Source organism: Natrix helvetica (assembly GCF_964273705.1).
Source record: "Natrix helvetica genome assembly, chromosome: 5".
Classification (NCBI taxonomy): domain Eukaryota; kingdom Metazoa; phylum Chordata; class Lepidosauria; order Squamata; family Natricidae; genus Natrix; species Natrix helvetica.
This window is the reverse complement of record NC_138551.1, coordinates 61,801,338-61,923,233: the sequence shown is the minus strand read 5'-3', so window position 1 is coordinate 61,923,233 and position 121,896 is coordinate 61,801,338. Positions and strand designations below refer to the sequence as shown.

The window sequence follows — 121,896 nt, the reverse complement described above, 5'->3', positions numbered from 1 at the left end:
GAATAAAATCACACAATACAAATACTCACAAATAGAGGTGTAAGAACTTGGCAAAAGAAAGCAAAGATAGTACCAATAGTAATAGGTGCCTTGGGTATAATCCCCAAAATACCTGCAATACCACTTGAACACAATAGGCACTGACAAAATCACCACTGTCAATTGCAAAATATAGCTTTACTTGGTATAGCTTACATCCTGTGAAAATATCTTTAATATTATTAAAGAAACATCTGTCTATCCCAGGTCCTTTGGGAAGGACTCAATAGGTTGAAAAAAAAAGTGCCAAATCCAGTCTAACCATCTGGCCAAATGTGCAACAAACCATAATAAATTTTGCTATCAAAAAGCAAAAAGTGCTGATAAAATCTTATATTTGCTTTATACAGATAATCTGAAGCATTATGGAGAATCAGAAAAAAAAATCCAGTCATTAATAAATGGTTTAATAATTTTTAGCACATATATAGCAATTAAATTTGGCCTAGAGTAGCTACTACTACAGTAGCAATGTATTTATTGCTATAGCCACAGTAGCAATAAATCAAAGTAAAATTGTGAATAGTAATGGAATTGAAATGCTGAATGGTTAAACGATCAGGACTCATCAGGATTAAAACCTACAAGGATCAGGGCATTTTAGTTAAGTATCATCAAGCATGGGCAAGTTGAAAGTGGAATTAGTAAAGAATAAACAGAAACACTGAGAAAATTGCTAAAAAGAAAATTGAAAGGTAGAAACAATATCAAAGCCTTCAATACCCGGCCATACCTGTGTTATGATATTGTGCTGGAATTATTAACTGGACGCTAGGTGAACTGGACTGTTTGGATTGAAAAACAAGAAAACTGATGACTATTTGCTTTGCATTACATTCTCAGAATGATATTATAGATTATAATAGATTATATTTCTCCTGCAAAAATAGAGGCAGATGGAATGGCGCAACCAGGGCATGTCTGATTCCCTGAGCTGCTAGGAAGGTCTCAAATTGCATGGCCGTGAATTGGGGCCCGTTGTCAGAGACCAAAATGTTGGGCAGGCTGTGCGTGGAGAAAAGTCTCTGTAGCACCTTGATGACCGCTTCTGCCGTAGTGGAGGTCATCAGGACTACCTCTAGCCATTTCGAGTAGGCGTCCATAACTATGAGAAATGTCTGTCCTTGAACTGGGCCAACAAAGTCAATGTGTACCCTAGACCATGGTGCTTGAGGTTGCTCCCACTCCTTAGCGGGTGCCTCTGGGGGAGCTGGTCTGGACTCCTGGCATGGTGTGCAGGTAGCCACCCATTCTTCGATCTCCCTGTCCATGTTAGGCCACCACGTGTAACTCCTGGCCAAAGATTTCATCCTGACAATTCCAGGATGCCCTATGTTAAAGCCTCTAATACTGCAATGCGCAGTTTGGGTGGAACAACAACTCACCCCCCCACAGTAAACAGTCATTTACAACCAATAACTTATCACGTTTGGTAAAATACATTTTGAAATCAGCCCCAACAGGGCCCTTTGGCCACCCCCTCCATACCCAGTTCAAAATTTGTTTGATGGTGGAATCCTTTGCAGAGTGACGGGCAACGTCACTGGACGAGACAGGCCCAGTCTCAAGGCAGTCAATGAGGAGGACTGGCGTCTCGGGGGTACAGTTGGCAAGAAGTTCAGGCAGCGGGCAGTGGCTCAAAGCGTCAGCGTGCCTCAAAGTGGAGCCTGGTCGGTGGATGAGACGGTAGGAGTAGGCAGCTAGGAAGATGGTCCATCTGGTCATCCACGGTGATAATGACACTGGGGGTAGGTCGGTCCCCAGCCCAGCAGCAGCTTGTGGTCTGTAATTATTTCTACATCACAGCCATATAGGTACTCATAGAACCTCTTTACTCCGGCCACTGCAGCCAAAGCCTCACGGTCCAGCTGGCTGTAGTTCCATTCTGCAGCAGACTAGGTCCTGGAGTAAAAAGCAATGGTAGCCTCGGTTCTGTTGGGCATGCGGTGGCTGAGGATGGTGCTGATGCCGAACGGAGAAGCGTCGCAGGTCAGCACCAATGGCAGGGTCTGGCTGTACTGTACCAGAAAGGAGTCCGCCAACAGGAGTCATTTTACCGCAGCAAATGCGGCAGCCTCGGCTTTGCCCCAGAACCACTTCACATTCTTAGCCAGGAAACCGTGTAAGGGCACAACAACGGTGGCTTTCTGTTTAAGAAAGACGCTGTAGAAATTAAGGAGCCCGAGGAACACCTGCAGCTCAGTTTGATTGCGAGGTGTGGGGGCATCCTGGATTGCTTGAATTTTGGGGGTGGTCGGGTGAATCCCAGAGCCATCGATTAGGTACCCTAAGAATTCAACCCTTGGCACATTAATTTGGCATTTTGCTTTCTTGAGACAGAGGCCTTTGTCTCTAATTTGAGCCAAAACAGTTCGTACACGTTTCAAAAGTTGCGTCTCATTTGCAGCCGATACCAAGATGTTGTCAAAATAGGGGACGACTCCTGGAATCCCCTGCAAAAGCCATTCCATGACGCTTTGGAACAGTCCAGGGGCGATACTAATGCCAAATTGCAGGCAGTGACATTTGAATGCACCCTGTGCGTCACAATGGTTTGGGCCTCCACCGGAGCGCCATCTACAGGCAACTGTTGGTATGCCTGCACCATGTCAAATTTTGCGAATATTTTTCCCGTGCCTAAAGAATTTAGTAGATGCTGTACAATGGGTACAGGGTAAGCACGTTGTTGTAGTGCTTTATTGATTGTGCACTTGTAGTCCGTGCAGATGCAGACAGACCCGTCAGATTTGACAGGAGTCACAATAGGGGTCTCCCAGTGTGCGTGATCAAACTCTAGGATTCCCTGGCCTACGAGCTTGTCAATTTCCCTATCAATTTTGGGGCGGAGAGCAAAAGGTACCCTCTTGGGTTTTAGTCTTATGGAAGCTATGTTGGGGCCCAAATTAAAGGAGATTGGAGTCCCCACATACTTACCCAGACTGGTGTCGAAGACGTCCTTGAACTCCTTAAAAATGGCTTCGGTGCCGTCGTCTTTCAAGGTGTTGATACCAGTCACTTCTAGGCCCAGAGCTTCGAACCAGTCAAGCCCCAGGAGGCCCTGCAGGTTGCCGCTGACCACCCTCACTGGGAGTTGGCCGCTGAAATGCTTGAATTTCACCTGGAAGGTGCCTTGGCCCACGATGGGGACCCGGTTGCCCTGGTAATCGCTTAGGGGGATGTCAGGGGTGCGTAGATGTTGTTTCTTCAGGCTAGGGATAGCCTGCTTGAGGGTAGACCACAGCATGATGGTCAGTGATGACCTGGTGTCAATCGCCATCTCGCATGGAGAGTCCTCCATGAGGACTGTGACCTTCAGCTTTTTTGGCTGCCTGGTGTGGACTTGGCCGATTTGACGTATGGTAGGTGACTCTAGTGTCGCCCTCTAAGCGTCGTGGTAGCTTCTGCCAGGCCCCTTCGTTGGGCCTCTGCTGGTGGTTTGGTGCGCTTGGCTGCCAGGTAGTAGCAGGGAATTCACTCTGGCACACCTTGGCGATGTGCCCCTTTCGCTCGCAGCGCTGGCAGGTAGCATTGCGGAAACGGCAAGCTGATCTGGCATGGTCTCCTCCGCAGCTAGCGCAAGGTGGGAGACGCAGTTTGAATTTGTGCGCCGGCTGGGCATGGCTACTGAGCATGCGGCAGCTGTCTTCTTCCTCGCCTTCTGAGCTCTCAGCCTCTGCAGCCTCGTGATGTATGCGTGTACTCTTTCCCACGTCTTGTGGAACGCTTTGGCGCTGTAGAGTTTCAGTGATTTTTACATAATCCGCAAATTATGCAGTCCAGAATCAGCTCATCCAGATCTCGGAATTCGCAGTACACTGCGGCGTTTCGTAGCGCCGCAACGTACTCGTTGATCGATTCGCCCTCCTTCTGGTTCCTGATGTTAAACTCATGCCAGCGAACGTGCTTGAGTTTAGTGAATGTGCTTGGGGGCATAGTGAATCCTCAGTGTTTGCTGGAGCACGGACTAAGCAACTGATTGTAGCAGCGTCGGCTCAGAGAGTTCTTTCGCCGTTTCAAACACTTCCCAGCCACAGTATCCTAGGAACATGTTCTTCTTGCGGCCTTCAGAAAGGCCGATGAGGTCGTTGGCCTTGAGGAAGCAGTCAAATCGTAGCATATACGAGTCCCAGTTCTCGGTGACTGGGTCATACGGAGTCGGTGGGGCGTGCATGGCATTTTGTGTTCTGAGGGCATTTTGAGTTTGCCGCTCAAAAATGGCTGCTTGAAGCCAGGCTGGATATACTTGCTGGATTGCTATGCTCTTTTTGGTTCACCTAGTTGCCTTCCAATCCCACCCTCGTCGCCAGTGTTAGATCAGGTAATGGATAGGCACACATAGGCTAACGGTAACAACAGTTCTTTATTAAGTACACAAGTGAGAACAATCGAGTGAAGGTTGAGTCTGGCAGCAGCCCTTTTATAGGGAGCTGTCAGACCCTTCGAACAATAGGATTAAACCTCTGTTCCCGTCGGAACAAAGGACCTTGGTGGAAACCACTGTAGTTAAAGCAAGTATCTAACAAAGACTTTCAACTGTTAAAAGATAGAAGGAACTGAATCAATACATCTACGGTATAAAGAGGTGAAAATGATAACAGATATTGAGAAATAAGACAGGTTTTCCAAAATATTTTAAAATTCAGAATGAATTTTCAGTTATGAAATGGTATTCTAAACTAAAGAATGCCAATGGACATATAGTAATTGATTCAAAGATCAAACAGAGATACACGGAAGATAGTGAAATTCCATACAATGTGTATATCAACATCCAAGATAGCTTATTTCTGCAATAGAAGAAAATACATGTATCTCAGGGATGAATTGTGCATGCTGCTGTCTGGGTGTTTGTAGTGTTTGCTTGCAGACTTTTCTGAGCTTGTCTGTTTGTTTTCAGACTCTTCGTTACCCAATTACCATATTTTTGGAGTATAAGACGCACCTTTTTTCCTCAAAAAAGAGGATGAAAATCTGGGTGCGTCTTATACATCGAATACAGCATTTTTTGCCTCACGAAGCCCCGCCCCTTCACCAAAATGGCCGTGCATACCCTTAAGGAGGCTTTCGGAGAGCTCCTGGGGGCTGGGGAGGGCAGAAATTAGCAAAAAACGGTCCGTTGTTTGCCCCCCCCAGCCCCCAGCAGAACTCTATAAGCCTCCATACGGCTATACATGCAATTTTGACAACCCCCTTCCGTTTTTGTGAAAAATGGGCTGTTTTTTTGCTCGTTTTGGGGGCCCCAGCCCCCCAAGACCACTCTGCAAACACTCCCAAGGCTATTCATGCCTTTTTTTAAAGAAAAAAATGGGCCCGTTTTCGCGAAAAATGGAATGTTTTGGGGAGGTTTGCAGAGTGGAAAAACTTTTTTTTTCCCTTTTGGAAAGCTCTTTAACTGATTGATGAGAATTACATTGATCAAGTGCTGTGCCAGCAGAAAGAAAGTCTTAGGTGCTGCAGATTGTCAGCAATTTCCTTTTCCAGCACATGGATAAATACACCTGGAAACATCTACCTACCTACCTACCTACCTACCTACCTACTCTCTCTCTCTCCCTACCTATCTACTATATTTCTCTATCTACCTACCTACCTACCTACCTACCTACTCTCTCTCTCCCTACCTATCTACTGTATTTCTCTCTCTCTATTTCTCTCTCTCTATCCCTCTACCTACCAACCTACCTACTCTCTCTCTCACCTTACCTATCTACCGTATTTCTCTCTCTCTATTTCTCTCTCTATCCCTTTACTACCTACCTACCTACACCCTCTCTCTCTCCCTCCCTACCTACTGTATTTCTCTATCTCTATCCCTTTATCTACCTACCTATCTACCTAACTACTCTCTCTCCCTACGTACCTACTGTATTTCTCTCTCTTTCTCTCCCTCTCTATCCTTCTATCTACCTACCTACTTTTTTTAAAAAAAATTGCCTCTTCAAAACCTTGGTGTATCTTATACTCTGGTGCATCTTATACTCCAAAAAATACGGTAAGTAACATCATCTGAATGTGGGGTTTGCCCTGCCACTGTTGTTAGGGTGTGTGGTTTTCTCTGTGGTATTCCCTTGATTAGGTATGGACATGGACAAATAAATTAAATCCTGATGTTTAGACCAGTAAATTTCAAACACCAGCATGCTGGCTGGGGAATTCTAGGAGTTGAAATCCATATTCATCAAGTTTGAAAAACAATGCTGTAGGCCCTTGAGTCTGGCCAATTATGGATTCAAACTGACCAGTAGGAAAAGATGGTCTGTTATTCTGCAGCCACATATTGCAAGCTGTATGGGCCACAAAGATCAGTGGGAATTGCTTTTGAATAGGCTACCTAGGAATGCACAATATAGTCCTTTTTGTTTTATTCATCAAGAGATGCACAACAATGACAGGCTTACTGAGATCCCAGGCATGCCTTTGTAGAACAAAGGTAACTTATTCTGTCAAACAATTATTTAATATAATTATTTAATGGGGATTTGTACCAAAAAAAAAGAACTATTAGCTAAGATTTACACATGTTAAATTAAATTATGGTTAGATAAGATTTAAGTAAATGTAACTTGTCTTCAGACATTGTGGGTGCTGCATCACTGGAGGTTTTTAAGAAAAGACTGGACAGCCACTTGTCTGAAATGGTATAGGATCTCCTGCTTGAGCAGGGGGCTCGACTAGAAGACCTCTAAGGTCCCTTCCAGACCTTACACGGGAAAAGACCCGAATACAACAAAACCAGCATATATATATATGTATGTGTGTGTGTGTGTGTGTGTATGTATCTACATACATGTAAATACATATACATATGTATGCATATACATACACATATATTAATTACAGACGATTTACAATATATAGCTATACTTCATAGTTCTGGGGGCATCCTGTGATCCTAAGCTCAGCTGATTCTACGTGCAGTGCATTGTATCAACAGATGCCTTTCGTTTTCCGATAGACCCAGATGAAAATTCAGTGCCAACTCGAGGATCGGACCGAACAACAAACTTTAACGGCACCCCTTCCTTACCCTGAGAAACACCCACGTTCTGCAAGGCTGGGCCGATCCCATCCGCAGCTCTGCCGGCCTATCAAAAGCCCGCCCCTGGGGTTATGGGGATTTCGCGGCTCCTCCCCGGTATCTCCAGCAGCCAAAGCCGGAGCGCGATCCGCCCCCTTCGTTTGCTCTTCAAGCTGAAAATGGCAGCCGCGACGGGGGCGCTCCGAAGGTTATTGAAACCCTCCGTAAGTGCGACCCCCTCGCTTACCGCACCGTACCCGAAAAATGACCTGTGTGTTATGACCCCTCGGGCATTGCTTTACTTCGGCACGGCGGCTGCAGTCTTGGGGCCCGCCGGAGCTTCTCTCCCTGTTTTCTCGTCGTGTTTTCTAAGTCCGGCGTGCTCTTTGCACGAGAGTAAGCCGAAAAACCTCACAGGGTCTAATAATGGCTTGCTTAGGGGACGAGGAGCAGATTTCTTTATCGATCCCCTCGCTTCCCCAGTCTTGAACCTTTGGCTGTTTTTTTGCAAAATGAACCTATCACTGCTGCTTTCCCTAGATTTTCCCTTTGCTCTCTCTCTCTATTAAAAAAGTCTCGAGTGTCTCTTTCCCCACCCCCCTCCCGCCCCTTTACTCATCCAGATCTTGGGAAATCCTCCATGCCGCCGCAGCACATGGATCTTGGGAGGAGAAACTGGTGCACGACCTTCGCGTGCTTTGCAGGGGTCTTTCCCGAGCATCTCAGGCTGCTTCTGCTCCGCTGCGGTGCATCTTTCGCTTGCATGTTACATGTTGGTCCCCGCTGCCCGTCTTCCTCTGATACCGAGCCATGCCCTCTTTTCTTAGGGTGGTTGGGCCGGCTCCACCTTATGGAGAGCAAGCGCGGTGGCCGGAAGGTGTTTATCAGCAGCGGCGAGTGGGCGGAAGTGCACGGCCGACGCGAAGCCCTCGGTGCCTCGGTTCCATTTCAGTACTAGTAAGTTGCCGGGGCTGAGAGTGGATGAAATCGCTTATAATCAGCACCTTGCGATAGTCTCCGAATTGTTCACGGATGAACTCTAAATCCTCGCTTAAAAACCCTTCTCCCTTTGCTTACTGGCCAAAGATCTCCCCCGTGCATATTGCCTGATTTAGTCTGCAATCATTTCCATTTGCAGTGACCTAAAAAGCAGACGAAATGTTGGATTATCTTTGCAGATGAGACACATGTGCTGGAAAGGCAGACCCAGGGAATTCAAACTATTAAGGAAAAAGGTTTAGGCTAAATACCAAAGAAGACTTTCTTGGCCAATGGAATAGGCTGCCACCTGATGTGAAATCTTTTCAAATAGACTGGATAAGTCATCTGTCAAATGGTCTAGCCTAGCACAGTCTTTTTCAAACTTGGCAACTTGGCAGCTGGCTAGCTTGGGATTCTGGAATGTGCAGTCCACACACATCTTAAGACTGCCTAGTTTAAAAAAAACCTGTTCTAAATAGATCCTGCACACCAGAGATTGGACTAAATAACCCAGAAGATCGCTTCACCTCAATGATGCTATTACTTTGCTGTTTTCTTGGAATATATTCCAAAATTGGCACAATGCTGTAAATTATATTACTTTTTCTTCTATTTTTTCAGATCTGCTTTTCTGTTACATCAATTAAGCATAGGCTTCATAGGTGAGGGGTCCAACATGTTTTCACTACTGCAGAATTACTACCGTAGTTAACGACATGTTATTTTTAAATTATTTCAGATGGGTATAGCCATTCAATGGAAATATTATCAGGGAGTAAGGACTGTGTATGGAGATACACAAAATATTTATATCAGTGCTGCTAAATGTTTCTAATAGTTTGCAAACAGAACTCTGGTGTGTGGGTATATCTGTATATTGAATTTCATTTGGCAATAAGTTAGTATGGTCTCTTTTGTAAAAGAAGAATCTGCATAATTTGATTTTAAAATGAAGTTAAAATTTCAGGTACTGGTAATAGTTTTGGTCATCTTTGTTGAACTAGCCTTGGTGAAGGCAAGAACACTTTTCTTCCTATTTACATTAAGGTTCAGGGCTACAAATTGCATATTTGAATGAATACTGGCCTTGGGTTAGAGCAGTGTTGGTTTCAAGAAAAATAAACACTGAACATCAACCTTCACTAATTGGCTATCTGACAAATATGCTGGGTTTCTTCCCCCTTTAGAATGGCTGATCCATCTAAAGGACTTTTACCAATAGCCGTTCCTTTAGTGATTGAAGTTGAATCCAAACAGATGACATGTTACTGGCACTACAGTATATTCAGTCATAACATGAACTAGATACTGAGAATAGATTATAGACTATACTGGCTAATTCACATCATACTGAAGTCTCAACCTTTGGGGAATTGTTAGAATATGTAATAGTACTGTTACAAAATCGTTAACTTGGGTAGGTATAGCCAGTCATAACATACCATTTTAAAAAACAAAATACACTTTTTTAAAAAGGGTGTGATTACTCACTTAACTTTTTTATTTTCTAAAAATGCTGCGGTACATTTACTGAGATGTTTGCTCTTTTCTTTTTATGAATTTGCATGTTAATACTTGCTTGTTTCTAATCCAAACATGGTATCTGCATTGTAACACATGACTGTACCTAATGATTACTAGGTACTGCGAGGTTTGTTCCTGCTGTCACTCAGCGTGCTCCATTTTTTAAGGGGACAGCTGTGGTGGATGGAGATTTCAGGGAGCTCAGTTTAGATGACTTTAAAGGAAAATACCTGGTTCTTTTCTTCTACCCCTTGGATTTGTAAGTATTTTCCTTTGTTATATTTCTTAGATAGACTTGGCCTTCATGTTTTGGGCAAATAGTCTTGTTTGTTACTTCAACGTGACTTGCATTCTGGTTATCATGTAACTCTGGCCTTCTTTGTGTACAAGTTCAGTGATAAGAAGTAAGCCAAAGACATTCTTATGAATGTCTTTCCAGATTAAGGAGGGTATGTGCTGTTGGTAATATTATTATCATCTAAAATCAATCCACGATAGCTTGAAGTTGTTTTTTGACTGTAATGGATTATAATCTACTACATTGTATGTCCTTCCATGTTGTCAAGATGTTTCTGGGGAGAAAGTGACTGGCCCAGTCACCTAGTGGACTAAAAACTGAATCTGTCCATTTCTACTGCAGCCTCCTAGCTCCTCCTATCTCAGCTCTCATATTCAGAGATAGAAAAAAAATGACTTGGAATATTAATTGCTTATTTGTCTAGATAAAGTGGGACATCCATTGTGGATGAAACAAACTAGTAAATTATATAGGTTAGGCCAAACGTTATTGGATTAAACAAATACACACACTTACTTAATTCCTCAGTAATTTTGTTTCGCAGATGTGAGAAATTTATTATCTCAATTTTAATGACCCAGATGCTATACTGAGGACAGTGCAGATTAGAAATTAGTGTAGAATAAAACCTGCTTTGAACATGAATTGTAGGGTTGTGCAATGAAACAAATTGAAAGGGCAAATATGATTCTAAGTACTGTACAAATAGTATCTGAATATTCCTTAAATTAAAGGCATCCTTTCTCAGAATCTTACAGTAGCTACACAATTCCAGGAAAAAATGCAATTGTTGACAGGTGCTACTTACAGAGATGTACTCCAGATCATATTTTGCCTTTGTACAGTAACAGTATCTGGTTATCTGCATATAGTGCTCCTAATGAATATTATTACAATACTGAAGACTCCAATAAAATATTTGTAAAACACCTGTCTGGTGCCTTTGATATGGTATGATTGTTAAACTGTACAAATTATAATTTGGAAATTGTACGATCCTTACGTTATGTTCTATATCTTATGTTTGTTATGATGCTGTAGCCTATCACTAAAAAAGATTTATAATGAAACAGGATGGAACATTTGTGGATTTCAGCAGCTTTATATGGAATATAGACTGCAGCATATTTTTGGCTCTTTTGGCAATTATGATAAGGGAATGATAAAAAGCGATCAGATAAATGCTATAAACATTTGATAGAAATTGGGGATTAACATTTTTGGCACCTTTTCTTGATTACATGCCATTATCCTTCTGAACTTTGTCCTTTCTATTTATGTCCCAAGGAATTATTTGGATAAGAAGGGTACCTCAAATGGATAAATATTTATTTTGCTCATACTTTGTACAACATAGTGGTATAAAGATTTTTAGAGGCCTGTTCCATTCTTTTTCATTTTCTCTCTGTATTTTTTCCCCACTAGCACTTTTGTATGTCCAACAGAAATTATAGCTTTTAGTGATAAAGCAAATGAATTCCATGATGTGAATTGTGAAGTTGTTGCTGTATCAGTGGACTCTCACTTCTGTCATCTGGCCTGGATAAATACACCAAGAAAGGTAGAAATTAATCTTCTCTTCACTTATTCTTGCATTGTCATTATATTTAATTATATCTATTTATACAGCACCACAGACACTATGTAGCCAATTTGACTGACAATTACTGTGATATTGAATGTGCAAGAAAATTGCTTTTACTTATTTGGATATTTACTAAAACCTTAAATACTTAAAATGTGTTTAAAATCTAGATTCATCTTTTTTACATTAATATTAGTTTGGTATATAAATAGCTTAGTTTCTTAAAGGGCACTGTTTTAATAAGATTTTCTTAAAATGTAAACAGAAATGTGATCATTTTTCAACTGTGAATATTTATACTTTTCCTACCAGATAGGCATTTTACTTTTACCTAATAAAAACGAACTATTCATGGTTTCTGCTGTTTCTGAAATTAATTGAATTGTTGTGGTATCTAATTTTATTTGTGCTTTCTTCTCATGGGTATTGTGACTCAGTTATTTATATCAATTGTATCAAAATTTGCATCAAATCATGATGTCAATGTGCATATATCGTGATTGTTGTATCATTATGACCAGCTTCAGACACCACTGTTCATTTTGTCTAATCTACTCTAAACCATAAGAAAAGTAGCGCCCAGTAAGAAAAGGAAAGCTAAAACATTCTAAATTATTATGCTTGGTCATTGTAGGAGAGCCCAACCCCAAAGCCATAAGTAAATTATAACTACAAAAGTTGCTACTATTTTAAGTCTGATTATAAAATTCTGAAACAGATAATTATAATTTTTATTAGTAAAATAAAAAAGCAATTATGTGAAATATATAGTATGTAAACAAGAAAACTGGTGTCTATTATTCTGTTATATATTAATGTGACTTAGTGGTCAGATTTTAATCATCACTTAGAACATCTTGAGATCTTAACACTTAGGACTGTTGATTGAAATAGTGGTTCTTTCTTGCTGACTTAAAAGAATAAAGTCTCTGGGAAGAATTTGGAAGGCCTGGACAAATTGGATCTTACTCTTACATATTTCATGAGCTTTTCTGTCTTGAGGTTCTGTTGCTTTGTGCCCTTTTATCAATCGAACCTGTAAATAGTCAGAGTTCTGGATTAAAATCTGTGCTTCAGAACACTGGCCTGTACTTTAAAATCTTCGATAAATTATTTTCATATCCACAAGTAACTCTCAAAAGAATGGAAAATGGACAGGTTTTTAAAACATAGCTTTACTAACCTGCGTATGCTACAGCCTTGAAGTCTGTCCAGTCATCTAGCTAGAATTATGACCATGTGACAGGGTTTCCACAACTAAAATGCAAGTGGTGACCACACACTTTTGTCTAGAAGATGGCCCCTAAACACTAGTGAGACTTGCTGGCCTTGTTTCAAGGACAGATCATTTATCTCCTTGGCTCTGTGATGTAGTTAAATTGAGCAGATGCCGCATGCCTTATTATTAAGACTCCTGGGTAAAGGCAGATGCGGAGGTGTGATGTATCATACTAATATCAAAATTAAAATTAAAATCAGAGGACTAAACTTTTATTTATTTTATTTCATTATTTTATTTTATTTATCCCACCTTTATTACTTTTTATAAATAACCAAAGGTGGCAAACGTATCTAATATCCCTCTCTTCTTCTGCTTTCTCCATAGCAACTCAGTGAGGTGAGTTGGGCCTGAGAGAGAGTGACTGGCCCAAAGTCACCCAGCCAGCTTTCATGTCTAAGGTCTCACAGTTCTAGCCTGGTGCCATAATCACTTGACCCGGGATGGGGAACCTATGGCATGCGTACAACAGGTGGCGCCCTCTCTGCAGGCTTGTGAGCCATCACCCAGCTTATCTCCACTGTGCATGCACGCGTGCCTCCCACCGGCCAGCTGATTTTCGAGTTTCTGCCATACATGCGGGAGACGTGCGCGCGTGCGCAGGAGTCACGTGGGCATGTGCGGGGGCGAGGGAGCATGGGGGTGCACTGCGCCTCACTGTGCTCCGTTTTGGGTGCCAAGAGGTTTCAGGGAGGGACTCTGGAGCTCAAGGGAGGCTGTTTTTGCCATCCCAGAGGCTCAAGGAAGGCCTCCGGAGCCTGGGGAGGGCAAAAAATGAGCCTCACGGAAGTCCGGAAAAGAGACCTGTTTCTGGCTTCTGGGGGGCTTCTGGAGCCTGGGGGGGGGCATTTTCACCCTCCTAGTGGCTTGAGGAAAGCCTCCGGAGCCTGGGGAAGGCGAAAAACAAATGCATGGCCGCCCGCGCACACACAGACACACACACCGGTTCCATCATGTGTGTGTGTGTGTGTGTGTGTGTGTGTGTGTATATTCAGTAAACCCCCAAGTGTTGCTTCAGCACATTATCTATACAATATTGGTCCCCCAAACAACCGAAGAATTTTTACTCTTGCTTGCTATAATATTTTCCTTTCTGCCATCTTGAAGGGAAGGTTCTATGATATAAAAAATATATGCAGATCTTTCCTTGAGGTTTGGGAGAAATGGAAACTGGGTTCTGTATTGCTGTGTTTCCTTTTCTATAAAAAACTGTAAGATAGGTATATTTCCTCATGTATCACAATACCCCGGCAGGACAGAGATTACATTAATCTCTCGCTAGCTAATCAGGAGGAAGGGATTTCAGAGACACTTCTGTGTCAGAGCTATGATTAAACATAAAGTGGTGCTCCAAGTGAGGAACTAAGCCTTACTGAGGTTTCCATAATTCTGTGTGTTTGTGTGTGTGTGTATACTTTATTTTTTCTCCCCCTCTATTTTTCTTCTTTTCTTTTCCTTTTAAACATACGCATGCCATTCTATATATTATTCTGCTATCTCTTTGTTATGATTGGTTGGAACAACATTGTCTTAATCCCAACAAATCCTAGCAGACCTTTGCAAGTATTAAGACTTAATATAAATTAGCGTAGCTTTATATCTTAATACAGGGAATTCTTGACTTAGCAACAGTTTTTTTAGTGGCTGTTTGAAATTAAAATGGCACTGAAAAAAGGGACTGATAACCGTTTTTCACACTTATGACCAATGTAGCATCCTTGTAGTCATGTGACCAAAATTCAGATGCTTGCCAACTGACTCGTATTTATGACGATTGCAGTATCCTTGAGTCATGTGATCATCTTTTGTGATCTGTTAAACAAAGTCAATGGGGAAGCCAGATTCACTTAACAACTTTACTAACTTAATAACCGTAGTGATTCACTTGACAATTGTGGCAAGAAGGGTTATAAAATGGGGCAAAACTCACTTAACAGCTGCCTCATTTAGCAACAGAAATTTTGGGTTTAATTGTAATTGTTTAAGCTTCTCATATGTTTTAATTCCCATACCTGATAATCTTATTTTATTATAGCAACATGATTTTTATTTTTACAAGTGATTGTTGTAGTATTGGTCTCTGCTGACGTATAACAGAAATAAATAATAATTGCAGCTCCCAGAATCCCAGCTGACGTAAAAAAATCTGGCTTATGAAAGCTAGTATAGATATTTCTCATGTATGTTATTTATCATACAATATAAAACTGTTCTGGATTAGAACAAAATTTGAAGTTTTCTTTCTAAACATACTTAAATAGATCTTTCTTAGAAGGTTTAAAATGCAATTGTGGCATCTACCTTACTTTGGTAGTGTTATTTATACTTTGATAGTACCTTATTTTTGGAATTATTTAATCAATTTCATTACATTTATTAAAGCTGCCTAACAAATATTATAACTTTGGGCAGTGCCCATGACATTGCTGAATGATGGCTAAAGTCCTTCAACATGTTTTTTAAAATAGAAAATTGCCAAAATGTTGCGTAATCTTATTATTTATGGTCTATTTTAATTTGTATATTTGCAATATTTAATATGTTAATAAACATTAATACAGTATAAATATAGGAAATATCGATATACTATTAATATAATTAATATTATATTATTAATATATTTAATATACAAATCTGAAGAAATAGGTTAGATACTGCAACTGAAATAGGATTCATTTATTTGGGAGTAAGGAATGGTGGGAAAAATAAAATTATGTTATTTCTGGAGTCTACAACATTTCTCTCTAATATTTATATCAAGGTACATTGCTTATAGATAATAATAGTAATAATAATAGTAATGATGATGATGTTGTATGAAAATCTGTTTTATGTTGATGTTGGATTTTCTTTCTCCAGCTCTTAATGGTTGTTTGTGAAGGATATATGCTCATTTTTCATTCGTCATCTTTTGGTTAATAGTAAAAATCTGGAAGGCTACAGAAAAGCTACAATGTTTGTCTTTTTCCTTAGACTGGTGGCTTAGGCCACATGAATATCCCACTTCTATCAGATTTAACAAAACAGATTTCCCGAGACTATGGCGTTCTCCTAGAAAGCTCTGGGCTAGCATTAAGGTAAGGAATCTTGTTTTGTTACTTATCTTGAAAGTCTCCAGTAAGATAGGATAGGGATTTATATATGATGCCATAAAATACTCGAATTGATTTTAATTTAGTACCTTGTGTGAAGTCTAGTGCTGCAGTTTGTAAACCTAAGTTCCTGATTTAGTACATTGTGTGAACTAAATCTGTCTTTTCCTGAAGCTTACAGATAGTTCACGGCTTTAGGCTGGGGGGGGCAGGGGGGGAGTGTGTTCGTGTGTGGAAAGCTGCTTCACCTCTTTTTCCCTTTTCTGCAGCACCAAGCTAGCCCATATAGACTAGGAGTGCAACACAAAGGGGCATTTTTGCATGTTCTGCCATCTTTGAGCTGCTTTGTGCGGAGTGGGAGCAAGAAGGCAGTGGCAAAGGTTATCTGGGACTATGAAGTGCTGGATGGCAAGGGTGACTAGGACTTGGTTGGGGTGGCTGTGCTTTCCCTGGGCATGACAAGCAGAGTTTGCTTGCCGTCTTGAAGAAGAGACAGGAATATTTGTATCTGATAATATTTTCAGCAGATTCTTAAAATGCCATTTAACCTGCCTTAGCCAACTAGAAAGAGATTAATTTTATAGGAGCAGTAATTTTACACACATTCACACCCACCACAATCAATAAGAGTTTTCTTAATTGTTTACAAGATTTTTAAAAAGTTTGAAAAATACTTTATTTATAGAATGTAGTACAGAATAAAATATTCATGTTTTTGATTTTGCTGGAATCTCATGGATAGAAGACTGGGAATATGTTAAATCTCTCCTATCATGCAAGAGCTGAAATTCCCTCCTTCGCTCTTATCTACATAACTATCTATGAATCTTGTCTGCCTGCCTTGATTACAATTGGTCAGTTAAGTCTCTTTTAAACATTTTCATGTTGGTAAACTTCATATATACGGTAAATCTTCGTGAATAAAAGATAAATGTGACATCTATTACTGATGTGCAGTATTATTATTTTTTGCTCTATTTAAACTGACAGTCTGTTATGACTTCAGAGTATTCAGAGTAAGTATAAACAATACTTTTAAAAGACTAGTGGAAAATACAGTGGATGCTACATTAACCTCCCAATAGAATTAAAACTGGCTCTTTTACAAGCAAACAAATTACATAAATTCAGCTGCCTTTTTCACTGCTATCTGGTAGAGAAAGAAGAATGGGATACTGGTAAACATGAGATCTCTGTGTGTTTTACATTGTAAAAGTCATTTTAATTTTAAAAGATGCATTTACTTTTTAAGGGGCCTTTTTATCATGGATCCTAATGGTGTCATCAAGCACTTAAGTGTTAATGATCTCCCAGTGGGTCGTAGTGTAGAAGAAACACTTCGGTTGGTGAAAGCATTCCAGTATGTAGAAACACATGGAGAAGTCTGCCCTGCAAACTGGATTCCAGACTCCCCCACGGTATGTTATTAAAGCTAATGTGTAAAACATAATGCTCATTGTTTTTAATTATAGAAAATCTTTTTTTCCTCTCAGTATCTAGAGTTTTCCCATGCACTACTATTGTATGCCAAGTTGTTTAGACCTGCTCTCTTCCTTATGATTGGATGCCAGTATGAAGGAAGAAATTACCTGTACAATATACAATAGCAATTCTGATGGCAATTTCCATTGCTAAATGGGATGGCCCTAAAGTGTGATGTAATATGTGACCACGCTGCGTAACAATGGAAATTGTGTGGCTGCTGTAATTAAGAGAGGATATCGTAGGGTTGCCATTTGCAACATTCTGCCGGAATCCTCGTTGACTTTGCTTGTAGAAAGCTGACAAGGAAAATTGCAAATGGCAATCACATGGCCATGGCATGCGTTATACCATAATTGAGGACAGGCCAGTGTCCACTGAGACCACAATTCAATAACCACAGAGGACAGTGTGATGACTGTAGGTCCCAAGAACTGGTTGTAAGTACTGTACTTGTTCACTATCATTGAAAATTTGAACAGTTTCTGAATGAATTGGAAATAGGTATGCTTTTAAGTTCCTTACTATCTTGTAAGAGATAATAAAGGGATGTTTGATATTTATGTGTATGGGGACTCTGTTCAGAATTTAATTAACTGCCTTGATCGAATGCATATTTCAATACTTACGTTGTAACTTTTTGTTTTGCAGATTAAGCCAAATCCAGAAGATTCAAAAGAATATTTTTTAAAAGTAAATAAATAGAATGATGACCAGTACGAGATTAATGATTGAATCTATTTCTTGAAGCCAGAAACAAGCACCCTGTGAGACTAGCCATGATTACAATAAAAACTGCAGAATATTTTCTACTTGCTATGATGAATGTCTAAATGTTCACAGGACTTTGGCCTTCTTCCATAATCCCAAATTAGTTTAAATAGCACATATATCCTACACAAAATACTAGAAAATAATTCTCATTTGAATAAAAAGATCAGCATTTTATATTTAGTGTGGAAAACTAGTGATATTTTTGGTTTATTTTAGTTTGTAGTACCGTGTTTCCCTGAAAATATGACATGTCCTGATAATAAGGTCATGCTACATTTTTCTGGTGGGCAAAAATATAAGCTCATCCCCACAAATAAGCCCCCTGGACAACCCCCCACCTCCAACCAGGCAGCGCGCCGCTCACTAACCTAGTGGTATCCTGAAGGTGCCAAGCTGCGGGAACCGGGGTGTGTGTGTGCAAATGTGATTGCGTTGCTTGGTGGCTTCCAGATACCGCTAGGTTGGTGAGCGGCGCTGTGCCCAGCTGAAGAGGGGGGTTGCCGGGCGACTGCTCTCTTGAGAGTGGGCTCCCAAAAAGCTGGGCACAGCAGCCACCCGGAAAAGAAGAAAAGAAGAAAACTGGGTTTTGCTATAATTACATGTAGTCTCACTTATCCCACCAGTATATTTTTGATTTACTTTCCCCTACTTTGATTCTCTCTGTACTAGCAGGATATTCCTAGTAATCATTTGTGGGAATTCATGGAAGTGCTGTTTGTATGAACAGGTGTTACACCATTGGTCTTTTATGAATAGTTGCTGTGCTTTATGCAAACAGCAATTCAAGAAGAGGATCTTGCAGCCACAGAAATGAAGCTAACTATATCAGTATTGGTGCCACATAAATGACCCTAGCTAAATCAATCAGTGCCATCTCAAAATACTTGTTTCTGATCATTGGAACATCTTTGCAGTCTTTTACAACTCACAAGTCTATAATTCTCCCAGTTACATTTATTTAACTGAAATTCCATTTTTTCCTCTGGGAGGTCTGGATAGTTTAAGCAAGTATCTCCTATTTTATTCTCACCCCAACAACCTGAAAACTAAGGAGCAATTTCTTGGCAGAACAATTAATCAGTGAAACGACTTACCTCCAAAAGTTGTGAGTTCTCTTTTTAAGAAGAGATTGGACAACTATTTGTTTGAAATGGTATAGGATTTCCTGCTTGAGTAGGCGGTTGAACTAAAAGACCCCCAAAGTCCCTTTCAATTTTGTTATTCTGTTCTCTTATTTGTTAAACAGGTTGGTACCTTGCCCATTGTTATCCAATGAGCTCTGTGATCCATTTGAGATTTAAATTGGGATTTCTCTGGTATTTTGAATTGAAAGCTTATTGTATCTTTTTTTTTTCTATAACGGAGCAATGGCATGATGGTGTGACTAACCACACAGTCCTGTTATATAAGTAAACAGACTGGTAAAATTCTTCTAACAGCAGTGCCAAATTCAAGGCCCATTTTCGCTGACAGAGTTGCAGGAGGCTGTCGCAGCTGAAAACAGCCCTCCAGACTCCGTTCCGCAGAGTGCTTGGGCCAACACAGGTGCTGCCCACCCACCCCCCACCCCGCAGTACGAGTGACTATTGTTTCCTCAGAAAATGAATATTTGAATAGTTCTGGAATTTAAAAGAATTCTTGAAAATTATATTTAAATCTAGTCTTGATCAACATTCTCGTTTCCAATTTTGTTATACCCACCCACCCCATTTTTTCAAGATTCATTTTTTTTTAAACAAGGGCATGAAATTTGGTAGACACTAATAGAAGGGTCTATAGCTATCATAGAGCTGAGGGACAGGGTCATTCTGTTGAAAAATCAGGTATATATTTTTCTGGATCATTAATAGCCTGATAAGGGCCGAGTTATAAGCCTTTTGAGCTCATGGAAAAGAGGAATAGATAAAATTGCATGATCGGTCACATCTGATTCTGCACTCATAAACTGGGATAGTGCTCGTGTGCACAATAAATTCCTTTTCACACTTCTGTTTAATCCTTGACTAAATTATTTGGCTATACCCTTAACAAATGCTGCTGTGCCATTAACTGCACAAGAAAATTGCTTGGAAAGATTATATAGTACCCCTATTCAGTATACAGGTTTATTATTTATTATTCATTTGACCTGATGTAATCTATTTTTGAAGGGCTGTGAAGCTGTATAAGCCATTTCCTGTCATTGAATATCCTGGAGGAAGAACTCTTGACATTTCTCATTCTGAAAGATGACACTCTCTGGACCATAGGGTTTTGTTTTGGGGTTTTTTGTGCATATTTTTGGTAGCAAGATCATATTTCTATCAGTACACTCTAGGTATGCAAAATACGGTAGAACATAAGTGAGTCTTATGTTCTATTTGATTTTGATCTGATTTTCTGGCCAAATCACCCAGAACATAAAGAGTCTGTTATGATTTGCCAGCATACAAATTTTAACAAAAGATTATAGAGATTGAACTATTGAGAATGCCATTTGCATCAGGCTCATATTGAGAAAGCGCTTGATTTGACTGAATCAATTAGCTCAATACAAAATGTCCAGATATAGTGTGTTTCATATACGGTTTATAAAAATTAGATTCTTTCATTTTCAAAGCTTTTTTTAAAAAAATCTTTTGCCTCTCCGCTGCACCCCAGCTAGACTGGAAATCCAGCGCTTACGATTCCCTTCCAATTCAACGTATCGCGGGCATTGACGCAAGTGGGTGACCCACGTCGTACTTAGCGCGATGCAAACGTACTGCACGATCCACGCTATGAGTCAGTAATCGCGCAGCTTGACCCGAGCCAGAAACGTTCGCTTCGCATCGCACACGATCACCATCGCGTGCCAGATTCACACGACCCACGCGTTACATCGGTTGGCCAGTCCCTAGGTGATGACAGCCTAAGCTAAAACTTCCTATCCGTTCATTGACAGGCCAAGTGCAGTCTTGATAATGACTAAAATTGCTTGATTTCAAAAAAACCTATTTATTTATTTTCTTTTATTTGGTTAGTTAAATGCAAAAGCGTGTTGGATGGAGGTGTTCTTATATTTATTGCTAGCCTTGAAGCTAGGGAGGACTCTCAGCCCTCTCCTCTCGTCTTGCGATTCTGCACCTGCCATTCCCCTCTTTTCCCGGGAAACGGGGGAAAATCCTTTCACGGGGATTCGAGTTTTTCGGGCGAAAAGGGGTGTTGTTTGAAAATCGAATCGGCGCCCGAGGAACAAACGAGCAGCAGTGAGCATGAATGACGTCAAAGGCTGAGGGAGGGGATGATCCCGCAATCGCGAAAAGACCTCCACGGGTGGGTGACTTTGCCGACGTTTTCCGGAACCAGCCGCTTTCCGGCGCAGCCGTCCCGAGCATCATGGATTTGAATTTGCAGTTTTGGAGAAACGAGGGTCGAGTACGGTTCTCTGTAAAGCGTTGCGCCGCGGTCGCAAAGGGGAGGGGAATCAACTTTCTAGTGCAGCCTGGAAGTGAAAAGAAGAGCCGGCCGGGAATTGTGGGTGTGGGGGAAGCGTGGCTTTGCTCTCGGCTGGCGTGGGAGAAAGGGCGATCGGAGGACTAAATGGCTTCGCCCTCGCCCTTGCAGCCCTTCTGCCCGGGAAATGTGGAAATTGAGATGCAGGGGGGACGGGGACCTGGCGGGTGGGGTGGAAGGCGTGATTTCTTCGATCCGGCAAAATACACAAGCAAACGTTTTAAAACTAGGAAGGAAAAGCAGCACAGCAAAAAGTATGACATTCCCATTCCAGAACACTCAGCAATTATTAAATCCAGCGTGATAAAAATATAGCGTAATAAATGAGGGCATGCTAGATATATTAAACTAAAGTCTACTTAGAAGTAAGTCAGTGGGGCTTACATGCTTTTTAATGGATATAGCATTGCACCCTGTATATCTGGATTAAATGGCTTTTGCATGACCACAACCAAAAAACCTTTCTACTCTCCTAACTTTTTGAGTGGGCATAATCTCTCTGCCCTAAAGAAAAGGGATACTCTTCGATTGTATCTGAAAAGTTGGTCCTGAAAGCCATACAGTTAATTTTAACTGCTTTGCAGAATTCTTTGCAAATATTTGGAAGCAGAAGGAAAGGGAATGGTTTCTGGATTTGTTTGCTCTTAAGTGAAATCTATAAGCATTAAGGGTGAGAAAAACAAAACAAACAACCCAAATACTTGGGTTGTACTATACTAGGAATCCTGAAATGTACTCAAGAGTTTCTGTGTTGCCTGCTATAGCTCGATAGGACGATAGGAGAAAGAAATGGAGACTGAATGCCTTCAACTCTGAGATAATTGTATTCTAAGCTCTGGGTTACCCTCTGGATAACAGTCCAACATTTGGGGGTCTCCTCCTTGCCCAGTTGATTTTCAGTAAAACTAGCAGAATTGTAAAACAGGTGTGGGTTAATAGAAATAACTTTTATATGAGCTTGTTTTTGCAAGTAACACTATAGTAAAAGTTGATAAGCTTAATGTTTTCCCATTAAAAACAACCCATTTTCCCATGCTCACAAAACAGATGAGGATGAAAGAATATTTTAGCACCAACTTTCAGCACATATTGCCCCCTTATTCCAAAATAAGGATTCCAAAATCCCCGTCCTGCAGTTGATTTTTCTTGTCAGAAGGATGTGATCCTTTATTTGAGTTATTAAGTTTCCATGAATCACATACCAGAAAGATCAAGCATGCAGTTTCAAAGGGTTGTGGAGTATGCTTTTCATGGGTGACTTGACTATGCAGGGTGTCTTGTTTAATCAAAAAAAGCACAGGTTCAGGGTAATGGAGAGCAACTTCTGCTTTGATGTGTGGATAAAACTTGGGTTTATGTTATTGGGCAATTTTGACTAATTTCAGTATTACTGCAAAAGTATATATTCGAGCTCAGGTATCTTTTAAATCTCTTTCTCTAGACTTTTTACGAAAGGTTGAAGCACTGGGTAGATATTTTGGACCCCCTTGTCATATTTACACCTGAGGTAAGAAATCTAAACTTTGGATATTGAAATTTGAAAGTAAGCTATAAAGCATTTCCGTGGGCGCGTTCATATGACATTAAAAATTTACAGGTAGTCTCTTGTTTACTGATTGCCTTATTAGCAACCATTTGAAACAATGCTTTAAAAAAGAGTCGCTTGGATTGAGATGGCTGGCTATAAAAGTTGAATAAATGACAGCTTTGTGATCAGTCTTCGCATTTATGACCATCACAGCATTTCACGGTCACATTTGTGTTTCACAACTGACTTATGATAAGCAAGTTAATAGTGAATGAGGAAGTAAAATGTAAGTTGGAGTCACAGAGCTTAATGATGGAGTGCAAGTCCCAATTGTGATCTCGGATTGAGGATTATCTCTAGATCAGGGGTGTCAAACTTGCAGCCCAGGGCCGGATGCATTACACGCAGGCCACGCCTACCCTGGCTCTGCAAAGGCAAAAAACGCTGCGATACATTGCGAAATGTCATGTGACGCAATCGAGTTTGACACCCATGCTCTAGATGCTGCATCAGCTGAAGCCTCCTGGTCTTTTCTTCTTGGCTATTTTAAAGTAGCTAACTGAGCAACATTACTTTATCAGTTTGCTTTTTTTCCTCCGAACTCAAATCGAGGCAATTAATATTTTGTTCGGCATCAAAGCTACTACATAAAGGATGTGGGAAAATGAATGTTTTTCTAACCCTTAAAAAACACACCACCTCCTTGCATGCGTGGGTAAATGGAAGAGTGAATTTTGAAAGTGGAGTAGTGAAATGTAGCTGCTGAAACAATTCCTAGCCATTCCTGTAACCTGTTTCATTTTTCTGGAGCAACAGGAGCCATAAATTAGCTATTAGTTTGAGACCAGATATCATGCTAAACCATAGCTAGATCAAATAAGTCAAATGCAAGCCACAGTTTCAAACGGCATCATTAAGACAACATTAATAGTGCATAACATTTCCTCTATTCAGACAACATACAAAATACAACCACAAGGGTCATGTAGTTTGAAGAATAAAATCAGGCAGCTTGCATAAAAATGATCGTTAATGTAACATGCTTGTTATGTTTCCACAAGTTTTCAGTCACAGTAATATTATTTTAAAGAAATAATAATAATTTTAAAGTGTTATGATGTGTAATAACAAATATTTGAAAGAAAGAATTAACCCATGTATGTTGGCCTGGGATACACATAGAGCGAACCACTGCATTGCACCAAAGTCAGGCTGTCACCAAAAAGAGCAATTCTGGTTGCTTTTAGCTTTGTATATCTCCAACCACCAGTGGAAAAGAAATAATGCTGTTTGATTCATTGTCAATATATTGAAGGAAGATTGAAACAGGTTCTCTTCATGAATACTCAATGGTTTGGGACTGGAATAAATATGCTATGGTTAGATGACTCCTGACATCCTTCCTCCCCTTGAAAAGTCTTGCAGATCGGATTGGAGCAGCAGCTTTGGGAGAAAGACAGACAAGCTTTCCCCTGATGCTTTCTTCTGGATCTATTTGTGTCCTAGAAGCTGCTCTGAGTTTGTCCTTTCACCGTCCACTTAACCTGTGAGAGTTGAGTAGAGAAAAACTATGCCCAATACTGGTTGATTATATTTTGTGTCACAAAACTCTCATGGAAAAAAATGAGAACATCACAAAAAAAGAAATGCTTATTTATAGAAAAAAAACCCCACCCCAGTTTATTTCCATTTTTCCTGTAAATACAGGCGGACATTAATGCATCGAGAGATCTTTTACTGAATAGTGGAGAAAATGTAACATCTTCACAAGATAAAAAGGTACAGTGATGTTTTGAACATATTTGTATATTACGGTGCGTTCTAATGTGCAAAAATGATTAAGTTTCTCATTGCTGTGTCCTGATACCTAGGCTGAAACTTGAGGTACGGATAGAGGAACTGACTTCCTAATTGCCTTCATTTTGATCCCAGCTCTCCCCAAGAGAGACTAAACACTGGCTTTGTTCATGTGATACTGTCTGTAAAGTAGTCATGCATTGATGCTGCTGAACACATTTCTAGTGTGACATCAGTGACATCCATACTTGGAACATAGTGGTCTGAAAAGAAGCCTGTTAATGTGAGCAGTTTTTGTACAAAGTAGTTCTGTATAACCAACCATGTATCTCAATGGTGTGCAGTCTCTTGAAGTGTGGACAACAGGATCTAATTCACTACTTCAACAGAAATAACATTAGAATTTCTACGGTATCTCCAATCTTTTTGACACCAGGAACTGATTTTGTGGAAGACAATTTTTCCACCGACTGGGGGAGAGGGAGTTTATGTGCTATCTAGATCCTGCGCATGCACAGATGAAGTTTCGCTTGCTTGCATGGCCCTGTTCCTAACAGCCATGGATTGATAGCGGTATGTGCCCCAGCTGTTGGGAACCCCTGTTCTATTGAGCCTGTGCTGTTTCCACTCATAGAAGTCCATAGGTATGAATAAGTCAGTGGTGGGTTCTGGATTCCGTTGCAACTGGTACCGTGCAGCGGGGCCCGGTGTCCCCCACATGCACACGTGCAGCATACGTGCACATGCGTGCAGCATGCGCATGTGTCCTTACCTCCACGACGCCTCCACGATGCTCCAGCTGCTCGGTGGAGCATCACGCAGGCACCGTATGCTCCGTGTGCGGAAGCGCTGAAGAGCTCAGATAGAGGTAAGGAGCTCGGGCAGGTGTGCCTTCCGAAGCACAGTACCAGAACAGTACCTGGTGCTCCCGGCAGGCATCGGTATGCCTGTACCGGGGCGTACCGCCTGCAACCCAACACTGGAACAAGTGTATCATAATGTATAAAGATCAAATAGATGCTGAAAAGGAAATAGAAGCATATAAAGTTTGGGGGAGCCATAAATACTGACAGAACCACAGTCAGTTTGTAGGAGAGATGGATGGCATAAAAATGTAATTAAAAAAATGATGTGTGTTAGTTTTAAAAGGATGCCATAAAAGAGTGACTGTAATCACACATCATAGCAAGCCAATAATGCTGGCTAATGTAGATTTATTTATTCCTAATAATATAAGTAGATCAGCAAATCTTCAAATGGTTTTCTTTAGATTGTGTTGCATCTGGAATCCTAATTTGGTCAGACAATATATTCTAGCTTGCTCTTAGTTTATAGGGATCAACAAATAAGAATCTTAGGTTTAAAATACAAGAAATTTATCTAAACACACTGACAAGTGAACAAACTGAGCACCAACCCAGAATTCATTCATGACAAGCCAATTTTAATTAGTTCTGAATATATAGAACCTTATTACTTCTATGTATCATATATATCTATATTTTATAATCCTATGATTTAAATGTCACAATTTCTTTAGATGAGTTGAAATACAACTTGAATGAAGCTCAGATTAATAAAAGTGATCTAGGATATGGGTTATGGTATGGCAAATTATGTGGAAAAGCATTATCGAAGGACAACAAAAACCCCAAAACATTTTAAATAACCCCATCAATGGTTCTTGAAAAGCTAAGCCATTCCACAATATATATTCAGCTATAAAATAGTCTCTGACCTATTTCTAAAATACTCCTTTCCAATGTTTTAGGTCCGAGAGGCCTGGAAAATAAGTCTGGTGAGTTTTCCTATTACATTTAAGAATTATTTTAACTTGTTCTTTTCATCTTTTAGTAGAGATGTCCCATAATCCTTTGGGATAATGCATGTATTTTTCTTTCCTCAGAGCTGTGTGAATTCCAGCACTGGTGATACAATTCCATTCTACTTTAGAGGAGGAGGTCAGTTTCAAATATCATTTTATTGTAATTTGAACTCAGTTTTTTACAGTAATTGTTTACTTCTTTGATGACCCACTTTCCATTCAGAAACTCAAGGAACTATATATAAGCCCCTTCTTCCTATTTTATCCCTTAACCACCAGCCTGTCTAGCAGCAGATTTGGAGCTCTATGATTGATGATGGATTTTAATCTAAGTCTTCCCATTTATAGTCCATTACCTTAATCACTTCCTCACACTGTTATTACCTGTGTTTCCCCTAAAATAAGGCCAGGTCTTATTTTCATTTAGGCTTGAAAATAAGCACTTTGGCCTATTTTGGGGCTTAGGTCTTTTTTTTTTTCCAAGCGCAGGAGGCGGTGAGCGCGGTCGCTTCATGGCTGCTTGGCCCCTTAACTGCAGCCCGCAGATCAGCTGAAGCAGCGAGGGTCGGGAGTTCTGTCCTCTTTGTGTGCTTGGAGATGAAACCCTTTCAAACAGCGTTGCCTGCAATTCTTGTTACTCCTCTCCGTCATTTCTCTCCCTCCCTCCTTCTCTCTTTCTGTTTCTGTCTCTGTCTCTCTCTCTCAGACAAACACACACACAGAGACATTTGATTGCTTGAAAGGCACAGGCTGCACTTTGCTTTAACTGTAAGCACACGCTTCTCACAATCTTCCAGAGTTGCCTGCCAATCATCCTTTTCTCAAGCATCAGCAGCCAGGTAGAGGCGGGGGGAGGAGGGGGAGAGACCTGATTCCGACGGTCGCATGGCTTTCTGGCTCATTATAGCAGCAGCGTGAACAACACCCAAGCTCCAGGCTTGGCGGAGTGCAAACCATGGTCGCAGCCGTGGTCCAGAGCCAGAGACTAGCTGCAGAAGAGGCCCTGCAAAGTTGCCTGGCACCATGGGCAGGGCTGGGGCTAGCAAGAGTGTGCCGGAAACATCTCCAGGCACCCAGGGAGATAGACTTCCTGGTCCTTGCTGGATCAGTTGATCCACTGGTTGTGGTTAAGGGGCAGTGGTGGGTTCCGGATCCCGTTTCAACTGGTATGGTTGGAACAAGCCCGGCGGTGTCCACATGGATGCGCGGAGCGCGCACATGCATCTTAGCGCCTCCGCGAGCCTCTGTGACACTCCAGCTGCTCCACGGCGCGTTGCGCACACACCGTACGCACCATGCGCAAATGTGCGGAAGCCTTAAAACAGGTATCCGGTGCTCTGGGCAGGCTCCGGTACGCTCGTACCGGGGTGTACCGCCTGCAACCCACCACTGTTAAGGGGCCAAGCAGCCACGAGGGAATAATTTTTAAGGCTTCATTGTCCATCTTTAAATCTTTGAGCTTAGCAATATTTGTCTTGTTAGGACTTGTTTCCAGCATGTAGGAATGTGGATAAAATTAATTGAAATTCTGTTGCATTATTGAAGCAATTAATTCCTAGAGTACAATTTTACCTTGTTTTAAATAACTGACAACTGCTAAAACTTCCAGTAATTTTCTAAAGTAATGAAGTATAAAACGCAAAAAAATCCATAATTCTTTTTTTTTCTACATACAGGTAGGCCCTGACTTACAACAGTTAATTTAGTGACCGTTCAAAGTTACAACGGCACTGAAAAAAGTGACTTATGACCATTTTTCTCACTAATGATTGTTGCAGCATTCCCATGGACATGTGATTTACATTCAGATGCTTGGTAATGGGTTTGTCAGGTTCTGGTTTGGCAAACAAGGAATAAACAAACCAACACGTAGTTCAAAGTGTAGATTGTACACCAGAGTGAATTGAATTTAGAGCTACTGCTGAGTGCTCCCCTCCACCATTTAAGTGGCTTCTCCCCAGTGATGGGTTGTAGGCGGTACGCCCCTCTACGGGCATACCGGTGCCTGCTGGGAGCACCAGGTACCGTTCCGATACAGTGTTCTGGAAGGCCCATCCACCTTCGATCCTTAACTGTATTTGAGCTCTTCGGTGCTTCCATGCACGCTCATGGAGCGTACGGCGCCTGTGCGATGCTATACCGAGCACCTGGAGCATCGCAGGAGGTAAGAACGCACGTGCGCGTTCATGTGGTGGCCGCCGGGCCCCGTTGCACCGTACTGGTTGCACCGGGATCTGGAACCCACCACTGCTCCTCCCCACCCCCTTGGCATGCCCCCAACAGCTACTGCAGGCTTAATTGGAATGTAGGCTTGTCCCACGCACAGATGCTGAGAGCAGCTCAGTTCGCACGCTCCTAATCCAAACAATAGTTCAAGCTATCAGCTGGGAGTCGGGTGTCTGGCATAACAGTAGAACAATCCCCTCCTGCGTGCAGGTACTCGATCCCCCGCTGGGCTCCCCGAGTGATGGCACATGGTTCATACTTACGACGGTTGCAGGTGTCTTGGAGTCATGTGATCCCCTTTTGTGACCTTCTGACAAGCAAAGTCAAGGGGGAAACCAGATTCACTTAACAACCGTGTTACTAATGTAACAACTGCAGTGATTCACTTAATGACTCTAGCAAGAAAAGTCATAAAATGGGACAAAACTCACTTAACAGATATCTCACTTAGCAACGTAAATTCTGGGCTCAATTATGGTTGTATGTTGAGGACTACCTGAAGTGCCTAATTTATCATTACTGTATATGTTGACATTTTTATATTTCTATCACTCCCTTTGATGGACTTGTTCAACAAATTTGCTAACTGGACAGTTTTCTTTCTCTCTTTCAAAGGTTTTGTGTGCATTTCTGCTTCATTGGTGAGTAACAATGAAAGTTTTCAGAATATACAGTATGTATTGGAGTTTTAAAATGAATAAAAATATAAATCTTGATACTATTGTACTAATTGTTCCATTTTTTAATTGGACTCAACTTAGTCAATATAATCTACATGCAGTGTTTCAGTGCAGAGATAACACATACTGCCGTCAATTTCTGGAGAGCAAACTGGTCTTTGCACCAGTATAGTCCAAATTGGCCACACAAAAGAAGGCAATACTGGCAATTTCTGAGTCCCCTTCGATTCACAGGACGCAACATTTCTTAAGAAAAGATCCAATTTCCTCCTAAGCAACCCAGTGATACTCACATAGCACAAAATGTTGATGGGTGGAAAGGAGAAGAAAACAGATGTCTGGGAAACACTCAATGAAATCAACAAATATAAACGAGAAATAAAATTGGATGGGAGGGGAAAATAAAACAAACTTAGATGAAAGAAGAGGTGAGATAAAAAAGGACCTGAGGGCTGATAAAACTATTTCATTTGATAGATTACTCATTTGTACATGTTGGGAGAGTACTTTAAAGCATTTTCAGGTATAAATGTTGAATTGCTTTTTTTCACCTCTCTAAATATTGAAGATTGTTTTTTTTTTAATGGTAGCCAGGATTGGACACAAGCACATTCAGTCTCCAAGGACTCTAAAGTAGACACAAAACATTACAGGTCCATTGTGCATACATATGTTGATTTGCATGAGTATAGATGAAGCAGCTTTGTAAATGTTGGAGTTGTGTTTTGTTTTTATTGTGCATGGACAGAGTTTTATGAAGATTATTGTGATGTGTGAGTTGCCATAACCCTGGCTTAATTTATGTTATCGGAAAAAAATATGGAAGCCAAAATACTGTTTGAATGCTTTTAAGGGCAGTGATAAAATAATATGTCTGGCAGAGTAAAGTGGTGCTACCAATAGAAGACATGGTATGTTCAAGCTGCTCATTGATTCCAGATGCTTCTTTAGATTCTATTGACTGCAAGTGGAGTGACCTGTGAGCAGTTACCTCACATGGGATCCATGGTGCCAGTAGCAAATTTAGATTTGGGCTGGATGTTTGCTTCTGGAACTATATGATGTTACTATAAAAACTGGGTGTTTGGTTATGGAACTATATGATGGTATTGTAGCAAATTATAAAATGATCTGCTAGTAATGTATCTTTGCAATATTGTCCAGATGTGTTTCCCATGTAATCTTCTATTCACAGGCTGCAATTGCTTCCTTACCATACAGAACATTTTTGTCATCTTTTACCCGGCAGGTACTGGCCAAACCATTCACTTTTATTAATTTGTTTAGATTAATTTATTAATTCATATTGATATTATGGATTTGTAATCTCAAATTTTACAGTTTATTTTCCATGCGTATATTGGTGGATTCAGTTTGGCAAACAGGAATTCCATAAAAAGGCCAATGGAGAATGGTGAGAAAATTGTAAGTATATGTGGCAGATTGCAACAGATTTTTTTTTCCAGTGTAGAGAATGGGTGTTTTTTCATGGTTTCAAATTTTTTGTTTACAGGCATTTCCATGGAAACAAGCATTTCTCTCTGTTGGGGGCACTCCAGGTTTGGCCTTAATAGGAGTATGTATTGCCAATTTCTATCTGAGTTTTCTTTTCTAATTATGCTTTTCTTTCAAGGAAAAGTTGCATGGATTCATGTTTGGAGTTATTTGTTAATTTATAGAAGGTGCTGGTAATGTGATCTATAGGTTTTCCAACATTTTTTTTTAAATGAGAAGGAAATTTGTGTTCAGCATCCTTGTTTAAAATTGCCTTCAACCATATGTTCAAATTCAATGGGTAATGCCTAAATGTAATTTATCATGCTTATTCACTGGTATCTGAGCTAAAATTAGTGCTGTTTATTTGTATGTGTTCATGGTTTTCCATAGATTTTGTAGTGTCTCTGCTCTTCAAAGCTTGATATTCCCAATCTCTTGTTGCCAGACTCAAGTCTTTTTTTGCTTAACTATTTATTTTTACCATATCTGCATTGATAAACAGCAAAATGCCATGAAGAGCATATACTAATGAAGGAGAAAGACAATCTGTAGGGTTTATTATTTTTGTTCAGTTTCAGGATCTATAATTAAAATATCAGTATTATACACATGCATAGGCCAAGACTAAGACTAATACCTGATCAGAATACCTCTAGATTGCTGTTCGATTTTCTTAAATTATCAACAGCTAATCTATTTGTGACCTGAGACTGACTTGGCCCTCCCCTTCCCCCAGCCTTTATGGTAAGAGTCAGCAATCTACCACCCAGAAGCTGGATCTGGACCACCAACCAAAATCATCCAGCCCATTGTCCTCCAAAAATATATCCACCTGCCACAGTTCTAAAAAAAGTTTTGAATAGAATAAAATAGAATAGAATAACAGAGTTGGAAGGGACCTTGGAGATCTTCTAGTCCAACCCCCTGCCTGGTAGGAAAGCTTCAGACAAATGGTTATCCAACATCTTCTTAAAAACTTCCAGTGTTGTAGCATTCACAACTTCTGGAGGCAAGTTGTTTCACTGATTAATTGTTCTAACTGTCAGGAATTTTCTCCTCAGTTCTAAGTTGCTTCTCTCCTTGATTAGTTTCCACCCGTTGCTTCTTGTTCTAGCCTTAAGTGCTTTGGAGAATAGTTTGACTCCCTCTTCTTTGTGGCAACCCCTGAGATATTGGAACATTGCTATCATGTCTCCTCTAGTCCTTCTTTCTATTAAATTAGACATACCCAGTTCCTGCAACCATTCCTCATATGCTTTAGCCTCCAGTCATCTTTGTTGTTCTGCACTCTTTTTAGCATCTCCACATCTTTTTTACATTGTGGCGACCGAAACTGAATGCAGCATTCCAAGTGTGACCTTACCAAGGCATTATAAAGTGGTATTAACACTTCACTTGATCTTGATTCTAGCCCTCTGTTTATGCAGCCTTGAACTGTGTTGGCTTTTTTGGCCACTTTCTTGCCACCTGTTTGATTAGTGCACATGGTATGGTACTCACTATTAAATGCTTGGTTTGGCTTGACAGCAGGACTGATAATCATACCCGCACTAACATCTATGTTACATGCACTGATAACCCTATTAATTTTAGATTGCTGGGGACAGAAATGTTCTGTATCAATTAATTTTCTGCCACCGCTGTTCAATGTTTATCCAGAAAATATGTGAATATAATGTCAAGTAACTCAGTCCCGTTCTTTGATGGGTGCAAGCCATCTCTTTTGTGCAGTTTTTCATTGGACCAGCTGCAAGCATCATGACTAATAAAACCAAAGCCTTCCCTTTTACATCACTACTTTAGACACACATTAAACTCAGCTACACACTGGCCTTTCCCTTTTTGTTCCTTATATACTGGTAAAACAGTGGTGGGTTCCGGGCGATACGGACCAGTACGACCATACCGGTAGTAATCGGGAACAGTGGCCACCGTACCGGTACAGTGGCTTGTTTGGCCCGCCCGCCCGCGTTCCATAGCTGTTTATAACAAGACCGGCCAATTGCACACACGCGCACAGCATGCGGCGGCTGCGCAACCTCCGCCGAGCAGCTGGGTCTCGCAGGGCAGTGGCATGCACATGCGTGCGCAGCGCACATGTCCGACTAGGACGCCTGGCCCCGTGCACAGCGTACCAGCTGCAATGGAGTCTGGAACCCATCACTGTGGTAAAACCTCTGAAAAGATAAGCTTACAACCTATACTACTAAGTTCATACCCCTTAGACTTCTATCTCAGAGTTGATGTAGAACTGCACCTCTGTATATTAACAAAAATTAATGTTTTGGATGGGTATTATGAGCCTATGTATATGTGTTTATGGGTTACTCAGTTCTCTCCATAAGCATTTCTTTCCCAAGTCATAATATGCTCCTTGAGACTCTGCTGAGCATACTCTTATATTTTCCTTTGACCATAGCTCACTTTCTTCTAAAAAGCCTGTCTTTAAGTTTCACCCCGAAGAGTCTTCCTAGTGCCAGAATATTCATGCAAGAGAGAGGGAGAGGCCATTTGCTTACAGACTTGATCTCTGGCTTTTGAGTGGAAAAAGGTTGCCAACCCTGCTCTTGTGGGTAAAAGACTGATGGTGGTGTGATGGCACTAAAAGGGACAATGCTACTTTGACAGTTGTGTTTTCTGGTTTGGAAGATTAGAAGTTAAAGGGAAGAAGAAGCAACTAAACTTAATAAAAGACTAATATCCTATTTTAGATCTTATTTTTAAGGGGGGGGGGCAGAAAAAGTGAATATGGGCTTGTTGAGATAGACTTACTAAGGTCACAATGTCTAGATTGAGAAACAGCAAGTGCTGGGAGAGCATGTACTAATGAAGAAAAAAGGGGAAAAAATCACCCTTTCCCCATGAAATAAAGCAAAATAGCAATGCCATTGACCTCTCTCTCTCCATGTCTCCTCCCTGTCTCCCTCCCCATCCCTCTCTGTGACAACCTGTTGTTTTTAGTCTCTCCCACACTATGTTATAGAGCGTAAAAGCTCACTAAATACTCCAGGACATTTCTTCAGCAAGTTCATGGCAAGTGCTTTTTTTGGTGAGTAAAAGTGTGACAGTTCTTTAAAACATTAGTTATTGGTGTTGCTTTATGTAATTTTTGCTGTGTTTATCAGGTATAAACATTCTTTCAAATATAATATTTATGTTGTAAACATATTTGAAAATGTGACCATGTTGTTTAAAAATTGTCCTTGTTTGAAAAAAACCTATCGTATTTTTCGGAGTATAAGATGCACCAGAGTATAAGGTTTTGAAGAGGCAAATTAAAAAAAAGTAGGAAGGTAGATAAAGGGATGGAGAGAGAGAGAGAGTGAGAGAGAAATACAGTAGGTAGGTAGGGAGACAGAGAGAGAGTAGGTAGGTTGGTAGGTAGAGGGAGGGAGGGAGGGAGAGAGAGAGAGTAGGTAGGTAGGTAGATGTTTCCAGGTGTATTTATCCATGTGCTGGAGAAGGAAATCGCTGACAATCTGCAGCACCTGACTTTGTTTCTGCTGGCACAGCACTTGATTAATGAAATTCTCATCAATCAGTTAAAGAACTTTTCAAAAGGGGGGGGGGGAGTTTTTGAAGTCTGCAAACCTCCCAAAAAATGCCCCGTTTTTCGTGAAAACGGGTCCGTTTTTTTTAAAGGCATAAATAGCCTTGGGAGGGCTTGCAGAGTGCTCCTGGGGGGTGAGGGGTGGGCAAAAACGAGCAAAAAACAGCCCATTTTTCACGAAAATGGGTCTGTTTTTTATTTTAAAAAATTGCATGCATAGCCTTATGGAGGCTTATAGACTGCTGCTGGGGGGGCAAAAAAGGGCCGTTTCTTGCTCATTTCTGCCCTCCCCAGCCCCCAGGAGGTCTCTGAAAGCCTCCATAAGGGTATGCACGGCCATTTTGATGAAGGGGCGGGGCTTCGGGAGGCAAAAAATTCTGTATTTGGTGTATAAGACGCTCCCAGATTTTCAGCCTCTTTTTTGAGGAAAAAAGGTGCGCCTTATACTCCAAAAAATACGGTAATTCAAATGTTGACAAACACTGCCTATTAATTTATTGCTGAAAATCAGCTACAGAGGTTTCACTTTGTTGTTTTATTATCATTTATTTAATAAGCCTCATGTTAAGGGAAAAAACCCTTTTTAAAATTTTATGTAGATTCTAAAGTGGGCATATTTCTTAGAGATGTTCCTTTAATACAAAGCAATCATTCCAGAATTATATTAACAATTTTGTTCATATTATCCCTAAATGTGATAATAGCAGGGCAAGACCAAATAACATGAAGTAATATCATTAGTCCTGGATTTAACTCTAAATCTTAATCTTTGCTTGATAAAAGTATAAAATTGGTCTTTGTCAAGAAAGTGATTTTCAAGTGTTTTTGCAGCCTTTCAGGTAAAAAAATCCTGTTGATTGATAAAATATAAGATTAGGATTCCTGTCCAACCTATTTTTATTACTAATAAAGAACCAAATATGTTTAGGCAGAGGCTTAACATGTTTTACGGGACTGCCATCGTTTGGCCATCCTACCAAAGATTGCCCTTCTTTTATCCAAACTTCTTTGATTTCCCCCTGAAGTTCAATGACAAGAAATTTTAACTATTATGTGGAATTGATAACATAATTTGAAAGGCATTGACTCCAATTTTTCATTCCTGTAGTTATCCTAAATATATGAAATAAATTTAGTCCAATCTCCTTGAAATAACTAGTTGCAGGTAGTTCACACATCCATTAGTTTCAAACTCCCAATTGTTTCAATTCCCAGTTTTTTCTGATAAAAGGGGAGGGGACTTTCATTTAATTCAAGCTTATCTAATTATTTAATGGCAAGCTTATCAGAATCTCCAATAATTAGTATCTGTTTTTTATACATTATTGTACATCACATGCATCATATTACTGCTTCCTCCAGGTCTCTGAGCGTGCATCCATATATATATATTTAGAAATATATATATTTCTAAAACCGATGCAGAAAATTATGAAGAAAATTAGAATACTAGAAAATTCTGCCAATTTGGCTGAAGTTTCAGTATGAGCCAAGTAAACACTGGAAACTAAACCTTCAGCAGTTTCTGCATAAGCCAACTGATAATTTCTGGAAGAGACTCCCAACAATTGCAGCACAATTTAAGCTGTGCTTAATTCTACAATGTCTGAACATTTAAGTCACTGTTCTGCTTTGCATATAAATGTTATCATATGAATTGAGAGTTAGGGCTAATAATCCTTGTTTACATTTCTCACTATGCCTGATCTCCCCTGTTCTCTGCAGGTGTTCTCTGTGCATGCAATGTGTTCGCAGTCAGGAACTTGGAACGTGAGAAAGGGATTAAGGTCATGGATAGCACGGGTGAAGTTATTGGAATGTCTCAAGTGGCAGGGAAAAAAGTAAGTGAAGGAACATATGTTTGCCCTGGCTTGGTTTCCATTTGAAGGAAACACTTCTATGCGCAATTAAATTAAATCATCAGAGGGATATTAGCCATTTAGAAGGAAAGCCTATCAAAAGCTACTATGACTTCTATTAAAGGAGGCAATAGATAGTTTGAGCTACTGGAAATAGAAGTGGAAAAATGTGATTATGCTTGTGTCCTGCTTGTGGGTTTCGATTTGGCTCTTGGATTAGACAGGCTTTTGATCTGATCCAGCATTATTATTATTTTGTTCTAAATTTCTGTATTTTACATTTACATTTAGTGGCATTCTCCCAATTACTTATTTACCAGAATTTCCTTATGAACATGAAATTTCCTCCCAAAGGGGAAGTTTTTGGTTTGGCCCTTTGTTTTATGGGACTTCCCAGGCTCTATAATCATAATGTAAGACTAATTGCTTTGATTGTAATTGTCCATTTGTTAAGTCCATATTGGCTTTGAAGTCTGGATTGTCTTGTATTGTGATTTTTTTCCCATTTAGTTCCAAAGTCATTGTTTCCTTATACTATACTACGTTTGTGACATATAGCTACACATATTCTGGTAGCCCTCATTATGACAAAGATATGTCATAATCAGCAGCATTTTGGTGGATTTATCTTTAGGATAAAACTGGTTCTTTAACATTGAGATGTGCAACTCCTAATTCACATTTTGCTAAATTGACTGATGCATTAAGTTTTGTGATATATCTACTTTGATTTTCAGTTCCACCAGCCATCCAGCAGCTCCAATAATTTGTCCATAATATTCAGCACTGGCCACCCTCTGATGCCACATTAATCGGGCATGCTTGCTGTGGCTTGTCAAGGTCAAAAGCTTTAAAATTATTGCATCCAGATTCATGAAAATGCAAGCTCTTGAGAGATTTGAATATATTGTGATTCTGACTTTCCTTTTATATGCATATCTGTTTTTCCCCCCTTCTGCATAGGCTGTAAGAGAAACAGCATTATCCCGGGGTATCCTCTTTGGCCTGCCAATGATTATTTCTGAAACTACTGTGTATCTCATAAATCGGTAAGATAAATATGTTTCCTCAACCAAATTAGCAGGAAAAATACCTATTATCAATAAAGAAATAATATCATAACAGGGGAAGTATAACCTTCTGTTAGCCCATCTTGAACATGGGGCAATTATTTCTTAGTGAGATTGGAACTGGCTGCTGATTCTTCTTGTCTAGAAGAATTCAGGACCAAATAAGGTCTTTTATGATGGTTTACAGAATCTGAATACCCCTGAATGCTCCAGGAAATTTTTTAGAAACCGTGGCTATTAAGATTGTGATATCACTTTGAATTGATACAACGAGAAGAGCAGAAGAGAGGAGAAGACAATATACCTCAGGGTCAAATAACTTAAGTTTCTTACTGTAGTTTCCTTTTTAAAATGAACTTTAAATCCTGTACTCATTTTCAAGGATTGGTGATTTTATGAAGGTAACATTTTATTGTTAGTTTCTTGTAATTTGTTGTAAGGTCTTCCAAGAAAAGAGTGATAAAAAATTTAAAGGGGCCTTTCTCATTCTATACAAATTTTGTGGGGCTATAATTGAAACTATAGCCTAAAGCGAGAGATTCTGTATGGTGAATTCAGGGAGACAAAGAAAAATGTTTATTCTAAAATGCTTTCTACATTTCTATATGCCCATGCTTTCAGAATGTCATGCTGGGCTCTGAATCTGAAAGAGTTTTTGCAGTCGTTCCCCCTTTGCCCCCAAATCTGTCAATATTTGGCAACGAACCATCAAAGGAAATGTTAGGCTATAGATGATGATGATGATGATGATGATGTTAATCTTTGGTGAGATTCACACACAGCCTTTGGGGCTGGTTGGTAGCACAACAGCTCGAGTCCTAACCAACGACCTAGGAACTGTTAAGGTAACGTCGGAGGATATAAGCTGTTCCAAGTAGGGTGGTTTATTATTATTATTGTTGTTGTTGTTATTATTGTTGTTGTTAAAATACAATTGTATCACAGCGGCCAGTTGTTTCGCCAGATTTGGCATTGATTACTAGTCGGGCCCCACCCAGGGGCCTAGGACGTCGTAACGTATTTTCGTAATATACGTGCAGATCCAAGCAGTGCAGCTTTTTGCATTTGACTGATGGTGATTTTGCCAAGTTTTAACTGTTTTAAATGTAATTCCAGTGCTTTTGGAATAGCTCCCAGTGTGCCGATTACCACTGGAATTACCACTGCTGGTTTGTGCCATAATCGTTGAATTTCAATTTTTAGGTCCTGGTATTTCGCGATTTTTTCATGTTCCTTCTTGTCGATCCTGCTGTCACCTGGTATTGCGATGTCTATGATTGTAACCTTATTTTTCTCAACCAGTGTGATGTCTGGTATGTTATGCGCCAGTATTTTGTCCGTTTGTATACGAAAATCCCATAGGATCTTGACCATCTGATTTTCGGTGACTTTTTCAGGATGATGATGATGATGATGATGATGATTATTATTATTATACTTTATTCATTAAACATGAAACTTAGTCAACTGAACATTCAAAAGGGCATCACAAATACCATTGACTGGTGCTAACGGTTGATACAGGTTGCTGCTAGTGTCCCAGGTATCAACCAAGTACCGGCTTAAAATATACGATGTTCCGAGCAGTGCAGTTTTTTGCATTTCTGTTGGTGTTATTGCAGGAAGCTGCAATTTGTGGATGTATCTAATAAAATTCTTGGACATGGTATCAAGATGACAATGGTATCACTGTTACATATTTTATCCATAGCTGTATAGTTTCAATGGCCAGGTCGCGATATTTCATAATTTTTTCTAGTTCTTTTTCTTCGACTCTGGCATTTCCTGGTATAGCGATATCAATAAACTGTATGCTTCGGCCCTCTACAACCGTGGTATCTGGCGTGTTGTGTTCCAAATGATGATTTGTCTGTATTCGAAAGGCCCCCAAGATCTTCACCTTCTCATTTTTGACAACTTTTTCCACTTTATGTTCCCATGACTTTCTGGATACAGGTAAATCGTAGTTTTTACATAATGACCAATGGGTTAATTTAGCAACTCGATCATGTTTAGCTTTGTAATCAGTTTGTGTGATTTTGCTGCGTTCACATATTAAATCTGAAACAGTTTCAACTTTGTTGTTGCAAAGTCGCATTTTGTATCTTCGCTTTCATGGCATTAGTTTGTAGTTTATTATTATTATTACTATTATCATCATCATCATCATCATCATCATCATCATCATCATCATCATCATCAAAATACTCCACTCCCAAGGAGTTGAAAGTTCAATGCCTTTCCTTTCATTTAGAATTTAGTATTGTCATCATCCCTATAGTGCTTGGCAGCCAAAATAACAAGAATAATTAAGGGTAAATCTAACTGTGGAAAGTTTCCTTGTATCCATCTAAGAGTCCAGGTTATCAATGGTTTTCTAGTTTCGGGGGAGCAGCTGCAAAAAAAAAATCTGCACTGTTAAGTCAGTAATTCCAGATATCTTGAAGATTTATCAGTGCCATGCTGTGTAATAACAGGCCTTTACAATCTTTTGCAGCAGAAGAGTTTTCCCACAAAATTCAATATTTTTGAGAGTGTTCCTGGTTTATTTTTTCTGTTGGTTAATACTGCCCATTTCACTGAGTTGGACTCCACAGTTAAGAGAGGTAATCAGCATGTTTCATTTTCTTTGCCACTTTCGATAATCGGGTAGATTAAAGGGATAAATGGCATTGCAAATCAGCAAAAAATATAAACCCTGATGAGTAAAAATCAGAAGGATTATATTTATTGGGTTGCCAAATAAAAAAGGAACATTTGTTTACTGGTGATGCAAGCATGGAAGTTCACAGAAACTGTAAGGATTGGAGTTGCAGGTAGTCCTTGACTTACGACCACAATTGAGCCCAAAATTTCTGTTGCTAAGAGACACTTTTGTTAAGTGAACTTTGCCCCATTTAAAAACTTTTCTTATACAATTCTTAAGTGAATCGCTGCAGTTGTTAAGTTAGTAACATGATGGTTGAGTGAATTTTGGCCCACTTTATGACTTCTCTTGCCATGGTTGGTAAACGAATCACTAGTTGTTAAATTAGTAAAGCGTTTGTTAAGTGACTCTGGCTTCCCCATTGACTTTGCTTGTCAAAAAGTTACAAAAGGTGATCACATGACCCCGAGACACTGCCAGCTGTCATGCATACGAATCAGTTGCTAAGCATCTGAATTTGATCATGTGACCATGGGGATGCTACAACAGTCATGTTATAATCAGTCATAAGTCCCTGTTTTCAGTGCCGTTGTAACTTTAAAGGGCCACTAAACTGTTGTAAATCAAGGACTACCTGCATGGAGATGTTCACAATTTCCAAAGTTTAATGTTTGTAGAGATAGAAATTTAACAGATAGGGGACCAAAGTAACTTCCTTCAAAAAAGGAGGATGGAAAGCAGTGGTGGGTTCCTACCGGTTCGGAGCAGTTCGGGCGAACCGGTTTTCCGGGTGACTCCATAGGCACCGCCATCTTGTTTTTTGCTTCTGTGCATGCGCAGAACAATTTTTATTGCACTATGCATGTGCGCACAGCATGTATCAAGCATGCATGCGCAAAGCACGCCCACGAGCAACTGGCAGTAATGACTGCCAGAACCCACCCCTGATGGAAAGTATTTAGATGATTTTAGGAGTCTGAATGTAAGTGCGGTATGTAGCATATTACCATATTTTCCTAACATTTCTCTTGATTTCAGAGGATTTGGGAGGTATTTCAGTGTAAGAGACAAGGTTTTTATTATTGTTTGCCTACTCAATTGTCTTGTCTTTTGCATTACTAATTCAGAGACAACAATGTGAGATTTTGATGTAAATTGTAATACTTCCAAAATCCTATGATTTCTGTAACTCATGTCTTTGTACAGAGGTGGATCCAAGTGTTTAAAATAATCCAGTAAGAAATTTAAAATGTTCTCTTATTTTTCAGATAAAGCGAAATGAGCTTGAGCCTGATCTTGTCTCTTCCACTAAAGAAACGACGTTTTTTTTTTATAGGGGAGTTTAATAATGGGGCACCTTGATGGTTTTCTAGGAGTACCATTCTTGCAATGATGAAGCTGGCTTTTGTGCATAAAAGAGGAACTCTGATACTAAAGGAAAGTTGGTCTGAAGTATTCTGAATCGACTGTAACAAAAAAAACTAAAGCTAATTGGGGGTGGGGTGGAGAATAATCATGTTCTTATAGATACTTCTCTGTACAGATAGGATTTGGTTTTGTGATCTACTTATGTCCCAACAATAAAAAGGGCGTTATTCGAAAAACAGACCTCTTATCTAGAAATGCAAAATTGCATTGTGATCTGACTTCTATAGGTTTTTTTTTTTAATGGGAGGAGGAACATATGTGATAAAATGAGATGTTGGATTAGAGCTGGGAACACTCGCATTCAAGGCCATTCTCAGCCATGGAAAATCACTCTGTGAAAATCACACTCCTACTTTCTTTCAGCCCAACATGTTCCTTTTGCAGAAAGTAGCTTTGTGTATAATGTTTAGGACTTCTGGAGAAAAGACAGGAAATAAATAAAATTAATTATATAGAATAAAGTCTGCCCTGGTCTATATTCTTGTTCTTCTAATGTGCTAACCCTTAATTTAACTGATGACTTAGTCCCTACAGTCTGTAACCCATTTCCCAGGATTGCTGTAAGTCTGGGGTAAAGCCCTGTCTTTCTTGGGAGTTCCCAATGCCAGAACCTATTTAAGGTGAGCATATGTTAGTTAGGTGCTGCTACTTGTTATGACATAGAACAGGGCTGTCAAACTCGCCCTCAGGCTAGAGGCGTCATGTGCTGGCCAGGCTCATTGCCATTTTAGTGAAGGGAGAAAAAGTTGTGTTACGTCACGAAATGATGTGAGTTTGACACCCCTGACATAGAACCACAGTTCCTTACAAAGAAGTCCATTTCTTGTATACCCAATGTCAGGGGAAAAAAAACGCCCTGTAGAAATTTGAGATCAATGGATCGGGCTGATTCCCTTCCGCATATCTTTTGAGATATTAAGAAAAATAAAAGTCTTTAAGAAGTATTCTAATTAATAAACAAACTTTAATACGAAAATAATAAAAGTAAATAAAACAGAAAGTTAACTAAATTGTTACATTTTGATAATGAAAGCTCCGTCTGCCAAGTTGGCAGCCGAACAAAGAAGAAAGGAATTCTGGAATGTGTAACGCATGCGCAATAAATCACTTTCAGATAAGAACTTTTATGACCTGCGCAATAACTCTTTCTTAGTTTAACTCTTGAATGTCAGTTCAGGCCTAGCAAACTTTTTAACATCGTGACACCCAAAACTGGAGCCAATGATTAAATGCATAAATCAACCTTTTTAAAAAAAAAAATGAATTTGTTTGCTTTTCTCCTGTTTGAGTGGGTACAGTAGGGAGTATGGGTTTGATTACAACACCATCTCCATCTTTCTAAGAGCTAACAAGTTGCCAGAATTTGTGTGTGTTTCTTATAGTTAACTGTAAAAAAAAATAAACACAGGGATGTCGCCACGATGTAGAAAAGATGTGGAGACACTGGAGAGAGTGCAGAGAAGAGCAACAAAGATGATTAGGGGACTGGAGACTAAAACATATGAAGAACGGTTGCAGGAACTGGGTATGTTTAGTTTAAGAGAAAGAAGGACTAGGGGAGACATGACAGCAGTGTTGCAATATCTCAGGGGTTGCCACAAAGAAGAGGGAGTCAAACTGTTCTCCAAGGCATCTGAGGGTAGAACAAGAAGCAATGGGTGGAAACTAATCAAGGAGAGAAGCAACTTAGAACTGAGGAGAAATTTCCTGACAGTTAGAACAATTAATCAGTGGAACAGCTTGCCTCCAGAAGTTGTGAATGCCCCAACACTGGAAGTCTTTAAGAAGATGTTGGATAGCCATCTGTCTGAAACGGTATAGGGTTTCCTGCCTAGGCAGGATGTTGGACTAGAAGACCTCCAAGGTCCCTTCCAACTCTACTATTGTATTGTATGTATTGATTTTAAATGATGATTGATAAGGGAAATATTCTGTATTTCATCCACACATTGACGATGAAGATAATACTATCAAGGAAAAAAATAGTCATATAAAATTAAATTAAGTTGGTTTTTAAATTTTTAAATCATATATTTTTGTACAAAAGTGAGTGGCACGTTCCTGAAAATAGGAGGTGTTCTGGTCATATTCATATCCTCATTTAGATTTTTTAAAATCATAATTGCACATTCTCCTGTATTACATATATGCCACTCATAAATCAAAAACAAGATTCTCAATATTGCTAGTACACATCATTGATCATAGTTAAACAGTATTTCATAAAATATTAGTAGAAATAAGTGTAATAAGTTTAATTTTTAAAAAGTCTACAATCACATGCAAGGGTATATATTTTTGAAAGCAAGAATCATAAATGTCAATTTTAAAAGCAAAGTGCTACAGCATAGGCTCTAATGGATTTTTAACGGATTTTTTTTATTTTTTACAAACCTTAGTTTTATAATAGAGTTCTGAATTAACATTCTCACAAAAATGTGTAGAGCCAAATGTCAGTGGCTATTGAAGTGAAAGGCAAAGTTAAGCAATAAAAAAATCCAGTCCTATATTCATTCTGCAAAATATCAGATAGATGCTGACATCTTACAACTCACGAGGAGAGTAGCTTAAGATAAACTGAAGGAGGAAAGAATTAAACCTGGTCCCTTGAAAGAGGGGGGGGGGGGGGAAAAGAATTTTATAGCTGTCTTCCCAAAAAACAGCAGCTACTGGATATATTAATATACATATTTGTCCTATTCAATAGGACTGTTTTATAAGTAAACGGCTCCCAAACTCAATCAGGATTCTTTATCACAAAAACCCCAAATCCACCTATATGAGATATGGCTAGCAGGCACATTGGCAGTGTAGCCAATAGATGTAATCTGTCAAACATTCAGAGATTGATTGTGGGAAGTTACATTGCATATACAACTCTTAGGTTCAGACCCAAAGGTCCTTTTTCAAGAGGCAACTTTGGACTTTGTGTTTTTTCTCTGAAGACATTTCACTTCTCATCCAAGAAGCTTCTTCAGCTCTTCAGAAATGTCTTCAAAGAAAAACCAGACAGTTTTTCAGTTGCCTCTGAAAAAGCACTTTTGGGACAACCATGGTCTAGATGACTAAGAATCTCCACAGACTCTTAGGTTCAGAGTATTAGTTGATGCAACTGAAGCTCTAACTTTCAGCCTCTTTGCAAGTTATGGATGTGCTAAGACTAACTGGAATAGGGGCAGTCTGCTAGGAATCCTGAAGGCTATGTTCCCAAGACACAGTACTTAGATGTGCCAAATTGAAGGCAGTTTATTTAATTTGTGTACTTCTAAGAATGTTCATGTCATTAACAATTTGATTATTGATTTCCATTAGGGTTGATTTCTCATTGGCTTGGCAATTTCTATTTCACCTTAATGCACAGCTCAACCATCGTGTCTACAAGCCTTTTGTAGGAAGAACTGACAATGGTATACTATAGTCAATGTTTTATGGATACACTGATGTGTGTATCATTGTTTATCCTCTCCAGAAATGTATATTTAAAAAAAAACAACCTTCCACAGAATTCTTTACATAAGCATTATAGTAAAGAAGATTTTGTTTTTAAGTATTCCACTGAGGTTTATTTACATCAGATTTTAAGCATTTGTTCAGCAGCTGCCAAATGATAAAGGAAATTTTCCGTTGCTGGTGGGAATCGCTTTTGTTTCAGTGCTTCTAAGTTAAGTGATGGTTTCTCACCATTACGAATGACTTCTGTGAATGAAGCCAGATTTGTCAAGATTTCCTTTGTCTTCAATGAAACATCCTGCAGACACGTTTTAGAATAAAGAGAGCAAATATGAAATAATTGGTTAAAAACAAATGCTGTTCTTACTCTGAGATGTATCAGACTATGTTAGGTGAGTATAAGAGTTTGGTAAAAATAATAAAGGTGGGATACAAATAAATAATAGTAAACCAAGTCCTATACTCTTCTGAGATGGAACACTATTGGAATAGCTAGCTTTATGCAATTTCATATTATTGCTACTGTTCTGAATGTTGTCAATATATGATTCACACATACAATCTCACAATGTCTAGGTTTATGCATAGCATTTGAAATGTGTTAGATGGTATGTTGCTCAAACTCAACCGCTGTAATTTTTTAATTAGCAATTTAGAACACTGCATGTACCCTGCCAATTGTGGCTTATCAAAAGAAACATGTAAACAAATAATGGCAAATATGATGCATGAATTCAAATTATCTCTGTAGACAAGCTTAATGGATAGATAGATATGCAGCTTTCTGATAAGGTTGTTTTTCAGTGCTATTTGAAGATGCCATGGACTACAACTATATGTGGTATATAGTACCCAGTGTTTGTTCATCGTGAGAAAGTGGGCTAAGGTGCCACGAGTAATGCATAAAGGTAGTCCATTCATTTAGCGACTGTTCAAAGTTACAATAGTAACTGCACAAATGGTATTTACATTGGCTTTCTGAGTTATGATTGTTGTAGCATCCTTGCAGTCATGTGATTATACTTTCTGATGTTCCCTGCTGGTTTCCCACAAGTAAAGTTAATGGGGAGACTGGCAGGAAGTTGGAAGTCATAGTCAAGTGAGGTCTTCGCACCTAATGACCTGCATGGTCATCCCTTAACAATGGAATTGGGACTGTCAGAATTTCTGTTGCTAAGTGACACAGCCTTGTGACATCACACTTTACAATGATGCTGCTAGCAACAGCAATTCTAGTCCCAATTGCTACTGTCCCAGTAGCCAGGGGCTATCTGTATAGTTAAAAGAAAATGAAATAAATTATCAAATGCAGAGACCTGTGTGTGTAACTGTGTTTGGCTGTAATCATCTGAGAAGCTGAGAGGTCAAGATGATAAGCAGGAAAATAATGCAAAGAGATTGGGGCTGTATAATGCACATGGCAGGACTAGGACTTTTTATCTAATGTTTTGAAGGATTTTAAGTGGGTTTTTTTGTCTTTTTCTAAAACCAATTATATTATTATTTGAGGTTTATGTTATAGGCTTTTTGCTTCTCATATCAAAAACTTATATTTTAAAATAAATTAAGGTATCAAAAGTGGCAAATATGGCCAAAGGATATTTCACTGATTGGAGAAACAGTTACTTTGAGGCGACAGATGACCCATTCCTACTTCAGATTATCAAGGGGTAGCCAGCTCTCCTCAACTTTTGACTCACATATTTATGTAAGTAAATTAAGGTGGTGAATATTTCCAATTTAATTTATGAAGAACTTACAGTTCTACATTATATATAGATTCAAGGAACAATGGCTTGCTTTAAATCAAATTAATTTCAGCTCCAGCTTTGTTTAAAAGCAGGTTTTTAATCTTAAAATAAAAGCTGGTCCCTTCTCTGCCTTCCATAGAAAGACACGTAGTCTGAAGTTTTGCCAGAGCTCAGTCAGTCATCTAAACCATCTTAACCCTGGCTTAAATACTAATAACTATAATTCTAAACCAGGAGCATAATAGTTTATATAACAAAATAATATTAAAGGCTGAAGTAATACAGAAGCTTAACCTTTATAACTTGACTGTTTGATTTCTCTGGATCTTCTGCAGACTGAACAATTAGCTGTCCAAGTTCTTTATGCAATTTTCCCATTGTCATCGCCTCTGAGGAGAAAGAGAAGTATACCACCACTCATTTCCTTTATATAAATAAATGAAAATAAACATGTAACTCATATAAAGCAAAACTGCAATCACAACATCAGAATGTGGGTCAAAAGACCATATTGCCCTATAAAAGGTATATATCTGCCATTCAAAAGACCACCTTGCCCCACAAAAGATAGACATTTGTAGATCAAGAATTCTTCATACTGCATTCAATGACAATGCTGAAATTTTCTTTCTTTGTAATTTAACAAAAGAGCTGAACTGATAGAATTCCCCTATTCTGATGTCTTTCAGCATCCATATTTCGGTTTCTGTACAGTAGCATCATTTCTCCCAATCAGAAAAGAACATTTAGGTGGTGGCATTGCTTTAATCCAATGAGACAATAAAATGAAAATCCTACTGTTAGTAAAACAACTTTTAATTCTTCCAAATCATTCCTTTAAATAAGTATTTTCCCTATCTGTTTCCATGTGTCTGGGGAGCATTTAGACCAGAGGAATGCACTACATCATAGAGGAAGATATTGAAATTTCCCACACCACTTTCCACATTTGGGAGGATATTGGAGACTTGAGGACAGGAGAATTAGAACAGTAATGGGCAGAAGGAGACATTATAGAATGCCATTACACAAGATTATTTCTTCTTGCCTTTTGGCCTTATTCTAGAGTCCTGGATGCCAATTTAGCTTCAATCTGCTAATACCAGTAATAAGATCATGCTCCTCCATGACCTAGGTACAAGGTAAAACTGGTGCGAATAAACTAAATCCTGATTGGTGAAAACATAGAAGTTCCTCATCAAAAACATTTGTTCTTCCAGGCCTTATGTGCCTAGGAGCTATAACACCAAGGAAGGTGGCTTGTAATGTTTCTCTTGGAGATCTTTATGGTAATCAGATACACTGATATATGACTGGATATTAGACCACATATTTTTGGCTGGCCATGAGGCAATGGGGTCTGATGTTGAAATTCATGGCCATCATGACAGTTATGAACTTGGAGACCAGAGCCCAACTCATACAGGAAACTATGCATTACATCTTGTCTTTATCTCAGAGCAGTTGGAACAAATTTGACAGTGAGGGACATGTCCATCAAAGTCCTCGTTTAGCAACAATTCACAGGGGTGTGTGTGAAAAAGCAACTTTACAGCCAATCCTCACATTTACAACCTTCACAGGTATATGAAGCAAAGGAAAACTGAAGTAAGATCGTAAGTTCAGCTGTGGCTTCACTTAGCAATTGCTTCCCTTAGTGACTTGAGTTGCCAGTCCCAATTGTGGTCGCTAAATGAGAACTACCTGTAGTCAGTTCTGGTGACTTCCAGAGGGCGGAAAAATACCAATTAGGACTTTTGGTTTTAGGCACCTCACAAATTCAATTACTTCTAAGAATTTTCCCAGTGCTCTGGGGGTCAATTTTATCATAATCATGATAAAATGTTTGCTTATGGATTGTTGTAGTAATCTCTGGAATTGCTCCAGAGTTGAGTCAGAAATGATTCATCTTAGTAATCAATCTAAGGGGTCTTCTTTATTTTCTAAGGAACTCTGGGAAATGAATTGTCAGAAAAGAAAAAGAGGATTGAATTTAATTGAACATGTCACAAGCACAGTTTGAGCTTGGATGTATTAGGAGCGAAGAACCATTTTTAATGATTATGGAAGATATTACAATGGATATTTTAACATATTATTTTATAATGTAGTGAGCCACCCAGAACCATATCCCATATGCAAACAAAGACATATATTATATCTACATGAGGAAAGTAGATAGCCTACAAACCTTTTGCTTGGTGTGAAATGGTGATTTCACTTTCAGCCAGGTTGACATATACATCATAAAGATCTATCCTGTTGTTCACTTCTGAATCTATACATCCAGCAATGTACCCTGATGAGAAAATATTTTAGTATGTTTCAGTAAAATCATTCTTACTAGAAGTACTTTAATATGGGGTCCTTGGTGGTCTCTGAGCTTGGTTGTTTTCTTGCAGACGTTTTAATTACCAAACTAGATATCATCATCAGTGCTAGTAGAGAGTGTGTTTTGCTCTCATTTTATATACTAGTGGCTTGGCCTCTCAATATTGGTGGGCGTGGCCTTCGAGATTCCTTCATTGGGATATTGTTTGCTTCTGGATTGTTGTAATAATGTTAATCTTTGTGTTAATTTCTGCTCATCTGGGCGTTGAATTCTTGTGAGGAGGTCTTTTGGTCTTTTTGTTTTGTTTTTTGGCTATTTGATTTGGTATGTCGATATTTTTCTCTATGTGCCTGTTGATGGTTGATTTGTGTGACTCAAACCAAAAGACCGCCTCATCAGCAATCAAACCCTAGATAAACAGAGATTAACACTATATCAACAATCAATAACAATCAATGACCTAGTTATCTGCGGGAGCGCATCCTACCCCATACATCCCTGCGACCAATTCGCTCTCACCGAGAGGGGCTCCTCCGGGTGCCGTCCACCGGACAATGCCGGTGGGCGGCGCCCAGGAGTAGGTCCTTCTCTGTGATGGGCCCGACCCTATGGAATGACCTCCCCCCCCGATATTAGAACAACTACCGATCTCCGCTCCTTCCGCAAGAAATTAAAGACCCACCTGTTCCATTTAGCTGGCCTGGCCTAACTGTAGTTTTAATTTCCAATACTTCTGGCCGGTATTTTAATCTCTGGGGATAGATTTTTTTAGATTGCTTTTAATTTTTGTTTTAAAACGGTTTTATATTGTTTTGTTTTTTATGGGTATCCGATATTGTATTTTGTATGTGGTTTCTAGCTGTTTTGTACACCGCCCCGAGTCCCTTCGGGGAGAGGGAGCGGTTTATAAATGTAATAAATAAAATAAATAAATAAATAACAATAACAATATCCCAATCAAGGAACTACCAAAGCAGACAGACAGCCCAATCAAGGAACCACCAAGAACACTTCCACCAACTTAACGGGGCAAGCCATTATTATATAAAATGAGAGCAAACTACACTCCCTACTAGCACTGATGATATTATATTATTTGGTAATAAAACATCCCAGAGTTCAACCTGAGCTACAAATATTCTCTTCCATCACTTTTATATGAATTTAAGAAGTTTAAAATAACTTTTATTCATTTTATAGTCTTAAACATGCATGCTAACATTGGACAACTACTAGTATCAGGAATTTACCTAATAAATAATAGGTACCGAATTCTATATTAATATTCCACTATTCTACAAGAAACTCCAAGCAACTACTTTTTGCAATAGATAAATAGGAGGAATTGTCCAGTACATTTCTGAATATCTGAGCCTTAATCACTATAGCAGTGACCCTTTGTTAATATTGTTTATAATATCTGAATATGTTATTATCTGCCCCGTAAAGACATGGATGGTTATATAGATTTAATAAATAATGAACTATTTTTTCTATTACCACAAAAGTTAATTTAGTCATTCTGCTATGTAATGCTGATTGATATCCATTATCAGTAATACCTGGACACATTTTTAATGCTTCTAATTCCTCATCATTCAGATGTACGTATGAATGAAGAATTGACCAATCTTGCCGGTGCCACACTAAGGCTGGTAATGCCCTAAAAGAAAAAAAAGTTATATTATTGTAATACAATGGTTCATATCATCTCCTCAAAGGATGCACTAGCTGGTCTTGTCCTCTTTGTCTAGCTTACAAGGGGATCAGGACTCTAAATCATATGACATAATTTCATCCATAGATAGTAAGTCATCCAAAAGATGGAAGGACATTTCTTTATAATGTACTATATGGATGGATGCATGGCCAGCAGGCACACTCTGGGCCCCGTTTAAAACTGGAATTTTACAAAACAAATACATTAAGTGTTAAGTAATGTTTTGAAGATGCCAATATTGTTGAGCATTGCTTTTACAGAATCTATAAATAGCTATTTTACAAAACGATTAACCACAATAGTGAATAAGTACACAGAGCTTACTTTGACACTATTCAGTAGGACCAATTATCTTAACCGACTGTTGTCTGCTTCAAAACAAACTCATTTCATGCAATGGCTTATTGAACAGTTTTGTCAAATTAGGATTAGTTATATATCATAACCACATTTAATAACCATTGGGGGATCCAATACCTCTACCAAAACTGATAGGGAAAACTACTATATGTACAGAGAACAAACCCCACTCCCCTCTAGTACTGAAGATGTTACCTCAACAGATATTGAAATTTCTTCAGGACAACAATCAGAGAGCCCCAAGGACTCCACAAGTGATGCTACTTTATTCAGGCATTCTTTTATACAACAAAGATTGATTTACTTGTATCTTGCCTTTATTATTTTTACAAGTAACTCAAGGCTCTCAAACGTATTGAACATTTATCCTCCTATTTTCCCCACAACAGCAACCCTGTGAAGTGGGTAGAGCTGAGAGTGACCGGCCAAAGTCACCCAGCTGGCTTTAATGGCTAAGGTGGGACTTGAACTCTTGGCCTCCTGCTTTATAATCTGGTACCTTAACCACTAGATCAGAGTTTTTACTGATTACAACAGGTGTAGTCAACCTTTTTATACCTACCACCCACTTTTGTATCTCTGTTAGTAGTAAAATTTTCTAACCGCCCACTGGTTCCACAGTAATGGTGATTTATAAAGTAGGGAAGTAACTTTACTTCATAAAATTTATAAAGCAGAGTTACAGCAAATCCTTACTACCCACCATGAAAGCTGGAATGCCCACTAGTGGGCGGTAGGGACCAGGTTGACTACCACTGGACTACATGGTAACAGAGGACGTAGGTTAGCAGTACAATCAACATTAAGGACCTGCTGAAATTGAAGGTGAGGGAAAGGTAAAATAAAAGACCACTTTTGAACTGGACTTTCAGTGGACTTTTGAAAACAATGGAAAGTTAAACCACTGTTAAATTTTGATACCAAACCAGGCCACCTACAAGTTGAAGTGCAAGGACTCATACTACAATTGAATATTATACCCACGCACGGACCCCGTTTCTCCAAAAATACAATCTACCCCGAAAGTAAGTCCTAGCTTGATTCTTACCCATGCACCCAATATAAGCCCTACCCCCCCAAATAAGCCCTAAGTAGAACCCCGCCCACACCAGGGTGCACGGGTAAAAATGAAGCTAGGGTGGGGATGGGTGGGTGCAACTGCCCTACTACTTACCTTCGGACAGTTGCAGCCAGGCCTTGCATACCCCGACACCTGCCTTGCCGAGCCATTTCTTCTATCCAGAGCTCTATTATCAGCCGCAGAGGCCTTCAGGAAAGCCTCGCTGGCCGCAAAAGAAAATCCTGAACACTTCTGACGGTGAAAAGGAGGCTGGAGGCGATATGCGTAAATGAGGTGAGTCAGTGGATGATACCCCCCCAAAAATAAGACCTGGTGCCTTTTTTTGGTTGGCAAAAAATACAAGGCAGGGTCTTATTTTCGGTGTGTGTGTGTGTGTGTGTGTGTGTGTGTGTGTGTGTGTGTGTGTGAGAATTTCTATTAGAAATAAATAAGGAATTTGTCCAAGAGACTTGAAAATGAAATTAAGTGGAGGAGTACCTTTTATTTCATCAATGTGTTTTACCTTGTAAATTCGAGGATAGTTTCTATTCTTGGGTGATATACTACAATTCTTTTCTTTAACATGAGTGCAGTATACAGGATGACTGTTTCCATTCCAAACTGAAACACTACATCTGGGACAATCAGAAGTGAAATAGAATCTTAATATAACATAATAGAATTCTGTACAATTAACAACATAACTATACAAGCAATTATAATTTACTTAAATTCACTTTTTATGAAGAGGCAAAATTTGTTCAGCTTTTACAGAATACTTCTTAGATATATCAAGCTACAGTTTGTTATTACATCTATATCATGGCTTGTTTAACACAATTAATTAGATTCAACTAACATGCCAAGCCACTGTTTATAAGCTCCAATGTCCAAACCAATAATTTGAACCTGGCATTTATCTTACTTTTTTTTAGAATACAAACATTCTGTATCTTTTACATCTTTTTGCTTTTGAAAAAGTCGGGGCAGCTGGCTTTTATTAAAAACCATCCTACTAATTCAACTGATGCTAGGGTGTTATTTTTCTCAACATCTGGAGGGAGAGGACACAAAAGGGAAACCAAATTCAGGCTCGTAAAAAGTCTTGGGGCTCTCAAGAATCCTCTTATGCTGACGTCAGCCTTGAGGAAAAAGCTGGTGATGCAACTAAGCATAACCAGTATTTCGAAAGCAGTGGTTGTCATGCTTTCCTAGTCTGCTGACTTGGAAATAAATTTCACTGAAAGAAAGGGAGCTTATTTTCAAGAATGCATAATTTTAACCTGAGCTGTATTATTGATATTTTTTTAAAAAAAAATCTCACCTTTGACTGAGCCTGCAAGATAAGCTTTTCTGATATCAAAATCTTTGCTTAGGAAAGAACCATTTTCTTCACTCTGACAAATCCCCTTTGTAAGGACAGAAATATAACTCTCCATCATTTTTACTGGTGTCCCGTATTTCAGGTATATTCTGTAAAATAAATTGAGCTTCTGTCATCTGGGCCAAAAAGAATAAATATAAGGTATTTTTTTTACCCAGGTAAACATTCACCTACTGCCGTTTTTGCAAGACTCACTAAACCCCACAATGTGACCTGTGCTCCTTCCTCTTATTATCTTGCTTATTTCCCAATCAACAAAACTTTCTGTTCAGAGGATTTATTACAATTAATTTCAATATCTTTATATATTACTTTATAATTTTTAAACACCACACAGGAGATATTCCTTCAAGTCCATTTAGCCCCTATAACTTTCAAAAATCCACATTCTAGTTTCCTTTTTGCTGTTTTCCCAAAAAGTAAAGATTTTTCTTTTTAAACCATAAATTTACACCAGTCTTTCTATTGTCCAAGGTGGAAGGTGATTTTCCTAGTGAGATAGTAGAGCTTGTATTTTGGAAGACTCTTAATTTGAAAGAAGTAAGCAGCTTTCTAAAGTAATTAAGAGAGAAAGTAGGCAAACCCAATGTCTCCCAGAGCTCTTAAACCTGCTGTAGATCGCTATTTTATGATCTCTCTGCAGGGAGATTCTGTATGGAGCAATCTTGTGGGCAATCCCTTTTCCTCTCCTTGATCTGAAGAATTCTGAGGAGCCAATCCTTTTACTGGCTCCTATTACCACCATAAGTCATTAGCTTGACAAAAAGCAAGGCCATCCACTATTGCCGATTCTCGAAGTATTACCACTATTAGCAATAATCTAAGCTGGATATAATATGAATATGGTTAAACTGGTTTTTCTCCAGGTAGAGATTTTATTTTTATTTCTAAAGTCAGCTAGAATGGCTGTACATGAAGTTTTACATGCAGCTAGAACATGATGCAGTTTTACATGCAGCTAGAACACGGCAACCTCCGGGTGCCGTCCTCTAGAGATTGTCAGAGGGCAGTGCCCAGGAGTAGGTCCTTCTCTGTGGCGGGCCCTACCCTTTGGAACGACCTCCCCCCAGACATTAGGACAACAACCGACCTCCGCTCCTTCCGTAGTAAACTGAAGACCCACCTGTTTCGTCTAGCCGGCCTGGCATAACTCGACAACTTTTCCACCCCTTGGTCATTTTTAATTGTTAATTTTAGTTGGTTAAATTTTTAATGTTATTGGGGTTTTAACCTTTCTGAGTATTGTAATTTATTTATTTATTTTTACCTCCTCTGTATGACACTGTTTGACTGTTGTTTTTGTACGTCGCCCCGAGTCCCTGTGGGGAGAGGGGGCGACTAATAAGTTCAAATAAATAAATAAATAAATGATCTAAATCATGCAGGAAAACAAATCTTGCTAGATTTACTGTGAGTAATGTGTTTACAATAGAATTACTTTTGAGAAGAAATGCACTTCCACTTATTCACTTCATGAATGCTTTCCTGTGTGAGAACTGCTAGTAAGATACTATTACATGTCATTTTTGCAGTAAACCTTTTACTCACTTGAAATAATCAATAATTATATGTATTATTATTATTATGGTAAGTAATCCCTTCAGAAATATTTTCACCTCTTAATTGGGAATACATTGCTGTGCAAAAGGGTTAGCTAATAAACCATGCACTTGTAGAAAACATATGAAGCAATACATACCTACAGAGAATCCTAGAGAAGGCGGCATATTTTTCCGGATTGAAGTCTTTGGTTGTCAGAACAATGGAAAAGTGAGTCACCTATGCAACATACAAAAAAAAAGTTAATGTCCAAATACTTTCTTGTAAAATAATAATATAAACAACTGGAAAGGAGAGACAATTTGGCTGATAAAGTTGGTTAGATCTACGTAAGAGTGGGATTTCGACAGGAAAGATCCAATCGTGGTGTCTGGGCAGTGAATTGTGGGGAAGATTGTTGAGAGTAGTTAGACTGCAGAGGCTCTTAAAGGAAGTAAATTATCTGGACCTGTTTCAATCAGAGTTAAGGCCCTTTCATGGGTCCATTGAGTGCATTGTTTTTGCCCATCCCTAGAATGGAAGGCCCTTCAAGGTCACTCATGCCCTAGTCCCCCTCATGAATGAACACCTGTAACATAGTGTATATGAGGCTGCCTTTGAAGGCCATAAGGAAACTATAGTTGGTCCAGAATGTTATAGTGCAGGCAGGGATGAACGACTATATCAGGATATGAGCTGCACAGGTTGCCAATTGGTTGCTGGATACAATTCAAGGTATTGGTTGTTATCTATAAAACTTTGTGTCTCATAAGACCTGTTTAATTGAAGAAGTGCTTATCTTCAATAGTTCTACCTGCCTAATAAGATCAGGTAGCTTGTTTAATTGAAGGGCTCAGGAGCATGAAGCAATCTTATCCATTGAGATCTAGGATGTGTGCCTTCTTAGTTGTCACACCTGCTATCTGGAGTAGCATTCCCATCAGGATCTGTATAGCTCCCAACCTGATGGAGCTCCAGATGTCACCAAAAACATGGCTTTTCTCCTAAGGCCTAGGGGTAGGATGGCTGCTGAGCCCATCAGTTTTGCTTTGGGATGTTTGGGGGAATTGTTGTGTTCCTTCTAGATGCTCAGAATTATTCAGGATTTTTGTTTTTGAACCACTGAGCATCATCAGGAGCTAGGCAGCCTCCATGTTTAAATCAACCAATAAATTAAGTCTACCACATCACTGAAATTCTATGGATACTCGCTAAAGACCAATACATCTTGAAAATAATACAAACATCCAGTTTAACTTCAGTTGATACAACATAAAAACACAGTTATTTTTTAATCACAAATTTTCCAAATTGCTTTTGTTGTATAGATATAGTGTACTGATAGGGTATTCCTTATGAAATCAGCAGAGGTAAAAATCCAATTAATCCCTTAATAGAATAATGAATGTGCAAGTAAGTTCTTTCTGTGAAGCCTCCTTTTTCCAAATTTCAATCTTACCCTTTTCAAGGTAGAAGCCTCTGGAATTTCCATGGTTGTAATGTAAAACCATGTTAGTTTGTACTGACCAAATAGGAAAGTATGAAGCTGTTTATTCTCATCTGTAAGGCAGCATTTTCTCAATAGGAGGTCTCTGAATGCAGTTGTTGTAGAAGGGTAACACCAAACCCACAAAGCATCTCCATTGGTATCTTTTTCTATGGTGGAAAGATGTTCACTGTGAGAATGCCAACAGCAGCAAGGGAGTAAATTGATCAGTTAATCAGATCCAATCATGCATTCAACTTAATGCCCACCTTTACACATTTTAAAATTATTCATTTATTATGGAAGCCTTAATAGTTCAGGAAATTAACTCAGATTTATGATAACATACATACATGTATTTAAAAAAAACTAAAATCTGAAATGTGATTTTAATCTGGAACAATTTTATTAAAAATATGAATCATCTCTGTGGCCTATAGACAGAGCAGCAAATTCTATATTTTAGCTAAAAGCACATTTAATTTAAAAACCACCACAAACTGTATTTCCTTATCTAGACTTCCTCTTTGCTTTGCCATTTCCCTTGTATTAAACTTTACACTGTATTCTTCTTGTAGCAAGAATCTCCTCTACTAGAATTTGTAAAATAAAGCACATGCATTGAGTGTGATAAATAACAATAATAATTTATTTGTTGTTAAGTTTTCCGTTAAATGATGGCAAAAAAGGCTTCCCAAGTGAAGCCTTGATTCAAGAATGATTTCACATCAAGGGAGATCTAGTAATGTCTGGTAACTAAGACATTTATCCTGAGCATTTTTATAGCTTACCTACAACCAGCATTATATGGGGAAAGGAACGTTTATTTAAATCTTTCCTGTGCTATTAACTGCATTCTATTACTTTTCCACTCTCCATTCAGAAAAGGATTGGGGTTTTAGATAACCAGAAAGGGGTGTTTTGCAAATTAGAGGCTATCTAGGGCCTTTTTGTAAATTAACAGGAGCTGGGTACAAGTGACATTTGCTCAACATTCAGAGCTAAATTCAGAGACCACCCTAAATTATAAAGTGACTGGATTTATTCTAACTTTGTACGTTGTGCGGAATGCTGCCTGTAAAGTCTCCTTTAAATCAAGTGCAACTTCTGATGGCTATATTGGCAATAATACAGAAGTAGTTTTGTCACTGCCTTCTTCCAGAGCGTTTTCTTTTTCAATTCACGGCCGTGGAATTTGCTTTGATCTTCTATTTCAGTATTAAACAAGATTGAACCTTGAACAGTTTTTTTAAATTTCCCCATGGTGCTGTGCTCTAGCTGTACTTATTAAAAGATAAGGAGGTATTCGGAACAGGGGTGAGTCAAAAGAAACACCCTCCGCTCGCTTATTCCTGCATGCAAAGTCGTTTTTTCCACCTTTCTTTTCCAGCCTTCTCTACTCTTTCTGCATAGGCATAGGCGAACCTAAAAGAGTGCAACAATCCAGTTGGATCCTGCATCACCAAAGGCAAAACGCTTAAGACTCTCTACTCAGGGCAATTGGAAGAGGCGAAAAAGGAAGATGTTCCCGCTCATCTGCCTTCCCTCCACTGCTTGACGAACACACAATTTTCCCGTTTCAGAATAGAAATAGAGAGGGGAAACGAGGGGTGTTAACCAGCTCTCCCCCTTCAGCCGACATTCCCACAGCCAGCAGCCAGGAACCGAGACGCGCTTACCAATCAAACCTACACCCAGAAGCAGCTGAGCCTCCGTCTCTGCCATCTTTCTCCTCCCAGCGCCAGGATCCCTCCTCTGTTTCCTGAGAGACCCATCATGGGCCTCGTAGCGGCAGAATAATGGGGTAACACGCCTCCTGGCTTCCGGCTTGATTTCTGTCTTCCCTTACAGAAGCCAAGGCGTCCGTATGCAAGCGTGAAGCGCCTCCGCGAGATTCCCCCCCCCTCGTTTATTTTAAAGCCTCTGGCAGTGAAGCAAAATTTGGTTTTCCTAGCAGCACAGTGGTACGAGGCGTAAATCAGCACGCCACGGAAAGTCGTCTAGTCCACCTTTCTGCTGAATGGGGAATTCGTATTAGAGGGTCAGCTAAAGATTTCTTTGGGTCGTTGCTAAAATGTTCTTACTGCTTATTTTCCTTTCCGACTCCACCAGATTTTGCTCCCATGAAATGTCAGTCTTTGAGTTCAGCTCTCCAGAGCAACAGAGAAATAAGTATGTATTTGCCAGCAGATGTTCCATGTGACCATACCACTTTCTGGGAAACTTTCTCCCTTCTTTGAGGAGTAATTTTCGCAATTGTAATTGTAAGCACTATTTTGCCTTTACGTCAAGAAGCTTAAGTCACTTAGTAATCCATGGCCATTAGGACTTGAATTGCAAGCTAGACCGAACACTATTTTCCACAAATATTACACAGTATAGATGGGTTTAGTGCTCCTGATTCAAGATCATGGTTACTCCTAGCATTTCCGTAATGGAGTTCAAAGGGCTGTCACAGAACCTCTAGTCCTAGTTTTATTTTAATAATATGTTCCAGAATGTGTTCCTACAATGACAATTTCCCAGATCTAAGTGGTCATCACCATCCCTGCTTCCTCTGCAAGCTAAAAGGGAGGGGTCCAGCCGAGTGAAAGACAATTAACAACTAGGATTATGCTCTATATTTTTCTGCAGAAGTCAGACCTGAAGGAGTCCTAGATAATGTAAGACAATGCCTCAGTCACCATGAAAGATTCTGTCCATTACATATGTATTTATATGGCTTGAACTGGCATGCACATATGCTTTCAGCTTATTAGTCTAGTTCAATGAACTTGATTTAAAACCCATTTTAGGATCTAGAGATTTTGGGAAGATAATCTGCAAATAAAGTCCCACTGGAATTTCATCTTAAACAGCCAAATTGGTTTCTAAAAGTAGACTTTTTTCCGTCATATTTGCAAGGTTTCATAAAGCCATAATTTGTTAGCATACTAAATCTCAATTTTATTTTATGTTATCTTTATAAAGGTATGTATGTTGCAAAAATTGAGTTATTTTGTTTATACTGATTTTAGATGTTTTAAGTCTTTGATATAGAAGTTTTTGAAATAATCAGAACTGCTTTTTCATGTGCATTAGAGGTATGAGAAAAACGTAAGTGTAACACAAATATGCCATTTTTGCATACTATGATATGCATATCATCTGACTCCATCATTCTATGCCCATGTATCCCAGATTTGAATGGCAAGCAAATTGAAGATGTTACGTTTTTGTTGAATATGAGTAGACTTTCTGTACACTTGACAGCCCTGATTTATGATCCTAATGAGTTTCATTTGCATTGAAACACATAATCAGACAAATGAGGTATTAACTTCTTCAATCTTGTGGCTGGGTTCATCCAGAAAACTAAGTCATGAACTTACTGTTTTGATTAAGTATTATCCACAGATAGTTGAGATTTGTTCACTAGATGTAGTTAAATTGTAGCTTAAATAGATACATTATACCACCTTGAAAATTAAATTATGGGAATGATTCTTTTTTGCAACAGAGTGCAATCCTGGAAAGGAAATTTTAGTTATTGGTGACCATTGTGCAACATAGTAAATTAAAAATGAAACCCTTCTTTAATTCTTAAAGAAATTTAAAAAGCATGGCTTAACTGATTTCTTGTCATGTGGCCTGGTTCACCAAATATACTAGAACTAGACAATCACTCATATTTTATAAACCATAATTATGTTTGCATACAGCACCTCAGTGGCTAAACAAGGATTAATGTAATATCCAGCCTTTGTGACTTTCATAGAAAAATAGAACTTTCAGTTTGGATTTTCCTAGCTCTGAGTCAGCATTTCATGGTCTAGTTAATAAGACTAGTCTATTGTATAGGAACCACAGCCCTGTTCCCTGTCCATGCTGGTAAATGGTAGGATAGACACTAGCCTAGGCCAAAGCAGGTTAAGTCGTCTGTCCATAACACGAAACAACTTTTAGGAAGAAGCCGATCCCAAGGCATGCGGAGACACAATTCTGAATAATAATATCCAGGGCAATTATTCTGAAGCCAATTCAATTCAAACTTTTATTGTCAAGAGTATATGTGTACAATGAGATTGGCTGACCCTCCCTTCGTGCACCCCCCACCCCAACACAATACAACTCAAAGTGAAAGACAAAAAATCCCTTGCCCAGTGAATCCTGCTAATAAACACCCAGTCCAATTGCATCATGTGAACATATTGCACGTCGCGCCCGCCACGAGTCAATCGTACTATGTTGTTGTAGTGTTATCTTTCATTCAGGAGTCTGACAGCCCAAGTCCACTAAGTAAAAAGTAACAAGCAAACGCCCTCTGAAAATGAAGATAAAATTCAGAGCTGCACCATTCCTTTCTTCGCCTTTTGAATTAGCCTTCACTCCGGGAGACAACCTGAACTTTCCGCACATGCGCACACTTAACTGGAGGCGGGGTTTCCACAGAGGGGCCGTCTAATCGGTTCTCTTCCGGGCACTTTCCTGCGTGAGCGTCACGTGACGCCTCCCCTTTCCGGCCTCGCTTGCTTGTCTGACTGGGCGCTCCTTAGGGCTCGTTGCCGCGTGAGGAGAAGCCGTCGCCATCATGCCGGTCTACTTCCAGCGGCCCGAGAACGCCCTGAAGCGGGCGAACGGTGAGTGCGAAGCTCTGAAGGGTCGCTTCTATGAAGGCAGAGGCCTCCTCCGTTTCTTTTTCGTCTTCGTCTCGCCTCCGGCCGGCCTTAATGACGGGGATTGAGGCCTAAGGTGCCACTAGACTCATGGCCACTCCCCCGCTTCCTTGCTTGGGGAGCGCGAACTGCCAGCTATCAGTAGGAGCGAACGAGGCCGTCTATCCCACGAACCATTTTAACAAATTAAGCCTTTTTGTCCTTCAGGCGTCGTTGCCACTTGCCCTTTTACCCAAAATTTGCATTGGGAGCGTGGCCACGAGGACAAGAGAACATTTTTCCTCTTCTACATAAGTCGCAATAAAAGCCAAGCATGAACTACGGCTGTCTCTCAAGACCGCCGCGTTGTGCTGGTCACACTTTACTCAGGTCGATTTCCCCCCCCCCGCCCCCCTTCTTCGTTATGGAGTGCAAGTTTCAACGGACGACCTATTAAAATATGCTTTCCACCGGATATATTCACAATTCATGTTTCTGGTAGCCCCTAAAACTTGTTCCTATTTTCTAGAAACTGATTTATATCAGAAAACATATTGAGCACATTTTTCCAGATTTAGTCTTTGCCTGATTAAAGGTAAAAAGTTATAAACACAGAACGTGCAAGTCTTATTGTCTTTTCCTTATCTCTCACATTTCAAGTCCAAAAAGTAATAACTGCTTAATATATGTAATTAAAATAAAACTCGTTAGAGTTGCTATAAAGAAGTGCTGACACATTGAGACTTAAAGAACAACTCTTGATTTCCAGTAGAAAAGCCAGTAGGATAACCATCTGGAAATCTCAAGACTAGTTCAAAGGGACAATTATTCAGTGTATTCGTATTTATTTATTTATTGCACTGTTGCAAAACGTTTTAATATTTAACTCTCTTTAAAATAGAATTCATGTCCATCATATTTCCCCAACCCTCTTCTGAGTGTTTTATATGGCAACCTGAACATTTCAGTAAAACCACACATGGTATTAATATATAGGGATACGAACACTCCTTTTAATGTATATTTTTAATTGGGATATAAGCACTTTTACAAATTAAAGAACTTGTAAAAATTGTTTATCAAAGTAAGTATTCATTGTAATTTGATGGAATTATAGTCATTTGCCAAAATCTATTGTACATCTGTTACAAAACAAAATTCAGTTAGATTTTGAATTTCATTTGAAAGAGTTGATGAAACATAATGCCATAAATACGTTTGTATGGTTCTATTTTCAGTCCTTTTACCTACCTTTTGTACAAGATACATCATTTAGATATAACATATTGCAGCAGTTTAATATTAAAAAGTTATTGACTTCCATATTTCCTGTTTATCTTCAACACACCGTACCACACAATAAAATATGTTGATGACAAGCCATAGTTGAAAAATGGTGAAAAAGATTTTACACGTATATGCATACAGGGTATAGGTATGGATAAATTTTGGCATTTGAATCTAAATCAAGGGCATCTTATTTTCATTTTTATTCTGTCATTTTTATCAATAACTCAGGGCAGCAAATTTGTCTAATTCTCCTTCCTCCTATATTCTCCACAACCATGTGAGGTCAGTTGGACTGAGAGTGACAAAAATAAAATGGAAACTTAACTAGAACAACGTTTGCCAAATTTTTAATCATAGTCTGGCATTTCTGAACAGCTGTTTAGAAATTTATAGGCTTGGAAAATTTGAACTATGTATTGTTCATCTCTATCAATATACTAATGGTATAACAGCATATAAACAGTCTAACAACATGTAAATTACACTATTTGGCACAAGAGAGTTATAGAACAATATTTGTTTAAATATTACTTTAGGGCATTTTTATAAAGAATTCAGTGTGCCTTATTCATAAGGAAATTCATCCTGTTTAATATAATTTAATCATAGTACAAGTGCAAAAGGGTAAACCAATTCTACAATTCTTGATTCATTAGACATGTTCTTACTGAACATAACACTGCAACTTTACACAGGTTACACATACATTCAATACTAGAGGGTGAAGCCTGATTAATACAACATTCTAAATTATAACAATTAGTTTGGATTCTACTCTGAATTAAGGGATTACAGGAATTTAAAAACAGAGGGAGGATTTGGACTGGGCATTGTGAATTATCTGTATCCAGCCATTCTGTTTGCAAGCCATAGATTAATTATTTAGTATGCTGTGGAATTTATCCAATTTAGTGTGGTCTGATCAAAATATGGTTTAGTAGACATGATTTAGCATGCTATGAAAACTTTACCAAAATGTCAGGCTTATGAATTGCAGATAATAAAATCTTAGAAAAACGAAGAAGGGTAACACAATCTTTGTACTTAACTCATGTAATTAGACAGCACTGGAATTATAGAGACTAGGAAATATACCTGGACATTAAGTTTAACTATAACAGTAGTCTATATAGCCTATTTTCTGAAGGTTATTTTATAGGATTGTTCCATTATTCCTGTTAAATTTTATAAAAAAAAGAAGAAAAACTGCCTGTGTATGTATCTGTTAGTTTTCCCAATCAATACAATGTATTCAACTGCAGGCCCCATTATCTTCAGCCAACATGACAAACATTTGAATGGAGCTGAATTGGAAATTATTTTATACATTAATCAATTTCTGATGCAACACTTACAATATTAATTGAAAGTTCTAAGTATTCTGCTTAAGGAAAATAAAAATTCATAGCAAATTTTGCTTCCCAGTTTTTCATTATATCTATGCAAACATAGGAAACATGTTTGCCTACACTGCTACTGATCCAATCTATAAAAAAAAGTCAACGGATAACTTTTAATTTTAATTTTAAATTCTTGTATGAAATAAAATAATTTAAGTGCATTTTCCTCAACCATAGAAGCCCATAAAAATAAGATATAATTTTATCTACTTTAAAACAATATACTAATAATAACGACAGAAAAGTATATATTCTGACAGTTGACTAATTTTTTTTTGTTTTTCAATTTATAATATCTATTTCTACATTTGTTAGTCTGCCAACAACAGTCAATTTCAAATTAAAAATGCTAAGATGATATTTTTTTCTTTTTCTTTTAATTAACAAAGTACAAAAAACAGAGTACCCAAAATTATAAAATCGGAGGAAGCTAAAGGAACATGCAAGACATATATGAAGAATAACACACACTGGAAGAGTCTGGGGCTCACTTTCTCATGCATGCCAACTCTTCCATTTGGTCAGGGAAAAAAGGAAGTACTATAATATGCCTCCCACGATAAACCTTGCAGAACATATCAAAAGGATATAATGGCGTATTGCAGTGTTCTTTAAACATATTGCTTTCAGGGTTTCTGCTACTTGTAAAATTTATGGAGGACCCCAAAGTGCTTTTGTGTGTATGTATTATATTTATCAATATTTACCAATTAAAATTGATGGATTCATAGCATATTTATTGAATTATGTAAAACAATATTAGTGCCTTTAATATCTGGCAAATAATTCTGATTTTGTAGACTATTGAGAGAGTCTTGGGGACCCTCTTGTGTTGTCAGACCAATACGAAATGCTGAATTTTAGTAACAAACATCACTGAAACCTCTAATAGAGGTAGATTTCACCTTATCTCAATCCCCAAATTTAATCATCCAGAGTGATTAGAAGGGATTACTGTGTAACAGAAATGAAAGGAAATAATAATGTTTAGCAACATATTCTTTTGTTTCTTCATCAAATTGATTTTCAAACCAAAAAAGAAGGGCTGTTTAAAATTGATCCCAGTGAGAATGAAAATTCAGGTGTCATTGTATAGCAGAGATTCAGCTTGCTTGCACTCAGATTCTATCTTTCAAAATAGGACCTGCACTAAAGGTTAATGTAAACAAAGCATTCTCAGAATCAGCTTCTTGAAATCTCTTTGAAACTTGGAATTTGTAGTTATTCCCCAATTTGTTTATCCAGTCATGAACATTATTTCACCTGTCAACCTACAGATATCTATGAATAGTTTGGAGCTTCAAAATTTTTCTGAAAATGTTAGGATAATTTATATCTTGAATTTTAAAAGTTGTTTATTCTGTCTTCCTTCCTTCCTTCTTATTTCCTTCCTTTAAAATTATATACAAATTAACAATATTTAATTGATACAATTAATAAAGCAATATTTAAACATCTTAAATAACTATGATAATTATGTAATTATGCTGGTTACTTACAACTGATTCTTACTTTTTATAAACAGCCTAGTGCTGTTTATAAGCCTTAATCATTTATAGCAGTTGATTCCTTTATAGCTTAATTTTTTTTAAAAATAGATAAGTAATCTTAAATGGAACTGAGCATTAACCATTGTTTATTTTTCTAGAATTTCTTGAGGTTGGGAAAAAACAACCTGCTCTTGATGTTCTGTATGATGTTATGAAAAGTAAAAAACATCGAACATGGCAAAAGATCCACGAACCAATTATGCTAAAATACTTAGAATTGTGTGTGGACCTACGGAAGAGCCACCTGGCAAAAGAAGGATTATATCAATACAAGAATATATGCCAGCAGGTAAAACTTCTAAATTTTAATTATACTAATAATTAGAAAATATATATCAGCATTTTAATAACAAATACAGGTAGAGGTTCTGGAACATATATCTTTGGTAATTTATTACATCATACGATCATTTGAAGAATAACTTATTAGGACTCATCTAGGTAGATATACTTCATATTATATTTGGTTTCTGTTATTAATAGGTTTCTTTGGAACCTGAACAATAGAACAAGGCTTTCACTCTCTTATTTATTACTATATGAAGTTAACATATTTTATTCAAATTTGAATTTCCTACATAGATTTTGTCCCTGATTAAGAAAAGCTACTTTAGCTCTTCTGATTTTGATACAGGTGAATATTAAGTCCTTGGAGGATGTAGTACGAGCTTATTTAAAATTAGCAGAAGAAAAAACTGAAGCTGCTAAAGAAGAATCTCAACAGATGGTCCTAGACATAGAAGATCTTGATAATATCCAGACTCCAGAAAGGTAAAAGTGATACTTACCTTTTCTTGATTACTACTCAATATGTTGTAACAAGGAAGAATAATGTGATAAAATATCTAATTATACAATATAAAATACTGTTTGTTTCTTAGTGTTCTCTTAAGTGCTGTAAGTGGGGAAGATACCCAAGATCGTACTGATCGGTTACTTTTGACTCCGTGGGTTAAGTTTCTGTGGGAATCATACAGGCAGTGTTTGGATCTTCTCAGAAACAATTCCAGAGTGGAGAGACTCTATCATGATATTGCCCAGCAAGGTAACATTTAAACTTTTCAGTATCTTTGTGTAATAAATATGTGAGAGTTTGTCAGTGTCTGATAGAACTACCTTTTCTTTTAAACAATGAATTATAATCTTTTCCTGTTAAATATTTTAACAATGCAATTTAAGAGAAAAATCTAGCTTTTTATTAAGAGAATAAGTGGAAGAAATAACACTCTCCAGGTGATTGATGTCAGTAATATTTTTAGCATATTCATAAGTGCTAAAATATCAATTTGGAATAATTTAATCTTGCAGCTTTCAAGTTTTGTTTGCAATATACTCGTAAGGCTGAATTTCGTAAACTCTGTGACAACTTAAGAATGCATTTGGGTCAAATTCAGCGTCATCACAATCAAAGTACAGCAATCAACCTCAATAATCCAGAAAGTCAATCAATGCATTTGGAAACTAGGCTTGTACAATTGGACAGTGCTATCAGCATGGAGTTGTGGCAGGTACATACTTAATACAATATCAAAGCATTATCATATTTCTTCACTTTCTGTTTTCATCTAATTTTAAATTCCATTTTATGCTTTCAGCCATTTTAATTAGCTATTGAAATCGCTTTACTATCCATTCCTGTTCTACTTAATGATTAGAATTGATCTGAGACAAATTCAGGTGCCCGACTAAGATATATATTCAGACTTAGCATGTGCACCTTCTTCAAAAGTAGATCCTGGAAACAGATTTGAGCCATTTTCAATACAAGAGCTGTTTAGATTTCCCAAAATGTAAATCAAGAAGGCATGGTTTCTAGGGCAAAGGAAAAAGGCTGTGGAAGGAATGGGAGGAGAAAGGACAGTGGAGAATTTTTAGAGAAAAGGGAAGGAGGACTCAGAAGATGACTGGGGAAGAGATCACAGTGATCGGAAGTAAAATACTAAGAAAACAGTAAGCAGGCTCCCAAGTTACTGAAGCAATCCTGAGTTATTTTTACAAATAATTCAAGGTGGCAGACACCCAACACATCTTCCTCCTCCTATTCTACCCAAAACAACAACCCTCTGAGGTGAATTGGGCTGAGAGAGAATGATTGGCACAAGGTCAGCCAACTGACTTTTGAGGTTGAGGTGGGGCAAGAACTCAAGGTCTCCCTTTTCAGCCTGGTACTTAACCACTAGACCAAATTGGCTCTATTCAGTTGAATACTGTGAGAGAGACTGCAATATATTTCCCAATTTGAGGTTGATGATTCAACAGTTAAGGCAATGATGAGATGAATTAGGTGCAAGCTTGAGTGCTAAAAATAAATGAATGTACAATGTATTTATAATGGAGGTTTTCCAAATAAATGTGCTTAGATTCAAGTAGTAATAATAAACACATGTATATTAAATAGGTCTATTAGATTTCAGTGTGTGGTATTCCTTAAAAAAATTTCTTGTGGTAATTTGACATATAGTTTTTTTTTAGGAAGCTTTCAAAGCTGTGGAAGATATACATGGGCTATTTTCCTTATCCAAAAAGCCACCAAAGCCCCAGCTGATGGCAAATTATTACCACAAAGTTTCTACTGTATTTTGGAAATCAGGAAATGCTCTTTTTCATGCATCTACACTTCACCGTCTTTATCATCTTTCAAGAGAAATGCGAAAAAATCTCACGCAAGAGGAGATGCAGAGGTGGGAAAAATCCATGGCTTGGGCCAATTTTGTTTTTGAAATCATTAATAGCAGTTTTGAACTTTCATTTAGCTATATTCAATATTATTTCAGTGGACTTTATAAAGCAACAATGGAATTTTTCCTGCTCTGTTCCTTGCATATACCTAATGTTGTTCAGGAAGGTCCAAAAAGATAAAAGGGTGTATGGCTGAAGGAGAGAAATAAATAGATTGTTGGCATAATGAGTACATTGTTTTAGCTAAAGAAATATAGAGGTAGGAGAGTGGAAGATGCTTTTTTAACTGTTTAAATGTAAACAATAGTTATCCTATCCCAAATTATCTTATTTCTTCCTTTTTGTCTGTAGGATGTCAACAAGGGTGCTTTTGGCTACTCTGTCAATTCCAATAACTCCTGAACGAACTGATATTGCTCGGCTTTTGGACATGGATGGCATAATTGTTGAAAAGCAACGCCGATTGGCAACATTGTTAGGACTTCAGTCTCCACCTAATCGAATTTCTCTTATTAATGATATGGTATGTTCCATAAACATGTTTATGTTGCTAGTTTATGTTATGCAGGCGTTATTTGCAGTAAGTGACATTTTAGCCCTTCCAGCATATAGAGATGTTGAATTACTTATAAATTAGAATATGCATAATATCGATACCAATGTATTGTAATCTTAAGTATTCAAATGTGCCTGCATGTGTATGAAACCCCGTCTGAAAAAAGTGTTAACAATTGTTTTTAATTCATGTTTCATAGGTGAGATTTAATGTAGTTCAGTATGTCGTCCCAGAGGTAAAAGAGCTTTATAACTGGCTTGAGGTAGATTTTCATCCACTAAAGTTATGTGGCCGCGTATGCAAGGTAAGATTTTAAGACAGATGCCAATGCAAATTATGGTTTATAGTAAATGATTTTTTTTATTAAGTTGAACTGTGTAAAAAAAGGTGTTAGATCTTATTATATGATTCCCTCCCATTGTTTAACTTATACAGCTTCCCATCTCACAACAGTGAACCTGGGCTAAGTTTCATATTGATCCTATATACCGTATTTATCGGCGTATAACATGCACAGGCGTATAACACGCACCTTCATTTTAAGAGGGAAATTTCAGGAAAAAAATTTAAATTTCAAATAAAGAACTTTGAAGTATGTACATTATATCGGCGGTGTATATGGTGTATACCAGTGGTGGGCAACCTTTTTTTTTCAACTGAGCCAAATCTCGCCAAAACCACGATTGAAATTTATTTTGAGAGCCACATTTTTAAAACTGAAAATACATAGGATGGTACACTGTTTTTAGTTTCAATAAACTCTGGCATTTGAAGCACGCAAGTCTTAAAGCTGTCAAGTTACAAGATCCTTGCATCCCTAACCCTTTAGGAAAAAAACCCCAAGGGGTCTGACAGCTTTAAGACTTGTGGACTTCAACTCCCAGAATTCCTCCTCCAGTCATGTTGGCTCAGAAACTCTGGCATTGAAGCATGCAAGTCTTAAAGCTGTCAAGTTGCAAGTCCCTTGCACCCCTAACCCTTTAGGAAAAAAAAACCCAGGGTCTTCAAACCTGACAGCTTGAAGACTTGTGGACTTCAACTCCCAGAATTCCTCCTCCAGTCCTGTTGGCTCAGGAACTCTGGCATTGAAGCATGCAAGTCTTAAAGCTGTCAAGTTGCAAGACCCTTGCACCCCTAACCCTTTAGGAAAAAAAAAACCCAGGGTCTTCAAACCTGACAGCTTGAAGACTTGTGGACTTCAACTCCCAGAATTCCTCCTCCAGTCCTGTTGGCTCAGGAACTCTGGCATTTGAAGCATGGAAGTCTTAAAGCTGTCAAGTTGCAAGACCCTTGCACCCCTAACCCTTTAGAAAAAAGAAAAAACCCAGGGTCTTCAAACCTGACAGCTTAAAGACTTGTGGACTTCAACTCCCAGAATTCCTCCTTCCTACTGGCTCCCGCGGCCTCATGGCTCCTCAAAAGCACAGCAGAGGAGGAGAGGGCAGGGTAACGTGGGCCCAACTCAGGTGCTCCGAACGGAGGGGGAGGCGCCGCTGCCATAGGCGGGGGCGCCGGCGGGAGCTTTGGCGGCTTCACCTCTGCCGCAGCGTCGGGTGCTGTTAGAGGAGGAGGAGGCGGCAGCAGATATTCCGGTAGCGGCAGGGGCTTTACTTTAGCTGCAGCGCCGGGCACAAGCAGCTAGGATTGGCCACCCACAAAGGACCTCCTCCCCGGGCTTGCTTTCCTGGTGTCAGTCGCCCCGCGCTCACCAAAACAAGTCCGGGGAGGTCCTTTGTGGGCGGCCAGTTCTAGCCGTCTGCAAAGGACCTCCCCAGCCTCCGGCGCCTGTGACAGCAGAAAGCACTGCGCGGCAGTTGGAACCTGCTGCGCCGTGTTTTCTTGCCACCTGCGCGGGCGCGCAGCCGCGCACCTTGGAACAGTGGGAGGGAGGGGAGCGGGCGCCCGGCACACAGAAGAGCCGCATTAAAATGTTATATCGGCGTATAACACGCATACATGATTTGCCCCCTATTTTTCGGGGGGAAAAGTGTGTGTTATACGCCGATAAATACGGTATTGCTTGATAAGATTTTCTTTTAAAAAGCCTGTAAATGAAACAGTCTTCATTGTTACCAATTCTTCAATATGTTTTCATTCTAAAAAAGTACCTTTTTAAAAAAAATATGCATACCATTTATAAGTATTTATTAATTAATGAAATATTAGATGAATTTGCATTTACACAGTTGGTACTGAATCAAACAGAGCAAGCCTTTTATTCTTCACTGTATTGATAGAGGTTAAACTATTGCAAGATTTTATGTTTTTTATTATTCATGGAAATAGCAGTTATCTTTTGTTCAGCAGTACACTTCTAACATCCAGAAGTCCTTCACAATTGCAGAATACAGTATTTTTTTAGATTTATTAATTAATAGATTATGATAATGTGTATCGTGTGTGTGTATATACATACATACATACATACATACATACATACATACATACATATATATATATATTCATTGTCAATAATAGTTAAACACATTCAAACTTGTTGAAATAGTGAAATTACTGTTAGCACTGAACTAATTAATATTTGTGACTTTATAAGTGCTTTTTTTCCTAACAAATGTTATGCATATTTTTCAGTGATTGTCTCAGTTTGCATTAATTTTCATTTCTAGGCATGTTCCCGTATATTACTGAGAGAGCAGTTGTAGCATATCAAGTGCATCATATGTGTATCATTTGCTCTCCCACTTCTTCCCCCCCCCTCTCCCCCTTGTGTTTGTGTGTAAGCGAAAGAGCAAGAATGATACATATATTTGCACAAACGATAATCTGGCCAAGATTTACAGATTTTTCACTTTTGTTGTAATATGTGTGCATTATTGGAAAGAAATAGTTTGAGTAATCTAGTGAGAAAAACATAACTGTCTAAATCAACCCTACTACCATTTGCTAATTCACTGGTTCTGTGCAGGTTTTAAACTGGGTAAGAGATCAATCTGAGAAAGAGCCAGAATTGCAATTATATATTCCTCATCTGCAAAACAACACCATCCTTAGACTACTTCAGCAGGTATGGTTGTAAAACAATACTTTTAAAATATTGAATTGTAATTGTAAATGTTTTTCACTATGCATCTTTAATATATCCATATTAATTTATGTATCTGAATGCATTAAACGTCTTTTGATTCTAAAGCACATATCATTGACCTGCTTCCTTTGCACTGGTAAGCAGTGTTATTTCTGGTGTGCTAAAGGGAGATTGTGAAGGCTAATTAGCAGCTTTGCTTCATTTAGAATTGCTGCCAGTCTCCTTCATACATGGTTGCTGCTCAAAATAGGGAATTTAAAAAAAATAAATGGCAATTGCTAATATCAAGTATTATTTATATTTGAATAATTATTGTTGATCTTGAAGTTATTGAAGTTCATTGAGTTCTTTTAAAAAATTGAGTGTTAGGAAACTGATGTGATTTTTAAAAAGAGATGAATATTTCTGTATTTTTGCAGGTGGCTCAAATTTATCAAAGCATTGAATTTTCTCGGTTAACTACTTTGGTTCCTTTTGTGGATGCTTTCCAACTAGAACGTGCCATTGTTGATGCAGCCAGACACTGTGATTTACAAGTGAGTGATATGGACAAGAGTCAGATATTTGTGCATAATTGTTTTTCTTTAAATCTGATTTTTTCTTTATTAAAAACAGAAAGTATCAGGTATTACATCTTACTGTCAGCCCTCCCAAGTAAACCAGACAGGAAACATAAGTGGATGAGATAATTGTATTTTATTGTAAGGCTACATTAACAGAATCTTGCAAGTCTGCAAATACAAATTTCCTCCCATTACTTTCAGCTTCCTGATCAATTAGGGTGGGTCTTTCCTAAATTTCTTCCTCTGATCTTAAGCAACTGAGGACTACCACTTCTATCTGATAATTTCCTAGACAGCATCTCTCCCCCTCATTCATCAAGGTCATTCTTACATACCTTTATACTTATGAAACCCAAACACAGTTCAGTATATTTTGCTTAAATGGAAGAACATATAAAGTAAACGCCCATCACTCTGAATTACGTTCTGCATACTAAAGTAGTGAATAATCCAAACGAGTATGTTCTCCAACTACTGATATTTAGAAATATAAATGAACATAATTGCAATATATTACTGAATAAGCTTTACTTTTAACTCCTTATTTCTGGCAGCATATTTAGAAAGTGGAGCTGCAACGTTTAAGCTGTAATTCTGTGTTTGCTTATGGTGTGCTCATTCAATGGAACTCAGTAAATTATTATTGAATGTACATGCATAGCATCCCCTTAGTTGGTTAAATAGACATCAACCTTGCCAAAAATGTGTTTGTTGAAGGTAGAATGTTTGATTTTAAATGTCTGCTGACATGCAGTTAGGTATCATTTAAAAGCAGAACACAATTTTATTTTAAATTTAGGTTTTCCATATGCAGGCTTGGATGACGAAAAAAAATGAAATACAATGTCAAAAATGGAATACATATGTCAATGTATTATTGTTTTGAAATAAATTCTTAGCATTCTAAGTGTTTAAGAGTGGTAATATAGCAATTAAAATAGCAGACTTACCGTGTTTCCCTGAAAATAAGACAGGGTCCTTATTTTCGGGGATGTCTTATTATTTTTGAAGTGCAGGAGGCGGCGAATGTGGTCACCTCATGGCTCATGCTATGTTGCAATACTTTTGGGGAGGGCTTATTTTAGCGCATGTGCTCAAAAGCCTGATTGGGCTTATTATCCGGGGAGGTCTCATTTTCAGAGAAACCGTGCATATACAGCTTCACAATGTTTTTACAACCCTCTCTAAGCAGTTTACAGTTTTTGACTGATTTTTACTGACTTTACTTTTTAAAGGTTCGCATTGATCATACCACCCGAACATTAAGTTTTGGGTCCGATTTAAACTATTGCACCCGAGAAGATGCTCCTCTTGGACCTCAGCTGCAGAGCATGCCTTCTGAGCAGATTAGGAACCAGCTGACGGCCATGTCATCTGCACTTGCAAAGGCTCTAGAATTTATTAAGCCACCTCATGTATTGGTAAATCATAGCTTTTGGTATTCTTTTTAAATATTGTGTACCTTGGGGCAGCTTTGGTGTGCTCAGTTATGATCAGAGTGCTTCTTCTTTTCCTTCTAATTCACATTTCTTGTTTCTCTAGTAAATTAGGGTCCTTCCCATGATTCTAGTCCTAATGGATAAAACTCACACATGGAAATAAAAAGGAGATGAAATGGATTTATGATTTTTAGATGCTAATCTCAGCTTAATTATGATAAGATAACCTTTGTTGTTGTTTTTAATGTGAGCACACTGGCACACATTAAAAATAAAATTCTGTTGCCTGCTCTCAAAAAATATCCGTGTGTATACACACAAAGATATACACCCACGCACATATACTGTATATACATATTAATCACTCCATTTTGAACACATAGCGGAAAGAGGAAACTTCACAAGATTGATACTATATTGAACAAAACTGACTGAATCCAGATGTTTTGCTTCGGATACCACAAAGCCTCCTCCCAGAAGCTAACAAGGAAAACAGGTCATGGAGAGTATGTGTAGCATGCCAGACAATCCTATGGACCCTGATCAAGCAGTGCTTATATGCTATGCCCTGGATGGAAGGGAGTGCACTGCCAATAATATTTTGGTCAATAAAACTGCCAATTGAATCAATAAAAGTTAGATTTCAATAGAAGGTGGTGGCTGCATTAGTGAACCTGTATTTTCAGAGTTGTCATAATAGGCCAGCATAATGATCAAAGGGTCAGTGAAAGTTCTCATTCTTGCAAAGGAAGTCTTTGTGTTACAATTGCAGCAGGGACCTGAATTGCTATTGCTAAGCAATGCAGTTATAAAATGTGATGTCATGTGACTGCATTGTGTAGCAACAGCACTCCTGGGCAGACTTGGTTGCCATTATAATCCCAAAATGTATGTGGGGAAACTGAATTACACCACTTGTAAGTCAGCGATAAAAAGTCATAAAGAGTGAAGCGTCTTAGGCATAATTCAGGGAAGCTATTCTATTTGCTAAATATTTGGGGCCTTGAATGGCGGTAGAAGGAGGGGAGAATCTAGAAGAGTAATGATCTAGAGCAACTACAGGTAGCCCTTGGCTTGCAACCATTTGTTTAGTGACCGTTCAAAGTTACCATAGCACTGAAAAAGGTGACATAACTATTTTTCAAACTCACAATGCAATATGTACGGTTCTTCAAAATGTAATTGGTTGACTTAACTCTAAAAGAATAAAAAAATACACAGTAGAGAAGAGTTAATTTTTTTTGGGTACACTAATCAATGTGTACAGTAAATATATATTCATGAGTGATTAATATTTATTTGCATATTTAATGACTTTCCTAAAAGTTTCAGGTTTTTGCTTTGATGGGTGTATTTGGAATTGTGAGAAATTTTCTCAGGACTTTTGCAAATGGTTGCAATGGTTGGCCATTTTACATTTTAGTTATATTTTACTAGAATTCTATCATCCAACCTCTTTCTACAGGATATTCTTTACCACTCCTGCTTAACTTTATTGTTTTTCTAACAGTTGGGCATACTTCCAAACAAAGCTGTTTCCTATGACTAAAGTCTCTGAATATTAGCTTATTACAGAAAATATGGGAGATGGCATTCTAATTGAAATTTCTAAGTAAGCAGCAAGATTTTATTAGAGAAAGTGATTTTAAAAATATTTTTATAACATGATATGGTTATATTATGGTTTTTCCATTTCCAAAAGATTTACAATTTATTGTGATTTCAGTTATTTATTGGAAATCAGATCCTTGAATGATATTGCTCTACATTAAATTAATCAGCTGTAAAGACAGCATGGAGATGGTATTAGTAATTTTTATTTATTTATTATACCTCTGCTTTTTTATTTACAAAAGCCATGACTTATAAGAATTAAAAGAAAAATATAAAACACGATTTTTAAATTAATCCAATTAAAATCAGTGAATAGTTAACATTGAGTAAAAGAGATGCATTTTTGCAAATTTTTCTAAAGGGAGCTATATATACCTTCCTAGAGAGAGCATTCCATATCTTAGCAGTAACATAGGAAACAACCTTTTCCCATAGGTTAGAAAGCTCAGATAATAGCAACAAAATCTTCAAAATCACCTTTTATGCGGCTGTAAATAAATTGTATTGTTCTGAATTTTGGTAATGTATATTGTCTCTTGTTGCATTTGAATCTCAAAAAATAATCTTGTTATGTTGTTAACCTTTATTCAGCTAGAAAAGGAAGAACAACATCAACAGGCAGTTACAGCATACTTAAAAAATTCAAAGAAAGAACATCAGCGTATCCTTGCCCGCAGGCAAACTATTGAAGAAAGAAAGGAACGTCTTGAGAGTTTGAACATTCAGCGTGAAAAAGAAGAGCTGGAGCAGCGTGAAGCTGAACTCCAAAAAGTGCGTAAAGCTGAAGAAGAGAGACTGCGCCAGGAGGCAAAAGAGCGTGAAAAAGAGCGTATTCTTCAGGAACATGAGCAAATTAAAAAGAAAACTGTTCGTGAACGTTTGGAGCAGATTAAGAAGACTGAGCTGGGAGCCAAGGCCTTCAAAGATATTGATATTGAGGTAAGGAGGGTTATTTCTCTGTGGTAGTGAGTTAATTTTTAATTTATGGTCTGGCCTCCTGTTAAAGGCACTTTTTCCGAACAATGTACTGTCTATGCCTGGGATGGCAAACCTAAGGCACGCGTGCCATAGGTGGCACGCGGAGCCATTTGTCGTGGCACGCGGAGCCATTTGTCAGGGCACGCGAGGCATTGCCCTGTCAGCTGGCCAGCGTGCATGCACGCCCTGGCCAGCTGAGTTCAGCCTTTTTTAAAGCCATTTTTCACCCTCCCCAGGCTCCAGAGGCTTTATAGGAGCCTGGGGAGGGTGAAAAGAGCCCCTCCCATCACCCCGAGGCCGGAGGCTTCAGGAGCTTCCCTGAAGCCTCCGGAATGCAAAAAAACCCGGCCCTATGGGCAAGCCAGAAGTTTGGGAACGGACTTCCGGTTTGCTTGTAGGGTCGGTTTAAGTCCTCCGGAGGCTTCAGGGACCTTCAGGAGGCTTCCCTGAAGCCTCCGGAGGACTTAAACCGGCCCTATGAGCAAACCAGAAGTGACTTCTGGTTTGCTTGTAGGGTCGTTTTTAGTTGTCCGGAGGCTTCAGGGAAGCCTCCTGAAGGTCCCTGAAGCCTCCTGAGTGCCTCCGGGGGGACAGGGGAGGCTTTTTTTGCCCTCCCCAGGCTCCTATAAAGCCTCTGGAGCCTGGGGAGGGCGAAAAATTCATGCAGAAAATGGGGGGGAGTGCCTCATGCGCGCATGTGCACTGGGGGGGCGCGTTTCATTATGGGTGTGGCACGCTCACGCACGACCCCCCCTGCGCTCCTCCCCTTATGGCACGCGAACCAAAAAAGGTTCGCCATCGCTCGCCTACGCCATGCTGCCTGAAATCTTTTCGGTTAGGAATAAAAGGATTGTAACTCAAAGCAAGTTTTCTATTCCCACTATATTAAAACGAAGAAGATGATTTAGCAACTTCAGAGTTTGGGATTTTAGACGTGCTATTCCAGCATTTATTCCTGATTCTTCCCAGCTAAACCACTCACCAGCTTGTCTTCCATCTTGTCTGGATTAGGTTTCCTAACTTTAATGTGTTTTCCCCAATTTGACTTAAAGTAGTACATTCTATGATAATAATTGGTAAGTATACTAAATGTCTAAGGAAAAAAAGAGTAAATGTATTATGGGAAATACAGCATATTTAAACTGCAGAAATGTTTTCATACCTTTTAGAAATCTTTTATATTTTAATTTTTGTTATTTGTAGGATCTTGAAGAATTGGATCCAGACTTCATTATGGCAAAACAGGTTGAACAGCTTGAAAAAGAAAAGAAGGAATTGCAAGAGCGACTGAAGAATCAGGAGAAAAAGGTAAAAGAAAAGGCAATGTGAATGTAGGCAGAAAACAATAGCAGTTACAACTGAACTGAAAACGTTTTTGTTTTCTCAACTTTTAAGAGAATAAACCAACTTTTTTTAAAAATCTAGATTGACCATTTTGAAAGAGCAAAACGTTTAGAAGAAATTCCACTGATTAAGACTGCCTATGAAGAACAAAGAGTTAGAGATATGGATCTTTGGGAACAGCAAGAAGAAGAAAGGGTAAGATTTTTGAGAGCTTGCTTATTTGAGAAGCAATTCTTGGTAATAACATTATTTTTCTAGTAAACTTTCAATTCAAATTAATTTGATTGCCAACTAGTGACATTTCATGGACAATATCATTACCGTTAAGTATTGGAAAATTCCAGTCTCCTTTGAATTTTGTCACCACAGAATGCATGTCTTCCACAGAGTAAATTATGCAAGCTATAAGTAAATTTACTTAATTGCTGTAAAGTTTCTCCAATTGTATAATGGCTAAAATTATGTACTTAATGCAAAACCATAAGTACATATACAGGTAGTCCTTGACTTAGGATCACATTGGGACTGGAATGTCTGTCACTAAGCGATATAGTTAAGTTTGCAGATTTTATGACCTTTTTACTGCATTCATTAAGCAAATCTAGTTTACCACCCCCTTGACTTCGTTTGTTTAGAAGCCCCCTGGGGAAGTCACAAATTGCAATCATGGGACCCAGGATTCTGTAAACGTTGTAAATACATGTTGATTGTTAAGTGCCTATAGTTTGATCATGTGATCCTGGAGTGACTGCAGTGGTCATAAAGTGGACTGGTTGTTAATCACTTTTTTCAGTGCCATCATAACTTTGAATGATTGTTAAAGAAATAGTCATACTTCAAGGACTACATGTAACAGGCCCCTCAAATGTTTTCTTCAGTGTGAAACTTAGCTGCTAAATTTTAGGCATTGGAACCTGAACATTATATACAACAGTTTGATTTGATTTGATTTGATTTGACTTTGTGTTGCAGATCACCACCATGCAACAGGAACGTGAAAAGGCTCTTGAGCATAAGAATAGAATGTCACGGATGATAGAAGACAGTGATTTTTTTATAACTAGGCTCAAGACTGCAAGGAGATCAGTTTATGAGGTACATTTAATTTTTTGCTAACTGTGATCCTACATATGGGATCTTTTAGTATAGTCATAAATTAGAATGGGCAGGCAGTATCGTAAAAAATCATCACCATGTTTGACATTTAGGGCATTAGCCAAAATTGGCTAGCGTTGCCTCCAACATTTCCTGTTTGTATTTTTTTATTTGAGGTGGTTATCTGTATGTCTGATAAAATTCAGGAGAATGTGCAACTGTTAGAAAAAAAAAATGCCCAGTTACCTTGAAATAAGATAGGTGAGCAATAAATAAATAAATAACAAATAAATGAATCTGAGTTCCAGCATCAGAACTATTCTGCCTTGATTGGATTAAGTATATTTTAAAATGGTGGGTTTTGACAGACTTTCAAAATTCTCTTTTTCTTGACCTTGTTTGCTTTTAAAGGTTAACAGAGAGGTTCCTCAATTCACTTTCCCATCCTGCAGATGTGACTCTGCTCCTTGGGATGGGGCGATGGCTTGGAAAGCTACATTCAGTTCTTGAGTTGTACCATCTATATTTGAAATCTATTTTATATACTATCATGCAACAAAAAAGACATGAATATTATTTATAAAATCAGCATGGGTTTGTGTGGACAGTTCATAGTATGTTTACCTATATTTTGTTGTCTGTTACTCTACATCATCATATTGTTACAAGAATGTAAACAGCACTTGTTTTCTGGTTTGGCTTTGTAAGTGGATAGACTCCCAGTGTGTTTTGATCACCATCTGCAAAGCTAGAAAGTAATTTGGCATATATCTATATTTGATCTTATGTGCTGCTTGTACTATTTCTGCAGTTCTAGATTAAGTATTGTTGTTTCAGGAAAAACTTAAACAATTTGAAGAAAGATTAGCAGAGGAAAGATGTAATCGTTTAGAGGAACGTAAGAGAGAGCGCAAAGAAGAAAGACGCATCACTTACTATCGTGAGAAAGAGGAGGAAGAACAAAGGTTGCAAGAGGAGAAGATGCTTAAAGGTAAATGCTGAAAGGTCCTTCCTAAAATAACACTCTATCCTCATCTTTCTATTTATACAGATCTTATATTTCTTGATAGTAATTTTTCATAATTTTTTGGATAGATGTGTGTCATGGCAGCTACTAGAAGTAGACATTTGTTCAGGGTATCTGGAAAATCAAAATAGAGGTAGTCTTTGCTTCACTACCATTTGTTTACTGCCTGTTCAAAGTTATAATGGTACTAAAAAAGCAACTTACAACCGGTCCTGATACTTATGACCCTTGCATAGTTCCTGTAGCGACATAATTATTATATGGGTGCTTGGCAACCATTGCAACAGTGATCACCGTGTCTATGATCATGTGATTATCATGTGTAAATCAGATATGCTTAACTCAGTGCCTGCCATTTCTAATCATAGTTAGCCTATTTGTAAGTGTGATTTTCGACTTACATATAAATTTGAATTAAAGACAGCTAGAAATGGAACTTGTTCTTTACCTGGGGACTCTCTATTTTGCACAAATGTTCTTACTGAATTGCTTATATTGGGAAATATGTATATAAAATTGCTACAGTAGGAGAGGTTCCATTAAAATATTTATTAGGGTTAGTTGCAGATAACAGCAAATATTTTCTTGCCTTTTTTTTTTAAGCTACAAAATAAAAAATGAATTAACGGGCTAGATTTAGATTGAGCTACACATCTTTAACTATTATTTACAAAATTGAATTTATTAAAACTATCTTTCAAGCTGTGTAATTGTGAAGTGATGTTCAAACCAGTATATTTGAAGATGAAATAGCCATTTTTAATCCAAAATGGGAGGTTGCTTTATTATTTTTTATGATTGTGTGGGACAGAACAAGAAGAGAAAGAACGTGTTGAATGTGAAAAACGTGAACAAGAAATGCGTGAATATCAGGAACGTGTTAAAAAACTAGAAGAGGTAGAAAGAAAGAAACGTCAAAGGGAATTAGAAATTGAAGAGCGGGAGCGTCGTCGTGAAGAGGAGAGGCGGAATCTTGACGATCCTCTTTCGCGGAAGGTAAATAATTCTAATGAACTGGATTTTTCTGGAAAGTATATATTTATATACTATATATTTCCAGTTCAAATATTCTGATTAGAAATCATTTTAAGATATAGCTTCTGTGCCATTTAAACCTTAGCTTATTTTACAAATGTGTTGATACAATATAAATTTATGCAAGGATGATTCAAAATAATATTGTTCTGTTGTTGATTTAGACAAATATGATATTCAGTACATTGATACCTTGACTTTGAGTCAAGGTTCCAAATGACGATCCCAGGCAAATCAGAACTTGTTTCCTCAAATAACTTCTTTATTGGGTACATCATATTGGCACGCTTTGTGGAAAACAAACTCTGAAACTTTCCCACTATTTTAGCATAATTAAACCAGAAATGACCCCTTCTCCAAGTCACGTTGGCCAATTAGGTTAATTGGTGGGCTTCTCAGGCACTCTCCTCCTCCTCCCCCCATTACCTGGGAGATGACCTTGGTTGTCACGAGAAAGATCTACGTTGTGTCTAGCAAAGCTTTCCCTCCTCCCATAGTGTGTGACAACGATGAACTAGGAAAATGGCTTCTGCCACGTTTAGTTTGGTGGTGACACTTTGCTTATCATAAATTGGGAAGATCACAAATGGCAATCATGTGAGATGCTGTTACTGTCATAAACGTATGATGGTTGCCAAGCAACGATCATGTAATCGGAGTTGTGATTACATGATCACAAAGGCACTGTGATTGTTATTAGGATTAGTTACAAGTTAATTTTTTCAGTGTGTTGTTGGCAATGTAATTAGATAACAGTAATAACATGTTGGCAAGGTAATACAATATTCCAGGTGTAATAATTGGTAGATTTATAACATTTTAAACATTGTTTATTTTACTGTAACAGAGTTGGAATTCCATGCTTCTTCCCTTCCCCCCCTGCCCAATCTTTCTTCATTTCACTTCCCTCTTTCGCTTCCTCCCTCACTGTTCTTTTAATTACTTTTGTATTTTGTATTTCATAATACTCTATAACTTAATAAAAAATAAAATAAAACATTGGAAAAAATAGTTTGGAGATTCAGATTGGCCTAAGCTAAATAAAAATAAAAACGTTGCCTTGAGAAGTTGGAAAATAACTTTTAAAAAGCAAGTTCTGAGTAAATGGGCTGATTTGGATTTTCAAGAAAATGTCTGAAATAGCATCACATGGAGCCCATTCACAAGGTAGCTTCTGCTCCTGAAATCAAGCTAATTTTTAACAAAAAATCTTTTTATAATACATCCATCATTTCTTCCTTGTTCTTTTTAATTTTCTAATCTGAATCTTTGTTTCATTTGAAATGCCTTATTACAGAAATGATGGTTTCTCTTATACTACATTTTGTACCATTTCAGAAATAAATTTCAAATATCATACATATTACTGAGAGATGAATGTACTCTGCCATGGGGAGCTACTATTCTCGGTTCCCCCTTCCCATTTCTCTTGTTAAGTAGTAAATAATAATCCCACATTAAGTGACTCACCATTATCCATGTTGAATATGAATGCTTATCCAATGGTCTTTCAAGAAAACTGGAGCAATGTAGAACAACTAAATAACCAGTTCAGCTCTCTGAATTGAGTTACTGGTTGCTCTTTGGAGTCTTCTAATTAGGAAAGAAAAAAAAGATTTCTAAAAAGTGGGGAATGATAGAGAATGTCTCCCTCCATTTTTGTCTTCAAATGCACCCACTCTTTGCTTCCTTACGTGGGCTTCATCCCTCAGGATGAAGTCCTTGATAAAAAATTGTCTACTCCGGCTATAGCATGTTCTTTAAAATTGCAAACTAGTTAGAAGCAGATTGTGTTTCTGGAACCATTAATAGACACACTGCTTTTTTAAAATTGTGATAATTGAAATTAAAATACGAAATATTCCTAATCATGTTGGTACTATCCTAAGGATGCTTTTTATTGTGTTTAATTGTAGGAATCACGCTGGGGTGATAGAGAAAGTGATAATACTTGGAGAAGAACTACTGATCAGGAATCAGAATGGAGACGTCCCCCAGAAAGGTAGCTTATAGAATAATACTTAAGCAAACTATAATAGGTTGTTTCTTTTCTTATTCTGATAACCTGTGCAAGAGTGTACATTGTCATCCAAAGAACATTGACTGGATATGGAATAATTTTAGTGGCCCTTAATACCATGTTACCAGGATTCATTAGATATTCCAGAACATTCTTGCAAACCTTAATAATCGCAATGAAGATTCTCTTTCTGTACAGTTAATAAGATCACGGAACTTTTAATATATTCAATAACCAACTGAGTTTTGTGTATAACCATTTCAAGCAAATTGGCATATCTGACAAAGGCTTGTCCTATCCTTCTAGGTTGGAATCATTTTGCTAAATGTATGGCTATATTGGCATCCCTTCCTCCATAGGTTTTTTCTGCCCTTTTATATTTATACAGACTGCATTATACATATTTCAGAGATGAATGCTCAAAATTACAGCTTGTTCCAACAAATATCCTCCTCCTTTTCTACAACCTCAGATGTACACTTTTGACACTGTTCTATGTCTTTGCTTGAATATCTATAGGCCACAGATGTCAAACATGATCACATGATGTATTTTGCCTTTGCGGAGCCGGGGTGAGCATGACCTGCGCTTGATGCATCCGGCCCGCATGCCACCAGTTTGACAGGCCTGCCTTCCAATATTAATGATTTCAATTTTTGTAGTTCATTTTTGCATTAATTAATTCATTCAAAATACTTATATAGCCACCCATTAGTGGTTGGTATGAATTCTGTGTTAGCCAGAAGTTTTAGATACTAGAATGTTTGCTTCTAAGTGTTAAAAGAGTTTTCAAAGTAGAATAAAAGCAATGCAAAATGATGTCTTTCGAATCTGAGACAAATAAAATTACTAGTACTGTAATTCAGTGCAAATCCAGTAAACAATTACAAATCAATGTGCATAATAGAATATCTGTTTCCGTATATGAATATTCTGGAATATTTGATTTAGAGTGCTCTGAGTGATTCCTTTTTCTTTTGTTAACTAATTTATATACTCCTTAAAACTGAGTTGCTAATTGTCAGATAAGATATTTCAGTAAGTTCACACTACTCATGTAGTGTGTAAGATCATGTTGTATAGATAGTCCTGACAATTAGAACAATTAATCTGACTTGCCTCCAGAAGTTGTGGGTGCTCCAGCACTGAAGGTTTTTAAGAAGAGATTGGACAACCATTTGTCTGAAATAGTATAGGGCTGGGATGGCGAACCTATGGCATGCATGCCAAAGGTTGCATGCGGAGCCATTTATCAGGGCACGCGAGGTGTTGCCCTGTCAGCTGGCCAGCGCGCATGCGTGTGCTGGCCATCTGAATTCAGCCTTCTTTAAAGCCATTTTTTGCCCTCCCCAGGCTCCAGAGGCTTTATAGAAGCCTGGGGAGGGTGAAAGAGCCTCCCCTCTCCCCCAGGCCCTCCAGAGGCTTCAGGAGCTTCCCTGAAGCCTCCAGTGCAAAAAACCAGCCCTATGGGCAAACTGGAAGTTCGGGAACAGTTCCCGAAGGTCGCTGAAGCCTCCGGAGGACTAAAAACGGCCCTCCGGAGGCTTCAGACAAGCCACTTGAAGGTCCTTGAAGCCTCCAGAGGGAAAAAATCGACCCTACGAGCAAACCGGAAGTCACTTCTGGTTTGCTCGTAGGTCGGTTTAAGCCCTCTGGAGGCTTCAGGGAAGCCTCCTGGAAGTCCCTGAAGCCTCCGGAGGGCCTGCGGGGGGGGGGCTATTTTCGCCCTCCCCAGGCTCCTATAAAGCCTCTGGAGCCTGGGGAGGGCGAAAAAAGCATGCAAAAAATGGGGAGAGTGCCTCTAATGCCCGCATGTGCACTGGGGGGGGGGGGTTGCGCATTGGATTATGGATGCAGCACACCCATGCACGACCCCCCCCCCGCGCTCTCCCCCCTTATGGCACGCGAGCCAAAAAAGGTTCGCCATCACTGGTATAGGGCTTCCTGCTTGAACAGGGGATTAGATTAGAAGACCTCCAAGGTCCCTTCCAACTCTGTTATTCTATTATTCCTTTATTTATGACCAAAATTGGGCTCCGAATTTTGCTTGTAAGTTAGGGCTATTGTTAAACAGGTCATATCATTTTACAGCCATTTTTACAATGATTATAAAGAGAATTACCGCAGTTGTTAACTGAACCATGAGGTTGTTAAGTGAATCTGGAATATTCAATGTGTGGTTTTTGCAGTTTTCTGTCAGAAAATGGCAGAAAAGTAATAAATCATGGTCATTGACTGGGATTCTGCAATCAGTCGTAAATGCCAGCCAGTTGCCAAGCTTCCCAAATGTGGGTTATATGACTGCAGGTGGTGGTGATGTGTTTTACAATGGTCAGAAGTGCTTTATAGGATGTAAAGGACAATTTCTGAGATTTTCATAACTTCAATCAGTTGTTAAAGTATTGGTCATTAAATGGAGATCACCTATATATTTTTCTTATGCAGAAGGCATTTTTATTTAAGAAATTATATTTAACCTGAATATGACTCATGGTACCTAATTGAGAAGTTCCGGTAAACTGAAGATAGTAGTTTTGTTAATATTCCATTTCATGATATTGAGATTGAACAAGTAACTTGTTTCTATTGGAAAACTAGCAAAACATGTGAACCATAACTGTTGTTGTCTCAGAAGTTTAGTATTATGATTTCTAGAATACATTTTCCTATTTATACTCACCCATGGAAATTTGTGACTTCCTAATGTATGAATGCATGTATTAACATAGAGTTGCTCACAAAATTTTTGAGTTTAGAAATCATGTGTAATTTATAGTTATGTAGCTGTAATTTGCAAGAGTAACTCAATTATTGGGTTTTGGATATCTGAAAATAAAATTCTGGCTTTGTTTTATTAGAGAGTGGCGGCGTGGGGATGTACGTGATGATGAAAAACCTTCACAAAAAGACGATGTGACTAAGTCTACTACTCCACAAGAAGAGGGAGAGCCTACCCAGGAAGCACCAGAAGATAAAATACTGAAACAGAATAAAGAGGAAGACAAGGATCCTAGGAAAGTCCTGGATGATGAACGAATGGGTTGGCGTTCAACTGGCGATGACAGGGCCCCCCGGCCCAGCTTGGATGATGACAGGACCCCCCGGCGTGGCATGGACGATGACAGGACCCCCCGGCGTGGCTTGGACGATGACAGGGGTCCTAGGCGTGGCTTGGATGATGACAGGGGTCCCAGGCGTGGCTTGGATGACGACAGAGGTCCTAGGCGTGGCTTGGATGATGACAGGGGGCCCAGGCGTGGCTTGGATGACGACAGAGGACCTAGGCGTGGCTTGGAAGATGACAGACCAAGTTGGCGTAACACGGATGATGACAGAGGACCCAGGCGTGGCTTAGATGATGACCGAGGGCCCAGGCGTGGGCTGGATGATGACCGAGGGCCCAGGCGTGGGTTGGATGATGACCGAGGGCCCAGGCGTGGGCTGGATGATGACCGAGGGCCCAGGCGTGGGCTGGATGATGACCGAGGGCCCAGGCGTGGGCTGGATGATGACCGAGGGCCCAGGCGAGGGCTGGATGATGACCGACCCAGTTGGCGCAACACAGATGAAGACCGAGGACCCAGGCGAGGGTTGGATGAAGACCGAGGGCCCAGGCGCGGGCTAGATGATGACCGAGGGCCCAGACGTGGGCTGGATGATGATAGAATTTCAAGGAGTGAGGAAGATAGAAGACCTTGGCGTAACACAGATGATGATCGTGGACCCAGACGACTGGATGATGACAGAGGTCCCAGGCGCGGAGATGATTCCAGACCTGGACCTTGGAGGCCATTTGGTAAACCAGGTAAACAAATTCATGCAAATTGTAACTTTTTATTATAAACTAGACAACTCATGATCTGTTGGGTCTTTGTTTTAGAGATATTTTCTTACTAAAGAGAGAAACAGAATGACCAAGGGCAAAAAAAGCTGTGGGAATGGGTGCAACTTCAGATTTTCTGCTGGTTGGTTAAGGCAGGACTGGTCTACCCATCTCCAACAGCCAAAGGAGGGGCCAGTCTACTCAGCCGCTGAAGGACTAAGGCAATCTAGTGAACCTCTGGCCAATGGCACAACAACCCCAAAGCAATCACATATTTACCAAATTTCTGAAATACCTTGATTCAGAAATTGTTGCCCTAGGGTGCACTATTTTGCCAAGTTAAAGGTTATAGATAGAAAGTGTTAGTAGTATACAGATGCCTGAAGAATATAAACATTTTGTTCTAAATGTTTTGTGTCTGATATGGATTAATGCATTGTGGTGTCTTATTTCAAGAAATGTATCAGCAATATAAAACTGAAAGATACAGATACTAAACATTGAAAAGTTAAGTAAGTAAAATAAGGGTGTGTCCATCTTTTTTTAAAAAACTTGCATTTTGGCACCTATCTATAATTTGATTCCTTTTCTAATCAGTAGAAGGTTTACTATAATACACTACTTTTCAGCTGGTGGTATTTCTCTCACAGGAAGAACTAAGAAATAGTTCAGGTATGGCACACAGTAAGGTGAAATCTTACCTTTAGCTTAGTGCCATTTTATTTTTTGACTAGTGAGCATGAATGATTAATGAATGTATGATTAAATGGAGACATTTCAAGTTCTAATATGTAATCTGATAATTGAGCACAAATATGACATGGATAATTAATCGGCGCTGACTTTAACAAATCTTGCTATAGACATCTGCCCCATTAGGTGGCAGCACCTAGTTTATCTTGGCTGACTTAAAAAGTTTGGATTTGGATCAGATTGATATGACGACAAAACACTAGTAAGAAACTTAAGATCTGTATGCTACGCTAAGAAATTGACATGATCCCAATGGCAAATCTCTTCTGTATTGTTGCGAAGAAATGTTTTTAAAAAATTAACTTTCCAGTATAATTAGCAGGATTTGAGTTTGACTTATTATAGGTATCTAAAATCACAAAAAACTTCAGTGACCTCATCCTGGATTTCATGAGACTTGAATAGGATATCAACATGTCTAGTCATTTAAGTATTTAAATTTTTAAAACTGATTTTGCTTTTCACACTTAAAGAATTGCTGTTTTTTATGAAAAGGTCTTATTTGCATCTATCATCATAATGTTTTGGGCAATTTGTGAATGAGATTTTCTTCAATAGTTATGATTTAGACCAGATTAGAGTGTCTGGCAGCTGCTGTATTTTTTGCTCCATAAGACGCTCCTGACCATAAGACACCTAGGTTTAGAGGAGGAAAAGAAGAGAAAAAAATCTGCCTCTGCCTCCCAGCGTGCATCCAGTATTCATGTGGCTAGCGTCCTTGCAGCAGACATCCTGCCTCCTCCCTGTCTGCTGCCTCCACCAGGGAATGCTGAAGCCTTTGCCTCTGAGCAGCTGATCGGTGGTTGGATTGCCCTCCCGGAATACCACCGATCAGCTGTTCCAGGCGGTGGGGATCGCTGCCGCTGTTCACTGCTGCTGCCTGTCACCCATATTTGCTCCATAAGATGCACAGACATTTCCACCCACTTTTGGGAGGAAAAAAGTGTGACTTATGGAGAGAAAAATACTGTATTTATTATAGACAGATTTAAATTAAAGTGCAAAGCAATTTTAAAAAAAAATATTTGAAATGTTTCATACTTGTTAAACCTGAAAGCCACTAAATTTAGCTCTCTTCTCCATTGCTTTCATGTATTCATTGCTTTACCACTGGTTGGAAAAAAGCAGTATAGGATACACTACTGGAATGAAAGTTTTCCAGTTTTCCCATATGACAGATCTGTCAGCTCCCAAACATTAGTCCTACCAATCAAGTTCTGCACAATTGTGGGGTATGGCAAAAGACATTGCAAGAATGATGGGAAAATAGGGAAATCAGCTAAAGAATGCAGGAACAGATGTTCCACACACTATTGAAATTAACCTTTAAAAGTTGATGTTTTGCTGCTGGCTAGGTGGATGGAGAGAACGTGAAAAGGCTCGAGAAGACAGCTGGGGACCTCCCCGGGATTCCAGACCTTCAGAAGATCGTGAATGGGACAGAGATAAAGACCGTGATGAAAATGAAAAAGAACGAGAAGTTGACAAAGACCGTGACTTAGATCGGGAAGATCGTTTTAGGCGTCCTAGGTTAGAATTTATTACATTTTAATGTGATGATTTCTTTTTTTTCTTTATGAACCAGAATATAGTTTTGATAGACAAGTGGAATGTCTGGTATCTATGACAAGAAATACTTGCATGAAGGGAATATATGTTAAAATATGTGAGTCATACGAGCTTGTTGATCAACCCTAAAGATATGTCAGTTTTTTAAAATGTATTTTATTATTACTTAAGTTTTAAACAAAATAGGGAAACAAAAATTTATTATAGCTTAAGTTTTAAACATATATATTGTTTAAAATATATACACACACACATACATACACACATGTATGTGTGTATAAAGTGTTTTTTCTTTTATCAAAGCACCTGGCCTGCCCAAATATGGGAGGGAGCATACTACTTCCCTTTCACCTTTCAGCCCCACTCCAGGAGCCTTCTAGGCAGTCACAAGACAAACCATTTTATGCTACATTTTTGCTCATAAAGAAATGAAGGGATACTTCATTTATACACACACACACAATCTGTATAGCTTACATAACAGAATAATACGTTGCTTTGTTATGTCTGTGTGTGCGCGTGCGCACTTACTCTCCAGTTGCTAATTAGGATGCATGCATTTATTTTGCCTCTGTGTTCTGTGATAAAGTAATCGGCGATGTGTATATGTTGCCACTGAATGTTTATTAGTACATGTACTTCTTCCCCTTTTGCCTATTTTTGTACATTTGTTATGTGCATGTGACTGGGAAGCATGAAATAGGCTTCATATCCTTCACTTTGAATTGTGTGACCAAGAGGGAGAGGGGCTTAGAATGGAGTGGTCATCAACGTCCTAAGTGACATCCCATACCATCTCTTTGGATCCGTTGGGGGATTTTTTTCATAAAATCTGCAGGCCTCATCTGACCAATTTCAAAGTGAATCTTTTTTGTTCCTTTTTCCACCAAATCACATTGGTTCTGTTCTGTCTTTAGCAACCTGCTTTGCTAAAGACAGACGGACAACAAGAATGTAAAGACACAATCCAGAGTCCCTTTCATATACTTTTCCCAACATTCCACTGGGTTGGAAATACAGAAACAATTTGCATGCTCACAATTTAGGGACTCTTCCATTTTATAGATAGTCCTTGCTTAACAATGATAATTTCTGTTGCTAAGCGATGTCGTAAACCACAATGTTGCATGACCAGAACACTTAGCAACAACAATCCTTGCAGTGAGGATCACAAGACATTAAGCAAGAACCTTCTTATAGCTTTGTGCCAGCTTTAAACAAGCAAAGTCAATGGGGAAGATGACAGGAAGTCACAAGTTGTGGGGAGGGGGCTTGCAAGCAGGCTGGCAGTGGGTAAGTGCCTACTGTGACTTGAAGGCAACCAGGCAAGAAGTGGTTGCTGCCAGTCATGGAACAGCTACCATGTCATTGGGTAAGCATGTGCTACAGAGTGTAGCCTCATCAGGATAAAGAGTGGTGGGAGTAGGAGCAACTTAACAGTAGACAGTTGTAATCTTCCCTCCCAGTTTCCCCATTGACTTTGCTCGTGTGAACGTGAGTGGTAATCACATGACAACAGGTTGTTGCAATCATTGTAATTGTAAACTTGTTGCCCAGATCATGATTAGTCACTGCTGGGATGGCTGAAACTTTGAGGACTGTTCATAAGTACCACTTCTTCAGTACTGTTGTAACTTTGGAAGCTTACTACATGAGTGGTTGTTAATCAAGAATTACCTGTATTTAATTTTTTCCAAGAGCATTTTAAATATCCATTATGTTTTTAAAAATCTTTTACCAATTATAATTGCAATTTATATGAAGATAATGATAAGTCATTCTCTTGCAGATAATCTGTAGTTGAAGATCCTTTCTTTATAACTGATACAACTTCTATAATTAAAGGGATGACACTGGCTGGAGAAGAGGACCAGCTGAGGAAGCCAGTAGCTGGAGAGATTCAGGTCGTCGTGATGAATGGGACAGAGGTGGTCGTGACTCTAGAGATGACCGTGGTGGTCGTGATCTTCGAGGTCGTGTTGAAGAGAGAGAAAGGAGAGCACCCCCACCCAGAACAGATCGGGAAGAAGGTAGATTATTTCTACCTAATTCTGTTATTGTGATATAAATCCTATCAGAGAAACAGGGAATACATTTCCATTACAAAAAATGCATATGGCGTATATTTATTTTTATATATTTAATAAATATACAGTCAGGTCCAGAAATATTGGGACATCAACACAATTCTAACATCTTTGGCTCTATACACCATCACAATGGAGTTGGAATGAAACAAACACAATGTGCTTTAACTGCAGACTGTCAGCTTTAATTTGAGGGTATGTACATCCAACTCAGGTGAACGGTGTAGGATTTACAGCAGTTTGCATATGTGCCTTCCACTTGTTAAGGGACCAAAGGTAATGGGACAGAATAATCATAAATCAACTTTCCCTTCTTAATACTTGGTTGCAAATCCTTTGCAGTCAATCACAGCCTGAAGTCTAGAATGCATAGACATCATCACCAGATGCCGGGTTTCATCCCTGGACATGTTCTGCCAGGCCTCTACTGCAACTGTCTTCAGTTCCTGCTTGTTCTTGGGGCATTTTCCCTTCAGTTTTGTCTTCAGCAAGTGAAATGCATGCTCAATGGAATTTAGGTCAGGTGACTGACTTGGCCATTGCATAACATTCCACTTCTGTCCCTTCAAAAACTCTTTGGTTGCTTTTGCAGTATGCTTTGGGTCATTGTCCATCTGCACTGTGAAGCGCAGTCCAATGAGTTCTGCAGCATTGGCTGAATGTGAGCAGATAATATTGCTCGAAACACTTCAGAATTCATCCTGCTGCTTTTGTCAGCAGTCACATCATCAATAAATACAAGAGAACCAGTTCCATTGGCAGCCATACAGGCCCACGTCATGACACTACCACCACCATGCTTCACTGATGAGGTGGTATGCTTAGGATCATGAGCAGTTCCTTTCCTTCTCCATACTCTTCTCTTCCCATCACTCTGGTACAAGTTGATCTTGGTCTCATCTGTCCATAGGATCTTGTTCCAGAACTGTGAAGGCTTTGTTAAATGTTGTTTGGCAAACTCTAATCTGGCCTTCCCGTTTTTGAGGCTCACCAATGGTTTACATCTTGGGGTGAACCCTCTGTATTCACTCTGGTGAAGTCTTCTCTTGATTGTTGACTTTGACACACATACACCTACCTCCTGGAGAGTGTTCTTGATCTGGCCAACTGTTTTGAAGGGTGTTTTCTTCACCAGGGAAAGAATTCTTCGGTCATCCACCACAGTTGTTTTCTGTGGTCTCCCGGGTCTTTTGGTGTTGCTGAGCTCACCGGTGCGTTCCTTCTTTTTGAGAATGTTTCCAAACAGTTGTTTTGGCCACACCTAATGTTCTTGCTATCTCTCTGATAGGTTTGTTTTGTTTCTTTAGCCTAATGATGGCTTGCTTCACTGATAGTGACAGCTCTTTGGATCTCATCTTGAGAGTTGACAGCAACAGATTCCAAATGCAAATAGCACACTTGAAATGAACTCTGGGCCTTTTATCTGCACATTGTAATTGGGGTAATGAGGGAATATCACACACCTGGCCATTGAAAGCTGAGAAGCCAATTGTCCCGTTACCTTTGGTCCCTTAACAAGTGGGAGGCACATATGCAAACTGCTGTAATCCTACACCGTTCACCTGAGTTGGATGTACATACCCTCAAATTAAAGCTGACAGTCTGCAGTTAAAGCACATTGTGTTTGTTTCATTCCAACTCCATTGTGGTGGTGTATAGAGCCAAAGATGTTAGAATTGTGTCGATGTCCCAATATTTCTGGACCTGACTGTATATGGACAACCATCTCATGTATTTCTCATATGCACCCATCTCTAGGAGGTTAACGGTTAAAAACAAATGTAATAAAAACAAGTTTAAAAACAACAAAAATAACGTAAAACAGCATAGCAGCTGATTTAACACTACCAAGACCAAGAAATGGGCTCACCTATACAAACAGAGCCCCAGGCTTAATGACAAAGCCAAATTTTTCGTGGCTTGCAAAAGTTCAGCAGGGTCAGGATAAATCTAATCTTTGTGGTAAGATCCAGAGAGCAGGTGTCATTACAGAAAATATTTTCTTCCGAGGCCCTGCCAGATGGCACTCTCTTATAGATGGGACCCAGAGCATGCTTCTCCTGCTGGATCTCACAGTACTGATAGATACCACTGGGGAGAAATGGTTCCAGAGGTAGTCGAGCCCCAAGCCATGAAGTGCTTTAAAGGTAACTACCAGCAGCTTGAATCGCATCTGGAAGCAAATTGGTAGCCAATGTAGCTTGTGGAGCAGACGTACCACATGCACTGAGTGACTGGTACTTGCAACTATTTGGATCACCACATTTTGCATCAGCTGATGTTTCCAAACACCTTTTGAGAGCAGCTGCGTTTGGACATACTGCAGTAATCCAAACAGGAGGTAACCATGGCATGAGAGACTGAAACAGAACATACCTCACCTTGAACCAACAAATAACCTTACCAGTGACTTCATGTAGATGCTAAAACGGGAGAGGAGACATCACTGAACCCTGTGGCACTCCACATAATAAAGGCCTTGGGCTGAACATCTCCTTTCCTATCAAACACCAACTGGAACTGGTCTTCGAAGAAGGACGACAATCTGAACCCCCAAAGCCATTCTAGAATTGTACTAGGATCAGTGATATCAAAAACAGAGAAGTCAATAAGAACGAGGATTGATGCATGATCCCTATCCTATCCTCACCAGAGATCATCTTAAAGTGCAATCAGTGCTGTCTTCATTACATACCTTGGCCTGAATCCTGACTGAAGAGTTCAGATGATCCTCTTCTTTCAGACTTCTTTGAAGCTGCTACACAACCACCACCTTCACAACCTTCTCTAGAAAGGAAAAATTGGAAACTGGATGAAAATTGTTAAATATAGTGATGGCTTCTCAAGAAGCGGGTGAATCATTATCCCCTTAAGAGATGGTGGAATTACCCCTTCTTAAAGAAGAAATAACCACTATCAAGGCCCAACCACATGTCACCTCTGGGGAGGCCTTAATCAACAAGGAGGGACATGGATCTAATACAGATGTGGCTGAACTAACAACTGAGAGAACACTGGCATTTTTCTTAAGCCAACAAGATCAAACTCCCAAATAACCAAATCTTTCCCAAGTCATCTTTACAAGTCTTGCTACAAACATATATGCTATAAACAGATATAAAATGAATCTGAACGATTTTAACTGTCAGACACCATTGTTGGAAATATTGACACTGTTAAAGACAACACTTTATGCTTTTTAAGACTAAGCAGAAATATTAAGAAATTACTTTATCAGCACTAGCATTTAGACTTATATATCGCTTCACAGTGCTTTACAGTGCTCTTTGGACACTTGAATGCCCAACAATCTGGGTCCTCATTTTACTCACCTCAGAAGGTTGGAAGGCTGAGTCAGCCTTGAGCCCATGAGGATCAAACCCCTGGCAGTTAGCAGAATTAGCCTGCAATACTGCATTCTAACCATTGTGCCACCATGGCTCTTTTATTATCCTTTTCTTATGGAGTACAAAATCTAGTACTGGCTGTTTTGCAAAAATTGAATATTCCATATTGTATGAATGGCCAGGAAAATAAAACAGGAGTTTGCCAGTATAGTTCAACAGGTAATATGGAAGAAGGAGAGACACCAGAGAAGCATTCTGAGGGATTTGGTGCCCAGTTGTTGAGGTTAAAAAAATTATCTGTCCATGTGTGGATAACCTGATGCTCCGAACTGACTTTCTTACTGTTCAATGTACGTATTATTTTGTATGAAGAACTGGAAAAAACGCAAATATTGTTCTGTCTCGGGATTCCAATGAATATGCAGACACAGGCTAGGTTGTCTGCCACAACTAATTACATAGATGAAGCCACCCCTTGCCTAGGAGCCTAGAAAGCTATCTTCAAGAAACCAAGATTAAACTTACGGAATGCTTTCTCAACGGCTACTAAAATGGACTGTTGTTTCCCGTCCCGTCGCTCCACCTATAAACTCTTTGGGAGGGCCCACAACCTTAGCCAGCTGTCCCTACTTCCTTCTATGATGTCTTCTCCACAGCTGTTCCTTTCTCCTCTCAGCTCTACGCATAGGCACATCAGGGAAAACCTCCCTCTATTCCTCTTCACTGCTCCCTGACTCAGATGCCACCTGGTGGCCAACAGGCCTCTCTAGTTCCTGCTCTGACTCCAAACACCCTCCAAAGCCTTCCTCATCCTCCAGAGCAGTCCCACAATGGTCTGAGCTGTCAGAGTCCATCAACAGCTCAGCTGGCTGCTGCTGAGCCACAACACTATCCCTCACCGCAGGGCCCTTCCCCTGGGTCTGACGCTCAGGGTGTGGCTTAGCTGGGAATTGTTCATGGAAGGTGTGTGCACGGAGGTCACATCCTCCCAGGTAACATCCTCCAGGTCTCGGTCTTTTCATTCCACCAGGTATTGGAACCATCCTTTCAGCCATCGGGAATCCCGGATCCTGGCAACTTCGTACTCGGCTGGCGCCTCATCGGCATGGGGTTCTGGCTGGGGATGATAGGGTTGGCGAAGAGGACAAGCCAGCCGTTCAGGAACAAGAAGAGATCGATGAAAGACCGGATGGACTTGCATCGAATGTGGTAAAGTCAGGCGATAGGATTGATGACTGCTTCAACAGGAAACGGGCCAAGGTAATGGTGGTCTAACTTCTTGACCGGCCGATTTGACGGAAGGTGTCTAGTGGATAGCCACACTCGATCGCCCACAGTCAATGTCGGTGTCACAAGCCGAGACCTGTCCACGACACTCTTATAGTCCTCCTTGGCTTTATGCCGATATCGCCGCACTACTTGATGGACTGCCTGCAGGAAGTCCTTAGCTGCGGGGACCTGTGAGTCGATGGGTGTGAGGGGAAAGAACCAAGGATGATATCCCACATTGGCCAAGAAGGGCATCGTCTGCGTGGATGTGTGCTGTGAGTTATTGAACGCAAACTCTGCTATTGTCAGGTAGTCCGCCCAATCATTTTGCTGCAGGTTCACAAAACAGCGCAGATACTGCTCCAATATCCTGATCACTTTCTCCGTCCCTACGTCGGTTTCCGGATGGTGCACTGAGGACAAGCAGATCTTGACATCCAAGGCCGTCATCAGCCCTTTCCAAAACTGGGCTGTGAATTGTGTTCCTCTGTCCGACACGACCCTGTCAGGTAGGCCGTGCAGCCTGAAAACATGTTGGATAAACATGCCGGCGATGACGCGAGCTATTGGTAATCTCCAACACGGGATAAAATGCGCCACCTTTGTCAGCATGTCTACCACCACGAACACTGGTAAATCCAGAAGACGGAGGCAAGTTTGTCAGGAAGTCCATAGAAATGGCCCCCCCAGGGTCTCTCTGGGTTGGCAATGGCTGAAGCAGCCCTGGAGGGGCTCCCATCACTAACTTGGCCTGCCGACACCGTACACAAGACCTGACGTAAGATTGTACGTCATGTCGCAATCGGGGCCACCAGAAGGTACGGGAGACCAGGTTCAAGCTCTTGAAGAGCCAAAGTGCCCCGCCCCAGGATTATCATGGCACTGGGATAGAATAAGTCCCCGAAGGGGCCCCGCTGGCACATAGAGTCTGTCCCGGTACCGCAAAAGTTCATCGGTGAATGTCCATGGGGAAGCAGGCCCCACCTCTGCCTTCCGTTGTTCCACCCAATTGTCATGCCGCTGCGCTTCCCGTATCTGGGGCCGTAAGTCCACAGGCTCGTGAACTGCGGAGAAGGACTCTACGGGCAAAAGTGTCTGGGGTGGAATCGGGTCTTTGGTACATGAATACTCGGGTTTCCTTGATAGGTCATCTGCCCTTTGGTTGTGCGCACTGGGGATGTACGTCACGTGGAAATTGAACCGTGCAAAGAAAAGAGACCACCGGATCTGGCGCTGGTTCAGTTTCCGCACGGTCTTCAGAAATTCTGAATTCCTATGGTCCGTCCGGACTTCAATCTGATGCCTGGCCCCCTCTGGATGATGCCTCCAAACCTCAAATGCCACCTTAATGGCTAGTAACTTCTTCTCCCAAATGATATAATTGCGCTAGGAAGAATTGAGTTTCCGTGAGTAATAAGCGCAAGGGAAAAGGGTACCGCCGGAGGCATGAGCCTGAAGTAACACCGTTCCCACAGCGATATCGGATGCATCCTCCTCCACTACAAACGGATGGTGGAGGTCAGGATGCTTCAAAATGGGCTCTTTCATGAAGGCCTACTTCAAAGCCTGGAACGCGTGGTGCTCAGGGCCCCCTCAATGAAATGGAACTTTTTTCTGCAGGATCCGAGTGAGGATCCGAGTGCGGGGTGCAGTCAGGAAAGCAAAGCCGGGGATAAAGGTCCAATAGTAGTTGGCAAACCCGAGGAGTCGCTGGACATCCTTCACTCTCCGAGGAGGTTGCCAACTACACAAAGACTCCACCTTGCCCGGCTCCATCGCAGTGCCTTCGGGAGAGATACGATGTCTCAGGAACTCAATGGTGGACTGCCAAAACTGGCACTTCTCCAGTTTCGCATACAAGCGATTCTCACGGAGCCATTGTAGGACCAGGCGTAAGTGCTGCCGATGGCTCTCCCAGGAGGACGAGTAAATCAAGATGTCATCGAGATAAATGACGACAAACTGGTCCAAAAGGTCCCGGAAGATGTCGTTCATAAAATGTTGGAAGACAGCAGGGGCATTGGTCAGCCCAAAAGGCTTGACCGTGTACTCAAAATGCCCGTACTTGGTGCCGAATGCCGTCTTCCATTCATCCCCGGGTCAGATCCGGACAAGATTATAGGCTCCACAGAGATCCAATTTGGTGAACACCTTAGCTTCTCTGAGCCGCTCCAACAGTTCAGGAATAAGGGGCAGAGGATATCGATTGCGTACCGTGATAGCATTGAGCCTACGATAGTCACAACAGAGTCTCAAATCTCTGGTCTTCTTTTTGACGAACAAGACCGGGGCAGACAATGGCGAAGACGAGGGTCTGATAAAACCCCAAGCTAGGTTTTTGTCCAAAAAGTCCTGTAATGTGGCCAACTCCGGGTCTGACATCAAATACAAACAACCCACAGGGAGCGGCGCGTCCGGAATCAAATCGATGGGACAATCATATGGCCGATGCAGTGGCAATGGGTCTGCTTCTTGTTCACTGAACACGTCTGCAAAATCTGCTATGTCGGAAGGCAATGACACCCCGGGTGGACTCAGCAGCTGGCCTGTACAGACATGACAGGTGTGATCCACACATTACAAGGCTGGAAAGGTGACAAGGTTCTGGGACCAGTAGATTTGTGGGTCGTGCATCCGAAGCCAAGCCAAGGCCAAGACCACGGGGAAACGCAGGCCAGAGGTAACTTAGAACTGGATGGCTTCCTCATGAGCCCCAATGACCAGGCGCAAGGGTTGCGTGGCGGCCTTGATAGGCCCAGACAGAAGCACCCAGCCGTCAGTGGTCTCCACAAGCATAGGAAGATCTGGACACAGAGGGACTGCATACTTGGTCGCAAACGCCGCGTCCATGAAGTTCGTGGTAGCCCCGGAGTTGACGAGAGCATGCGCCGGAATCCCCTGCGGGCTACTGGACAGGACTATTCAGGATGCCAGGATCAGGTGTCGGGGAGGCCCACAAGTCACTGTCTCTGAACATGGCTCTGAATTGATGCACACCCAACCCAAGGCCTCCCTTAGATCTGGCTTGGGGACCTTTCCTGACAAATTGTTCTGGGTCTGGGGAGTAGGTCCTGTAACTGACGCCCCTCGTCTCTTCTTGGGGCAAAAGGCTGCCATGTGGCCAGGTTCCCCACAATAAAAACACAACCCCCCATAGCGCCGTCTGTCTTTTTCCGTTATCGGCAAGCAGGGTTTGGCTGCACCTAATTCCATGGGCTCCTCCCGTGGAGTTGGAGTCTCACGCATGGCCGGAACCACCCTGTTCTCCTGGGACGTGCGGCGAATTCCCCGCCTCTGCAACCGAGCGTCAATCCAGAGAGACAGGTGGACCAACATGTTGAAATTCGGTGGCCTATCCACATGCACCAGCTCATCCTGCAATTCTTCCGAAATCCATCCTCAAATGTGTCCATGAGGGCTGCCTCATTCCAAGCCGAATCCTGGCTTAGTAGCCTAAATTCACTGAGGTAGTCCTGCAAGGAACCCCGCCCTGCTTCAGAGTCTTCAGACGTCGGGTAGCCGTCTCCATCTTAATGGGGTCCTCATACATTAATCGGAGGTGGTCACAGAACCCCCTGAAGTCATCCAGCAATGTGCTAGCCTGGACCAGCAGTGGTGTCACCCAGCGCGCTGCAGATCCGGAGAGTAAGCTAATCATAAACCCCACTTTATCTCGGTCAGTGGGAAAATCCTCTGCTCTCAAGCTGGTAAATAGCTGGCATTGTACCAAGAAAGCTGGAAACATGGCTTGGTTGCCATCGAATTTATAAGGCACTGCAACCGGACATTTCTTCCGAGGTGGGGGTGGAGCAGGGTGAGCTTGGAGCTGTGCCACCTGGGGAGCCAATATAGCCGCTTGTTGCGAAAGTTGCGCTTTCTCTGCACACAGCGGCTCCATGGTAATGATTTTTACAGCTTTTGTTTTAAGGCAGGAAACAAACTGTTCTGTCCCTGGATTCCAATGAATATGCAGACACAGGCTTGGCTGTCTGCCACGACTAATTACATAGATGAAGCCACGCCTTGGCTAGGAGCCTAGAAAGCTATCTTCAAGAAACCAAGATTAAACTTTCGGAATGCTTTCTCAACAGCTAGTAAAGTGGACTGTTGTTTCCTGCAAAGATTCCCCTCCCGTCCATCCACCTATAAACTCTTTGGGAGGGGCCACAACCTTAGCCAGCTATCCCTACTTCCTTCTATGTCTTCTCCACAGATGTTCCTTTCTCCTCTCAGCTCTATGCACACGCACACCAGAGACAATCTCCCTCTGTTCCTCTTCACTGTTCCCTGACTCAGATGCCACCTGGTGGCCAACAGGCCTCTCTAGTTCCTGCTCTGACTCCAAACACCCTCCAGAGTCTTCCTCATCCTCCAGAGCAGTCCCACAATGGTCTGAGCTGTCAGAGTCCATCAACAGCTCGGCCAGCCGTTGCTGGGCCACAACAAATACGCATATGACACAAAAATGGGACAGACTAATGAAAATGTTAGAAAACAAAAAAATTCAAAATGATCTTGATGGGTTACTGAAATAATCTGAAATGACAAATATAGACATCTATCATAAATACTTAAAGTGAATTCATGCACAGAATCTATGGTGAATTGAATCATATGATCGCAATTGTCCTTCCATACTCTATAATGCCATGATTATTTTCTTCAAGTTTGTACTTTTATAATGCCAGCTTTTGTAATACGTAGAGCCCTAATTTTGAATTTACAGTGTATTCTGAAACACTGCTGGTAGTACAGTGTTTATAGTCTTAAATTGTAGAATGTATTAATTCAACATGATTACTTCTTATTCCTTAATTTTGTTCTGTGGTTATGCTTCATTACTTTTTCTTCCTGTAATAGAAACGTCACACTGAAAATCCCTCCAAGATATTTTTTAATTTTAATCAGATTAAAGCATTTCTTCTGGATTTTGATTCATTACATAGCCCAGTGAATCTAGTAGAGCTGAAATATTGCCTTTTATTTTTCAGTGAGCTCATGGAGGCGCGGTGATGATAGAAAGGAAGAACGTGAAGAACGTGAACCAGTTCGAAAACCACCACCTCCTGCTGCTCCTACTCCTGGTCCTTCGGTTTCCAAAGAACGAGAAAAAGAGGGTGAGAAAGAGAAAGCTTGGAGAACAGATAAAGAACGAGAAGCCCTTCGTCGCATTAAAAACGAAACCGATGAAGAGGGTTGGACCACTGTACGACGCTAAGTTCAAAACCTAAACATGGTTTTAATTGGTGTTTTGCATTGATTTGATAAGAATTATAATACTGGTGCTTTAAGAGTCTGAATTTGAATTCTTTAACAAAATTTTCTAGAACTGAAAGCATGAAACTCTTTACTTGTATGCAAACTGATCATGCACAGAACTTACAACTAATATTTGGAAATTAAATACTGGTTATCTAAAATTTCAATTGTATGTCACAGATCACTTGGTGGTAAGAATAAAATAAATAAATTCTATAGGTATCTTTGAGTAGCATGTACATCTCAGTCAAAAACCAAACTGATTTTTATGTTAACTAACCTTACACCTTAAAATGGATATAGCCTGCAAAGCATATGTTTAAAGCAATGTTTCTGGTTCCATAAACAAATGACTTTAAGGCTGTACTGTCTAAAATTGATATTTGATGGCAGAGGCTATTGCTGGTAATATTATTGGATTCAGTATGTTTTAATTTGATTTATATAGAATAAATGTCATGGGTCTTTTAGCTATGCTGGGAATTTTTCTTTTGTTTATTTTCAGTAGATTCAACTTGAATGCACAGTCTTATCAAGCCATTTTGCAGTCCTTACTTTCACAATGAGTGCCACAGTAGTATTGAAACAACAGGCTTTTAAAATTGGAAGTATTTGAGTAATCTTTTGGCTGAGCATTTTTGTTCCTTGCTGTGTATAGACACTGCTCTTTCTGGTATTGGTAATCTCTGCCTTTTGAAACATTTATATAGTGTCATTTCATATACATGATCTGTGGAGGAATCACTCCTCCTCTCCTTCTGAATTTCTTGTCTTCAGGGTAAGTGCTTTACCTTTAAACCAAGTGCTTTGTAGTAAGAGTGGGTTGACTTCAATTTGGGGCTGAAATAGCAATGTTAGTGATTGTTTTTAATTGAAGCCAACACAGAACTTGCTGCTATGTGTTAACTTCAATGATAAATAAACTTAAAAATCTAACCTAGTATTTTGTTGTGACTTTTTAATTGATGTTTCAGATTTTCATAAATCTTTCCTCTAACATGTTTGAGAAAATAGCCTGATGGAATTTAACATATCTATTCTTTTTCCAGAGGTCTTTTACCCAGTGAATAAGTATCTTTTTAAATAGTTGTCTGTTGGAAAGAAAGTGCTAATAAATTCAAATACAAATAAAAAATCAGTAAAAATGAATGGAAATAATTTTTCATATTCTCAATTTCCTTTTAATTAAAATAAATGTGGACTTCTTAGTTGTCCTCTTAGTTTATATATCAAAGTATTATGGTTTAAGACAGGAATGCCACTTTGCATTGTTAAATATAAGTTTAGGGATGTTATGTAGTTATGATAGGCATCAAGAAAGTTTTTTCCCCCTATTTCCAGTGTTTCTCCTGCATTTGTAAAAAACAAACGGTGAATGACTCAGTAATGCAAACTGTTCACTGAAAAATAAGCATCAATCATTCAACTCATATAATTAATACCATTTGTCAGAAAAAAAACAGTATCTTAGATCTTAAATATACATTGCAAACCTACAATATAAAATTGGAAGGTCTCAACTGAATGAAGTCCTTTTTTCATACTTATTTTGAGGTTTATTTTTTCTGCACAAGTGATGGTAGTCTCTCCATAAAGGGAAAGTTAACTTCTTTACTTAGGAAATTACTCATCATGACAGGAACTGAATCAGAGATAAGATTTTAACTCTAAAATGTGGTAAGCATACATATTTCTCCTTTGAACCACTTACAATCTTCCAGTTTCTGTGAAAACTAAATAAAATCAGGAAATACAAAACAAGTTTCGCTAATGAAATGTAAAACCTGATCTCAAAAAATCAATTAAGAAAAATTTTACAGTTCTTCTCTCTTAGCTGTTTTTAGTAGCATAGCATGATTTTTTTATAATGTATGCACATTCTAAATGCTAAGAATCAAAGGGATGCTGTGCAATCTATTTTATATGAAACTGGTTTGATAACTGAACTTTAAAACACTGAAAAAAGGATAGTGATTTTTTTTACACCTTTCATTCAAGACTATTATCAGGATTAATATCTGTCCAGTTTTCTAATAACAATATATTTTATCCCAGGAGTTTGAGAAATTCACTTGGAATTATACTCCAAGAATCAGGAAAAAAATTTAATCAATTTAACAAAGATTTTTTAAAATATGTATTGTTTCTGCTAGTATAGTTCCAGTGTGGAGTAGCTTAGGATGAGAAAGCCTAAAGACAGCCAGCATAGATCCTCAAGTGAGGATCACAGAGATCAGTCAAATGCTTGATTAGATATAACCTGGGAAAATGCTAATTTGTTAACTACCTGCTACCTTTGTTTTTGAGCATATTTCACTTTTCTTGGAAAAGCAGAAGCAATCTGGATAAGCAATGGATTTTTAAGATAAACAGGTTTTTTTGGACAAAAAGTGTTTTTGCACAAATATGGGGGGAAATGCAGTAATGGTATAACACAGCAGAGTGCAGTGAAAGGTAATTTTGGCTGAACATGACCTGATTGAGCTAAAAAACGATTGAAACAATCAGTACACTCAGTTATTATATGCAATCTTAAAACTTTTAATCTTACAGCAAAAGTATTGTGCTTTTTAAAGTTGACAGCAAGTATTGCTGGCAAATTTCATCTATCAGTCAAGTTACTCATAGAAAGATCCTAAGTTATCCTGATATGGTCTTCTGCTAGTGAGCTATATCATCATTATTTAGCAGAATTTGTGTGCTACTCATAAAATTCGGGATGCCTTAGAGTTCCCCAACCTTTCCACCTTTGCAGACCAGGGGAGTGGGGAGGGAATGATTACTGGCAAGCTTGCATAAGCAGCCCAGTTGCAAGGATCTTGCAGCCAACTAGTGGGCCAAGGTGTGTGTGTGTGAGTACAGAGAGATGGTATGTCACAAAACAAAGTGATTTGGTAATAGGCTCAATCATTATTTCCAAACTCTAATAACTAATGACAGAGATTAATCCTTTTAATACTTCTTTGTGAAAGTAAAGTTGAAATAGATTGCAAAAAGCAATCTCAATACAGAAATAATTAGCCCAATTGACCAACAAATATGTACAGGTGGTCCTTGACTTAACAACCATTTGTTTAGTGATGATATTAAGTTACAGTGGCATTGAAAAAAGTGTCTTATGACCATTTCCCATATTTTCAATGTTGCTTCATGTGATCAAAATTTGGATGCTTGGCAACTGGCATGTATTTATGATGTGGTTGCAGTATCCTAGGGTCATGTGATTATCTTTTATGACCTTTTGACAACAAAGTCAATGAGAAAGCCAGATTCCCTTAACCGTGTTACTAACTTAACTGCAATGGCTCATTTAACAACTGTCTTACTTAGCAACAGAAATTTATGGTGGTAAGTTGTGGAATAACACTGGAGTGAAAACTTTTATATAAATCCAAAAAATGATTAGAGTGAAATATAAAACAACTGTAGTGCTCTAGTGACAAAAATGTATTTTCCTCTAGTACTTGTTTCTTCCTTTTGAGCTTCCCTACCATCAGTAGAAAAATAGTTGCTGTAAAGCTTCTGTCTCATTCCATGGGTCCTTAATGTTTCTTATTTGTAACAAGATGATGAACTTCGTTGCTGATTATGAATTTCCCCAGGTATGTAGAAATTAGATTATTCATAAGTATACATCCTTAACTGTTTGGATTATGTAAACAATTTTAGCGTGAGGTGACTTTATTGTTCTGGTTGTTTTAACTACAAATATTAGATGAAAGCAAAACTATTTTTTCAGAAATAACTTTTGTAAATAAATTTTGAAATTGAAGATTTTATCTGTCCTGGCAATTTTACGACCATTTTTAATAGTTTCTATTACATCCAAATTTATAATAGGACACTAAGAATGTGCTTTAAATTATTCAGAAAAGTTGATATACATGTTAATACATAGTATACATATAACATTTTTCTGAGGCTTATTTAGGAAATGAAAAGGAAATATATTTATTCCCACATAACTTTATCTTCATGTGTTTTTGATTGTGCATCTGGTAAATTCAACATTTTGAACTGGGCTTCGGATTGCTTAAAATAATTAAACTCTTTATTCAACCATAGATTCCTTGTGTTACAAAATTGAGCTTCCATTCCACCTGCTCAGTAGATAAACAAAATAACACTGATAATTCTTTCTAAACTAATTTATCTTAATTTTCAGTATTCTCATTAATTTCACTAAAAATTACTTTCAAGGAATTTTGCTTAGAATAGTAAGATGCTAAATCTTCATTCTGGGAAATAGTAATTACAATTACTAAATTTATGTACAGATGTCAGTACTTCGTTCAAGAACAGAAGCATTGTCAGTTGCAACTTGATTAAAATTGATTACTTTACAGGTAGAAATATGTGTTTTGTTAAATTACATAAATTGGATACATCTAAATCAATTTTTCTAACTTTAATATATTGCATAAACCTAATAATATGTGCTGTAATAGCTGATTACCTAAAAGTATCTCTTAAAGTTAACTATTATAGAAGGCTTAAATTTTTGATTTATTTAAAATCAAATTTTTGAAGAAAAGATAAGCCATCTTTCCTTAAACAGCCTCCGAGATTTTTTAACTATATCCCCAAATTTGGCTGCAGTCTATCAGTGTTTCCAACAAAAACAGTATGACGATTAATTAAAATTTTTGTCAAATTCTTTCTGCCTGTACTGTGCCCTAAGACAATTTGATTAATTTATTTCATTTGTATAACTCAGGACTACAGATTCCCAATAATTTCTTTTACTAATGCTATAACAACTTTAAGGGAATAATGCCTATTAAATATATACTAAATAGAATTTAAGAAGATTGTGTAAAAACTTGTTTAGGACAATGTTCCTAAACAAGTTTTCATTTCCAGTGTTCTAAATATTTACAAACTTTTTTCTTAAAAGTACTCCACGTCTTTCAGTATTTTACTGTTGAAGGGCAAATATTCACAGCAAGCCTGCAACGGGAATCCTACTGAGGAGCCTACGGATGCCTTCATTGACATAGACTGAAAATTCATTCTAAAAACACTTAAAAACTTAAATCATATGTGGGAAGTAACTGAGGCTGAAAAAAAGTAAAACATACTTAAAACAAAGGCTACAACGTCCATCTTCATTTTCCAAGGAAATATACAATTCTTCCATCCTTGAAGTTTGATTGTATGCCACCTATCATCCATTTCTGTAAATAATGCAGCTGAACTCTAAAGATGTTCATTCGCTTAAGATTCCTAGTTTTATAACCATGCAACTGTATTCACACAACTTGCCAAGCCATTATTAAATGAGACAAATTGGCTAGATTTATACATGCTAACTCAATTTATATTTAATCAGATTTTTCTGAGAGCCTATTCCCCTATCTGCTTTATTTTAAAGAAGCATTATTTTAATAAACATCCCAATTGGGTGCTTTCATGTGTGGTCTATAATTCCCAGGATTCTCAACAACTATTCACACATCTAGAGGGCCCTGAAGTGTAATCTTTTTGTTATTGATTTCCTGCTTTAAAGTAATTGAAGATAATGAGAATTGTAGGATATGTAGTATGGGAAAACTTGCCAAATACATCTAGCATAAGATAACAGAGTATTTTTCTTCAGGAGCGCTTTATCCTGTAAATTAACTCTACTCTGAAATGGTTGGCAAGACTTCCAGAGGAAGAATGGTGGACTGAAAATGGCTCAGTTAAAATCAAAGCCAAGAAGTGTGAATAATAAATAAATGAGAGGTCTAGAGATCATCCAGAAGTACTCTAGAGTCTAGAACAGTTGCTCCTTCAAGTGGTCTCTGGTGGGATTTGAGAACTGGGAGACAAAGGAATAGCTACAAATTATTGCTCAATTGTAGTCAATGCCTTTAAAAGCATATTAAGTTTGCATACTTTCTTAATCACATTTGGAATTTGCTTATTAACTACTTTTCAGAAATCAACTTTTGAAAGTGAAAACTCGAATTTAGCCACAACCTTATAAACTTATTTTTTTAAAAAAATATTCAAAATGTCCTGTTAACTTTAAGATTTTGGAATTATAAAGAGCCTTTCCTATGGGAAAATGCTTTTGTTTTGAATAGGAATTAAAAAATTGGACTCTAAAGGGAACTGAAAATTAAAGGAGAAAAACACAAACTTGAAAATATGATGCCAGATATTAACACTGGAAATATTGAATATTTTCAAAAAATTGAATTAGAAATTTATATTAATAACATTTGCCTCTATGGATAGACTGTGTCTAAAAGATGTTATGGAAGAGGAACAAGTTTTACCTGACAAGACAGAAACTGAGTTGAAAGTATTTACAAAAGATAGGCTGCAATAACAATATGGAAAAACATCCTTCAATTGCCATATAAATTTGTTTTAATAATTAAAATGGACATACAAATAATAAACCAAGAGAGTGGCCTGGATATTTTTTCTATTTTGGATTTATAAAAGTTTTTTTTTTTTAAGTTTTGAAGAATTTCATTCAAAGAAATAAAATCAAGTTCTATGATATTTGAATGGATGAAAGATTAAGATTGTAAAAGTAAAATGAAAATATAAACGTGGTTAATTTGATTAATGTAATTTAAAGAGATATAATTACTAAAATTGCTTATACTTGTGAAGAATTTTGGGAGTCATTTCATACATCTTTTTCTTTACTATTTTTTTATTATTTCTCTTTTTCCTATTTTTTTTCCCCTTTGTACCTTTTACTCCTATTTTTCTATCTTTTTGCATTTTATTGTTATCTTTAACACAACTTACTTGGAAAAAAATTGTAATGGTTAGCACAGAAAACAGATCAGCCTTTATTTGATACTCTTTAGTGACATTCTCTCTAGTTTGGAACTCCTAGAGAGATTTCAGGTAGCACTTTCTACAAACTTGCTAAAATATTTTTGGAGTGTAGCAATCACCTACTGTGTTCTCTGTGTGTGATTATATATGTGTAAAGTAAGCAATATATAGTTTGTTTGAATAACAAGTGCTGTTAAGTTTTATAGTGCTAGTTTCAATCTTATTAACAGCATGTATCTTGTTAAAAATGGCATGCTACTCATATGTGGAGAATATAATTGGCAGACATTAACTCTATACCTGCTGTGGAAAAAAATCTCTTAGTTCATGTTGAAACTAACACTGGCTTTCATGCTGGAAACCAGTATCAAAGAGTACTTAGTATATGGAGGGAGAAAATAAAACTATAAAAGCAATAAATCATAACTAGCTGCTACATGTTCCATTTGTGAATTTATATCTATTAAGTTGAAAATACATTTAGTTATTTCCTTTGCTGTTACTTTAGTTTTAAAGACATTGCATTGGAAGAGAGGCAATGCATTTGCCTTTGTTTGCAAATTATACAGGGATGTTTTTTCTGATCCCTTGTTTCTTATGATACACTTTGAGATATTTTTATATCAACTTAAATTAAGCTGCCATTCCGACTACTACTACCCTGCTTACATTGTAGGATGAAAACAGTCTAAATGGCATGCAGTTCATAAAAACCTATTCACCTTTTAATAAAAACTGTTAGAAAAGGCACTACCATAATCTGGTATTAAAAAGGCATAACTTTTGCTTCCATCCGCATTACAAATTATGTATAATTTGTAATATATTATACATATATAGGCATAACGACAGTAGGGCAGGCAAAACCAGTCTTGGTTGGTGAAGCAAAAAAGTGTATTGTGGAGGTACTAGAGAAAACTCAGGGGAAAAAAACCAGTTAGAAATGAAGGTGTCACAAATATCAAGTGGTCTCAACTGAGACAGCTGGAAGAAACTAGTATTTGGAGAAACCCACAATGAAGAAGGCAACAGGTGAAATCTCAAAACAGGCAGGTGCTTAAAATGGAGCTTAACAGCTGTTAAGCAAAAAAAAGGTTAAGATGTGAATTCAAAACTATAAGACTTCCAAGCATACATAAAGTGCAGCCTTTTTTTTAAAGTAATCAAAATATTGCTTGAAGACAATGAAGACAGCAAAGGAAGCAAATGCCAATTCAACACATTTAATAAATGACCTTTCCAACCTTGCTTTATAACCATTGTAGGACCAGCCAAACAGCTCTTTAAAAATTATTTGATTCATACATATTTAAAGTTGTATTATTCTGCCTTGTTTAAAGACAATATTTTCTTTATTCAAAAGTGCTCCTTTTCCAGCCAAGAATATTAAACAAAGCTACAGCAAACGGAGCATATATGCCTAAGAGATATCCTTAGTCCCATTCAAAAATCAGGTAAGTTTCACAATAAACAAATACAGTACCTGTCTAAACGGTAGGTTATGTTATAATTCTTAAGAGTTAATTTGAGAGGCCAGGCTCCCTGGCTACTACATATACAAACTAGAAACTATACTCAGTTATTTGATACATAAATCAAGAACATCTCTCTGTACATTCTACGTCTTCATATTTAAATATATTAGGAAACATCATTTGATTACAATTGGTGTTTTAAAAAAAACCAAAAAAGGAAAATGCCTTTTCTTTATATCCCAGTAGAGGGCACACGCGCGCAAGAGAACAGAAAAATAAAATAAAAATGAAATCGTAGTGGATTTTTTCTTCCTTTCTTTCCTTGATGCAATGTTTTTGATCCGCAGTCCCGGTCTCCACACAAACACTGACGCGGCCAAGGCTCGACAAGCGCCCCCTAGCGGAGCTTCTTGCCCAGGATATGCCGGGCGTTTTTAAGCGGCTGTTTGGGGGCGCTGCCGTGCATTTTAGACAAGGGGCAATACTTGATGGTGTGCGCGTTGTCCCCACTGGCTCCACAGAGAGGGCAAGTGTATCGCCTCAGCACCGGGCACAAGACTCGGCCGTCGGGTCCCTTAAGGATGTGCGTGGTGTAGAGGGCCACGGCTTCTTTATTATTCCGGCAGAAAACGCACACTTGCAACTCCGGCTTCAGCAGCCTGGAGGCGCTCTTCGGAGGAGCTGGCAGCCTGCCGTCGACCACCAGGCGGCCGCCCCAAGCGTGAGGCGAGCGATCTCTTTCCAGATGGTCTGGGGAGCAATTGAAGACCACCGAAGCCGGGCTGGCTCTGCCGGAGAAGGGGCTGAAATCGGCGAAACGCTCCTCCAGCAGGTTTTCGCTCGGGTTAAGGAGGTGGTGATGGTGATGGCGGTGGTGTCCTAACAAGTCAAAATCGTGCAAATCCAGGGAGCTCTCGAAATAAGGGGCTCCCACTTCGTCGTCCTCGTCGTCTTCCTCCTCCTCGTCCTCCTCTTCTTCCTCCTCCTCTTCCTCCTCGCCTTCCTCGGTGGCCGGGACCTGCTGCACGGCGGCCGCTACAACCACGGAGGGGGATCCGGCGCGGAAGCCCTTTTCCTGGTTCACCGCTTTGGTGATCAGCGTGGCCAAGCCCAGGTAGTCGTTCCAAGAGTTGAAGGCGTTCCCGTAAGCGCTGTGGCTCTTCGTCGCGTACCTGCCGCCTCCTTGCAAAAACTCCACCGGCTGATGGTGGTGGTGATGGTGGTGGTGATGGTGCTTCTCTAGCTTGCTCGGGTGGAAAGCCTCCATCGGGGGGAGAGAAAAAAGGACTCCGGACCGCTTGCGCGTCCCCTCCAAACAAAAATAAAAGCACCCCAAAACCCCTCGCGCTTTTTCGCAGGCGAACGCCGGCACCAGCCCCCGAAGAAGAGTGGACGAGCCAGCCAGCCGCTCACCCAAACAGCCGCTGAAAACTCCTCCTCCTCTCCTGCGAAGCTTTTAAGCGCTTGCAGCTGCTGAAATAGGGAGGGGAGGGGGAGAGCTGGCGGGACAGAGGAGGCGCAATCCCGAGGCTGCGCTCTCATTGGCCAGCAGCCAAAGCTGCCCCACCTTCCCTGGCCTGTTATTGGCTGAGGGGCTCGGATACCCTTTTTCACATCTCTTCCCAACGGGGCGTTGTAGGCATTAGGCTTGCTCGCTGCTTTAACTCGGGGCAGGTAGGTGACCCGCGAAGGTTTTTGAGAAACCGACCAGTGGAGGGTCTTTACCCCCCCTCCCCGTAGTAATGAATGAATCCCGGGATCCTTTTTCACGGTGAAAGCCCATTCAGTAATTCTCAGAACTAAGTTTATTTTATTTGTATTCTTTTGAGGCGCCAGGTGTGGTTGAATTGGAACAAACCAGCGTGGTGAAATCGAAGTTGGCTTCAGTTGGTGGGAGCTTAACCGAAGTCTGCTCTGAACTTTTCCAAAGGAGAGGAGGAAATATTGCAATGTTGGGCATGTGCACAGAAGATGCACCCAAACGAGACTGTTCTTTTTCTCTATGCAACACACAACTCCTTGTTTCTGTCTGTGTTTGGCAAGCAGGTGGAGGTGGAATCGCTGGTTTGTACAGAAGACTTGTGTGCTTTTGCAGGGATTGTGCTGCTGCACTTGGAAATACTGTTTCTTATCACACTACTGCCTTACCCATATGCCTAGCCACAAAAACTGTTATGCTTTTCTTGACTTTGTTTTGCCTACTAATCAGTCTCGGTCCTCCCATATCATATATTGGAGTTGTGGACGACCAGAAAGATGCTTGCCATCTGCTCTGGAGAACTGGGTAAACTCAGAATTGATTGCCTCCATGCATCTTTTCTTCTCTGGCAGCACCTCACTGCCTCTGAAGGCACAGCCAGATGGCCACATCAAAGAGATTCCCTCCAGTTTGTGAACTGTCAGGACAACATGGCTGTATAAATTACTGATGCCCATTTTGCATTTATTGGTGAACAAATAGGCAACACAACGCTGACAGAATTGGGTTTCCTTCCTGATTCAAATGAATTCTTTGCAGGATTCATTGCCTAGTGATTTCTCAAAAGCATGTTCAATGTTTTGGGAAACCAACTGCAAATTCTTCCAAAATAGTCCTAAATCTCAGGTATATAAGATGCTTGCACAAGACTTGAGAAACACTATAAAATATCCCAGTCAGGCATAATGCGGGGAAAAACTATTTCTGTTTGAAGCCTGTCACACAGAATAGTTACACAGATAGTAAACTACAGTAGCCTAAAATGACTAATATAACCAGAGAGATCCCATCAGTAAAATGTGCTATCACAGCCAAGGCAAACCGTGTATCAGGAGCAGAGAGAAAACACTATTGTAGACAGCTGAAGATATTGAGCTGACTCAGCTGTGGCCTGATCTGAGAAGGAGGCATGAGAACACATGACAACAATTATGAATGTTCATGCTGTGATTAGGGGGTGTGGTTGACCCCCAACAGGATTCATTTATTATACTAAGCCAGCATTTCAAATTGCAGATTAGGCCCCACCCAAACAGTCATAAGTCAGTGTGGAAGTAAGGCTTGTCATTTTGAGTATTTTAAATCCCAGGGGCTATTTATTGTATTGATGCATAAATTCATTGGAGTATGAAAATTACTGTCTCAAGACATTTGCTCTTTGTTTGGTTTCCCCTTTGTATGATTTACAATCTTGGTGATTGAGGTTTATAAACCATAATTTATAGCAAGAGTAAGTGGCAATTTTGGGCCTCCAAGGACTTGGCTTGTAATGTGCTTGTGTCACTAGGGGACATTGTCTTTTGATACTAGGATAAAGGGAAGATGCACTATCAAGAATCTATTTTACCTTATTTTTAAAATGTAAGTGCTAGTGGATTTTCTGCTAGAATTTGGGATGAATTGGGGTTTCTTTAGGAAGCACTTTAGAAGTTTGAAAGTCTTCACAATATTAAATTGTATTAAAGTATATTTAAACTTACATTTCAAATCTTGGGTTCTGCAAACCCAAAAGGGTGGCTACTTTGGTAACATCCTACTAATCTAAGATTCTGGCTCAAGAGATGGATTTTTAGATTTAGCATGTGATGTAAACCCAGAGAGACAGTTTGGTCTAATGGTGAAGACACCAGAAACCAGGATTCTGTGAGTTCTAGTCCCGTTTTAGGCATGAAATTCACTGGGTGACTTTGAACTAAACCACTCTCTCATCCAACCACATCCAGACTCAGGCAACAAGCCAATCAATCAATTATTTTTGTAACCAACGGATCAAAACCTAGAATGAGCTGAAAAAAGCAGACCCTGGAATTGGGGGAAAACTCTAGTTGTATACGCATGACCTCTACAGATTTGAGGCCTAGTAAACAGCATAAGTGAAAATGGGAGATAAAACTGAAATCAAACTTAGATATCTTGCAACTTTTGAATAAAAATCGATTTTGGCAGCTGTAGGTTTTGAGAGTCTGATATCACAAATTGAATTAAAATCTCTGTGGCTTGTGTGGTAACAGTAAAGGAGGCAAATTCCAAACCTGCAGAGAGATACCTTTTCCTTCTCTTTCCTGCCCTTCAATGATTGTCTCTGCCCTGCCTTTCTTTTTGTCCAGCAAGGCGTTTTTCTGGAATGTAGTCAAACGATTCATATGCAGGTAGTCCTTGACCTATGACCACATTTGAGCCCCAAACTTCTGTTGCTAAGCAAGACAATTGTTAAATGAGTGTTGCCCCATTTTACAATTTTTCTTGTGACAGTTATTAAATCACTACAGTAGTTAGTAACAAGGTTATTTGGTAAATCTGGCTTCCCTATTGACATTGCTTGTCATAGGGTTGCAAAAGGTGATCACATGACCCCAGGACTCTGCAACCGTCATAAATACATGCCAGTTGCCAAGCTTCTGAATTTTGATCATGTGACCACTGGGATGCTGCAGTAGTTGTGAAAAATGGTCACAAGTCACTTTCTTCAGTGCCATTGTAACTTCAGTCACTAACTAAATGGTTGTAAGGTGAGAACTACCTTTATACGTGGCATGTATTTAGGACAATAGCAGTGCCCCAGGTTCATAGGATCACCATTTCTAACCTTCCCAGTTGGTTTCTGACCAGCAAAATCAATAGGAGAAGCCAAATTCATCTAACAACTGCAGTGATTAGCTTTACAACTGTGGCAAACAGGTTATAAATTGGGGCGCAATTCACTTAACAACTGTCTTGCTTAACTTTGGGGTTCAATTGTGGTTGTGAGTCCAAGACTAGCTGTATTGCACTATTATGTAAATTATTTAATCATAATGTTATAATTATAGTTTGATGGGAGTATATACTGAGGGTCAAGTACAGGTGATCCTCGACTTACGATCACAATTGAGCCCAAAATTTCAGCCCAGAAGTTGTTAAATTAACAACATGGTTGTAAATAGAATCTGGATTCCCCATTGAGTTTGCTTGTCAGAAGGTTTGCAGAAAATGATCATGTGACCCTGGGACCCTGCAACCATCATGGATATGAATCAGATGCCTAGTGTCTGAATTTTGATCACATAATCATGGAGAGGCTGAAATGGTTGTAAGTGTGAAAAACTGTCACAAGTCACTTTTTTCCAGTGTCGTCGTAACTTTGAACAGTTACTAAACGAACTGTTGGAAATGGAAAATCACTCTTGGTTGACACTTACTGGTTGTTTTTTACAGCTCATTTTACGGATTTTTACAGCCCATTATTTTTTCTTACTTTGTATAAAAATAAAAAAGAAATTAAAAAAGAAATCCATGTCTAAAAAGAAAAAAATAGGAAGGGAAGGTAGAAAGAGGTATACAACTTACAACAAAACTCACAATTTTCAAATGCACTAGTAAACAATAGAGTACAGTCTACAGTCTATAGCAGCGATGGCGAACCTTTTTTGGCTCGCGTGCCATAAGTGGGGGGAGCGCAGGGGGGGTCATGTGCAGGCATGCTGCACCCATAATGCAATGCACGATCCCCCCAGTGCGCATACATGCACTACAGGTGCGAACCCCCCATTTTTGCATGCTTTTTTCTCCCTCCCCAGGCTCCAGAGGCTTTATAGGAGCATGGGGAGGGCGAAAACAGCCTCCCCCGCCCACCCCGGAAGTCCTCCAGAGGCTTGAGGGAGCTTCAAGAGGCTTCCCTGAAGCCTTCGGAGCGCTCAAAACGACCCTTCGAGCAAACCGCAAGTGACTTCCGGTTTGCTCGGACGGTCGTTTTAAGCACTCCGAAGGCTTGAGGGACCTTCAAGAGGCTTCCCTGAAGCCTCTGGAGCAGTCAAAACAACCCTCCAAGCAAACTGGAAGTCCGTTCCCGAACTTCCAGTTTGCCCATAGGGCAGGTTTTTTGCGCTTTGGAGGCTTCAGGGAAGCTCATGAAGCCTCCGGAGGGCCTCTGGGGGGGCGGGGGAGGCTCTTTTCGCCCTTCCCAGGCTCCTATAAAGCCTCTGGAGCATGGGGAGGGCGAAAAATGGCATGCTGGCCAGCTGATAGGGCAGCGCCTCGCGTGCCCTGACAAATGGCTCCGTGTCACGCGTGTGGCACGCGTGTCATAGGTTCGCCATCACTGGGCTATAGTTCCATATTGCCAATAGACAGTTAGTTCAAAAGTTGAAATTTTGTCCATCAGTCCAAGAATATAGATCTCATTTGGTAAAGTCACAATAGAATAATATTTTGCTTTGCTCAGTGCTTGATAAAGCCATGATTCTTTATGTATCCCAATTTATCAATACCTAATTTTTGTTACATATTGCATAACTGCATTTTAAACTTGATTATATCGTTCCAAGCTATGTAAATAAATATAGTTTAAGAGCCATGGTGACACAGTGGTTAGAATGCTGTACTGCAGGCTACTTCTGCTGACTGCCAGATCCCAGCAGTTGGATTCTCACGATCCTTCAGAGGTCAGCAAAATTAGGAGTCGGATTGTTGGGGGCAATATGCTGACTCTATAAACCACGTGGAAAGGGCTGTAAAGCACTGTAAAATGGTATGTAAGTTTAAGTGCTATTGCTATTAGATTTGCATCCCAATTTAATGTATAGATACTAGCTCAAAATGAGATTATAGTAGGGAAAGCTCACATTTTATATATATTAGTTTCCTTTCTGAAACCTCTCTTTTCTAGTATAGAGAAGTTGATAATCTTTCTTTGGCCTGTTCTGGAATATCCAATCAACATGAAAAACTTTTGCCGAATTAGCCTCTACTTAGGTTAATAAGAAATACTAAATATATGGTAACCCTCCCAAATGTAGTGTAATAAATGAATCCAAACCATTTATCCAAACCAGTGTGTTCTTTCTAGTATAAAGTATGTGCTTTAAAGGAATTGCTTGCACTCAGTTGGGGAAAAAAATCACTTAACAACCCTTGAAGTTTGAAATATTGGAAGTGTGTTCACTATGACAACACTGTAAAATGCCTGCAAAAATTAAAGATAATCACTAAAGTTGGCTTTATAACCTTATTGGCATGTTACTTTAAAACCTCTAAGAGCTGATTAGTGTTAAAAATCCAAATTTAAAATTACAACTTTAAATATAAATAAATTCTCGCCACTGTTAAAGAAGCAATGTCTTTAAATATCGAACTACTTTATATATTCTAAGCAGGGCAAAAGGTTTCATTTAATGTAGGATTTAGCTGAATTTATTCAGGGGTTATTATAAGCAAAGGTATGTAGCAACAGCAATAGCATTTAGACTTACATACCAACCCATAATGGTATGGTTGGTTGGTTTACAATGTCAACACATTGACTCCAACAACCTGGGTCCTTTTTTTACTAACCATGGAAAGATGAGTCAATCTTGTTCCCCCTCATGATCGAACTCCAGGCTGTTTGCAGATTTTGCCTGAAATACTGCATTTTAACCACTGTACCTTCAGGGCTCCAACATGGTTGTTACAGGAGTGAGGAGAGAAGCACAGGTCCAGATTCATCATTTCATATTGGATAGTTCTCACTTGCTTCACAGCTCAGCAAAACCCTTTCCATCCTGTAATCAAGGAACAGCTATTTTGAAACCATTGGTGAGGGCAGGAATAATAATACTCCAGAAAGGACAGGGGGACACAGATATTTGAAAGATCCTATTAGGAGGACTTGCCCATCCAGTAGCTCAGCACTATTAATAAGAGCTTTACTAGGCTGTGGCTCTCAGGAGATACTATAAAGGTGAGGAAGAATGCCATATGCTGTTCATTTAAGCCTTGCTATAAATCAAGGTTTTTTTTTTGTTCCTTTAATCCCATCCCTTTGTCTATCCATCCATGAGTCATACTTCCTTTTCTTCCATATGAAGGCAGCGAGGAAAGTATTTGCATCTTTATTTGCAGATCAGGCTAAGTTTATTTCTAATCCTGGGACAGCTAGTCTTGTAATATTCTTTTCAGAGTCACTCTCAACATCGATCAACTTTATCAGCTAACTTTTTCTGGGTTGACAGCTGAACAACTTGTTTCAACCAGCTGTACAGTAAATCTGGTTTAAAGTGTATTACATCTTAGATCTTAGAGCAATTGTTCTCAACCTGTGGGTCAGGATCCCTTTGGGGGTCAAATGACCCTTCACAGGGGTCGCTTAAGACCATCGGAAAATACGTATTTTTGAAAAAATATGGAAAACAAAAAATATTTTTATGGTTGGTGGTCACCACAATATGAGGAACTGTATTAAAGGGTCACGGCATTAGGAAGGTTGAGACCCACTGTCTTAGAGGCATCTTCTACAATTTTTTGCGATGTCCTCTCCACTAAAGCATTTGGGTTTGTATGCATTGTGATTGTATTCTTCAAGGTATGCTTTATGCATTGTGATCGTATTTTTCAAGATATGCTTTCTGTATTTTTATGAATTCCTTGAGAATTTCTTATTTGTTATGACCGTATACAACTTTGATAAAGTAAGAATAGGACAGTGGTGGATTCTTACCAGTTTGAAATGGTTCAGCTGAACCAGTAGTGGTTTGGCAGCCTGGGTTGCTGAAACCAACAGCGACCCAGGCCTGCCACGGCCCCAAACCAGTTCTCCGGGCAGCGCCTATGGTGCTGCCATCTTGTTTTTTGCTTCTGCGCATAACATTTTTTATTGCGCTGCACATATGCACATAATGCACATGTGCGCGCAACATGCATCAAGCACGCGCTTTGACAAGCAGACCAACAGTGGTGCCTGCCGGAACCCACCCCTGCAACAGGACTGAAAAAAATCATGTCTAATAAAACAAGAACATGGTATGGTGGGAGGTGCGTTATCTGGAGACTTGACATCAGAAACTCTGAAAAACATCATTATTGCATTTTATTAACTGTTCTCACTATATAAAACTGTCTTCTAAATCAACTGGCCGGCTCCTTTTGTAGAGGCAAATGGACCCCATTTCCATTTTTCAGTTGTGCGCGTGTTTTACTGTTGCCAGGACAACCTTGATTTCTAGCTGTGATACAAGTGGCCTTTATAATTAAATACAGATTATTCTGCATTATTGGCCTTAATCAGATGGAATATCAAACCATGTAAAAAAAAGAGAGAGAAGCCTTTCTAAACCAGAGGAAGTAAAGGCAAAAGACTTTTGAATTGAAATTAGGAACAGAATAGTAATTCAGCTTTTCTTCAATTAGGGTTGTTTTGGCTGGAAATTCTGGAAGTTCTAGTCCAACACATCTGGAGGGAAAGACTACGCTAACTCTTACTACTTGAGAAGTACCATGGATGTCAAAACCAGTCTTAATTGATGGGTTGGTTCAATTAACAAGCTACTTTTTTTAATTCTGGCCTCTCATCAGTTAAAGGTAGTCCTCAACTTACGACCACAGTTGAGCCCAAAATGTTTGTTGCTAAGCAAGATAAGCTATTGAGTTGTGCTCCATTTTATGACCTTTCTTGCCATAGTTAAGTGAATCACAGTACTTGTTAAGTTAGTAACATGGTTGTTAAGTGAATCTGACTTCCCCATTGACTTTGCTTGTCAGAAGGTCATGATCATAGTGACCCTGGGACACTGCAATTGTCATAAATAGGAACTAGTTGGCAAGTGTTTGAATTTTGATCATGTGACCATGGGGATTCTGCAATGGTTGTATAAGTGTGAAAAACAGTCATAAGTCACTTTTTTCAGTGCTGTTGTAACTTTGAACAATCACTAAACAAATGGTTTAAGTTGACGACTATCTATGTTGCAGTATACCAGGAGTGTCAAACTCACGTCATGGCGGCATCACATGACATATCAGGACTTTCCCCTCCCTTTCGCTAAACCGGGTATGGCCAATGCGTGATGCATCTGGCCTATGGGCCGGGAGTTTGACAGCTCTGCACTATACTGTAGATCAGTGGTTTCCTCAGTAATGGCTGGGTATTCTGGGAGTTGGAGTCCATACATCTTAAAGTTGCCAATTTGAAAAACACTGCTATGGATTATTTAGTTCTGGTTTAGTTGTCCCTGAACACAGGTGTTATGGATGTAAATCTTATGGCTTAGCATGTACTACAGATACCCAGCCAATTTTTGCTTTCTAGTTGAGTGTGATGGGTGAATGCAGTTGATGAGTTGGCAAATTTTGTGATAGAAGGATTACACAAGAACAATTGTAAACTGGAATAAGATAATGAAGCGTAGCTTTCTATTTGTCTACTCTATTCATCTATGTTTTTTTCCTGCCACTATGGAGAACTTTTAATTTGTGATGTTACCTTTCTGCAAAACATAACAGTGCCTCCTTCCTTGTCTTCTAAGATATAATCCTGGTGAGAAAAGGCCTGATTTTGATGGAACTAAACCAAAGGTCTCTTTGCAAGACTTGGAATCTGCCTTCCCCATTGTATATAATAAATTATCTTGGTGTGTGCCTGTGTCTAAATTTGTGCTTCCAAATTTAGAGAGGTAAAGATGTTTCTTTTTTCAGTACTCCAAAGGTTAAGGGTGATAATTCCTTGCAAATTGCACTTTTGTCAATGTAAACAGAAGCTGCTTCAAGTGCTTTCTGCTCTTTTGTGATCACAATTGCATTTTTTCCTCTCCCTGTTCTCCATTTACACGGGTATTGATTTACAGTCCTTTTGGTGAAGTGAATGAACTTAGACAACAGAAGTTGGAAAAGAAAGACCTGTTAGTGGCTTCTTGTCAATAAACGGAGAGCAGTGCAAAGAATACAAAAGCAGCATTCATCCGTCACCAAAATGGCCGACATGTTTTTGAAATATAGATAAGGGAGTGCCGATGTACGAAGGCATTGTGAATGAGAGTATTAAAATGTTATTTTTCTTCAATTGCTTAGGTGTTCTTGCTCTGTAAGAAACTCCCAGGTAATGAATGATACGGGAACAAAATACTCAGAGAGTAGCAGGTTCGGCAGCTGGATTTGAGGAGCTCTCTGGAGATGGTGGTGTTCCAACAAAATAAAATTTGTTTACTGAAACAAAGCCAGCACGCCACACACCCCCACCAAGATTTATAGAAAGACGGCAGCTCTGACCACGCTTTAAGCCCAAAACCTAGCCTGAAGATGGCGAGTGAGACCTCGCTGAAACATTGGCAAGACAATCTCAATCTTACACGGGAAAAGACCCGAATACAACAACACCAGCATATATATATATACACATGTATGTATGTGTGTGTGTGTGTGTATACGCATCACAGTCATTGCTTTGATTTCACTGTTGTTTTTTTACCACATAGTGTGGACATCTCTGTTCTGCTCATTACCTGGAAGCTAGGCAGGATAGCAATTTTATTTAGTAGTGTCTGGACTTCTTGAAGTAGAATTTCCTCACATTCAGTGTACCGCGTATTGTGTTCCTTGAACCTTGTTCTGGCTCTTTAAATCTTGTCCTTTTGTCTGTTGGCTAACAAGGCCCCTTTAGGGTATTTTATGGATTCTGTGCTGTGATTTTAGAAATTCTTATCTCACTTCCCCAGACTTCTTCCAGGATATTTTAGCTTTGACCTTGCACATTGGTTTTGGATATGTAAAGATCAACAGTGTTCTTGATCTAGTTGGCAAATATAATCTAATTAAATTTTGTGTTAATCTGGAAATGTCTTCTAAATCATGGGGAGATAGTATAGATCATAGAGATATTTAATGAGATGAAGATAAGAACATAATAAGAGCTAATTTTGAGTAACACCAAACACCTTTCTAGTTTAAAATCTTATTTTTGGTAGTGGCAAATTGAATGCCTGTGTTGTTTCCCAGAAACTTTTGTAACAATGCCTGTTATCCTAGAGTCAGAATCCATCTTCTACTAAAATAGCCTTTTGTACTTTTATCTTTCATGAAATCTATGTAGACACTTTACAGTATCTAGAGTGCTATTACTTGTGACTGCGATCAAATTTCTTTTTTTATATATCCATAATCTAAAAGCAATTACTGAGGACAGATACGTTCATTTGAATAGGTACAAAAACATGTCAGTTGTTAAAACAACAGAGATATAAACATGAAAGTAATTGCTTCTCGATAATTTAGTCTAAATATTCTGATTCTTTATGCTGCACAAATGAGAAAATGAATGCAAACATATTCAATATGTACAGATATTTTCCTTAAGGAAGAAAATGCTATTTGAAACAGCCGTGCAAACTTTTTAGGGCTTGTGCTATTTGGTATCTCAGTAAGGTCATCCCAATATTATATTTTGGGTGCAGTTTTAAACCATGGTAAATAGGCCCCAACCACTTCAGCCTTGCTGTTTCTTGCTTTGACTGTCTTGTTCTTAGGCAAAACAAAGTTGGGTTCCAGAATGTTGAAGAAGCATAGCCATCCTCATCTCTAACAACTCTACTGCCATGATGGATTAATGCCAGTGAGATAACTCATGTACCTTTTTTGCAGCAGGTAGTTGGAACCAATGAATTTCTGTGCTGTAATGTTAAAAATGAATCAAGATGATGGTTGCTGTAGTGTGATCAAAACCTTTTGTATGTGTGTCAACATTGCATGCACGTATAGAGGCATGGCTTTGAATGCACTGCCACAACCACCATGTTGACTTTTGACTTTGTGGCTACCGCT

At 39.2% G+C, this 121,896-nt stretch overlaps 5 protein-coding genes across 11 annotated transcripts; 3 read left to right on the top strand and 2 right to left on the bottom strand.

Annotated features, from left to right (window-relative positions):
• Positions 1-7,149: 7,149 nt before the first annotated feature.
• Positions 7,150-18,246, top strand: PRDX3 (peroxiredoxin 3; the record flags this gene model as incomplete). 2 transcript variants are annotated; one of them, XM_081955661.1, is made up of 8 exons in its annotated part: positions 7,158-7,281; positions 7,885-8,014; positions 9,680-9,821; positions 11,286-11,421; positions 15,698-15,801; positions 17,069-17,234; positions 17,594-17,738; positions 17,950-18,246. In XM_081955661.1, the coding sequence occupies 7 exons, from the start codon at positions 7,237-7,239 to the stop codon at positions 17,693-17,695; spliced, it is 825 nt and encodes a 274-aa protein (XP_081811787.1). In that variant the 3' UTR covers positions 17,696-17,738; positions 17,950-18,246. The 2 variants fall into 2 exon arrangements, with proteins under 2 accessions (XP_081811786.1, XP_081811787.1); XM_081955660.1 differs by lacking the exon at positions 17,594-17,738 and having other exon boundaries at positions 7,150-7,281.
• Positions 18,247-21,097: 2,851 nt separating this feature from the next.
• SFXN4 (sideroflexin 4) lies at positions 21,098-41,889 on the top strand. Of its 3 annotated transcripts, none has more exons than XM_081955446.1 (14): positions 21,098-21,468; positions 22,988-23,053; positions 24,782-24,853; positions 26,643-26,669; positions 26,778-26,832; positions 29,538-29,563; positions 30,798-30,851; positions 30,944-31,027; positions 31,116-31,178; positions 34,061-34,148; positions 36,375-36,490; positions 37,472-37,557; positions 40,079-40,184; positions 41,494-41,889. In XM_081955446.1, the coding sequence occupies exons 1-14, from the start codon at positions 21,310-21,312 to the stop codon at positions 41,569-41,571; spliced, it is 1,080 nt and encodes a 359-aa protein (XP_081811572.1). In that variant the 5' UTR covers positions 21,098-21,309; the 3' UTR covers positions 41,572-41,889. The 3 variants fall into 3 exon arrangements, with proteins under 3 accessions (XP_081811572.1, XP_081811571.1, XP_081811573.1); XM_081955445.1 differs by having other exon boundaries at positions 21,110-21,468; positions 40,076-40,184; XM_081955447.1 differs by having other exon boundaries at positions 21,111-21,366; positions 40,076-40,184.
• Positions 41,890-42,587: 698 nt separating this feature from the next.
• Positions 42,588-58,998, bottom strand: DENND10 (DENN domain containing 10). Of its 4 annotated transcripts, none has more exons than XM_081955449.1 (9): positions 58,415-58,998; positions 56,709-56,905; positions 55,410-55,489; positions 53,651-53,799; positions 52,850-52,961; positions 50,749-50,849; positions 49,046-49,153; positions 47,149-47,243; positions 42,588-45,401 (listed from the first exon to the last, which is right to left on the bottom strand). In XM_081955449.1, the coding sequence occupies exons 1-9, from the start codon at positions 58,458-58,460 to the stop codon at positions 45,225-45,227; spliced, it is 1,065 nt and encodes a 354-aa protein (XP_081811575.1). In that variant the 5' UTR covers positions 58,461-58,998; the 3' UTR covers positions 42,588-45,224. The 4 variants fall into 4 exon arrangements, with proteins under 4 accessions (XP_081811575.1, XP_081811576.1, XP_081811574.1 ...); XM_081955450.1 differs by having other exon boundaries at positions 56,709-56,925; positions 58,415-58,996; XM_081955448.1 differs by lacking the exon at positions 58,415-58,998 and adding an exon at positions 58,161-58,375 and having other exon boundaries at positions 56,709-56,925.
• Positions 58,999-61,195: 2,197 nt separating this feature from the next.
• EIF3A (eukaryotic translation initiation factor 3 subunit A) lies at positions 61,196-102,052 on the top strand. The gene is made up of 22 exons (XM_081955208.1): positions 61,196-61,354; positions 65,708-65,898; positions 66,244-66,380; positions 66,491-66,654; positions 66,918-67,117; positions 68,082-68,290; positions 68,640-68,811; positions 69,044-69,148; positions 71,771-71,869; positions 72,310-72,426; positions 73,689-73,874; positions 76,098-76,445; positions 77,688-77,792; positions 77,910-78,023; positions 78,801-78,923; positions 79,761-79,914; positions 80,762-80,946; positions 82,902-82,987; positions 85,864-86,810; positions 88,937-89,111; positions 90,996-91,180; positions 100,845-102,052. The coding sequence occupies exons 1-22, from the start codon at positions 61,306-61,308 to the stop codon at positions 101,069-101,071; spliced, it is 4,278 nt and encodes a 1,425-aa protein (XP_081811334.1). The 5' UTR covers positions 61,196-61,305; the 3' UTR covers positions 101,072-102,052.
• Positions 102,053-109,105: 7,053 nt separating this feature from the next.
• Positions 109,106-110,830, bottom strand: NANOS1 (nanos C2HC-type zinc finger 1). Its single transcript, XM_081955209.1, has one exon. It carries the CDS (start codon positions 110,638-110,640, stop codon positions 109,771-109,773), a length of 870 nt encoding a protein of 289 aa, XP_081811335.1. The 5' UTR covers positions 110,641-110,830; the 3' UTR covers positions 109,106-109,770.
• Positions 110,831-121,896: the final 11,066 nt, after the last annotated feature.

Excerpts from the sequence above, each read along its gene's own strand:
- SFXN4 (XM_081955445.1), top strand. The coding sequence starts at position 21,310 with ATGACGTCAAAGGCTGAGGGAGGGGATGATCCCGCAATCGCGAAAAGA. Across the intron at positions 31,028-31,115 it reads TGGAGAATGGTGAGAAAATT|GCATTTCCATGGAAACAAGC; the intron begins GTAAGTATATGT and ends TTTTGTTTACAG. Across the intron at positions 31,179-34,060 it reads CAGGTTTGGCCTTAATAGGA|TCTCTCCCACACTATGTTAT; the intron begins GTATGTATTGCC and ends TGTTGTTTTTAG.
- DENND10 (XM_081955448.1), bottom strand. The coding sequence starts at position 58,195 with ATGCAGGATCCAACTGGATTGTTGCACTCTTTTAG. Across the intron at positions 53,800-55,409 it reads TTCTCTAGGATTCTCTGTAG|AATATACCTGAAATACGGGA; the intron begins GTATGTATTGCT and ends TTTATTTTACAG. Across the intron at positions 49,154-50,748 it reads AGCATTAAAAATGTGTCCAG|GGTACATTGCTGGATGTATA; the intron begins GTATTACTGATA and ends TTTTCTCATCAG.
- EIF3A (XM_081955208.1), top strand. The coding sequence starts at position 61,306 with ATGCCGGTCTACTTCCAGCGGCCCGAGAACGCCCTGAAGCGGGCGAAC. Across the intron at positions 71,870-72,309 it reads TCCTTAGACTACTTCAGCAG|GTGGCTCAAATTTATCAAAG; the intron begins GTATGGTTGTAA and ends GTATTTTTGCAG. Across the intron at positions 86,811-88,936 it reads GAGGCCATTTGGTAAACCAG|GTGGATGGAGAGAACGTGAA; the intron begins GTAAACAAATTC and ends GCTGCTGGCTAG.
- NANOS1 (XM_081955209.1), bottom strand. The coding sequence starts at position 110,640 with ATGGAGGCTTTCCACCCGAGCAAGCTAGAGAAGCACCATCACCACCAC.